The following is a 144179-nucleotide window of genomic DNA, read 5'->3' on the forward strand; positions in this document are numbered from 1 at the left end:
TTTGATGCACACATAGTATCTCCATTTTATCTAGAGCCCATGCAACCTCCATATCCCAAATGGTATGACACGAATGCCCAATGTGAATACCATGCAGGGATACCAGGGCACTCAATTGAGAACTGCACTGGGTTTAAAAAGGCGGTGGAAAGGTTCATTAAGATGGGGATTGTGAAGTTTGACAACCCATTAGGACCAAACGTAGCAGCGAATCCGTTACCCAATCATACTGATAAAGGGGTAAACGCAATAATCAAAGGTGGGAGAAGGAGAATCAAAGCTGACATTGCAGAGATAAAAACCCCATTGAGTTGGGTTTGGAGACAAATGATAGAAGGAGGTCTCATCAAACAAGATTCAAAGGAAAGGCCCGAAGGAACAAAGACGTACTGCGAATTTCATGCTGAAGAAAACCATGACATTCAAAACTGCACTGAATTCAAGGCCATGGTACAAAATCTGATGAACAACAAAGAGCTAGAATTTTATGAAGAGATCAAAGGACTTTAAAAAAGAGAAGTTTATGCCTCGGAGGAGGGGCCTACGAGAAAGGCCCAAAATCACCCGATGGTGATTATTTCAAGGCCAACAAGCACGGGATCTGGAATACAACTGGCGCCAATGGTCATAATCCAAAAACCTGTAGCCTTTCCTTACAAGGATAGCAAAAAGGTTCCTTGGAATTATGACTGTAATGTGATGATCACGGGAGAGGAGAACCCGGTAAATGCTTCAGAAGAGGTTAATGACGCAGGCTTCTATACGCGTAGTGGAAAAAGTTACGACCTGGGAAATACAAAAAGGGAGCCTATAAAAGGAAAAGCCTTAGCGGTTGAACAAGATAAAACGAAGACGACCGGAATTGAACCGCATATTAACACACCGGTGACTGAAAATGAGGCTAGAGAATTCCTAAAATTCTTGAAGCATAGCGAGTATAGCGTGGTGGAACAATTGCATAAGCAACCCGCTCGCATCTCAGTGCTCGAGTTACTTCTAAGTTCAGAGATACATCGTAATGCGTTGGTAAAAGTGCTAAATGAGACTTATGTCGCTAAAGATATCTCAGTGAACAAATTGGATCGCCTGGTTAACAATATAAATGCCGATAACTTCATCTTCTTCAACGATGATGAGATCCCGCCAGGTGGTATGGGATCTACCAAGGCCTTGCACATCACTGCCCGTTGCAGGGGGTGTATACTACCGGCGGTACTCGTGGACAATGGATCGGCCCTGAATGTTTTACCCCTGTCCACATTAAATAGGCTACCTGTGGATAGTTCTCACATGAAATCATGCCAAAATATAGTGAGAGCATTTGATGGCACTGAGAGAAAAGTGATGGGGAGAATCGAGATACCTCTATTGATTGGTCCAAATACATACGAGGTGGACTTTTTAGTAATGGATATTAAACCATCTTACAATTGCCTATTGGGGAGGCCTTGGATCCATTCTGTAGGAGCTGTACCATCGTCACTTCACCAAAAGTTAAAATTGGTGATAGAGGGTCGATTGGTGACTATAGGTGCAGAAGAAGACATCATTGCATCAGTCACCGACAATATGCCATACATAGAGGCTGATAGTGAAGCGATAGAATGTTCATTCCGATCATTGGAATTCGTAAATGCCACATTTGTCATCGAGATGAGCAAAATCCCAGAGCCTAAGATATCCAAAGCTACGTCAATGAGCTTACAGCTAACGATGGGAAAGGGAGCATTGCCTGGAAGAGGATTGGGAAAATACCTCCAGGGAAGGGTTGGAGTACCGATCCTAGTTAACAAACAGGACCGTTATGGTTTGGGATATAAGCCTAATGCGAGGGAAAGGAGGAAAGAGATGGAGAAAAAGCAAGAAAAGAGAAGAGCACATTTGGGCGGGATAGAAGTCAAGTGGGGACCGATAACCTTTCCCCATATATCTAAGACTTTTGTTTCAAGGGGAATTGTCCACCCTGAAGAGAATGATGAGGTTACAGAAGAAAGAATTGAGAGGTTGGACATCAATGCCATATTCGCGGAAGAAAGGGTGGAAAGGAATTTATCGGGCATTCGTCCTTACGAACCTGGAAGTGTTCTGAATAACTGGACTGCAGAAGAGATCCCTGTAACATTTAGAACTAATTCAGAGTAATATTCAGAACACTTGTTGCCCTAAGCCTGGGGGTGATAAGAATCTTTTGTAAAAGGCACATATCCAAAATCTAATTTCAGTGAAAACTTATCATTCAGTTTCATCTTGAGCAAATATTCTTTCATTCTTTTCATTTCCTTTATAATCATAGTATGCATACAAGTATTCTTAGATTCTTTTATTTGGGCCTCCATTTGTTCCAATAACAGGTCTTCAGATATCAACGAGATGAGCGACGCTGTTACTAATTCAGAGTCTCTATTTGAGCAAGACATGAGTATAGATGATCCTCAAGATTTTGAAGGTGACCAAGACAGCGTTTTATCTCCGGATTTGTTAAGAATGATGGAAGAAGAAGAAAAACAAATTCTACCCTATAAGGAATCAGTAGAAGTTGTGATCCTAGAAGAGGGCAGAGAGGTAAAAATTAGCACTTGCATTGCCAAGGAAACAAGGCAAGACCTTGTTGAGTTGCTTCAAGAGTTTAAAGATGTCTTCGCGTGGTCCTACCAAGATATGCCAGGGTTAAGTACTGATATCGTGGTACACCAATTGCCTATAAAGGAAGAATGCAAACCAGTCCAACAAAAGCTTCGAAGGATGAGGCCTGATGTCTTGCTAAAAATAAAGGAAGAAGTCAAGAAGCAATTTGATGCTGGTTTCTTACAGGTGGTCAAGTACTCAGAATGGGTAGCCAATATAGTCCCTGTTCCTAAGAAAGATGGGAAGGTGCGAATGTGTGTGGACTACAGAGACTTGAACAAAGCCAGCCCAAAAGATAATTTCCCACTGCCTCATATCGATACCTTGGTAGACAACACGGCCGGATACTCACTATTCTCTTTCATGGATGGTTTCTCCGGGTACAACCAAATTAAGATGCTTTCTGAAGACAGGGAGAAGACCACTTTCATAACGATGTGGGGGACGTTTTGTTATAAAGTGATGCCTTTTGGATTGAAAAATGCGGGAGCAACGTATCAGAGAGCCATGGTAGCATTATTCCATGATATGATGCATAAAGAGATAGAAGTTTATGTTGATGACATGATCGCAAAATCCAGAACAGAAAGGGAACACGTGCAAGTTCTGAGAAAACTGTTTCTGAGGTTAAGGAAGTTCCAGCTAAAACTTAACCCAGCCAAGTGTACTTTCGGGGCTAGATCAGGAAAATTGCTAGGATTCTTAGTCAGCGAAAAGGGAATTGAAATTGACCCAGACAAAGTTAAGGCCATACAAGAATTACCTCCGCCAAGTACTCAAAAAGAAGTTCGGGGTTTCCTAGGAAGACTAAATTACATCGCTCGATTCATTTCACAATTAACTGAGAAATGTGACCCCATATTCCGTCTTCTTAGGAAACACAATCCAGGTGTATGGGATGAGGAGTGCCAGAAAACTTTCGAAAGAGTTAAACATTACTTGTCCAACGCCCCAGTCCTGATGCCACCTTGCCCTGACAAACCACTGATACTATACTTGGCAGTATTTGAGAATTCCATGGGGTGCGTGCTCGGCCAACACGATGAGTCAGGACGAAAAGAAAGAGCGATCTATTATCTCAGTAAGAAGTTCACTGAATGCGAAACGAGATATTCGTCAATTGAAAAATTATGTTGCGCATTGGTTTAGACTACTCGGAGATTGAGACAATACATGTTGTACCATACGACTTGGTTAATCTCAAAGTTAGATCCTCTGAAATACATGATGGAGTCAACTGCTCTAAACGGAAAGATGGCCCGATGGCAAATTCTACTATCTGAATTTGACATAACCTATGTGAATCAAAAGGCTGTAAAAGGGAGCGCGATAGCAGATTTTCTAGCAAGTAGAGCCCTGGACGATTATGAGCCTTTGAACTTTGATTTCCCAAATGAGGATCTGATGTATGTGGCAACTACTGAAGCGAGCACACAAGAAGGCAATACTTGGAAATTAAATTTTGACGGAGCCTCAAATGCCATGGGCAACGGGATTGGGGCAGTCTTGGTATCTCCAAACGGTGATCATTATCCTTTCACCAGTAAACTAGATTTTGATTGCACAAATAACATGGCGGAATATGAAGCATGTATCATGGGAATCCGCGCGGCTATGGAACGCAAAATCAAGGTACTTGAGGTATATGGGGATTCGGCATTGGTAATTTATCAGCTCAAAGGCGAATGGGAAACAAGAGACCCTAAGTTGATTAGTTACCGAAGGATAGTCCTAGAATTGATTGAGGAGTTTGACGACATCACTTTTTGTTATCTCCCACGAGACGAGAATCAGATGGCCGACGCTTTAGCTACATTGGCTTCCATAATCAAAGTAAATAGACCAGAGGATGTGAAGCCTATCCAAATGAGCATTTATGATGCTCTAGCCCACTGTTGTAACATTGACGAGGAAGAAGAAAAGGACGACAACCCTTGGTATCAGGACATATTGCGATACGTGAAAAATTGTGAATACCCAAACCAAGCAACTGAGAATGACAAGAGAGTGTTGAGGAGGATGGCCAGTGGTTATGTCTTAGATGGAGAGATCCTGTACAAAAGAGGAAAAGATCAAGTGTTGTTAAGATGTGTGGACGCTGTGGAAGCCAAGCAGATCTTGGAAGAAGTCCATGATGGTATTTGTGGAACACACGCTAACGGGTTTACAATGGCCAGACAGATCATGAGATTTGGATATTATTGGTCTACCATGGAAGGAGACTGTATCAAATATGCTAAGAAGTGCCATAAATGCCAGATTTACGGAGACAAAATTCATGTGCCTTCATCACCTCTTCACGTCATGACTTCCCCATGGCCTTTCTCCATGTGGGGCATGGACGTCATTGGGCCGATATCGCCAAAGGCTTCAAACGGACATCGTTTCATTTTTGTAGTGATTGACTACTTTACTAAATGGGTAGAGGCTACTTCTTACGCCAACGTCACAAAGACAGATGTCAGCAAGTTTTTAAAGAAGGAAATCATATGTCGGTATGGAATGCCTGAAAGGATCATATCAGACAACGCATTAAATTTGAATAATAGCACGATAGCAGAGGTTTGTAATCAATTCAAGATCAAGCACCACAACTCATCGCCATATCGTCCGAAGATGAATGGTGCGGTGGAGGCAGCCAATAAAAATATCAAGAAGATTGTGGGGAAAATGACTGAGACCTATAGAGATTGGCACGAGAAGTTGCCATTCGCCCTCTATGCTTATCGAACGTCCGTCAAGACTTCTACCGGGGCAACACCATTCTCTTTGGTTTATAGAATGGAGGCAGTGCTACCAATTGAGGTTGAAATTCCCTCTCTCCGAGTTTTTTCAGAACTAAAGTTAGACGAAGCAGAATGGGTCCAAGCCCGATATGATCAGCTGAACTTGATTGAAGAAAGGAGGTTAAGAGCTATCCGTCATGGTCAAATGTACCAGAAACGAATGATGCGAGCTTACAATAAGAAAGTTCGTCCTAGAAACTTCCATGAAGGGGACTTGGTACTGAAGAAGATCCTTCCCATACAAAAAGACTTCAGAGGAAAGTGGATGCCAAACTGGGAGGGACCTTATATAGTAAAAAAGGCCTTTTCAGGAGGGGCATTAATTTTAACTGGGATGGATGGCAAAAGCTTGCCCAATCCTGTGAATTCGGATTCAGTGAAGAGGTACTTTGCCTAAAAAAAAAAAAAGGAGAGGCCAAGGCGAAAACCCGCAAAGGGCACCTTGAGACCAAAGGGGTTTTGGATTGAAAACCCAGGAATGGGCAATTCAAATTTTCGATCAAAGATGAGGCATAGAGTAGTTTTGTCTTCTCCGAATTAACAAAAAGGAGAGATGCTACATCCTGGGGCATCAACAAAGTCTTTTAGGACTTCTAAACACAGAGTTTGTGCAGAGAAGCTCATGCTGCGATATCTGGGGCACCTTTTTTTTATCTTATTTACATCTTAGCAAAATTTGCTATTTGTTCATTTAGAGCTCTGCTCTCAATAAAGTTCCATCTTATTCATTGTGATAATCTTTTTCATCTTATTCATCTCATATCTCAGCAAAATTTGCTATCTTGATTTGTTTGTTTAGAGATTTGCTCTCAACAAAATTTCATTTTGTCCATTTTGATAATCTTTCTCAAGCATTTTTCATTGAAATAACGATTAATGGACTAACAATACACATGCAGAAGGAGTTCTGCATATTACTCTGAAAGTTTCTAAATAATACGAGGACCTGAAACAGGCCTATTGTTTAGAACTAACCAAACCTAAGGGTTGGAAACATTTGAGAAATGATAGTCTAAATAGCGTCTATTTCTTTAGGTTTTCTGTCAAAGGTACTGGCTGAACAAGAAGGCATCAGTGATGGAACCTTGATGAACAATGAGGAATGACAACCTAAGCATTAAAAATGGATCATTCTCATGACATTTTACAAATATCATTCATACACATCTAGTTAGGAGCATTTGATCCACTCTGATCATGTCATCCTAAACACTAGACGTAAATAGGTCCATAAAATTGATTTTATAGGTCAAAGGAACATATCCTATCTTCCTATATTGGTAGGAAGTGGATCAAAGATGCAGATCTTGTCTTCCCATATTGGTGGCGAAGTAGATCACAGAAAGCAGATCTTGTCTTCATGTATTGGCGTGAAGCAGATCAAAGATAGTCGGTCTTGTCTTCCTATATTGGAAGTGGATCGACGATGCAGATCTTGTCTTCCCATATTGGTGGCGAAGTAGATCACAGAAAGCAGATCTTGTCTTCATGTATTAGCGTGAAGTAGATCAAAGATAGTAGGTCTTGTCTTCCTATATTGGTAGGAAGTGGATCGACGATGCAGATCTTGTCTTCCCATATTGGTGGCGAAGTAGATCGCAGAAAGCAGATCTTGTCTTCATGTATTGGCGTGAAGTAGATCAAAGATAGTAGGTCTTGTCTTCCTATATTGGTAGGAAGTGGATCGACAATGCAGATCTTATCTTCCCATATTGGTGGCGAAGTAGATCGCAGAAAGCAGATCTTGTCTTCATGTATTGGCGTGAAGTAGATCAAAGATAGTAGGTCTTGTCTTCCTATATTGGTAGGAAGTGGATCGATGATGCAGATCTTGTCTTCCCATATTGGTGGCGAAGTAGATCACAGAAAGCAGATCTTGTCTTCATGTATTGGCGTGAAGTAGATCAAAGATAGTAGGTCTTGTCTTCCTATATTGGTAGGAAGTGGATAGACGATGCAGATCTTGTCTTCCCATATTGGTGGCGAAGTAGATCGCAGAAAGCAGATCTTGTCTTCATGTATTGGCGTGAAGTAGATCAAAGATAGTAGGCCTTGTCTTCCTATATTGGTAGGAAGTGGATCGACGATGCAGATCTTGTCTTCCCATACTGGTGGCGAAGTAGATCGAAGAAAGCAGATCTTATCTCCCTATATTGGTAAAAAGTAGATTGAATATTGCAGATCTTGCCTTCCTGTATTCGGCAGCGAAGCAGATCGAAGATGGCAGATTTTACCTCCCTGACTACAGTGGAGTACATTGAAGCCGATAACTCTATCTCCCTGTATTTGGCAGTGGAATAGATTGAAGATTGCAGATCTTGCCTTCCTGTATTTGGCAGAGAAGCAGATCGAATATGGCAGATTTTTACCTCCCTGACTATAGTGGAGTACATTGAAGCCGATAACTCTATCTCCCTGTATCTGGCAGTGGAATAGATTGAAGATTGCAGATCTTGCCTTCCTGTATTTGGCAGCAAAGCAGATCGAAGATGGCAGATTTTACCTCCCTGACTACAGTGGAGTACATTGAAGCCGATAACTCTATCTCCCTGTATCTGGCAGTGGAATAGATTGAAGATTGCAGATCTTGCCTTCCTGTTTTTGGCAGCGAAGCGGATCGAAAATGGCAGATTTTACCTCCCTGCATTCAATAGTGGAATAGAGTGAAGATTACAGATCTTATCTCCCTAAGTAGTAGTGGATCAGACTAAAAACACAAATCTCATCCCCATGGAGTCGTAGCAGAGTAGATTGAAGCAACAAGACGTAGCAGACTGGAATAAGGCTACTTGAAGAAGATGAGCACCAAAAAGTCAAGACTCGGCAAGACCGGGCAAAATTGGCCCTTTTGATGTCTTTGCTCTATTCTCGTTACACGAAAATGAGCAAAGAGGGGCAGCTGTAAGACCCAAATTTTGCCCGGGCCCAGACCATAAAACCCAAATAGACCAAGACCAATAAAGAATTAACAGACCATTACAACAAAATTAACCCAAAAACAGACCCAATCCAAATGCCCAATAATGATAAAAACCTTAGAGGCCCGAATGGCCCAAAACTATACTAGTTTTCAGCCAAACAAAAAAACCCTAGCCTCATGCTTTGTAGCTACCGCCGCTTCACCTCCCCTCACGCATGCACGCCTCTGACCGGTCGCCACTCGCACGCCTCAGCCTTGGCCACCACGCCCCACGCGTCTGACACTCCCACCTACTCCACTGTGCCCACCACCTGCAACAAGTAGACGCAACAACAAAGAAAAAATAATGTAAAAAACAAAATAGAGATAAAAGCATTGGTAATCGGGTTATAAAAACCCCAAGCACTGCTCATGTATGGGGGGAAGAATCGAATGTAATGGGGGACTTTTGAAAGAGAGAAAAATAAAAAAGTAAGGGTTATGAACACAGAGATTAATCAAAGAAACGTTTTCAAAAGGTTTCATTTTTTTCATTTCCTATATTTATCATTTATTTTATGTATTTATTTCGAATCTATATACAAATATATAAAAAGGAAAGATTTTTACCCGTATTTGGCGTTGGTACCCTGGGCATACGCTTCTCTAGTCCGAAAGCCGGCGGATCTCTAGAGATTCGGTTAAAACTTCGACGGAGGAAGCCAAAGGTTGAAGAATCTTTGTGGTTTTAAGAAGTTTGGGGTTTAGTTTTTGGTTTTTCAAGTCCTAAATCTTGTCTACGTGAAAAGGGGGTTCAACGGGGGAAGTTTTGAACTCTCCGACCACAGCGTACGGTGGCGCCGTCGCCGGTGGTCGGCGGTCAGCATGACGGCCGGTAACCGGAGCCCATGGCCGGACATGGGCTGAAAGAGAAGGGAAGGGTGATTTTTGTTTTTTTTGGAAGGAGGGGTTTTGTAAACTAAGTGATGAACCTACAGATTGAAAAGGAAGGAAATTTTTTTTTGTTTTAAATCATTCCAAATGACGTCGTTTGGGAGGGTGGGGTCTGTGCACTTTCCCTAAAAGGGAAATTTATGCGTTTAGTCCTCCTCTTTCGCAACCTCGTTCAATTAACCCCCATTTTCTATCTTCTTTTGTTTTTTTTAAATTTGGCCCTCAGATCTTGTTTGGTTTTCGTTTTGATCCCTAATTAACTATCCAATATTTATACTTTTATACCCCGAATTGTAATTTGTTTTTGGAAATATCCTAAATCTATTTAATTCATTTATTACCCTTTTTAATGTTTCATTTATATGTTATGTCAAACATTTTATATGTTGTTTATTTACATCTATTCTAACTTATTTTAATGTACTATTTATTCAAATTCTTATTATTTATTTTAATTAACTTTATGTATATATGTCACTTTAATCTATTTTATATGTATTATTTATTTCTTTATTCCTTACCTATTATATATATGTATACATATAGTTTATTTCAAGCTCTTTTATATATTTATAATTCTTTAAAAATTGCTATATATTTATTTCAAATTATTTTATATTTTAAGTTATTGTATATTATGTATTTCGAATAACTCTCTTTATATTACCTTTGAATTATTAACATTATAAAATATATTTATATTGTCTATTTTTAATTCTTTTATGTATTATATATTTTAAACTTCTTATTTATTACTTTTAAATTAAATTGTATATTATTTATTTTAAAATTATTTTATATACCTTATTTTAGACCCATTCTACTTATTCCATATTTTACACTTTTATTCGTATATATATTATCTATTTTAAAATTATTCATATAATTTTTTTTTTATTTGCTTTGTATAATATAGATTTTAAAATTCTTCTACATTATTTATTTTAAACTCGCTTTATGTATTATTCATTTGAAATTGTTTATCTATTTACTTTAAAATTTATGTATATATATTATCAAATTTTAAATTATTATATCCATTTTAAATTGTTTATTTACTTGTTATTGTATATAATTGATTTTTTATATATTTACTTTTTGTTATTTTCGCTCGTATTATTTTTACTCGCATTATCGTAATTGTTATTCCGTCACATCAATTTTTACCCGAATTCGTAAAAAAGGGAAAATTTTGGAAATAAAAGCAATACTCGATACTTGGGATCTTCGAGAGAATTGGGCCCTAACGTGCTGGGTTCTAATTTTCTGTTGAATCTAAATGCTCGAGAATGCTCTTTAATAAAAAACATAAATAAAAACTCATTATCGGGATTTCAATATGTTGTGTCCTAACGCGTTGGATATGACACGTGGTTTTCTCGATATGAGGATTTTTCGAAAGTAAAGGCAATATTCCGTATTTAGAGAATTCGAGAAAATCGTGCCCTAACTTACTGAGCTTCGATTTTTCTCGTTGATTCTAAGTAATCGAATATCCTTTTAAAATTAAAATAAATGAGGTTTAAATAAAGAAATGAAAGGCAAGCTTACTCTCAAAAAATACGAGGTGTCGTGTCCTAACTTACTGGATGTAATATCTTGTTACTTCGAGATAAGGAGGCATTTTCCGTTTTGGTTTATTTGAGTATTTTTAAAATAACACGATATAAGGAGGGATCATATTTTTAAAATTCTTTTCGAGTTTTTAATTTTCGACACTAAGACACTGATTAATCAACTAGGTACCAATTTTGGGCGTATCGAGGGTGCTAATCCTTCCTCGTGCGTAACCGACTCCCGAACCCATTTTTCTAAATTTCGTAGACCAAACTCATTGTTTTAATAAAATTAAATTGTTTATTAAAAACAGCTGCTTTTAAAGGTGACCCGATCACACCTCATCAAAAAAGATTGGTGGTGACTCCCGTTTTCATTCTTTTTTTCAAAATCCAAGTCGACCCCATTTTCATCCAAAAAATGGTGTCAACATGTAACATGGCTTAAGACCAAACACTGCGTTTTCTTAAGATAAGTTGCGGCGCTTCGTCTAAATCGCTGCTAAAGATATTCTTTAACGGCGTTTTCTTGTAAGCGTCACTAATATTAGTATACATCAAAATTAAAACTACGCATTTTAGTAAAGATATTTTGCGGCGCTTTAAACAAAACGCCGCTAATACGGTGATTTAGCGGCGCATATCAATAAGCGCCACTAAATCTAGGATACATTAACACCAAAAACGATGCGTTTTGGTTAAGATATTTTGCGGCGCATATCGCAAAACGCCGCTAAGACACTTTAGCGGCGTGTTTCTTGAAGCGCCACTAATTCTTGCATACATAAAGACGAAAACGTTGCGTTTTGGATAGGAGATTTTGCGGCGCGTGGTTGTAAACGCCGCTAATGATATTCTTTTACGGTGTTTTGTTCACTGCGCCGCTAATACTGGAATTTTAGTGGCATTTGTCATGCAAACGCCACAAAATATGCCGCTAAAAGCATATAGTGGTGTAGTGAAAGACCAAAGACCTTCATCCAGTACATAATTCCTATCATTTAGATCCTTAAACTGCAAGGTAGAGAAATTACCAGTTCTTCCAACAATATGTACCCTATCTCTAAGCCTCCAGACGCAATTTACCATCAACTGTAAGTGGCAAAAATTTTAGTTTTAAATTTGTCTAAGTCGACCTAGGACTTTGCAAAATAAAAATTCATAATAGATATTATCCAAAGTACTAAAAATAAAGCAGAAGCAACTCAAAGACAAAATAGGAAAGAAAGAATAGAAAAACCGCAATAAAGCCAAAGCATGCAAACTGTTTGAATAAATATTCTCAAAATATTCTATTACTCAAGTATGCAATGATTACAAATGAGTGGAATGTCACTGTATATATTTGAGCTCCACGGTATAGTTTACTTTATCTCAACGATCGAGATTAAGCCAATCTACAATTTGAGATTATTAAGGGATTGATAAAATCTTCAATTACAAAATTAAATCTTATCATATTACAAATATTATAAGATTACTTTCCATATTTACAAAGATCATTGGGCCACTAAGACTTTAAGTAGATAGGATTCTTCACATATTCTATGAATCGAGTTAGTTCAAGTGAGTCAAATAAACCTTAATTTTAAAACTTATATTTACACATATATTTTTATAGATGTAATTGAGATATATTTACATGTATATATAATATATAATTTTTCGAAAAAATATAATTTATTAAAAAATTAAAAATTAGATTAAATATATAAGTAAAAAATATTTTAATGTATATATAATTGATTAATAAACTAAAAATTAGACCTAAATATATATGTGAAAAAAATATTTAAAAATATTGATAAATCCTAAATAATATATCAAAACATACTAATACAAATACATAACAATGCAATGATAAAAGCGATATACCCACCGGTACCGTCTCGACTAACGAATCGGACCAAAATCTAACCATAAGCAAGTAGGGAAGTTAATGCCGGCCATTATGAATATCCTTTTGATGGAATGAAATTTAAAGATGAGGTAAGACCCTTCGAGCAAATGTCGTGCTAATTGTGTTCGGATTGTTTTCTCGACTAATTAAATAGGGTGATTTATATTAGTAATTTTTCTAGACTTTTGAAACTGTAATCTATTTTTAAGCTTTGATTTAGTTTTTATTTTGTTCGTTAACATTTGATATTTTCAAATATAAAAATTGGAAAAAAAAAGTTGCACTGGTTAACAAACTAAAAGTTGGATTTCAAAACTGCAACTTTGAAAGTTTTTGGTTGTATAAATAAATAATCACCTAAATGTTTTTCTGTAAATAAACAAATAGTTTTTAACAAATATTAGCATTAATTAAAAATAGTTTGCCCAAAATTGATATTTTCAAAGCAAATGAAATTGATTTCAATTCTGGGTTGAAATAAGCGTTTTCGGACTAAAGTTTTTCCTAAACATTTGTGAGAGTTTTTCCAAATTTTATGCTTTCAAAATGCACAACTAAGTTGATTAAATCAAAAGTTTTTAAACAAGTTAATGTAATTTATCAAGATTTGATCAAAATGTCTAGGCCGAGTTTGGGGTGTAAGACCTTTTACTATTAAATTAAAATTGTATTGCATTGCATCGACACTCATAAACATACTTGAATGAACTGTCACTTCTTCTATACCATACAAATGCTATTGTACTGGATATTGTAAATATGTATGTTTGGTTTATTATGTCACATTGATTTTCTTGTGATGAAACTCACACTGAGCTTCATAGTTCACATTCCTTTTATTTCCATTTCTACAGATAACCCACCAAGTTGGGATGCGGACACGACATCCAGAGGGTCTCAACTCGTTTTTGTTTTTTAAAATATTTTAGACTTATTATTTGATATTTTTATTATTCAGAGATTGTGATTTTATTATTATTATTTTGAATTGGCATGAGAATTAGGTTTTGGGTTTTTTGTATATAAGTATAGATGACATTTAATTCATTTTTTTAGGATATTAAAATATGAATACTAATTAATTATGCAAAAGCTTCGGTTTTTACCAAAATTATAAACAAGATTCCACTTTTCTACTACTAAATTATAATTGAGATTTTGAGTAATAAATAAATTGATGTTTAACTAAAGTTTTCAAAATTAGCCACAGTTACTTAGATTAGCTAAGCTAAATCGGTTTTGATAAATTGTAAGTTCCACTAAAAATAAACTAAGTTTTCTTCTAAAATAAACAAATGTTTTAAAAATAACTACTTTTATCAACTCTAATAGTTTACTGAACCATTTTAGTGGCTAATGTAATCTTCTGAATTCGGGTTTTACGTCCAGGCTGAGTTAGAGAGGTTACATCTTTTTTCAATTTGACCTTATTTTTGTTTAAAAATTATAAAAAAAATAAATATAGAAATATAAAAGAATTCAAAAAATACAATTTTCAAAAAGAATAATTAAAAATTGAATGCAAATTGGATGCCTTCAAATAATAAATAATAAACATTTTTAAAAACTCATATAAATTTTAAGAAAACATAAAAATTCAAAAAATAGATAAAAAAAATTAAATGAAACATTTGATTGTTTTGAGCCAAGTAATATTGTATGTCTTCAAATATTAATTTTTTGGTCAAAAGAAACAATTTTGTTAATTCTGTCTCGTTTTTTCAGCAATAAAAATTGGTGGATGGTTTGATTAATTGAGTTTTGTGTCTTTGGGCTGCAAAGGTGAAGGCTTTATTTTCTGTCAAAGTTCTTTTTCTTTTCAAAAATCTTTTTGTATTTTCAGGGTGAATAAAAATGGTTAATATAGATATAGCTTTGCTGGAAATTTAAAAAAATGAAAAAAAAATAGGCAGAATAATAACTGAGGAAGAAGACTTGCAAATTTGAAAACAAAAAATATTATGTGGAAAATAGGAAATTTTAGGTTATGTATTTAAAAAAAAACCTCTTTACAATGCATTTAATTTTTTTCTATATTTTTTATTTTTTTATTTTCTAAAACTTTTTATAAGTTTTAAATTATATCAAGCCAAATTGATAAAAAAAACATTAATGTCGTATTTGTTATTATCCTAATTAGAAAATACCACACCATTAAAGAGTTAACAAAGTAGTGACTCAAAAAAATAACTTTGATAACATTAGCCACGGAATAAAAAATTATTATAATTGAGTGATTAAAAAAGACACGTTAATAATTAAATAATTAATAAGAAGGTTTACCCTAATATTTACCGAGCACATGACATAAAAGAGGAGTAGTGATATAATGGGATGGGACCTTACTAATTATTCCCGTCTTAAATTGATATTAAGTAATCTCATTACACCAGAACAGGTTTTTAGCGGCGTTTTTTTAGGCCTTTAGCGGCGCTTTTTAACGCCACTAAAGGCATTTGCGGCACTTGAAGAAGCGCCACAAAAAATGCCGCTAACGACAACGTCGCTAACTTTTGCGGCGCTTACAGAAAAAAACGCCGCTAAAGATCATATTCTTTAGCGGCGCTAAGGAAATAAACGCCGCTAAAGATCATGTTCTTCATAAGCGCCGCTAAAGAACATGATCTTTAGCGGCACTTAGGAAGAAAACACCGCTAAAAGTAATGTTCTATAGCGGTGCTTGGTCAAAAACGCCGCTAAAAGTAGTGTTCTTTAGCGGCGTTTATTTCACAAACGCCACTATTTGATATGGCTTGTTTAAAAAACGCCACTAATTTTGGGATTTTTTTAAAAATAAAATTTTATGTTTTTGTCAGCCCTCCTACAACAACAAATCAAAAGCAACCAGATCTAAACTAACCAAAAACAATAAATTTATATAATATTTCAAATTAAATGACTAAAATAATATTCATTGATATAAATAAAAGTGAATTCATACTTTTCTTTACAAAAACGTTAAAAGTTAAAATGATAAAAATATTTATGCAATATATACTATGACGGCGGAAGTTGCGACTGCTGAAACATCTTCATCATAATCTGAAGCTGTTGTTGAAGTTCGTCGTACTTTTTGCTATGCTCTGCTTCTCTCGATGCCGCATCTTTTTGAAGTCGTAGCTGTAGTTCTTCATATTTCTTTTGAACCTCTACTTCTCTCGCTGCGGCCTCTGCTTCTCTCGCTGTAGCCTCTGCTTCCCTCACTGCCGCCTCTGCTTTAAGTTGTTGCTGAAGTTCTTCATATTTCCTTTGAACCTCAAATGTGGTCGCTTGCATCTGAGCCATCTGGTCTTTTAACCTCTGAACTTCAGCTTGAGATTGACTCCCCGAAGCCATGTATTTGTGCGAGCTGGATCCAAAATATTAGGTTGGGCTGATAAAAGATCCTTGAAATCGAACCCGACCATACTTTTCAGGACCCAAAACTTCAGTAATAATCTGATTATCAATGTCTTCAAGATGAACAGAACTATCACTAGAAGCAATCGCTTCGTACTCCGTCTTTTTTTCCTAATAAATAAATCACATAGTTAGGAACACAATATATATTAAAAAAACAAATGCAATATAACAATAGTCGCATTACAAGCAATGAATTATACCATTAGAAAATAAACATTATAAATAACTAAAACAAGTCAAATCGTATTAATTAAACGTACCATAATTTCACCAGCTTCAGGAGTCATAGTAGATCCATCTTTCTTCTTATGTGTAATTTCAAAAAGTTGAAGGCGTCCAACTTTTTGACCGGACGACCGTTCCTACAATATAGTAGTAAAAATATTATTTAATAGAAAGTTATACATATTTGAGAATATTAAAAAATTAAAAATACCTCCGCCTCAGCTACACATGTAAAACTTCTCGACCCGACTGTGTGAGTGAATTTTTGTTGCTGCCGGCTGCTTTTTCCAACTCGTTCACGATCCTACGTTATAAAATTTTTAGTACGTAAATAGTAAATACTATAAACCAAAATAATTACAATAGTTTGGAAGTACGTCGTACCTCGCCTTTCTGAGAATGCCAAAATCTAACCGCATCTTCCCATTGGTACCTCAACATACCCGGCGGGACATTTTGCAATTTCTCATCGAGGGTTGTTTTTGTCTTATAATAATTTTTCTTCAAAGTACTTTTATTGTCTCTCCATCTTTTTCCCAATGCCTTCTTTACATAAGCATCCGAGACCTCTAAAGCAAACCTCGCCTACAAAAAACACAAGTTAATAAAGTAAATATGAAAATTATGTAAGTTATTTATTATGAAAATTATGTAAGTTGTGTATTATGAAAATTATGCTATGTAAGTTATGTAAGTCATATAAGTTATGTATTATGTAAGTTATGTAAGTTATTTATTATGAAAATTAAGTAAGTTATGTAATTTATGAATAATTAAAAAAATGTAAGTTATGTAAGTTGTAAGTTATGTAATTTATGAATAATTAAAAAAATGTAAGTTATGTAAGTTGTAAGTTATGTAAGTTATGTATAATATTAATTAATTAAGTTATGTAATTTATGTATAATATTAATTAATTAAGTTATGTAATTTATGTATAATATTAATGTAAGTTATGTAATTTATGTTTAATATTAATGTAAGTTATGTAAGTTGTAAGTTATGTAAGTTATGTATAATATTAATTAATTAAGTTATGTAAGTTACGTATAATACTAATGTAAGTTATGTATTATATAATAACAGCGTCGCTAACTTTTTTTGCTTTTAAACTAATCTAATTTTACAAAATGTACTTTATAATTTTAAAGATATTTTTATCTCTTTATATCTTTTATATAAAAATAGAAAATACACACATAGCTTTTAACATCTCTATTTTTCCATTTCAACTAGAACCTCATTTATTTTTTATATTAATTTTTTATAAATATAGTTGTTACATAATTTTATTTTTTATTCATATATGACACAATTTAATTATATTTATAATTCCGAGATAATTATGATTTTAAAAGGAAATTTGAAAATTATCCATCGAGAACAGGGACTAGAACATTTGAACATAGCTTTTTCTCACAGTTTTGGTCCTTCTATTATACTTAAATTTAAAATTTATTAGACTCAAGTTTAAAGTAACTTGGTTCTTTATTTTTATAATGTTTCTAGTTAGTTCAAATAATTAACTAACAGACAACTCCGTTAGTTAACTATTTTAATACAAAAAGTGGTAAACGAGTTTAATTAAGTTCAAACTCAAGTAACTCAATTATATCTTGAGTGAAGCTGGAACTTAAAAATAAATATTCGATCAAGTTCGAGCTTGACAGTATTGGCTAATTTGCTTTTAAACTAATCTTCCACTGAATTACGGGTGGAAAGGTACATGTCTTACTCATTTGACAACAAAAGAAACACTACTTTCTGCAGTATATGTTTGCTGACTTTGTTTGCAGAGAAAAGACAAATCTAAATCTAATATAAAAGCATAAAAACCTTGGATTCTAAAGTTGCATGCTTTTCTTTTTTATTTCTACAAGTTTACCATTAAGGTCTTTTCATCATTTTCAAACTTATTTATCTTCAAAATTATTTCTACATGATTAACTGACGCTGATACATTACAACAGAAGAATGAAAATTTACCTTCCACGCCAAAGAATAGACGACTTATGCAGCGAAAGAGGCAGCAAGCTAGCGGGAAGAAATTAACTGCATATGACCAATGAATTTTGTCATATAAACAAATAAGATGTTTCATTAATGAAATGCACTGGATTAAGCATTTCTATATTATTTGACTGCATATGACCAATGAATTTTGTCATCTAACTATATATTCAACGTTGTTTTAGTGAGGGAGAGCTGAAGGAGGAGCAGGACCAGATTTTTTTTATTTTATTTCATTTAAGCTATATACATATTTTAATTATGCTATATTTTTGGTGATCACAACACAAAACCAAATTTCCAATAATTTCGGTCAAGACTTGGCTGAAAACGTGGCTTCTACGTCTCTCAAGTCAAATTTAACAACATCATAAATGATAGGCCCTAACATTAATTTCAATTAATTAACTACTTCATACTATAGGAATCAATTTATAGTTAAAAATTTTCTGAGAAGAATCTATCAAATACAGGGGAGGTTAGGTCATTTGGCATGAAAATTTTAAATCTAAAGTTTGATATATTTAATTCAATTGGTGCTCTAAGAATTTAAAAACTGTAATTTCAAACATTATCTACTATTTCAATTTTGTATCCATTTTATTAGTACCATATGATGGTTTCATATTAAATTTTTATTTCATGGTATAAGCTCAAGAAAAGCTTATATTAAACGCAAATTGAAGGTGTATATAATGCTCAAATTCTTCACTAATAGTGCCATCAAAGGATAATGACAAAACAACTATGCATATAAAACGCAGTTTAATTAATCCAGTACTACAAGCCTGCAAATCCTGTAATACAAACAGTTTCAAACTTATGAACCTTAATATTAACAAAATTATGAACAAACAGTATTACAAGCCTGCAAATTCATTTTCTTATTTACAACAGGATAGTCAAAATTATGAACAAAATTATGAAAAGTTTCAAACTTCTTTTTAAAATACAAACAGGAAATAAACAAATAATGAACTAAATCATGCAACGGGTATAGATAAAATTCTAAGAACAAATTCCCAATTTTTTCTGTCCAAAACACGATACTGAAAATTTGTCTAAAACCCATCAACAATTTGTGCATTCAGTTATCAATGAAGGTGTAAAACAATGTATGTGAGGTTGTAAGACAGACGGAACCAAGTGCAAAACTATTTCAGTGAAGGAGAGAAGGAGGAAAACCTTATCTTTTGTTGTACCCTAACGACGGCAGAGGACTGCGGTGGTACAGGACTGTGACAGACGACGGTTGATGAGCGGCAACAGAAGGGTCGATGAGCAATGTAGCAGAGATGGTTGGGGCGCAGCAGCCTACGGTTCTAGAATTGGGGGATTTTTGGGGGAAAAATCGGGGGCAATTTTGGGGAGAAATTTGGCGGGAATTTCAGCTAAGTGTTGGGAGTAATTGGGATGAAAGACACGAATTAAAAAACGACAGCGTCTTACCAGAATGAACTATTGCGGCGTTTTTAACATAGCGCCACTAATGCTGTTAATGTGGCAGATAAAACGACACCGTTTACTTAAAATCGGAAATTTTACGGCGTTTTCCACATAGCGCCGCTAAATCCAACCTTTAGTGGCGTTTCTACACTTGCGCCGCAAAAGCCATTCAATTCTCAAACAAAACTACACCGTTTTCACCAAATATTTAATAACTTTTTGCGGCGTTTTTGCTGAAAACGCCGCTAAATCTCACATCTTTTATTTATTTATTTATTTCTTAATTGTATCTTTTATTAATTGTATCTTTTAATTACTTTTGACAATGATAATACAATAATAATAAAAATTTATTAATTATTAAAACATTTGTACACTACTAAAAGTTTACTTTTATATATGTAATTAAATTTTAATATTTTAGACTAAATTGTTATAATTTTTTCTTTTGCTTTTCTAGTTCTTATTTATTATTATACAAATACATAACGAATCAAGTATTATATTTTTGGGATTTAACCCATTTTGATCTATTTTTTAAAATATTAATTTATATTTATATTATTTTCATTTATATTAATCTAGAATATCCAAGATTAAACACAAAAGCGTTTAATTAATTGTTAAAAGCTAGCCCCAATCTGAAACCCTAAAATCATCAACCATATTATTTATCCGTAACCATCAAACCCCAAACTATAAACCACTATACTGTAAGCCTTAATTAATTGTAAATCCTAAACCCCAAACTATAAACCCTTAACCCTAACTCTAAACCCCAAACCGTAAAACTTAAACCCTAAACCCGTCAATTAACCATAAAACACCAAACCACCAAACCACAAAACCAAAACCACAATATATCGTAGACATTAACCGTAGATCTTAAACCCTAAATTAACCATAAACATTAAACCCGTAAACCACAAACAACAACCACCAAATCATAAACTCTAAACTCTAAAGTTGGCCAAACCCCTAAAGTCTAAACCGTAAGTCATAAACCATAATCCTAAACCATATCTTTGGAAATTCGGGTGGCCAATGTGTTAGTTTAGTACAGAACATATATTTTATATTATTTAATTATTTAATATAGGTGTGTTACAACGTGGCATGGATCCCAGTAACATTAAAATGTTATTCTTTAATTAGTTTTCAAATAGTAGTATATATATCTTTAAACCTTGAACATCAAACCTTCAATCCCTAGCCCAAAATAAAAAATAGTATATATACCATAAACCCTAAAACTCTATAGCAAAAATAAATCCTAAAATAATGGAAAAATAAATTAAGTTTCTTGTGGCGTTTTTAATATAAAGCGCCGCTAATGAATCTATACGTGAAGAGGAAACGATGCGTTTTGGTCAAATTTTTTGCGGCGCTTAAGCAGAAGCGCCACTAAAAGCTGATCTATAGCGGCGTTTATGGGTAAGCGCCACTAAAGGTGCTATAGCTAAAGACGAAACGTTGAGTTTCGGTTTAAAATTTTTCGGCGTTTGTTAGTTAAACGCCACTATTTATGGGATATAGCAGCGTTTTCTGGTAAGCGCCACTAATGCCTTTATACGTCAAACCCGAACAATGCGTTTTGTTCAAAATATTTGCGGCGATTCAAGAATAGCGCCACGAAAAGCTGATATATAGCAGCGTTTTCAGCTAAGCGCCGCTAAAGGCGCTATAGCTCAAGACGAAACGTTGCGTTTCGGTTTCAAAAGTTCCGGTATTTTTCGTTTACGCGCTGCTAATAGCGGGCTATAGCGGCGTTTTACACAAGCGCCACTATTGGCTCTATGCCTCATTTCCAAACGCTGCGTTTTGATTCACATATTTTGAGGCGCTTGTACTATAGCGCCGCTAATTCTGTGCTTCAGCGGCGTTTTTACAGAAGCGCCACTAATTGTACTATACCTCAATATTGTACACTGCGTATTGTTTAACATTTTTTGTGGCGCTTACAGACAAACGCCGCTAATTGTGCTCTATAGTGGCGTTTTTATAATGCGTCGCTACTGCCACTATTCCTGAATATTAAACGATGCGTTTTGTCAGATTTATTACGGCGTTTTTGTTTTAAAACGCCACTAATGATGCTATTTTGTGGCGTTTTCCTAGAAGCGCCGCTATTGCGGGATCTTTACCGGCGTTTTAGGATTAACGCCGCGAATGCCTGATTTTTAGAGGCGTTTTACCTACAAACGCCACAAAAAATGCCGCTAAAGCCCTCTTTTGGTGTAGTGTCTATGTTTTGTTTTGGTCAAAATTTTTGAGCGTTTTGACTATTTCAATATGTTCCAACTCGTTTCGATCAATATCAGTTTGTACAACGGCATAACTGCCTGTACCGATTGCTACAAAATTTTGATCTTTTAAATAAACTTTCAAATTTTTTATCTTAACCATTTTTATTTTTCTAAAATTAGATTTAAAATTAATACTTATTAAATTAAACTACTAGACCTAGTTAATAATTTTAAGACTTATATTTACACATATATTTATAAATATAATTGAGATACATTTTATGTATATATAATATATAATTTTTTGAAAAAATATAATTTATTAAGAAACTAAAAGTTAGATTAAATATATATGTAAAAAATATTTAAAGATGAGGTAAGACCCTTCCAGCAAATGTCGGGCTGATTTTGTTCGAACTAGTACCACCCCATGCATTCGATGACGAGATTCAATTGAATGTCGAGAAATCAATTCAAAGCCCTCGCTGAAATCGAGGTGTTCATATATCGGGTTGGAATAGTTGTATAATATTAATATGTTTTATATTTATTTAAGTTTGATTTAGTTTAAAATATGAGTTTAAAATTTTGTGTAAGTTTATTTATATTTGTAAATGACTAGTTCAAATTCATTTTAGTTTCGTCTATTTTATTTTTTTAAATATATTATTTTTAATTTTATATTTAATATTTAATATTTTTTGTTTTTTTTAATAATCTTATTATAGGTTTTGATCATATCTTTTTTTTTACATAATACCTATAAGTACCCATAGCTCCTCCTCAACCCATAAATAAGAGGATAATGCGCTTCAGCGCACTCGAACTCACGTCTTCCTGCATTAGCAATAAAATCCATGACAGTCGAGTTAAGAATCAATTAGTCTTTTATTAAAATTTAGATTTAGACAACTTGACATTTTTTTAATATTTACATAGTATTGTATTTTATATATATAATTTTATGTGATATAATTTACATAATATATATAAATAAAATATAAAATATACTACAAAAATATAAAATGGGTTAGGCTTACGTATTCGATATTGAACCTAAGCTTAGTCCATATTTTAAATGAGCTTAATTTTGTTACCCAAACCTATTTTTTGTGCCTCTTACTTTTGTTCAAACTCTCTCATATTTAAAATAGACCTTCGAAATTGAACAAATAACCTTACCTAAAATTAGGTCTACTTTGAGGTTTGTCAAAAATTCTACTTATCCCCTTATTATTTGAAAAGTCTCACTTAAACCACAAGGTATGGTAAAAAAATACACTACCTCCCTAAAGTACATTTATAAAATGAAATTTAAATAATAATAATAATTTTACCCTTCATTAGTTAACTATTATTCTACTTATTTTTGCTATTTCAATCATTATATTCAATAATTTTTAACTAAAAATATTAAAATCTAATCAAATATATTTTTATTTTGAATATATTGTAAATTTTTTATTAATATATAAATATACTTAAGTTTTCTTTTTGGATGCACCATACAATTATTATTACAATTACAAAGAATATATTTAAACAACTATAATTAAAATTAATCATTATAAAACTCCATCGAACTAATAACAAAAGTATATCTAAACCTATACCAGATAGGGGTGCTCATGGGCCAGGCCGGGCCTAGAAAAAAATTCGGCCCGGGCCTAGGAAAAAAGTCATAAGCCCGGGCCCGGCCCGGCCCGGCCCGTTTTTTTAAATAAATACTAAAAATTTATTTTAAAAATTAAAAAAAATATATTTTAAAAATATTTTAAAATTAAAAAAATTAAAAAAGTATTTTAAAAATATTTTAAAATTATAAAAAATTAAAAAAAAGTATTTTAAAATTAAAAAAATTAAAATATTTATTATATTCGGGCCGGGCCGGGCCCGGGCCAAAAAAGTAGTGCCCGAGGCCCGGCCCGTTTTTAAATCGGGCCTCATTTTTTTTGCCCAAGCCCATATTTCGGGCTTATATTTTTACCCAAACCCTCCCATATTTCGGGCGTGCCGTCGGGCGGGGCCGGGCCACCCGGCCCATGAGCACCTCTAATACCAAAATATACTATGTAGAACTCATATATGGTAAAACATAAACCATAACAAATATGAGTTGAGAACCCAAATATGTTCTATAGAGTGAAACCCAAACTTAGGATTTTAAAGTTTTCAATGCTTTAACCTTGTCTTTTAAGCTAAGGCCTGATTGACGGTAAGTTTTTTTTTTTAAAAACTAATGATAATTATATTTTGTTATTTTTTAATTTCTACCTTTTGTTTATATTTAATAACTTTTTTATGTAAATACATATTAAATATATAAATTGTATCTATGAGATGAATTCTGTCTGTCTTTTTGTTTTATTTATACTTTTATATTTTAATAAAAAATTCTATTTAAGTCTATTTTTAAAAATTTTTCCTCCTCAGGTAACCCTATGCTTAATTCATCCCATCTATTTTGTTGTTTCAATAATTTTTATGCTGTGTTCTTTTTTTTTTCGAAAAATATTGGCACAAGTTTCATTTACTGTTCATGATTCTGGTTTGAAAATTTACAGATCTATTAAATACAGATCTAAATCTAGCCATTGATACAAGCCATACCGGCCATCTTCAACAAAAGGAGAAAAGGTGCAGGGACAGGATCATAATGATTTTTAGTGGGTGAGGGATGGAACAGCGGTTAATGGTATCTACCAATGAATATGGTGAACAGGAGATATTGATGGAATGATCTTAATTATTGAAGTTGGATATTATAACGATGAGTTTAAAATTAATGATGAAATTTGTATTTATATTTAAATATAGTAATTGTGACGAGATAATAATGAAAAATGACTATTAAAGATATTAAGTGAAAATGTATATATATATAACATATAATTAAAATTATTAATATTTAATATTGTTTTTGAATAAGTTGATGTCCGTCGCTTCAAGATCAAGAAGTAGGCAGCGGAAAGCATTGTGTGGTGGTAGCAGCAAGCAGAGGAAGAAGACATTGACGGTGGAGGAGGTGCGGTTAGTGGCAACAAATATGGCAACGCTGTAGTCTTCTGTCAATGATAAAGTGTTTTTGGCTTTTTTAAGAAACGATTATTGGTCCTGACAACTAGAGCATGCCGGATTTTTTTTTCAAAAACCACACCGGTGCTAACAATGTGAAGACACAAAAAAATAAAATAAAAATAATATTTTTTAAAAATTTGAACCGGTGTCGGCAATGTGAACGCCAACACCAGGAAATAAAAAATTCATATATATTTTTAAAATTTTGAATCAATGCCAGCAACGTGAATGCCTAAACCAAAACAAGCAAAAAATCAAAATTTTTTAAGTTTGAACTAGTGTTGGCATTGTGAATGTCGACACCTATTAAAATATTATTTTTTATTTAAAATCCTAAAATACTAGTATTTTTAAAGTGTATTTGAAAAAAATACATATTGGTGCTGACGAACACAGTGCCGGCATTGTGAATGCTGACACCTATTAAAATATTAATTTTTTTTCTTTTTTATTTAAAATCCTAAAATGCTAGTAATTTTAAAGTGTATTTGAAAAAAATTACATATTGGTGCCGACGAACACAGTGCCGACACAAAAAAGCATTTTTTATAGACCAGGCAATCGTTGAAAAATCATCACGGATGATGGAAGGTGGTGCCAGCGGTGAGATGGCCGACACCAACATATACTGTAAAAAAATAAGTTATTTTCATACAAAATTTTACACTTGGATCATTTTTATAAATAATCAATTTATTTAGGTCAGCTTTGACAAAGCGCCCCCTCTTTAGCTTGTTCTATCACTACCTAAAGCTTGGCATTAAAAGGAAGCCTAAATCTCAAATTAGTCTCTTTCAAAAATATTAGTGCAATTTAATCCCTGTTAATTTCGAAAGTGAGAAACTAAGGACATTTAATCACAACATTAATATTTTTCGTCAAATTTACATGAATTTGACTGGTATAATAACAAATTTAGCTGCCATTATTTACACATTCTATCAATTTGGTCATGACTTAGCTTGCAATATTTTTGTAAATGTGCAAATGTTAAGGCTAATGTTAAAATTGAGTGACCCGAATCCTTATTAAAATAAAATACAGTGGTAAAATTAAGTAAAAGTAAAATTCATATAGAACTACACTTCTTTTATTTTATTTTAGAATAAGGTTTTTTAAACCTTATTAAACTCCATCTATTTGATATTGATTAGAATAGGGTGTTTCAATCTTACAACACTCCTATTAGAATATGGTTTTACAAGCCTATAAATAGACATGGTGTACTTTTTTTGTAATCATTTGAATTCGACATAGTGAATTATCTTCTCCTCTGCCAGTGGTTTTTTTTCCTAAAAGGGTTTCTACGTAAAATCTGTGTACTTTACTTTTCTTTCTCTTTTCTTTGCGATACATTGTCATTATCAACGTTCTATTTTTCACAAATTGGTATCAGAGCTTCCAGGTTGTTCATCTCAATCATGGTAATTGCATCTTTGAAGTTTGAAATTTTGCTGTTGGATCTCAACACCAGATTCGCGTTGTGGCAGATAAAGATACGGGTAGTTCTTGCACATATGGACTTATAGGATGCTCTGCTAGAGATAGATAAGACGCCTTCAACATTTATGGAGGAAGAGAAGAGGCTTAAAGATCAAAAGGCATTAACACAGTTACATCTGCATTTGTCTATCAAAATTTTACATTATGGAAGAGAAGATCACTGCTACATTATGGAAGAGGCTGGAACAAATATGTATGTCAAAAACTCTAACCAACAAGCTGCGTATGAAGCAACATCTTTATGTTCATCGTTTAGAGGAAGGTGCATCTATGCACGAACACTTAACAATGTTTAAAGAAATTCTCTCAAACTTGGAGACTATGAAGGTTCAGTATAATAAGGAAGATCCAGGGTTGATTTTACTTTGTTCGTTGCCCCAGTCTTATTCAACCTTTAAAGATATGGCTTTATATAGTCGTGAGTCTCTCATAGTTGATGAGGTTTATGATTCTTTGACCTCGTATGATAAGATGAAACATCTTGTGGTTAAACCCTACTCTTAGGGAAATGGTCTTATTGTTCGTAAGAGATAAGATCAGAATGCTGATGATGATCGTGGAAGGACACAGGAACGAAATCCTCACGGTAAATCTAAGGGTAGATTAAAGTCTTCAAACAGAGGTAAAACTTGTAAATTTTACAAGAAAAAATGACTCATTAAATCCGAGTGCTATAAGCTACAGAATAAAATCAAAACGGAGGCTGCGAATCAAAAGGGAAAACAACTAGAAAATTTCAGTGAAGCTGATGTTGTAGAAGACTACAGCAATGGTGAACTTCTAGTCGCTTCCGTCAACAATTCTAAAGTGAGTGAGAAGTGGATCCTTGATTTGGGTTGCACCTTCCACATGAGTCCCAATCGGGATTGGTTTACAACTTACAAAATAATGTCTGAATGTGTTGATTTGATGGGAAATAGTGCTTCGTGTAAAATCGCAGGTGTTGGAACGATTAAAGTTAAGATGTTTGACGGAGTTGTTAAAACACTTAGTGACGTGCGTCATGTTCTAGAATTGAAGATAAATTTAATTTTGTTGAGTAATTTTGATTCAAAAGGGTACAAATACACAACTGAAAGTGAGGTTTTGAAGCTTTCCAAAAGTTCACTCGTTGTGATGAAAGGGCAGAAAAGGACTGCCAAGTTATATGTTTTGTAGGGTTCTACTGTTATTAGTGATGTAGCTATCGCTTCCTCTTCCTTGTCAGATGATGATGTTACTAGACTTTGGCATATGTGCCTAGGGCATATGAGTGAGAATGGCATGGCAGAATTGGGTAAAAGAGGACTTCTTGATGGGTAAGGAATTTGCAAACTAAAGTTTTGTGAGCATTACGTTTTTGGGAGGCAAAAGAGAGTTTGATTCACCAAAGGAATCCATAACATGAAGGGAACATTGAAGTATATTCATTCTGATCTATGGGGGTTATCTAGAGTGCCTTCGGGAGGTGGATTTAATTATATGCTAACACTTATTGATGATTTTTCTAGAAAAGTTTAGGCATTTTTCTTGAAGCAGAAAAGCATGTGTTTTTTGCATTTAAGTCTAGGAAAACTATGATTGAAAAATAGACGGGAAAACAAATAAAACACCTCCGTACAGATAATGGCTTAGAGTTATGTTTTGATGAGTTTAATGAACTATGTAAGTTAGAAGGGATCGTGAGACACTTGACAGTTCATCATACTCCACAACAAAACGGCGTTGCAGAATGAATGAACAAAATGATCATGGAGAAAGTTCAATGTATGTTGTCGAATGCTAACTTACCGAAGTTGTTTTGGGCCGAAGCAACCTCTACTGCATATTTTTTTATCAATCGATCTTTATCCATTGCCATCGAGAAAAAGACTCCACAAGAGGTATGGTCTGGTAATCCTGCTGATTATTCTAATTTAAAGATATTTGGGTGTCCTACGTATGCTCATGTTGATAATGAAAAATTGGAGCTGAGATCCATTAAATGTGTTTTTATTGGTTATAAAGCTAGTGTAAAAGGGTATAAGTTATGATGTCTTGAAAATAGAAAAGTTATGATTAGTAGAGATGTTGTTTTTTATGAAACTGCTATGCTACCTAACTTATCTCTTAAAGACTCTTCCAATAAAGAAAATCAAAAGCAGGTGGAGCATTAGATTAATCCAAAATATACAACAGAGTCGACTTCTTTAACCGGTATAGAAATTTAGAATAGAGTTCTTTCTTCACCATAATACTCTATCGCCAAAACCAGAAATAGAAGAGAGATTAAACATCTAAAGAAGTATGTCGAGGCTGATCTAGTTGCTTATGCTTTAAATGTGGTTGAAGATATAGATGGAAACCAAGAGCCATCTAATTATTCTAAGGCGGTTAGCTATAAAGACTAAAAAAATGGATGTTTGCTATACAAGAGGAGATGGAATCACTCCACAAAAGCAAAACATGGGATCTTATGAAACTTCCTAAAGGAAAAAATGTTTTTCATTGTAAATGAGTGTTTAAAAAGAAAGAAGGGACTCTAGGAGTTGAAGAACCCAGATATAAAGTAAGACTTGTTGTAAAGGGTTACAGTCAAATTCCAGGAGTGGACTCCACAGATGTGTTCTCCCTAGTTGTGAAGCATAGTTCGATTCGAGCTTTGCTTTGTATTGTGGCCATGCATGATTTGGAGCTTGAGCAGTTAGATATAAAAATTACATTTTTGCATGGAGAACTTGAAGAGGATATTTACATGCAACAACCAGAGGGTTTTATAGCCTCAAAAAAAGAGGACTATGTTTGCTTGCTAAGAAAGTTCCTTTACGGTTTGAAATAATCACCAAGACAGTGGTACAAGAGGTTTGATTCCTTTATGACTTCTCATGATTTCAAAAGAAGTAGCTTTGATAGTTGTGTTTACTTTAAGAAAAAAAGCGATGGTTCTTTTGTGTATCTACTCCTTTATGTTGATGACATGTTGATAGAAACGAAAGATAAATGAGAGATAAAAAAAGGTTAAAGCCCAACTAAGTGAAGAATTTAAGATGAAAGATTTGGGACCAGCAAAGAAGATACTTGGTATGGAGATTCTTAGATATAGAAAAGCAAGTAAATTGTACTTAAGTCAGAAGGGGTAGATTGAGAAAGTTCTTTGCAGGTTCAATATGCAGAGTGCTAAACCTATTAGTACTCCTTTAGCTGTCCATTTCAGACTTTCATCGGCTTTGTCTTCAGAATCAAATAATGAGATTAAGTACATGTCACATGTTCCATATTTTAGTGTATTGGGATCTCTCATGTATGCTATGGTTTGTTTACGTCCAGATTTATCATATACAGTCAGTGCAGTTAGCAGATACATGGCGAATCCCAGTAAAGAACACTGGAAAGTAGTTCAGTGGATTTTAAGATACTTACAAGGTACTACTGATGTTTGCTTATTGGGAATGTTGATGTTGATTTTGCTGGAGACCTTGATAGAAGAAGATCTCTAACAGGTTATGTCTTTACAATAAGAGGTTGTGCAATCAGTTGGAAAGCCACTTTGCAAACTATAGTCGCTTTGTCTACCACTGAAGCTGAGTACATGGTGATTAATGAGGCTTGTAAAAAATCCATTTGGTTGAAGAGACTTTTTAGCGAACTCAATGAAGACCTTCAAATTAGTACAGTATTTTGTAATAGTCAAAGTGTCATTTTCCTTACAAAAGATCAAATGTTTCATGAGAGAACAAAGCACATTAATGTTCGGTATCATTTTCTTCGTGTTATTATTGCTCGTGGTGATATTGTTGTAAGCAAAATTAGTACTTATGAAAATCCTGTAGATATGATGACTAAGGACCAGTTCTTCATTGTTTTTGAAAAGTGCTTTTGAAAAGTACTTTTGGGAAGTGTTTTTGAAAAGTTTGGTTTAAAATTTGAGTGTTTAGCATTGCTGTCAAAAAGTTCTTTTGAGAAATAAAATATCCATTTTAGACATGTAATTATCAAGTAACAAATATGCATTTAAATCATATTTAAATTAGTTAATATTATTATATTTTAGTAATAATATAAAAAAGTTATTATAACTTGTTGTCAATATTTTAATATATGAAATATAAATTGTAAATATTTTTAAGTAATAAATATTAATTATTTATAAATTTTAATTAGAATATATAAACTATATTTTAAATATTTAAATATAACCATTAAATATTTGTAATTAGTATTTTAAAATTTTTTTTTATTTTTAAGTAATGATTTTAACACAATTGTAATTAAGCACCAAGAAAAAAAAAGAAAAAATACTATGTTATTGGAGGGGTAAAAGAGTAATTAAGCACCAAAAGTGCTTTTGGGAGAGGAAAAGCTAAAATTTTTAGCTTCTCCTTTTCAGCTCCTTTTCAGAAGTGCTTTTGAAAAGTACTTCTGAAAAGCTAAAAATTTCAGCCAAAAGCAACTTATTCTTCACAGCTTTTTTTTCAAAAGTGCTTTTGGAGTCAGAAGTGTTTTTTTAAGCAATAAAGAACTAGCCCTAAGTCACTTCCCATAACCAAGTTTGAACATTGCTTAGACTTGGTTGATGTTCATTGTTGAAATTAAACCCTTAAGGTGTTTTATGGAAGACGTGGAGAACTTGTTCGTTGAGAGTTTGCGATGAAGAACTTGTTCATTGAGAATCCGTGTCAATGTGGAGATTGTTAAAATTGAGTAACCCGAATCCTTATTAAAATAAAATACAGTGGTAAAATAAAATAAAAGTAAAACCCATATAGAACTATACTTCTTTTATTTTATTTTGGAATAATGTTTTTTAAACCTTATTAAACTCCATCTATTTGATATGATTAGAATAAGGTGTTTCAATCTTACTACACTCCTTCTATTAGAATATGGTTTTACAAGCCTATAAATAGACATAGTCTACTCCTCTTGTAATCATTCGAATTCGACATAGTGAACTATCTTCTTCTCTGCCCATGGTTTTTCCCCCGAAAGGGTTTCCACATAAAATCTGTGTGTTCTTTATTTTTGCTTCTCTTTTCTTTGCGATACATTATCATTATCGACATTCTATTTTTCACAGCTAAATTTGTTGAACTTTTAGAATCAAGACAAAATTAACAAAATATGTAAACATCAAATGCTAAATTTGTTAATAAACCTATCAAACTTATGCACAATTGACGAAAGACATTAACATCGTGATTAATTGTTTTTAATTGCTCACTTTCAAAATTGATAGAGTAATTGCTCCAATTTTTTTTGAAAGGGACTAATTTACTTAATTTCAAAATTAAAAGGTACCGGAAAAGTTTTTTACCAAAAAAATTCATATGTCCACTTTGTTTTTTTATTACTATTTTCCATTATTTAATATAAAGGTTTTTTTTATGAAATATATAAGGGGTTTTTTTATTTAACATATATTTGTGTCAATTGTACTTTGTTTGGTGTTAATGTTGTTCACAACAAGATAATCATTTCTACCTATATTATTATTTAAGCATGTAATTAGATAGGTATCATGAATTAACTTGATATAAATTGGTTAGTAATATTATTAAAATTGTTTATATAATTTAAATAAGTTATTTTATTATGAAATTTTTTCTTTTCCTTATTTTTTAAGAAACAATAATAAAGTCGCAAATATTACTATTTTAACCCATAATACTAACATTTATAAAATCTTTACCACTTCAACCGAAGATTTATTTTGTTATTTTTGTATAGTTCAAATTTATTACAAAAAATGTTTTACCCACTTTGTTTGTATATCTCTACTATTATTGAAGCCTTGACTGAATTTAGTGTCATGAATCAAGTGACACCAGCTCGGTTGAGGAAACTACAAAAATAACCTTATACATTTTAATTAAGTTATACTATTATGATGATATTTTTGTCTTTTTCTTGTCTCTACCATTATTAAAGCCCTGATTGAGTTAGATGTAATGAGTCAAGTAACACTAACTCAATTGAAAAAATTACGAAAATAACCATACACATTTTAAATAGGTTATATTATAACGAGCATATTTTTTGTTAAATAAAACCAATAAAAAATTACAAATATTGAGATTTGACCCATGCCATCTAGAAACAATAAAACCCTAATTTTACCATTACAACCAAAACTTTACCATAATATTGTATATTATTTCTAAACACAAATTTATGTTCTAAATATGTGGTTTCCACACACAAATGATTGTGATAAAATTATTAATATATATTATATTTATACGTATATTTAGGCATATCATTAGGAATATATTAAATATCTTTCTTATTCCTACATGACTACTGCGGTATAAATGTTATGTATTCTCTTGAAGTCTAGGAATAAGATTGAAAGGGATTACCCTATTATTGTCATGGTATCAAGAGCTTAGGCTCTCCTTTTATTTATTTTTTCTTCTCCAAGTTATTTGCTTTTTATCTTTTATTTTGCCCGCGGCGTGATAGCATCAACCTTCGAGTTGGTTATTGCTCGCCTTTTAACACAATTTTCTTCTTCGTTCTAAATAACTAGTGATGATTCTACTTCTCCGCAACCACCTAAAATTGAACCTAGCTGTCTATTTTTCTTGAACATTCAAGATCCACCTAAAGATTTTATTACTACTCAAGATCTAATCTCTATATTTATAAATCTCTTCCTTTTTCGTGATAAATGTTTAAATTAAGTTTGAAATACCTAATCAATTTAATTCTGTAACACAATACAGTAAATGTTCATAACATATTTAATTATCAAACATAAATTAGTTTCCACGTAAAATGCTACTAATTGTTTTTAGGTACATTCAAATTTTGGATGATTATATTTTATTTAGAAATCAAAATTTTGATAAAAATGTTCTACTTGGGTGTTCTAACTTAATTAGCACGTATATTTGAATTAATGTGACAGGTTTGATTTGACATAATTTTTATTAGATTGAGGGATAACTTACATATCTTAAAAATTAAGGTTTTTAGGCACCAATAAAATTTTGTCACATCATCAAATTTTAAAGACATGAAATTATTATACTCATTTATAGTGAAACTATTTTATGGACCATTCCCATCACATTATTCATGGTCCCTGCTTTTCAATTATTTAATGACATTTCAACAATTTTTTCTATTCCATTGACACATAATTTTGATTTTTTTTACCCTAAATCCCAAACCTCAAAGACTAAACCCTTAATCCAAAACCTAGAAGCTTAAACCCTAAACCCGAACACATAACCCCAAACCCTTGAACCATGAACCAACCCTGAATCCTAAACTCGTAACATGTAACCCCAAACCTTTGACCATTGAACCCAAACCTTGAACCTCAAACCCCTAACCTTGAACCCTGAACTTCAACCTTAAAGTACCCCAAACCCAAACTCGAACCCTGAATCTTAAACCATGAACCCAAATCTTGAATCGCGAGATTCGGGGTTTAAGGTTCAAAGTTTAAGTTCAAAGTTTTGGGTTCTAGGTTTGGGGCTCACAGTAAAATAATTACCAAAATTATGTGCCAATGGCATGAAAAAAATTACTAATTTTTTTAAATTGGTTGCACAAAAAAAAATTAACTTATGAGAAAAATAAACAAAATGATTAAAATTTGTAAAAGAAGAAAAGATGTTGTTTATAATTCAAAAATTAATTATTTTAAGTAATTTAATTAAATTTCAATTAAGTTCAAGAATATATTAAATATAGATGAGTGTATAATAATACTTTGCTATCTTTAAAATTTAATGACATAGCATTATTTTATTGATGCCTAAAAATTTTACTTTTTTAAGATGATACTAATATAATTTATTTGTCGGAATATATAATATCATTTGTTTGAAATATGTTTTGTGAATTTTAATTAGTTTTGTACCATAAAAACATTACATCAATTAATTAAGGTTGTATTACCAAAAGAAGAAAAAACTATACCAAAATAAACATATTATTTTCACTTGATAAATTGCTTATATAAACTCCTCCCAATTTATCTCATTCAATTCATGTTCTAATTATATTATCTGCCCATTTAATTTATTTAATTTTTTCAAAAAAAATTGGTACAAAGCGATTACATCAAACCCTCAAATTAAATCTGCATGGAAGCATTTCAATCAGCCAATAATAAATTAATCACAGGCTCTTTAAACTACAGTAAAAATACGAGCTCACTTATAGTACCTTTTGCCATATGATCAATTACAATATTAAAGATCTCAGAATGTGACAAATCATTACTGCTTAGAAGTTGATGTCCACCAATTTACAACCATCTCTCAACTAAAACTGCATTATCATATTCCCATCCAATCTGCCTGAACTCCTTGTCTCACGCAATACGCGGAACTTCCAATATTGTCCAAACTTCAATTCTAAAAAGGATAAAGTAATAAAATAGTCACTTTTGTTTGCCTTAGGTTACATTTTAGTCACTTATGTTTGAAATGATACGTTTTAGTCACTTACTTTATCGTGTTGTAACATTTTAGTCACTGAGTCGTTAATTGCCGACAATGGTGTAACGGTAAGCTGACGTGGCACGTTAAATCATCATTTCAAACGAAAATTTTAGGTTAAATTCTACAATTGATCCCTATATTTTTTCATTTTCAACAATTTAAAAATTTTCTTTTATGTTCTTTTAACTTTTTTTTCCATTCTCTTCTACTTCTCCATCTATTTTCCTCCATTCTTCATTTCTTTTAACATAGTTTTTCTATGTCTTCCATTTGTAACTAGTCCACAAGCTCGTCTCACTCGAAAAAATTAAATTGTTCAAAAAAATAAAACATAGAAAAACTACGTTGAAAGAAATGGAGAAGGGAGAAAAACAAAGGGAGAAGCATAAGAGAATGGAAAAGAAAGAAAATTAAAAAAAAAACAGAAAAGAAAAAAATTAAATTGCTCCAAGCAAAAAAATATGGAGACAGATTGTATAAATTAACCGAGAATTTTTGTTTGAAATAATGATTTAACATGCCACATCAACTTACTGTTACACCGTTAACAGAAACTAGCGGCTCAGTGACTAAAATGTTACAACGCGATAACCTAAGTGACTAAAATGTAACTTGAGGCAAACAAAAGTGACTATTTTAATAGTTTACCCTTCTAAAAATCCTCATTGATTAGTCATTTTCTTTCTCTTTTAAGTTTGTTTATTTCTTGATTACTAAATAGTATCTTAACCCTTTTCTTTATATATTATCCATTTGTTTTTATCTTGGGGAGATTCTCTAGCAAAATTTTCATAAAAAACTTAAGAAAGCCGCCAAAAAAGCTTTCACATATTTATTATTTTGTCACATTCAAAAAAAGAAATTATTTGTCATGTATCTCTTACCTTAATAAATAAATATATATAATTCAATATTCTAGTATTCAACCGAAATAACAAATTACAGAAGAGCTTATAATTTTATTGAAAGATTTTAAAGGTAGCTTAGGGTTAAAAGGTAACACTATATAGTCAATGATGTCATTAATAGTGGATGAAGATGAAGGAATTAAATCATGATCGCCGAACCAAACAAGAGTGCATTAATTGGAAGATATCGCTTTGATTTTAGTTCACTCAACCACCAAGAGAAGAATGCTCTTTTATAAAATAAAATTGAAAAACAGAAAATTTACCTTGTTAGGAGACAACCACTGGATCCATGGATACCAAAGAATTCTTCATGAGAGATGACTTCAACGGACAAACTAAGAAGGTGATGATTGATTAGGGTTTGGATGGGAACATAAGGGAGTTCTCGACGAATGAAGTATATACATTAGACTTTTTACAGACGGATTTAGAATAGGTGTTACTATATTTGACTCTATTCTGACGTTAATAATTGTTGACTGTATAACCTCTTTTACTGACGGATTTGGCCCGTCACTATATGTCCCTGTCAGTAAATAGAAAATTTTTAATAGTTATAAGTGATCAAGTTTAAAAAATATATTTTTTATTAACTCAAAATGTATCCTTTACTCTTTACTTCTATATATAGTATAGACTAAACATTTTCCCAGAAGGCAAATTAAAAGAGAAAAGTAAGGAAAAAAATGAGTTCACTCGTGAATCAGTTGAGTTCGTCGTTCGCCATGTCCGAAGAAGAAGAGGCATTCGGCTATGCTATGTTTTTACGAAGCAGCGGTATATTTCCTTACGTTTTGGATGCCGCAATCCAACTCGGTGTTTTCGATATATTAGCGAAAGCAGGTCCCCATGCCAAGCTTTCATCCAACCACATCGCTTCGGAGATTGGCACGAAGAATCCCGGCGCCGCTTCCCTTCTCGATCGCATGCTTAAGCTCCTTGCCTGCTATGATTTAGTCACCGGCACCAGTTATGGAGAAGATGGTGAAAGACTCTATGAGCTTACTTTGGCCGGTAAAATTTTTTTTAATGACGAAAATAGAGGAACTTTGGCATTGGATGCATTTTCTATGAAAAAGATCCAGGTTGATGTCTGGTACGTTGAGTTATTGTCTAATCTGATTTTTCTTTTTCTTTTGTCATAATTATTTGATCAAACTGTGTTTAATATATATGATTTATATAGGTCACGCTTGAAAGATCTTGTCCTTGAAGGTGGGAATCTGTTTGAGAAAGTGCATGGCATGCCCTTTTATCAATTTAAGAGCTTAAACCCAGAATATGATAAGAGTTTTGACACTGCAATGATAAATCTTTCGAAGATATCATTGAAGAAAATACTTGAGAAATACCATGGATTCCAAGGTATTACCACTTTGGTAGATGTTGGGGGTGGATATGGGGTTACCCTCAATATCATCATCTCCAAATATCCTACCATTAAAAGCATTAATTATGACTTGCCTCATGTTGTACAACAAGCCCCATCTTTCCCTGGTAATTATATAACCCAACTTTAAACTCTAAATAAGTATAATTACAACAATTGTCTCGCAATTAAGTAGGCTCGTAAGTTGATCTCTGATAACATGCAGGCATTGAGCATGTAGGAGGAGATATGTTCTCAACTGTTCCCAAAGCAGATACCATAATGATGAAGGTAGATATGCATGGTTATATAGGAGTTAGATGGATTCAAAACTTTACGATTGTATCAATTTTAATTTGCATGTGTTTTTGTAGGAAGTGCTTCACAATTGGGATGATGAGCATTGCTTAAAACTCCTAAAAAACTGCTACGAAGCATTAGAAGAGAAAGGGAAAGTGATAGTAATAAGTCATATGATGGTTGAGGAAGCAGAGGCAAGCAATGGTGCTAAGCTTGTTTGTCAATTGGATCTTTATATGGGTACGCTATTTGGTGCAAAACAAAGGACTGCAAAACAGTTCGAGTCTATGGCCATGAATGCTGGGTTTTCAAGCTTTCAACTTAAGTGCCTTGCTTTCGATGCGATTGCTGTCATGGAATTCTATAAATGATGAATCATTATTATTATTATTATTATTATTATGGTTTAGGTTTGGAATTGGATTGATTTCCATGGTGATCTGATGTGTGTGTTTAGATTAATTAAATAAGTAATTATGGTTTCTTTTTATAATGTTATGAACCGAGTGATCGATGACGGGTCATTATCATTTTAATAAATAACTACTTGAGGTCTGTTTCTCATCATGCTATTATAACCACTCCTTACGGTGTAAACCCCTCCTTGTTATAGAGTGTAGCAGTTAAGTACAACTGTACATAGGTTGTGCTAACGTCTGAAAAGTGAGAGAATTTGGGTAAAAATATAGGTTTGAGAAATGAGTTTGAGTAAAAAAATAAGACCCGTTTATAAAATGGGTCATACCTCAGGTAAGGCTTTTTTGGCCCAAGCACGGCCTGACCCGAATATGCAAAAAAAAAACTGCTCTTTTTTTTACTGTTTTCTTGCTTTTTTTACTGTTTTATTGTTATTTTCTTTCTTTTTTCATTGTTTTGCTACCATTTCACTATTATATTGCTGTTATTTTGTTGTTATTGTTTGAATATTGTATAACTCTTGTTTTAATGTTACTATTTTAGAGGCATTTGCTTGTTAAGTTGTACATATCTTAGTGTTATGTAAGTATATATATAATTTTAAATTTATTTTCAATTTGTTGGAAAATATTTATTTTAATATTTTTAGTATTTTTGATGTATTATATATTTTTTAAAAATTAATAAGGGAGGGTCAGGCCCGAGCCTAGCAAATAGGCCTAAATTTTTGGTTGGGCTTGACCCATGGACACCTCTACTTTTAAGGGTTTTTTATGTAATATATTCTTTATGTTTGTTTTATGATCTATAAAGATTAATTTTTCAAGGTTTGTGGCTGCGCTCTCAACAAAGTCATCTCCAAGTTTGATCTTGAGTTCTCTCCTTAAGAGTGTAATGTGTGTTACTATTACGCTCAACACTTGTTAGTATAGTTTGTTTGTATTTGCATTGATTTGAGAAATTACTATGTTGTGATAGTTTCATTTATTATTATAAGGTAAAATAAGTTAAAAATATGTTATAAAATCACTTTAAAATTGAATTGAAAATAGTGAATACTGTTATAAAATAAAGAATAAAGAGAGTAAAGAACAAGAGAAACAAGAGAACAAAAGAAAAGTAATTATTTCATTGGCTTCTAAAAAAATTCTATTTATAGACATAAGAAGTATGAATGAAATAAAATTCTACTCCTAATTGACATTAGAGTTCTAAAGCATATCAATTTTCTTATTTTAATAGACATCCACTTTATAATAATAAAATATTCATAACACTGCCCATTAGATGTCCACCGATAGAAAATGTGCCTCATTAAAGCCTTACTAAGATAAAAATAATAATAATAAATTGTGGGAAAAAAATTCTTAGTGAAGGAAAAATAGTGCACATATATATAATACACCTTAAATGCTACCTCATTAAAAACCTTACCAGAAAAATCCAATGGGACAAAATTTTGATTGAAGGAAAAATAGTACTACATCGTGTATTTACTCCTCCTCAGGACACATCACATGTACTACATCGTGTATTTACTCCCCCTCAAGGTACATCATATGTTATCTTATACTTTACATATTTCAATCGTGAATACTAACTTTTCAAATGATTACTTAAACGAGTTTGATAAATGTTTATATCACCATTCTTTTGAAAGTCATTAGTGAGAAAGAATTTTTGGGAAATATATTTTAATCTCTTCAGGAGTTCCAATAATAATCATAACAAACTTTGATCATGACCCTTCTACAATAACACATGTGTTCAAATTAAATTAATAAATATTTATACATATGTATTGAGCAATTTCCAGGAATTTCTATATGCTCCTAGGATTTTAAATCCTTTAAGGATTTTAATATAAATATCCATTATTTAGTGGCTCATATAAAATTTGTAACAACAAACACTAGATGCATATTAAATATTTCATAAACTGCCAAACTAAAAAGATATCTAAAAGTTATTGCATCCGTCACAAAAAAATTTATATCTTCTCATAATCAATGCTAAGATTCAGTGAAAAACTTCAGTTTTCTTATTTTGTTTTCACAAAACTACTCATTTGTACCCCCACTAGCTTTATACATTTAGACATTTGGACTACTGGTCTAAAAATTTCACAAATCTAATTCTATTTGAATTGTGTCTTTTTATTTTTGGCCAATCTATTCCATGTTTATATTTCTACAAATTTATTCAAGATCGTTGTTTTCTTTCATTGTTTCAACAATGTTATTGCATGGAAAATCATTGTCGACAACTTTTCATTTCAGTTCCATGTTTTCTTGTAGTTTTCTCGTATTGACATAACTTATTGAGATCTCTTTATTTTTATCATTTTCATCTTGAGGTACTTGAATCTCTTATAGAGTTTAAATAATAGTTATATCTTAGGTCTCCTCTAGAGCACCTACCTCCACTATATCACCCGCCAACTGCTTCATCAATCATCTATCTAGTTGAGGGATTCAAACCATTGTAAAAAGTTTGAACTTAGAGCCACAAAGGTAATCCATGATGAGGACACCTTCTCAACAAATCTCTAAATATCTCCCATGTATCATAAAGTGTTTCAATATCAAATTGAACAAAAGAAGAGATGTCGTTCATCAACTTAGTTGTTTTTGTCGGTGAAAAATATTTTAACAAAAAATTCTCAATCATTTGAGCCCGATTCATGATAGAACCTCGTGGCAATGAATTTAACCACCGTTTTGTCTTGCTCCTCAAAGAGAATGGGAACAACCGTAAGCGTATGACATCATCAGTAGCGCCATTAATCTTGAAAGTGTCATAGATCTCTAGAAAATTAGCCAAATGAGTATTCGGATCTTCATCTTGCAAAGCATCAAATTGAACATACTATTATACCATTTGAACTGTGTTCAGCTTCAGCTCAAAATTGTTTGCAGCAATGGTGGGTCTCACAATACTCGATTCAGCCCCAATCAGACTGGGTTAGCATAATCATACATAGTACAATGAGCACGATTTGCAAGAGGTAGTTGATTATTTTGATTATCACCCATCTCCACAGTAATATCTTTTTCCTCTGATCGTCTACTATATTCTGTTGACATTGCCTTGCTTCTTTAACCTCTTTACGATTTCCGCGAGCAGTCTTTTTAATCTCTCTGTCAAAAAGTAATGGATCCAATAGGCTTTCTCTAGTCATAAACCAAAAGAACCTGTCAGAAGCAAACAAACAAAAAATTAAAATATAAAAATTAAATTTTTAAAAAATATTAAAATAAAAATAAAAAATGGCCAAATTAATAGAAATAAAATTTTTCTAATATTTTAGTCCCCAACAACGGTGCCAAAAACTTGATTGCAATCGTAAACTAACTAAAAATCTGATTAAGGTAAGTGCACCTATCAATTAATAGTATAGCTATGGTGAACAAAAATATTGTTCCCACGAGCACTAAAAGTACTAGTAATTACTATCTTTCTATTATTTAACCGACAAATTGGAGAGATTGATTAAAACTAAAATTAACTAAATTAATTAACTAAAGAACACGACAAAAAACGAATCAGGAAAACAAACGATTAATAACCAAGAAACGAAACAATACCCAGGAAAGAATTCACCTAGATTTCATCTGTCATTATCAATCTGAATTAAACAATTTCTTCAATTAGTATCTTGATCCGTAAAAACCCCTAAATTATGCCAATACCTCTTTTGAGAGTAAGAACAACTGACTCTAGGTTGAGTAATTGAAATTTCTTTCTAATTAAAACCCCTATTATCACATTAACTCGATCTATGGATTCCCCTATTAGATTTGAATCTAATCCAATAGATTTATGCCATCCTATTTCCAGGATTGCATGCAACTCCACTCAATTATGCTAGATCTACTCTTAAACAGAGACTTTTCCTCCTCTGATTTAAGCACATCAAACATGGATTAGTAGTCCGAAAATATTAAACCAAGAATTAAATACACATAATTGAGAACAAGATTCAAGTATTTATTGCCTAAAACAGAAATCAAAAGACAGAATCCATTTTAGGGTTCATCTCCCTAGATATTTAGAAAATTAGTTCATAATCGCAAATACAAACATCTCAAAGATAGTATAACTACAAGAAATAAAGAAGCTCATAATAAACTTCAAAAAAATCAAAAGGAGATCTTCAATCTTGATGGAAATATGCTTCAAAGTCGGCTTAAATGGTGTTTTTCGAGTTGTTTTCTTGAATATTTTATGACGACTCACTCATATATTCTTATTTTTGACATATATAGGTCTTAAAATGCTCGAAAAACCTAAAAAAATGTATTTTTCTACATGTTTGGAGTGCGATTCGCAAAATCGACACAGTCTGGCACATAGCCGTATGGTAGTTCGTATGTCTTCCATGGTCGTCTGTCCAGCCTGTGCGGAATGGCCCAGCCTATGTGGCTTCTTAAACTTGTTTCGATTTTTTTATTTTCACTCATTTTGCTCCCAAATGCACTCCTAAGTATAAAAACATGAATTTAAAGGATTAGGAGCATAAAATTCACCATTTTAAATCAAATAATTATCTAAAAATGCATTAAGAACAAGATTAAAACATGTTACTTTTAGCACTTATCATATACAAAATATCATATCCTTATATATATACAAAAGATATGGTTAGCCTACTAATTGGAGGCATTTAATCATTAATTTTACTAAATTGTTTTATACATATAAACTACAGGATTTGCGATACTTACACAGATCGGCAATCTAGATATGATAATCATTGAAAGCTCAAGAAATAAACTTATCAATATTAGCAAGAATTGTCTCGATTGCATAATCTAAAAGTTTTGTTCTTAAAAAAATCATTGAACACGTAATCTCATAAATGATAAGTTGCGATTTGATAACTCACATGTAATTATCTTCTAGATACATCTACCAAAATAATTTCAGAAAATCTACATGCTGAATAAATCGGCCTATATTTCTTTCAGAAATGCAAGAGACCCAATATCAACTTTTGTTAATAAAGTTGTAATAAATCATCTTTAAGAACAAGGAAAGCTTGATAATTTAAGAATCTTCAAGTTCTTTAATAAATATCCAAGTAAATTCTCATCTTGCCATATCATTATTGATCAAGATGGTGTAACCAATCATACCCACTAATTAATATATTTGGACCAGTAAACTTCAGGTTTATTATGCACGAGATTCAACAATATTAATGTCAACTTCTGATTTACCATTGCATGTGTTTTAACCATACTAATTTATGCATAGTATAACTTAGATGAAAAGACGATAGTTTTTCAATGCAAAATTCTTACCAAAATGTAATAGATTTAATACATGATAATTAATCTTCTCCTCATCCACAGTCTCAATATGATCTTCGTTGTAACAAATATCCTTTTTTAAAACATAATAATTTATTTGAGACTAACTAGAACATAATGCATTAATTATTAATTTGTTTCTTCATATAGCAATGTGTAAAATCTTTTAAAGTCTTAAATTAATTTTGTATTATGAAATATTAACATGTTTCATTTCCACATTGACCATAAGGTAACAATATATGAGCTATTTTGGAGCCTTAAATTAATTTTGTACCACAAAAAATTGGTGTGTTCTCTACCAAACCAGAAAAATGGTTTTTATCCCTGAGGATAGTATGCATTGTTATATTGTCTAATGGCATATGTTTCCTTCTGATAAGTGCTAAAAGTAATATGTTTTAATCCCATTCTTAATGCATTTTTGGGTGATTATTCGATGTAAATAGTAAATTTTATGCTCCTAATCCTTTACATTCATGTTTTGATACTTAGGAGAGCATTTGGGAGTAAAATGATTGGTTTCTTAAGGTTACATTAAAAGTCAACATAAGATAACACTTCCATGAGAATCTTGGTGCAATCCAAAGTCTTCAACTATAGAAAGTGACTTTACTTGTTTCATAAGTAACCAATCTTAATATGCAAGAAACCAATCTTCAAGTCTGCAATTTCAACTCAATTTATCTTCTTATTTTGGGCTTTCCTCGTCCAAATATCTTCAAAGTAAATAGCCCAATGCTTTTGTTTTAAAATTTGCTAACTCTTCAAATAGGTAAGTATGACAATGAAACAACGCTTGGAGTTGTAGTCACTATTCCAACCACTGAAACAACCATAGAATGAACATTGGCTTCAAATGTGTCAACAATTATAAAATATCTTACTTCTTTTTCTAAGAAATTTTGTTAATTTATAAAGTATTATGTTATTGGTTTTACAAAATAAATTTGATTATAACATATTCTTACGCTTTCATCTAAGAAATTTTGTTAATTCGTAAGGTATTTTTGTATTGGTTTTACAAGACAAAATTCGTAATATATATTAATATATGTAAAGACAACTTTTCCGGAAAATATTTTCAGGAAATCTGCCAAACAGCAGAAAATATTTTACACAGATTCAATCAAACACCATAAAATATTTTCTAGTAAATCATTTTACAGAAAAGTAAAACAGTTTGCAGAAATCATTTTACGGAAAACATTTTATTGACAATCAAACAGACCCTAATCCTAAGAAATTTTATTATTTTGTATGAAATTTGGTTTTAAGAAAATATCTTACGCTTTGTTCTAAGAAATTTTGTTATTTTTGTAATGTATTTTATCTTTTATCTTTACTAAACAAAATTTGGGTATAAGATTCTAAGAAGTTTTGTTATTTTATAAAAAAAATTTTGATTATAACAAAATACATTAGGTTTTGCTCTAAAAGATATTTTTTTTGTAAGGTATTTTGTTATTATCTTTACTAAATAAAATTTTATTATAATAAAATATCTTACCATTTTACTAAGAAATTTTGTTATTTCATAAGGTATTTTGCTATGAGTTTTTTAAAAGAAAAATTTAACACCGCAATGACAAATCTTTGGAAGATAATAGTGAAGAAAATACTCGAGAAATACCATGGATTCCAAGGTATTACCACTTTGGTAGACGTTGGGGGCGGATACGGGGGTTACTCTCAACATCATCATCTCCAAATACCCTTCCATTAAAGGCATTAATTATGACTTGCCTCATGTTGTACAACAATCCCCATCTTTCCATGGTAATTATATAATCTATTTTAAATTTATATAATTTCATGAAGTCGAATTAAGTCTGCATGTAATTTGATCTTTGATATTATGTTGGAGGAGCTATACGTTCTCAAGTGTCCCAAAAGCAGATACCATAATGATGAAGGTAGATATGCATGGTTATATAGGAGTTAGATGGATTCAAAACTTTACGATTGTATCTATTTTAATTTGTTTGTGTGTTTTTGTAGGAAGTGCTTCACAATTGGGATGACGAGCATTGCTTAAAACTCCTAAGAAACTGCTACGAAGCACTGGAAGAGAAAGGGAAAGTGATAGTAATAAGTTACATGATGTCTGAGGAAGCAAAGGGCAATGCAGCTAAGTTTATTTCTCAAATGGATCTCCATATTACTACGGGATTTGGTGCAAAGCAGTTCGAGTCCATGGTAGAGGTGTCCATGGGCCGGGCGGCCCGGCTCGGCCCGACAACCTGCCCAACAAAAAGGGCAGAAAATGGGCCGGGCCTCAGACAAAATTTTTTGGCCCGGGCCCGGCCCGGCCAGAAAATATATTAAATATATTTTTTTTTATTTTTAAAATATACTAGTTTTAGTTTTATTTTTAAGTTTTAAGTTACAAAATGTTAGATTTTGTTACAACAATTAATACGATTAACAATTAATAATTTGATAATTTTACTAACAATTAATACAATTAATAATTAATAATTTGATATAATTTGATAATTTTAGGACACGTTTGGTTCGCTGTAATGGAATAGAGGTGTAATGGAATAGAGGCGTAATGGAATACAGGCGTAATAGGTAATCCTTTTGTTTGGTTGAATGGAATGGAATCGAAGCGTAATAGTATTTTTGTGTTTGGTTGAATGGAATGATGTTGTAATAGCATAAGGAAAAAAACTAAAATGACTAGAATACCCTTAGCAGAATTTTTTTTAGGTAGATGATTTATTGTTATTGTTATTAAATTTTAATAAGATTATTAATATAAATAATAATTAATTTAATAATATTTTAAAATAATTATTATTAAATATAATTTAATAAAATTCTTAATATTAAATATTCTTATATGAATTTACTAAAATCATAATATATAATATTATAAAATGTAATTTAAAATAATTATTATTAAATATAATTTAATAAAAATATATAATTTAATAAAATTCTTAATATTAAATATTCTTATATGAATTTACTAAAATTATAATATATAATATTATAAAATATAATTTAAAATAATTATTATTAAATATAATTTAATAAAAATATATAATTCCCCCACGTTATTTGGAGATACAGGATACGAAACGAATTAATTGTTTGACTAATCAAGGGACTAATTTTGTTTAGCCATAAAATACATCAATATATATATTCATTTGATATGAATATGTTTGGATCATACATGAATTTGTATACACTATCAATCAATTAATTACAACTTGTTTAACACCCATCCATAAAATGTTTGGAAATATCTTTTCTTGATTACATATAATAAGCTTAAACTTCTTTAAAATGAATGTGAACTCAAAATGTCAAAATTGAAGATTATGAGGGACGCAAAGCACATCAACTACAAAAACCAACCAAATAATTTTAACCATTGATTTTCTAACACACTTGGACAAGGTTTTGTTACCCAGGGACATAAGGTTCAAAGAGTGTTATCTAAGGATTTGGATCATACTGCATTACATCAGCCGCTCGTTCAAACTCTTCTCTTAGAACTTTAATGCTGAACTTGTCCACCACTCGACCAAGGTCATGAGATACCACAGAATTAGGATCCTCTTTGCAGATTAAATGACGATCATTGCCAATTCTTCTTGTCCAATTCTTTTCTCCCTTACTGCACAACTGGAGTCATCAAATTAAAAACGTTTTTGTTTTGTAGAATTTATTTATTTTATCCCCACCTACAACTATTTAGTCCTTAGTTTATGCCAAAATTGTTTATAGCATCTATTGATCACTTGCAAATTGCAAGCCATTCTAAAAGAGTGCACTCATGTTTCTCCCTGCTCAGAACTTACTACAGTAAATGGGATCTGTTAATAACATAATTCATTCACCACAAGATGCAACTAATACCCAAAGAAGGTATTTAAAACGAAACCAGATACATGCATCTTAACTTGTATTTATAAGTTCAGAAACCGTGAAAACATTTTATAAAACATTTTATAAACCATGAAAACATCAGAATAATACATGCAGAGAAGTTTTGTAAATAGAAAGGAAGGTACTACAGGGGTGACTACTGTAACACCCCTTACCTGAGACCATCGCCGGAATCGAGTACAAGATATTATCCAACTTAACTTACCTAATTCAGAGCATAAAAATTTGCTTTTAAAATTAAATTCACTGTTCAAAACAAAATTGTCCACCTGCGCGACTGTCACTAATTTAATTATATCTTGAGTTAAGAAACTCAAAATTTAAATCTGTAAATTTTTCCTGAAACTAGACATATATAAATTCTTACCATAAATTTTTTTGAATTTTTGGTTTAGCCAATTAGTACAGTTTATTCATTAAAGTCTCCCCTGTTTCACTACTTGACAGCTCTGACCTCTTGGCACTAAAAATCAATTATCTCATTGTACAGAATTCATATAAGGTTATCATTTATTTCTTTTGAAAATAGACTCACTAAGGAATCTATACATATAAATTATGACCTATAATTCTTTCTGTGAAATTTATAATTATTTTCTAAATTTAGAACAGGGGACTTCAAAAACTATTCTGACCCTGTCACACTAAAATTCAATTATCTCAAAATATAAAATTCCTTTGCCTACACCATTTCTTTTATGTAAAAATAGACTTGATAAGATTCAATTCTATAAATCATTCACTCTCTAATTCCATTTCTACTATTTATGGTGATTTTTCACATTCACGTCACTGCTGCTGTCAAAGAAACTGCTTCTTTGTATTAGCTACCATTTACACATACATAACACCAAAACTTAATCTTTACTAACCATTTCAATAGCTAATCTTAGCCATATCATATGAACATACTCCAAATGATTAAGACTCTATACATGCCATAGTTTTAAACATTCTGAAAAACACATAATACCGAGATGGTTATGATAGTGTGATGCGAGCTCCGACGATCCCCAATTCGAGCAAGCTTAAATCACTATAAAACAAAGGAAATGAGAAAATGTGTAAGCTACAAATAGCTTAGTAAGTTACAAGTAAACAATAATTACTCATTTAATAATTAACACTTTTAACATATAACTAATCAAAACATTTCTTAGCAATTTCAATCACTTACACATGCACAATCTTACCAATTCACTTGCATATACATTTTCACACTTAACATTTATCACATATGCTCAATTCTTTCAATTGTACCTGCATACACACTTCATTTCATATTCACTTTAACTCATTATTAATCCCGTTGAACACTCAGAATATACACAGATACGTAGAGATTTAGCACATAAGTGCCACACTGATATGTAGCCGAAGCTACCACTGATCAATAACACTGGAAACGTCCACGGGCCTGCTCACACAAGCTGTCAGGTGTTTGCAACACATGCTAGATCACCCAGCACCCGGGACTCACTGTAACACTGTAACACTGATCTCTAGTGACATATCACTTGTATCCACTTCTATTCCTAAGTTCAACCGGGAATTTACACTTAACACTTTATTTTCAACACTTTATCACTTGAATAATTCATGAACAATTTTTCTTCCACATTCAATATTAATTCACATTTCAAATATAATTCACAATTTCTAAAAATATAAGACACGTAACTTACCTCGGATGCAAAACGACTATTTTTGTAAATTAGTCGATAACCTTCTATTTTTCCCGATCACTTCCACTATTTCTTCTTTCTTGATCTATATTAACACAATTTAATGCATTTTATCAATATTCCATTCAAATACAACTCATACACAATATTTTGACGAACTTGCATTTTTTTCCCATAACTTTTCAAAAATTCCACTTTTGTCCCAAAGCTCGTAAAAATAAAATTCACTAAATTCTTAAATTTCAAACTTCACTAAATCATATTTCATGCTCATAACAGCCCCCAATTTCACAAAATCACAACTTCATGCACACTTTACCATCTTTCACAATTTAGTCCTTTTTCAACATTTTCATTGAAATTCATCTAGTAAAACTTATAATTAACACTTCAAACATTTATTATCTAACATCACTAATCAATTTACAATTATATCATGAATGGGTCAATTTTTAAACTTTAATCTCATTTAAATTAAATGGTAGAAACATGAAATTCAAGCTTCAATAAGCATAAAAATACGAAAATAATTAAAAACGGGGCAAGAAATCACTTACAATTGAGCTTAGAAAAATCAAAAACCCTAGCTATGGTGACATGAATTTTTTTTTTGGTAGCAAACGTCTGATTTTGAAGAAGATGGACACATATTTTCACTTTATTTTGTCTTTTTCTCAATTTGGATAAAAATGCCCTTGACCCATTACTTAGATATTTTTCTAGAATTACCCTTTTGTGTCCATATCACTAATTTATGGTCTAATTGCCACATAAACACTTCCAATTTCATGCAATAATTCAATTAAGTCATTTAATCACTAATTAGAAACACTTTGAATTTTTTCAATTTAGTCCTAAAAATTCAATTAGGCACTAAATCATTAAAATTTCCTATCCATATTTTCACACAATATTTCAATCAATCGGAAATTAATAAAACTTTATAAAATTAAACTATTTCACTTCGGAATTGTGGTTACGAAACCACTATTCCAATTAGGCCCTATTTCGGGCTATCACAACTACTTCTCATAGCAATGATGGTTGGCCTGGTTGGGACGAAGCCAAGGATGATGGATATGATAATTTCAATAATGGCGCATCTAATAAAAGAAGTTGACCCAGTATCTCTCCATGCCTTTGTTCAGCCTGACAAATTGTATCTAGAAATTTAAACTAGGTCAGTATTCCATCTAGAGAAACTGTTTCAAGAAAAACCGAATCAAGGTTTATGGATCAGGTACGCAGATAGTTCTTCTCTAAGTTCATCCTAATCATTTACACGTGGTTAAAATGCAGAAAAGCAAAAAAAGGTGAACTTTTTTTTGTATATATGATTGCGAAGGTACAACAAAATTCACATTCAGTCGAGCCAAGTTATACAACAAAAATAAAACAAATTAGATAGATAACAGGCCTAGAACACACCTTCCCAAGCTGTGTCAACCCATCCCTAAACTTTGGAATCACCAAAACATGAACAGGAGCCTGCGGACTGATGTCTTTGAATGCTAAGACTTTATCATCTTCATACACGATGGTTGAAGGAATTTCCTTAGCTATGATCTTGTCAAATCTGGATGGGAAGGGAAAAAAGAATCAATAACCAGTACAATGATAAATAACAAAATCAATGTGACCCCGTTCTTCAATATCTCATAGAGAAGTTATCAGCAGAACCAATTCTGTCTAAATTTTAGCAATACAAAATTACAAATAGCTTGCTTAAAACTCAAGTTATTCCCAAAGTTATGATTTTTTTTCCCTTAAACTCGTATTAAGAGGGAGATGAAATCCCAAACGGATATAGGTCCAACAACATAATACAAAACAAATTCCAGGCTAGAACTGGAATATGAATTCAAAGTAGGGTGTTAAGGATGATACATACATGGTTGGAGCTCCACTATCAGAATTGATTGCAGCTACCTTTTCCGCAACCTCTTCATCATGTGTAGGACTAGCACGACATGGATATCTACAAAGAGTGATTCGAAGGTATCAAGAAAGGCCAATAAAATTCAACATCTGAAATTTTTCTAGCTCTTCTTCACTTCTCAGGCTGGCTAGACTACTAAAAAAACCACGGATAGAACCCAATTAAACCTTCTCTCTACCCCCATTTCATTGATCAGCCAACTGACAACGAAAAGAATAATAGCAATCATCAATTGAATGCCAAAATAAGAGAACTTCCCAACCAAATAAAAAGAAAAGAAAAATACCTGCGTGAGTGATTTGGTGTTAGAAAATTGATAGAGGTGAGAGAATAAGAGAGTCGTGGTGAGGCTCTCACAATTGCAACAATCCTTCCAGTCGTTGCATAATTACTGTCCAAATCAAATACCCAGAATCAATACGTTATCAATCTGTCCTTAACATTAACAAAATATAAACAGATAAAAGAGTACCGAAAAAGAGAGAAAGAGGTGAAAGCAGCCATAGGTTTGAGCGAAACAAAACAGCAGCCCTGAGAAGAGAAGATATGCGACAGACAAAGCTAAGGAAAATTGGAAATAAAAGATGAAGAACGGAAGAAGTAGAAGGAGGAAAGTTACCTGGATGAAGAAGGAGAAGAAGATGAAGAACGGAAGGAGGAGGAAAAAATAAAAATTACCTTTAAATATCTAGGTCTCCTCTGCAATCAATGGAAAAAAGGGAAACGTGAGATGGTTGGAAACAAAGTTACAGAAGCAGAAGATGAAGCTGAGGCCAAAAATTGAAAAAGAAAATCAGAACAGAGAAGTAATAGCTAAACGCTGCTTTTGGAAGGGAATAGAAATCGGCTAATTTTAGTAATACACACGTAATGTAATAAGCCCGTAATAGGGCATTACACCCAACCAAACAGATTAGATGGGGCCCACAGAATAGGGCTGTAATGGCATAGCCATTACACCCAACCAAACATGTTGTAATATATTGAATAATTGGTTTTTAATCAAATTGTTTACTTGATTATATCTAATGATTCAATTTTTATTTTATTTTATTTACTTATGATTGGAATGGGTTTAATTTATAATGGTTCAAAAGTCGATATATATTGTATATTATTAAAATAATATTTTTAATTAATGCGTTGTATATGAATATACACATTTAATTAGTTTTATTTTTAATAAAATATTTCTAATTAATTCCTTCAATGTTAATCACCTTACAATTTTAATCAAGTTGTTTAACAAGTCTTGTAATTTCTCGAATATAATTTTCGAACTACCTCAACTTAAGAAATTCGATCCCAAATTCAAATTTTTCAATACCAATCAAAATCAACTTGTTACATCACCACTTGCAAAATATAACTATAAAAACATTACTATGGAGTAAACCACAAAAAAACAGAACATATAGTTCTCATAGACACCAAAACTTAAGCTAAATGATGAAGTATCGTAATTGAGCCCATGATCCCTTAAATACTCATCATGGTTGATATAACTCCTCAAGGGAGCAACATCTATCACTCTATCGTCTAAGCTAATGCTTATAACAGAGGTATCAAACGTCTTATTATATCCCTTACATTCACAACAAAGAATTCCAGCAAAACCAAAGTAACATGAATACAAACAAGCAAAATAGAAGGAATTCATTCAAACTTGTGCTTTAAAATTGTAGTGCACACTCACAGCTTCGTAAAGGGAAAAAAGAAGAGGGAAAATCTTGAAAATAATACATTTTCCTTTCTGATAAGCTTGCAACCTTCAACAGGATCAAAACTAGTAGGCAGATTTCCACTTGGGATTGGCTTTATCTGCAAAATAGAAAAGTTCCATGGATTGTGATGCGCAAGTCCAGTATTACAATTGAAAAAAATAAGGTAAAATTGAAAAAACATGAAGCTGAAGATCTGTTGTTAATTGTGATGCACAAGTCCAGTATTACAATTTCAGGCATCATAAAATGTTTTGTAAAACTATCCAGGCACTCACACATTTGGCAGCACATAAAGCATAAGAAAGGAAACTCTATGAGAGGTTTACATGAAGCATGCTTCACTCAGTAATACCATATATACGATGTCATAATAGGCAAATCATACATGATATATTTGTCACTAGATCTTACAGAAGTGAAACTAACATGCTAAAGCTGCCCATCGATTGATCCAAGCCCAAATTTACACCCAATTTCTAGTGAAACTGAGCTGAGACAATAACTACATCATAATCTAACACTATGCTCCAGCACCAGCAATTTCCATTGGATCAATATTGCAGATACCATAATTGCACTTATAGATTCTAGAAACTCGTACTTCTTTTTTGCTTCAATATTCATTAGAGAATTTACCTGTTTTCCTTAAACCAAAAAGAAAAGTCACGAAATCGTGCATGAAATATAACGAGAATTGAACATAAATAAGCAGGGAGTTTCACAGCCTAAGTGAACATACTAAATTGAAGCGGGTTCTTTCAAAAGCAGATTTTGAATTCTCTAGTTACTTACGGGATCTTGGAAAGAATGCTCAAGATTTGCACCTAAAACATCTAATATTTGCACCTAATATTCAAGATTTCACCTAGTGGACTCGGAGGTATTTAAAATTTTATCAATGCAGATCAGTATAAGCTATCAGATACTGGAGACAACAGAATAGATACCTAAGCAGAAAAGACCAGATTGTGTAAACATTCCATCGAGGTAACTAGAAACATACTTTTTCATATTAAGGTGAGCAAAGAGAACGAATCAAGCACATAAGTTTTCAAGAAAAAGGCATAACATCAGGATATATAGTTCAAATACAAAAGAAGTACAATTATTACAAGCTAATGTGATATCAGATCCATAGTTCAATGATCAAGAGAAACATGTGTTCTCTTTCTTTCTGATGGTACGGAAACAGTTAAACATTTACCAAATAATGGACCAGGTTCAAAATGACAGAAAAGTGAGAGAACTAGTGAAAGACAAAGAGGATACTATACGAATATCATCTCTCAGCCTTCTTTAAAACAAGTACAATAATTACATCCTGACTAAAGACTCCGTTATGAAGAGTCACTTTCATCTTAAAGAGATGATCGATCAGCTGGTATTTTTGTATGACTGACCTGTAACAAACATGTGGGAAGTCAATAATTAAGGAAGAGCATACCTCTTCTAGCACAGCAACAACATCTCCCGGTGTGTTCTTCTTCAAAGACACGAACTTTTCACGTGCCTGGCAGTACAGAGCATTTAGCAAAAAGCATTATCTACTAAAAAAATCAAGGAACATGATGCTTTTAATGGTTTTATTATGCTTACTTGGCGATTTTTCATTACATTTTAGAGGAAAAGCAGCTAATATTTAAGACTAATATAAATCCATCCGCATAACTTTTGAATTCACAGCACTTGTATCAGTAAATCCACTGGAGAACATTGAAGATAATAAACTAGCAACTAGTCTTTTTCCATTACATCATAATCTATAAGTGCACTTTAAACTGATAATTAATAGAACTATGGTATCTGCAACTGGCTATTATCATATAATAAAATGATAAAATTAATCATGGGGAATCCTTTTGTGAGATGCATTAGAATTTTATTTGCACTAAAAGATTGCTAGGAATGTTCCCAGTCCAAGATGAATAAGATAGCTATTCATGCTAAAACAGCTGAGGAGTAAATACACGATGTAGTACTAAAACAGCTAAAACAGCTATCTTATTCATCTTGGACTGTGAACATTCCTAGCTGTTTTAGCAATCAATCAAGTTTGTATGTCGAGGATAACCATGCTTGATTGCTAAAACAGCTATCTTATTCATCTTGGACTGGGAACATTCCTAGCAATCTTTTAGTGCAAAAGGATTCCCCATGATTAATTTTATCTTTTAGTGCAGATGTTCGATCTCTGGTTAGTAGGTTGTTTTCTTACGGCGAGTGTAGTACACTTTTTGGCTATGCGTAATACGTTAGCTAACCTTTGGCACCCACTGGCTGGGATTCAGATCTTAGATCTAGGAGAGAAACATTTTCTGTTCAGATTCTCCCATCGGCTGGATTTTGAAAGAGTGATTAAAGGAGCGCCCTGGATGTTTAATAAACATCTGTTGGTGGTCCATCGGTTAGTAGAGAATGAAGATCCAATGCAGGTTTCTCTAATTTATTCCTTTTTTTGGGTTCAAATACATGATTTGTCGTCGGGATATTTTTCTGAAAATGTTGCGAAGCAGTTGGGGAATTTTATTGGTAGCTTTGAAAAATATGACACGAAGTAGATTAGTAAGGGCTTCAAACAGTATTTGGGCATCAAGGTTAGATTGGATGTGCGAGTTCCTCTGAAGCGCAGGAAGAAAATTCATATTTCGCCTTAGAACTGCTTTTATGTGAAATTTTAGCAGGAAAAACATACTCTATTTTGTTTCTTATGTAGTTGCCTCGGGCATGGGGATAGTTTTTGTCAGGCACGATTGCATAGAGATTTTCAGAGTCGGATTTGGGCTGGGATATGACAATTAAAACACCGATAAGAAGAGAATATGTTGAAAATAGTGTGCGTCTTCAGGACCCGAATGAGGAGTTTGCAAGACATGTATCAAGATTCAAGGATGGGGAGTTCCGACGCCAGATCTTAGGCAAAAAATCAATCGAGTTTTAAGGATAAACCTCGAAGGAAATCTAATGAATGAAGTTGTAAAAAGGGAGGGCTTCTCTAATGGGTGGGGTCAAGACACAATGGAGGAAGATTTAGAGGAAAATCCTATCAAGAGGCTGAATGGTGAAAAAAGGCAAAGAAAAAACTCACCTACGACTAGTTTCTGTGTTAACGGATTCTTTGGGAGTTACTGATAAGCAGATACAGGTTTATCAAGAAGAATTATCAACGGTCGATAGTGGGCAAACTGTCTAGCAGCAATGAAACTAATGTGTTGGAATGTTTGCAGATTGAGGTATTTCGCAAGCTAAAAGGAGGGTTCAGCAAATGCTAAAACTTTATCATCCCCAAATCGTCTTCTTTATGGAGACTAAGGGTGATTTGGATGGGCAGTCCGTTTACATGTGGTTAATGTACAAACAGTGGTGACGGTGAGATTAGATACTATAAGGATACTGTAGCGTAAGAGAAAAAATAAGCTAAACGCTCCGCACCGCACCACACCTAATCGCCCTTCCAAACCCATCCTAAGTTAGATGCAAATAGAATTAAGAGAGCACAGAGGCGGTGGGGTTTTCTAATGGTATCGATGTTTTGGAAGAGGGTACTAAGGGAGGACTTAGTTAGGGTTGGCAGTCAGAAATTTCAGTCAATTTAAGAAGTTTCTTGATGAACCATATTGACGTAAAGATTGATTGGGAGGAGGGGAGGATGACAGTATTCTACGGACATCCTAACTCTAGACTCAGACCGGAGTCTTGGGAACTACTAAAAAATGTTGGGACAGGATCAAAGTCTGCCTTAGTTGTGGGGATTTTAATCAGATTCTTTACTCATTCAAAAAGTGGGAGAATTGCTAAGGGAGGAAGGATGTATGGAGGTTTTCCGAAATACACTGAGTGATTGCCAGTTGGATGATGTGGGATATGAAGGGCCTTGGTTTACTTGGGAAAAAGGTCATTTCGTGGAGAATAATATCAGAGAAAGGTTTTTCTTTAAGGCATTTTGTCACATCACAAAATCCGGCCTAGTAGTTTTAGGTTAGTAGAATCGGGTCACAAAATCGATGGATTAAGTTTGATATCATAAAATAGGATCGTAAGTGAGTAATTAAAATATGTGAGTGTCTTAATCAAGTTTTTATTTTATTATCTAGCTTAAAACAAAATTCAATTTTTAGGTTTAATTTGAAAAAAATAGATTTTAATTAATTTAGAACTTAATTGTAAAAGGGGAAGAAATAGGAGTGACCGAAAGGGAAAAATGCCCAATTTTAGAAATTAGTCTCCTACAGGAGAACACCCACCGTCTCCTTCTTCTTCTCAAAAACCCAAATCATTCAAAAGTTTTCAAAACCTAAAATCAGATAGTTTCTTCGAAATAGATTCAATCTTTTAGATTTATTAACCTTCCAAACATTAAAATAACCCCCAATTTCCAACGAAAAAAATTAATTGCATAATAATTAGTCTTCAAATTTTTATTCTCTTTTCTTTACATGCAGCACTTGTCTATTAGATTAGGATTATATACATTTTCATATACCCATCATATCACATTCATATATTTTTGTCTTACGCATATTATATCATATTTTAATTATTTTTAATGGGAATGAAAGTTGTAATGTTTTCTAATTGAAGTGACAAAGTTGTAATTTAGAAGAGGTGTTGTTCTTAGTGGTATATAATTTTAGATTTAGTCTTTAAACTTTAAAATTTTAAAATTCAATCATTCTATATTTGTAATTTAAAAAGTCTAATCCAATCATTATCGTTGGTGGTCATTTCCATCAAAATTTATCACTTTATCATATTTATTTTCTGTCAATCATATGTCACTTTATATGAGGACATTCTAATCGAAATTCTAAGTTGACAATTTTTGACAAAAAAATATTTAATTTTTAATGACAAGACTAAGCTTTTTAAATATTAAAAAAAAGCCAGAGGACTTAATTTTTAAGTTTTTAAATAGAGAGATTTAATCTTAAAATTTGTAAAAGTATAAGGACTAATGGCATATTTTATCCTTCAGGGGAACATTTGTTCTGCTTATTCATGAGGTCTCGTATAGCTTCCGGAGGCTTTTAGGGTTTTTCTTGGCTGTTTATATTTCCTTTTTTTTTTGTTTTTTTGTTATCGTTTTGGCTTCAGCTTATTTCTCTCAACTAAAAAAAATGACTGCTCAAACAGACAAAGAGGTCGAAGAGATCCTCGCCGCTCATCTCGATCAACAGAAAATCCATGTAATTTCTTTCCCCTTTTCATTTTCCCAAAATAAATTTTCTTTTCTTTTTACTGATTATTATTTATTTATTTTTATTATTTTCGATTCACAGTCTGAGCAACCCGAACAACCTGTAGTTGAAGATGACGACGACAACGATGACGACGACGATGATGACGATGACAAGGATGAAGATGATGCCGAAGGTAAATATTCGTTTTCATTTAGTTTCTTATTCATTTGTTAATATTTTAGATTTAGGGTCGAATTGATTTCAGTGGTGCTATCGTTTTTGGTTAATTATATATGTTTCCTGAATCTTGAATTATGCCTGAGCTTCGAATCAAGCTTCTAGTGTTTTTGTCTTGAATCCGATTGATTTTGATCTTGTTTGGACTCTTTTTTAAGCTTTGTTATTGATATCGGTGCTACTGCTATGAATCAAAACCCGGGAACTTTCAAGTCTAGGGTTCTTGATGGATTTAGATACCTATTCATATTCGTACTATGTTACATGAACTGGAGTGTAGATGTTGGATACAGTATATGTATGACATGGTATTCTTTTTTCATATATTTAGAGGGTTTTTAGAGGGGTTTCTCTTCATATTTCTATTCAACTCGGATATGTGTCCAACATGCGTGTTGGATTCATCTATGAACTCAATATTTTATGTTAATGTATTCTATGCATTGCAAGTTTCGTTTCTCTCTGTACCATTCTTCAAGATGTTTTAAGTGATAGTGGAGATTTATATCTTGCTAAAATATGGTATTCTTCATATCACTTGTGTTTAGAGTTTCATATTCAGGAGGGTTGGGACTCTTTCTGTTAAGAGATTCATCTTTTGTGTTGTTGTTCTGTCTCTGGGCATGGTTAGATTCTTTTAAGTTTGTCTCTGTATTTGGAGGTCCTTGAAATTCATATTGCTATATCCATGTACCAGATACGGATACTTAAAAAGAAAAAGATCTCAAGCAATATAGGTTTGAGTATTTAATTTTAAGTTAACTGAATCTTGATTCATGCCCGACCTTCAGATCAAGGCATCAAGTTCTATATGATCTTTTACTTGGATTGATTCGATTTTGATCTAGTTTATTGATATTAGTGCCACTGCTATGAATCAAAATTGGGAAACTTGCATGTCTAGGGGTTTTGGTGGATTTAAATACCATCTCATATTTATCCTATGTTAAGACTTGGATTTAAGTTTTGGATATGGCATGCATCTGATTGTTGGACATATATTTACAGGGCTTTAAATGGGTATTAAGAAAATGAAGTTGGATTCATTTATTAACTCCCTGTTTTATGTTCTTAATGTATTCTATGTTTTGCAAGTTTTACTATTCCGCTAAGTGTTTTAAGCTGTTATAGAGATTTATATCGAGCTAAAATATGTGTACCTTTTACCAAATTAATACGAATCAAGCCCTCTGGCTCCTGCTTTTAGAATTCCACATTCAGGGAATGATAAGGATTGTCATTGAATGACGGTTGGGAATTTCTCTTGGTTTTTTTCTGTTAAGATGTTCATCTTTTACATTGTGTGTTCTGTCTTAGGCCTTCATGACGTAGATGGAACTGGTAGGTCAAAGCAAAGCAGAAGTGAAAAGAAGAGTCGTAAAGCGATGTTGAAGCTTGGGATGAAACCGATTCCGGGTGTTAGCCGGGTCACGATCAAGAAGAGCAAGAATGTGAGTCCCCTTTTCGTATTGTTAACCACACAATACCCTCCTGTCCTTGTGCATTATTGCTTATCATGATAACCCATTTTTCCATTGAATTCAGATCTTATTTGTCATCTCGAATCCAGATGTCTTCAAGAGCCCTGCATCGGATACATATATAGTGTTTGGAGAGGCTAAGATTGAGGACTTGAGCTCACAACTGCAGACTCAAGCTGCTGAGCAGTTTAAGGCTCCGGATCTCAGCCATGTGATCTCCCAACCCGAGCCATCTACTGTGGCCCAGGACGATGAGGAAGTGGATGAGACTGGAGTCGAGCCAAAAGACATTGAGTTGGTGATGACACAAGCAGGAGTGTCGAGATCAAAGGCTGTGAAGGCACTCAAGGCTGCAGATGGGGACATTGTATCTGCTATAATGGAGCTAACAACTTAAATGAATATGGTGTGTGTTAGCGAAATTTGATGGATTTTGCACTAGTAAATGTGTTCTATGAGAATTGCGTGTTATGTCATAGTCACAAGTTTTAATGCGATGTTGTTTTGGTGACTTTTTTGTTTTTGTTATTTTAATCATTTTCATTAGTTGAATTGCAATTTCTAGTCACTCTATTTGTTATGAAATGTTGGTATAATTAGAGTTGTGGTGGCAATCAGGCAGGTTCTGGTTGGGTTATTTTAGATTTATATTTTTTTCGGGTTCAAATTTGCATGGGCTATTTTTTGGGTTTGGGTTTTTTAGGCTTGAATTTTTTTAGACTCGAGGATTTAAATATATTTTGAATAATTTTGAGTTTTTTAGATGGATTTAAATAATTTAAATTTTTTTAAGCTTCAAATACTGTAGTTTTGAAAATTTTATATATATTTAATAGAAATCAAGGTAGTCGTTCTTCAGTTGATATAAAGTAATATATAGGTTTTGTCACTGTCAAGATTTTGGTGTATTTTCATTGTCTCAATGTGTTTTGATTTGTTTCAATCAATATAGGTTTGTATTGATACATATTGGTCTGCATACAAAATTTAGATATTTTAAACCTAATTTTTATTTTATTTAAATTAAATATATTAAAGTTATTGAATTTAATTACTGATTTTAAAGCTTATATTTGCATTACTATAATTTATTAATAAACTAAAACTTGATAATTGAGATATATTTGTATGTATATATTATATATAATTTATGAAAAAACTGAAATTAGATTATAAATATACATATATGTGAAAATAAAATATTCGATAAACTTGAAATGGTACATTGAAACACACCTATACCTGTATGTATTAGTATCAAGACAAAAATGGTGCGTTTATCGGTATGGTACCGACTATCTTGATAAATATATTTTATATAAAAATATTAGTGCTTATTATATATAAAACCTATGATTATATGATATCTACATGAATTTTATAAGCATAATTTTATATGATATGCATACAAGTACTGATTTAAAAAAAAAATAGATGACAATATATTTTATTGTTTATTGTATTACTATACAATTGAATAACTTTTTTTATTAAAATTTATGACCCTAATATCCATATTCTAAAATATTTATATCACCCTAAGCTCAAACCTAAATAACATGCTAATTATTATCCAACCCCAAAATAAATTAATTATATCCTAAATTTCAAGATCAAAATCTAAAAAAAAAATCCCAATATCTAAATACAATTTGTAAAACTTAAAAATCTAATTCAAACTTTAATGTAATAAAATGATATTTTATTTCGACATTAAAATTTTAATAATATTTTATGAATTACTAATTATATACATTTCATAATTATTTTATATGTTAACATATGAGCATAATTAATAATTTAACTAAATTTAGGTAAAAAATTTAATACTATAATATACATTAAAAGTTTTATTAATAGTTATATAATATAATAGTATAGTATAGTATAGTATAGTATATAATGTAATACTATATGTATTAATAGTTATGTAGTACTTTTTATACAGATAATATTTTAACAATTCGACCGTTAAATTTAATGTTTTATTCTCATAAAACGTTCATGTCAAGTTTTGAATAAATTAAAAATGTTTAACAATTGGTTTAACATAAACAACGTTCAGCTATTGAATATATTAATAAAGATGGCATTCTCAATCAATACGATAATGATATTGAATTTATTTGAAACTTTATGTCCATGACAAACATAACCATATTGATAAATTCAAAATTCTTATTTCTTTTTGATACATGCCTAAAACTACTCGTAACCTCTCCCAATCCCTAACTAGGAGGATAAACTCATTGTTTATGTTGTAGGTACACACGTATCAAATTTGATCCTCATGTTTTAAATATGTTACATGTCATATTTGAACTAGTATTTAACACCCAAGCTGATCAACGGTTAGGCAGATAAAATGACCTAATTTATACAATATTGATACTTTAAGGAATCAATAAGAATAATTTGAAGTTTAAGAACTAATTTAGAATCTAAACTATAGTTTGAGGACATTTGATGTAATTAATCTTACCTTTAATATGAAGAATAATTTATATAGTTGTAAACTTGAAATTTTTATTAAATAATTAACCCAATATCACATGCATAAAGTGGAAGATTGATTGATGCAATTTGGAAAAAGATTCATTTGCCTCAGATATTTATTGAAACTGCTATGAACCTTGCAAGAGTTTCCATGTTAGAGTATTAAAATGGTGACGATCATGGTATTCAACATGGCAACACTAAGGATACAGTGTTACCATTATTTATTCACTCAGTTCCTACACTAAAATGAAAATACTGTCAATTAAGTCACTAATGTAATAACAGAGACTTGTGCTGATATGAAATTTTAGTTGACACTTGGTCTCAGGCTCTAACCCTGAACTACACCACCAATTAAGCCACTTGCATAATGACTAAAGACTCGTCTTAATATCAAATTTTTAGTTTACACTTAATCACCAATGCAAAATTCGAATTACATTTTCCCTTCTTCTTGTAAAAGAATTTATTAAAAACGATAAATAAATCCCAAAATGATTTTCTCACCATATAGTATAGTGTGCCTAATCACTTATGTCCTTAATATGGTAATGTAAAACTACCAAATAAAATTAAATATATTATTTAGAATAGATGGGTAATGGCACCATACATCTCTAAACTATCATTTGACCTTTTGTAAACTTAACAGCATGTTTGAATCACATGAGGAGCATTTGTATTGAACTCGACACCAACTGATTACAATAATATTTACACTCATTGGTGTCGAGGTCGGAATTGTTAGATCAGCACTTATGGTTGATGACTTCTTCAAATTTTGCCCTATAAATATCTCCCATAAGCCCATTCATTATGCAGCTCTTAGATGCTAGGGTTTACGGGTTTAGGTGTAATAACGGTTTTCATTGCTTTGAAATGAAGCCACATGAGAAAAATTACTATTTTACCAACATCAACTCATTATTTCTATGGGGTGGGAAAAAGGATATGGTTTTCCACCCAGTCAAACCATTTCCGTCGGTTTATTCTAAAGTGGGAGCACTATACAGAAATCACCCACTTTCGGGAAATATGAAACCTTCTAGCTTAATCAAATTCGTCACAAACCACAAGTTCTTTTCTTTTGTCCATATTGTTGAAAAAATTCACTCCACAAAACATTGTTGACGAATAAAAATATATAAATATAAATAAATAAATATTTTTATATGTAAATTAAATTAAATTAAATAATTTATATTTAAATTATTGAATATGAAAAACCAATAAATAACATAATAAAAACCAGAAATCAAAAAGAAAAAAACAAGTTTTACTAGATGTTGAAGCTTGTTTTACATAGTTTCCTTAAGACAGATTCGGCCGCTCCTACAGTACTTGGAGAAATGTTGGCCGAATATCTCACAGGATACAAAAAAATGATGGTCGAAGTAGTAGTACCTCTGCAGTGATCAACGAACAAATGATGTATTTTTCTAACACCGAAACATTGGAAAATATGGATAAGAAAAGAGAAAATTTTGGAGAGAAAATAATCTCGGCGTGGCGTGAGGCAGTGAGATTTAGCAAAAAATTCTAAAGAAAGTCTTAGCCTTTTATAGGCATTCTAAGTGGAGGAATTTTGAAAATATCTATGTATAAGGAGACAATCTGCATTAAAGGGGAAATTAAATCAATTTGATTAAAATCAAATCTAATTGATTAGAATTAAATAAAATCAGGATATATGTCCTTTTAAATCAAATATTGTATATATTTGCTGAGAAAAAATAAATTCCGTGTTGGGTTAAAATATCCGTAGGACCATTTTGGACTGAACCAGTCTGGAGATTTCGCATTGTCCATGTTGTGCGAGTACGCCCAACCCCAATGGGTTTGGACCTACTCTCCTACGTGCAAGACAAGATTCCAAGCTTAGTAATTCAATTATTTTTTAAGTGGATTCGCATATATATACTCATTCGACACTTGGTCTTTAACCAATATGGGATCTAAGCTTTTCTTTTCCTCAACAAATATTCACAAGTAGCTTACTTTGAACATCAATTTCTCATTCATCACTCAACCATTTTGAGCATATGATATACCGTTGTGAAGGTCTTATGAAACCATAATTTTATGATTCAATTCTCCACCTTTACCAATTGAGAATATGCCTTAAAGTTTTCATAAATTACAATTTTTCCAACAATCAATTTTGTTGCACAGCAAAAACTTAACTTTTTTTTTAACTTGAGTATTTGTGTTATTTATAACAATAAATCATTTATCAAATTAATATCTGTATTTTGGGGTAGGCAGTCTTATTTGTTTCTCGATTTTCAACCAATATAATCTTTTCTTCTATTCTCGAAACCTTGGTTTGCTTAAAAAATGGGCTCAAAATTCACGAACCAATAACACAATGAAAACTTATTGGTATTCCATATGGAAAACCAATTTCTCTCTACTAGCTACAAACCTGACAAAAAAAATCTCTTGAAAAATAGAATTTGCTTAAAAGAAAATTTCACTAAATTTCGACAAAGCAACTGCACTCAAGAATGTATATTTTGACCCAACTCGTAGTCTCTATTTATAGAAAAAAAAGAACAAGTGTCTTACTCAAACAAAAAATAATAATATTTTAATAAAAATATGTGTCTCTATTATTTGGCCTTTCAACCAACCCAATAAATAATTTTTTATTCTCAAAATATTATTTATTTAATTAATTTAATCAATTAAAGTATTTTCTCAACCTAATTTTGTTGGGTCCAAATTAATATTTTGACAAACAATTTAAGCAATGCCAAAAGTAGTGCCAAAATCTGTTCCAACTACTTCAAGCAAAAGAAATGTAAAATGCAAAAAAATAAATAACACAATAGATGTTTACGTAGTTTGATTTTCCTTACATTTGCGATGTCTTGCCCAGAGAGAATATTCACTATCTTAGTACCTTGTACAACAAGTGAATCCGACCTTTAACACTCACCAATGTTGACTTCTCACTTTTGTACCTAAGCTCTAAACATCTCTTTTCTAAGTTCTTCCCTTGAAAACTTAGGAGAGTTAACCAAGTAACACAGTTGATTATTACAAAATAATACACTCTCAATTTAGGTTCTTCACTTGAACAAAATAAGTGCTCTCAACTTATGTATGAAACCTATACAAGTATGCATACTATGAACTTGCTAACATAACCCAATCTATACAATTAATTATCTGTTAATATAAGCAAGATAATTATGACATATATAAATCACAAAAGATAAGACTTCCAATTAGCTAAGGATATCTTCCCATTAATCGACCTGGTTCGATCCTTAGTTTTAGGGATGCCAATAAAGTTCGATCCAATCTCAACAAATCTTCAAGATACCATAAATGAATAGATAGGGATGAAAGAATCATAATCAACCAAGCAGGTCACAGCCCAAACAGATCTAGGATTAATTCAACTTGAGTCATATTTGATGTATTGCCAGTCAAAATAATCACATCTATATATCTATCTTCTTGGAATCAATCACTCCAATACCCTAGACAATATACCTCCCCATTTGGACTTGATAGATAGTATAATAGTACTTGAACCGATTTTCTCTATTTTGACTCATCAAATTATGGACCATTTAGATTACCTACTAATATAAGCTTTCTCGAATTATGATCCAACCATATAATGCACCTTAGTATATTGGTTAAACATTAGGCAATAAGTGAGTCAATATTTACTGATACATTTTTCTTTACAAAAAGCATTGAGGATTAATATAAACAATATTAATGTGAATGGTGAAAGTTCTGTTAAACCAATCTATTTAAAGAATTACAAATATATATGACGAAAACCTATACTAAGGGCACTAGATCCCAACACATCTGGCTATTTCAACAAACAAATGGTATTGGGAATACACCTCCTCGTACTGCGTTTGGTGGGTTCATATGGCTAGCTTATGGGACCAACAAATATGACCAAGCAATCTATTAGAAATTTTATCCTTAGTGCAGTGATTTCATCATGACTACTTGAAATGTTCAAAATAATTGAATAAATAAAATTACTCCATTTTCATTTAATTAATCTTTATATGTTTGTCCTTAATGGTTTTTGTGTGAAAAACAAAATGTATAAATAAATATTAGCTCATTGATTACCTAAAGTTTAAGTAATAACAAATTGCATTATGTCCACGAATTATAATGTGAGAAGATAAATTATGATAGTAAGTAATATAATCCGTACACTACACCAAAACAGGCTTTTAGCGGCGCTTTGACAAGCGCTGCAAAAAACGCCGCTAACGATAACGTCGCTAACTTTAGCGGCGTTTTTTTTACAAACGCCACTATAGATCAAGACCTTTAGCGGCGCTTTTCCCACAAACGCCGCTATAGATCAGGACCTTTAGCAGCACTTTCCCACAAACGCCGCTATAGATCAGGACCTTTAGCAGCGCTTTTCCCACAAACGCCGCTATAAATCAGGACCTTTAGCTACGTTTTTCCCACAAACGCCGCTATAGATCAGACCTTTAGCGGCGCTTTTTTCACAAACGCCGCTAAAAGTGCCATTCCGCTTTTTATTAAATAAATTTTTGTAATAACAAATGGAAAGGTCAAATTTTATTTTGAATGTATTACTTTTCATTAACAATAAAAGTAAAATAAATTATAGTAATAAATTTCAACATTCACCTATAATAAATAAATTAACATAAACAATTAAATTTCCTAACAATAAATAAATAAATAAATAAATTTCATTATATGGGAAAAGAACATATATTCCTTTCATTATTATATAACAAAAATCAGTACTACAAATACAGTTATTATACATACGCTTCCGTTTTCTTGCGACGTTGAATTAATTGAACTCTACAAGTATCTATTACTGACAGGTGACAAAATTTTGGCTACCTTATTTCAATGTCCTCCTTATTTCCAGTCTAATAATAAAAACAACAGCACCTTAATTTTCCATAGTGATGAAACAACAAAAGAAAACTTTACTTATCACTCCATGTTTGACCAAAGAAAAATACCTCCATGGCTTCTTGCATCTGCCTTCTTTGAGTAACTACATGGCAATCTTGAGTAACTACATGGCAATCTTGAGTAACTACAGTAGCATCTGCCTTCTTTGAGTAACTACATGGCAATCTTGCGGCCAAAATAGCTCTCTAATTTTTGTTCCTTCATGGCCTTTGGCGCATTGTCTGCTAGAAGCTTCATTAAACCCTAATCATGAAATTCAAATGCCAAAACATCCATCAATATTTCAGATAAAGAAAACCCCAATTTAATTATTCAAAAAAAGTTAGAAACACTTAAAAAAATCACCTTAATACCCATATGCTCTTTCCGTTCAGCACCCTCAGCCATTAAAATAGCATCAACTGCCAACCTTACCTACAGTATTCGTATTGGATAACCAAGCTAGGTTACTGTCCAAGATGACGAATATGTACTTCTGATTTTAAAATTCTTTAAAAATAAAAAATGAGACAATCCATACCTTCTCAGGCAACTCCACAGATGGAAAAGGAAGATTTCAAGCAGCTAGGCAAAATGACTATTTTGTGAGTTTCTTCATATTCTAGTTCATTGTTGTCAAATCCACCATCAACACCTATAAATCAAATTGCATGGATATTACTATTTAGCCACAACAGATAGTACTAAGGCAATACAATTATTCAGAAAAAATTTGAAACTTCAAACTTTTACTTTTATCATTTTGTAGCTCTCACATGGGTTCCAGATGCAGAGTCCAATAGGAACAAGACATGCAATAGCTCTAATTCTTTAAACGTGCTAGTAGATGGATAAACTAGTTCCAACTTCTTTTATTAACAACAACTGTAAATAATAGAAAATGTGAGCAGTTACAATTTATAAAGTCCTTCCCATAAAACATTATCAACCAGATCTCAAGCAGACATGTAAGAGTTGTGTAATTATGGAGATACGACTTTTCGCAATACAATATGTAAAGCTTTTCCATTGCATAATTCAATTCGAATTCGCATTCTACTTAAACTAATACCATGGCTCTAAACTCAATAATGGGATTACAGACTGTGATAAAATATAGTACTTTGCATTTGTAAATGAAAGGATTTAACTTCTCGTTTACCTATGATCGAGTTCGAATAACTTGAAAAAAAAATTTCGCACACCTCATAAGGCATCATGACCAGCCAACGAAGAAAAAATGAGGTTATACAAAGACTTCACACCAATTATAAGGATGCATACCTGAAATGGATATGTAACAAGAATGGCAGCAATTTTAGAAGATCCACCCAGCACAGCATAATCAAATGAATTTTTTACATCAACTGGTTATGAGCTTGATTAAACCATGTATAATAATTGACAAGCACATAATACATGTAGACAAATGCGGGTATGCTACCAGTCACGAGCCTGTACATCAACTAGTATATGCCCTACCAACATTTAGCATAAAGTAAAACCAAAGTTCAAATAAACAGAAACTTCATCTACTTACCAACAAATTACTAGCACATTAAGCATATAATGACTTCCTAACTATGCTGTTCTATTTTCAGAAAAACTCCATGTACAGTATTCTGCAGAATAGGGACGAAGCCATGAACTTTGTATGAGGGAGCTAAAGCTAAAAAATTTTAGGAGCAGCCAAAAATATAATTTTTCCATTTATCCAAGGGGTAAAAGGCTTAAATTTACAATATTAATATTTAGGAGAGACTAAAAATGAAAATTTCCCATTTAACCAAGGGGCCATGGACCCTGATTAAGACTGGAAAAAAATGGACTTCCTTCCAGATAAAATAAGGAAAAAAAAGTTATAAAAGATTATACATCAAAATAATCATTAATGAGTTGAGTATATTGGTGAAATAATTACTCATCGTTTTTTTTTCTTTTTCTGGCTTTGGACCTACTCTCTTTATTGCCTTATCACAAAAACGAATCCGTCTCTCACACTTTTATAGGATCTCTCACAGTCCACTCGTTGCCATATGGTTTTCATGCAATCTTCTTTAAATTTTGACCCTTTGTTTGCAGTAAAAATCCCCCACCATAACGGTAAATTATAAATGTTCAGTGAGTATCTTTATAATACCTAGGATTCTTCAAGGACTTAACTACAAGAGGGATCAAATCACCCCTGCACATTAGAACAAGGAACAGAATGCACTAGTCAAATTAAATCTAAGACACCCGATTCTCTAGTCTTAATTTCTAGTCAGATAACCAAGTAAGAATTGGAGGCTTACAGCATACTATGCATTCTTTCCTTATGGAATACTGATAATCGACGAACATTATTGAGTGTTTCAACAACCAGAATCCAATCTTTAAAGTCAAGTCCAGGTAAGAGCTTCTGAAATAGGTATATATGCAAATCAGCAAACAGTACACCAAATATTAGAAATTGAAGTGTAAACTGAAAGTAAATTATACCTTAAGACATGTATCAACATCTTCAAGATCACTCAAGTTCTCAGATTCAATGTATTCTACTTCCGAATTAGCTACCTCCACTCCAACATTTACAGTTTCACCTCCATTTATTTGAACAGAAGCAGAGCTCTTATTGTGCTGCACATTTAAAGTTTCACCTCCATTTATTTGAACAGAAGACAGGCTTTTCTTCAGCTGCTCTTCAATGATATAATCAACGAAAACGAAGATATTTAATTATGAATCTGCGTTCAAAGATATAATCAACGAAAACGAAGAAATCTAAGTAAATCTTCATTAACTTTGATTTACGAAGAGCAGCACCGGGGAGGAAGAAATACCGCAGAGGAAGCAATAGATTCCAAGTGGGTCATTGGCTCTCCAACATATTTGACAGTCTTCTTGAAAAACATGTCCTGGTTGAATACCTTCTCTGCTTGTAAGATTTAAAATAGAAACGAAAAAAAAAACACACACACAGCTAAAAATTCTTAGAAAATGGATGAGAAATATTAGTTACTTCTGATTTTAACATTCCCAGGAGATTAAGTGATCCATGATTCCCAAAGACAAGCATGGCCAATTGAAGGAACATGATGCAATATGCAACAACGTAAGGCATCTAAATCCCAAACCAAGGCATCAACGAGCATTTGGAACCCCTCCTCTCCTCCTAGTATCACAAAGTTCCTGTCAATTATCATTTCCTTTTCCCATTAGAAAACAAATCAAAACCCCCCATACCATAATAAATCAAAACTTTGCTACTCCATATATATATACATATAATATCAGAAAAAGAATATATAGGGAAGAAGAGACCTGTTGTATGTAAAGATTAAGAGTCTCATCAGAAAAAAAAATATAAGGAAGAAGCAAAAATAGCAATGGGCATGGAGTTAAAAGTTTTAGAGGACGGTGTGTTTGTAAAGTTGGGGGTTTCAAGGGGGGAAATTAGGGATTTTAAGGGGGAAATATTTCAGGGGGAAAATTTATAAATGGCGCCATTTTTTTTTAAGTAAAATTTTTTTTTGACGTTTTTCATAAAAACGCCACAAAAAATTATTTTATTTGGAATAAAATGATACTGTTTTAGCATATAAAATGGTACTATTTTTTAAAATAAAATTATTTTTTGTGGCGTTTTTTAATAAAGAGCCGCTAACGCCGCAAAAAAAATATTTTATTTAGAATAAAACGACACTGTTTTGCTATGCTAAAAAATCTTTTATTTTGTTTGTTAAAAATTATTAGTTAAGTGATTTTATAAAACATTAATTTTTTTAATTCTAATATTTAAATATATCAAATGGTTTAGATTAAATATTTTTTAGTCATAAACACCGCTAATGTTACCTTTTCCGGCGTTTACAGAAGAAACGCCACTAATAAATTAAATTCTTGTAATGAAACGACACCGTTTTGAAAATTTCTAATACATATTAGCGGCGTTTTTGCTATAAACGCCGCCAAAGCTCACATATTTTATAATTTTTTATATTCAATTATTGTATATTGCATATCAATTTATTATTATCTCTTTTACAATTATATAAGAACTTATTTAGTATATAAATTAAAAAATATTAATTAATCTAAACCTTAAACCCTAACCCGACCCCGAATCTCTAAACCCTAAATCACTAACTATTAACCCCAAACCCCTAAACCTTATTTAATATATAAATTAAAAATACTAATTAATCTAAATCCTAAACCCTAACCTGACCTTGAATCTCTAACCCTAAACCTTAACCCAACCTTGAATCTCTAACCCTTAAATATTATTTAATATATAAATTAAAACACACTAATTAATCTAAACCATAACCTGACACCGAATCTATAAACCCTAAATCCCTAACTGATCTTAACCTCTAACCTCTAACCCCTAACCCCTAACCCATAAACCTTAAATCACAACCTTTAAATCAGAATCCCTAATCCCTAATCCCTAATTCCATAATCTATAAACCTTAAAATTGTAACTTTTAAACTGACCCTAAATCTTAAATTAACCATATATATACTCTAAACCATATATATTAAACCTAAACTATAATGATAATTAAATTAAATCTTTTAAAATTAATACTATCGTATCTTTCACAATTATATTTGAAATTATTTAATATATAAATTAAAAATCAATATTTAATAAATTTTATTCGAATTTCAATATTTATAATATTTTCCTATAACCCTTTCTCAGCCTAAAAAACCTAGCTAGTATTAATTTCTAGTGGGTATTAGACCAAGTAACAACCTCATTTGTCCCTTTTCATTCATTTCCAGTTCTTACTATTGAGTAGGTACTATTAGGTCATTGTTGTGTTCATGTTTGATTTACTAAATATAAAATTATTTTTGGTAATAAAATTATCAATATATAATATTATTTATCACGATATTTGGTGTTTTATATTACTTTCTTTGATTTATTTAATCGAACTATCAAAATTTATTATTCTTATAAAAATTTATTGTATTTTTTATTCTTTACAACACAACAATTTAAGTTTTATGATATTTTATTTTACTCATAATTTAATATATATTTTCTAGTAAAGTAGTTTAAATAAACTGTGATTGAAAAATAATAAATAGTTAGGAGTTAGGACTTCTCTTTAATAAAACCATTTTGTATTAAACAATATTATTTGTTAATTATCATTTAAATGTAAATTTGACCAATATATAATAAATACAACGAAATATCAATTTTTTCAACTTACAATAAAAAAATATAATTGAAACATTACTTGAGAATATATCAAAGAATGAGATAATTAAAATGATTTTAGATTTTATTATTATTAGCGGCGCTTTTTCAAAAAACGCTGCTAAAGGTCGAGCATTAGAGGCGCTTCTTCAAAAACGCAGCTAAAGGCCAGAGCATTAGCGGCGCTTTTTCAAAAACGCCGCTAAAGGCCCGAGCATTAGCGGCGCTTTTTCAAAAACGCCGCTAAAGGCCCCAAAAACTCAGAAAACGGTGTCGTTGGGCTTAGGCTTTTTGCGGCGCTTTTTAAAAAACGCCGCTAATGCTTATTTTTAGTGGGGCTTTCCAAAAAGCGCCGCTAATGCTCGACCTTTAGCGGCGTTTTTATAAAAGCGCCGCTAATGCTTGATTTTTAGTGGCGTTTTTTGTCTAAACGCCGTTAAAAACGCCGCTAAAAGCCTGTTTTGGTGTAGTGGTAGTCCGTAGAATCATATTGAGCAAATAATTCCTTTAAGGGACTATTATATCGTCTATAAGTCCAATTGAGAAGATAAGTTTGTTGTGACTTTCAAAGCAGGATTGACTTAGAAATAGAAAAATAGATGTAATTGTCTGAACTAACAATGCAATAGATAAAACTTAAGTTGAATTTATCCTAGATTCGTTTATGGATTTTTTTTCACTTGTGACATTCATTGTGTGAATTACCTAAATCATGAGTAAGTGAATAGTCATATGTGTGTAACTCATGTACTTTGATATATTAAAAATATGTACTCTCATGATAGTAAGTTGAAAGTTGATATGTTGACAACATGACTTGTGCATGGCATGATTTTACTCATAATAGAGGAATAATAAGTCAATTTTAAAAGAGTAAATGATATTCTCTCAATGATATTATATGTAATGATCATTTTCATCGCAAAAGAAATAATGGTAACCGTAATATAAAATTGATCGAATTAGGTGAACGAATTTAACTTAGAGGGATCGTGGATATCCTATGAGGGTAACACATATGATAAGATCATTAGGCTAAAACTTAATATATATAACTTTCGCAATGGTATACAGTGTAGAGATCAATCATGGTACTTTTAGTGGATTGACTCTACGACTAAATAATTTTGTAATTAATAAACAAAAAGTCAAAACGTTATTATAAATTATTTAAGTCATAATTATATATGTTGATTAATACATTTGCTAGCTCATTATAACTAAACGGATTGCATAATAAGAACAAATTATATTAATTGATTTAACGACATATGAGAAATAGATTGCATAAATGGTTATCCGTAGTAACTGTATTTTCTCGAAAAGGTAAGAGATTACTTGGTATTAATTTAATTTCTTTGGATTATTACTTAATTGTATAAATAAATTAAATAATTGAGTCCAAAATAAGAATTAAATTAAATAGTTCACAATTATTTTTTTCAAACAATTAAATTAATTTGCACATAGATTTAAATATAGTAAAGCCGTCATACTTTTGATGAAATTAAAGAGACGTGAGCACATATTTAATTTTGGAAGAATATTTTATTGTTGAGTTGAATACTTATATAAGCTTGGTTTTTTTTTTATTTAATTCAAGAGAAGTGAGCACGTATAATTAAACCGAACATGGACCGGCTCAACTAGTCCATCAAGGTTAGAATGTCTAGGCACATATTTTATGTATTACAAATATATACAAGTATAACTCGTGCAACACTCCTCTAAATAAATCCTATATATGTTGAAAAATATACACATAATATACCAAGGGAACACTCTATCAAAAATTAGTGGAAATTTATTTGAGTACTCAAATAAATTCTATTATTATTGGGTTTTTATTCTAAATTTGTGATATTATAATTGTAATTATAGGGTAATACCTAGGAGCTACCGGTAGTCCTAATTGGAATTGAATTCCTCTAAAATAATTCATTTTATGTATTTCAAATACAAGTATAACTCTTGCAAATATTTTTCTATATAAATCATATGTGTCGAGAAATATACCTACAATATACTAATAAATTATATTTTTCTTGAGTTTTTATTTTGAATTTGTGAGATTGTAATTGCATTCATCTAGCAATTATAATTCAAATTTAGAAGTTATATTTCGGTTTTGGGATCCCCAAATAGAAAGAAATTGACTTACCTTTCGTTGTTTGGGTTTTTGAGTTAGAGAATGGCGGAGAGATCAATCGACAAATTTGGGCACCTTTGATTTCAATCTCTCGTTGAACCTTGAAACATAAGTATTTATAATTTGATCAAATATATTACTATAAATATCACGATAAAGATTGGCCTTAAAAAAGGTTTTAAATTTTGGCTTTGTCTTTCTAAACGATTTTCAAACACGGTTAAATGTTATATGTTAGGAAAAAGGGGTAGTGTTTACGACATACCTACGTTACAGTCCTTGTAATTGTGGCGACATGCATAACGTCTGAACCATACATAGATAGTTATATTAGTCACTTGAATCAATCACAGGGTGAATCTTTTTTTGTGGAATTAGGTAAATGGTTTATGCCATTTTTCCATTGAATGAATAAACATATATGTATTGTCCAATTACATTGGTTGACATATTCTTTTATGTCAATTTTTACTGCACTTGACAAAATTTTCTTCTTCTAGTTGTCTAACATATAAATGGTTGAAACACTAAATCCTAAACGAATGAATAAAAATGGATTGTGGGAGGTTTTTATGTTTATTTAATCCAAATTCATAAATACATTCAATGGTCAGAAAAAAAGGGTAATACAACAAAATAAAAAATATATCATTCCTGATCTGCTTGGTGCATCGAATCTTCTATTATCTGGGCAAATCCAGGATCAACCATTACATCTGCAAAGTCATGACCGAAAGGTACAATAGCTAGGGCATCTTCAGCAAGAACGCCTTTGCCTCGTCCTACACCCCAGCCTCGGCCTTTACCTCAAGTCTGATATCCATCTCAACCGCGACCATTTTGCCCAACCCTAAAACTTTTGTTGACGAATACACTTATGCCACGACACAGTTATAGATTCCTCCCTCCAACTTGACCTCGAACGGCATTTTGGGTGCATGCTTCCACGTTCCTCCTCCGATGTTCAAAAACTGAATGATTGATCCAAATTTATGGAGCTTATCTAAACGGATACATGTGCGGTTTACTGTTGACCCTAAACCATTTCATAAATATCTCGAAAACTGCAAAATAGTCATTCTCGATCAATGCACTTTGTGGCCTATGTTGGAGATGATTACTCCAATGTGTCACGTGTCGTACAAATTTAACGGTCCAATTGCACTTCTAAACCAAATACAAATTTATAGGATGATAGTAATCCATGTTCTCTAGATCTGCTAAAATTTCTTGGACCATCCCAAACTGTTGTAATACCCAACACAACTAATGTCACTCGAAGCAAGAAAAGCATATAAGGGATGTGTGTACACAGCAAAAGCATATAATATAGTTGCAATCTCTCCCACTTGGTGCGCTATCTACAAAAACTACAGAAATAGAAGAAAAAAATATTAAATTCAAATTCCATCTTAATATTATATTAATTAAACTAAGCAAACTCCACCACATAAAAACAGTTTACCAAATTATTGGATTCCCTATTAATTACTCCTTGTATCGATTGGTCTTTAAATCGCCTAATAAATTACAAAATATCAGTATAAATAAAACACATAAAAATAATGGGTTTTTGAAGTAATGATTCTACTTTTACCTTCTAGCTAGAAAAAACCTAAGAGAGAACAGAAGTTGATATCATCTACACAACTGTAAAATCACAAGGAAACTATTCACTCTCTCGTTCCCCACTTTACATCCCTTGTACAACGCCTTGTATAGGGGCAAGCCAAAATGACAAATTCTCAACTTTATGTACCAACCATTCGAAAATTTGAAAACGGGAGGTATATGGTATAAACTAAGGGTGGGTTTGGATGGGCGATTAGGTGCAGTGCTTTTAGTTTACTTTTAGTCTCACACTACAGTGTCGCTACAGTATCTAATCTCACCTTACACTAACCACAGGTAAACGCACCACCATCCAAACTCACCCTAAATTGCCAAACTTTTCTAAGATCAACACACCTCTAATTGAACATAGAACACAATTTGTTTTGATTTTCTATCAAAATCTAACAAGTTTGATTGCATATTTATATGTTTAAAAATTAAAGTTGTGTTTGAATTTTTAAGTGAAACTCGACACTAATGAATGCCAACTTTAATTTATATTTTCATTAATATTTAATCAAAACTTAAACACCTGTGGATGTCTAGTTTAAAGTTTAGCTTTATCCACAATCATTTCAGATTTAAATTAAATTATTTCCATTTAATTTTCAAATATTACACCATGAAAACACTTACAAGTATCGAAGTACAATAATCATATCATAATAATTACCATGATTTCAAAAGCGCGCAGAAAATTTAAAGACATTGATATGCGCTTTAAACTCAAACATCCATAGGTGTCAGGTTCCCTCTCCAAAAAAAATTTAATAGAAAACTCAACCCCACCTCAATCATAATTTGAATTTAATTTTTTTTTTTGGAACAATTAAGATCACATTTTTTTTAATTGTTTTAATTTTGCATTTTGAAGGAAATAAGATCAATTTTTTTGAGCTTAAGACTTAAAACTTAATATATTTATTTTTTTATTTACATAGTTTTTTATAAAACTTAATATATTTATCTTTTTATTTACATAGTTTTTTATTGAAGCAAAAAACTCAATATATGTATATATATCAGGGGTATTTTAGTAATATTGCAAGGTAAGACGAGTGGATTTACCTCAAACCCGAGCCCAACCCGATTATATATATTTTTAAATTTCACCCAACCCAACCAGCCCCGCTCCAAACCCAATTTCTAAAAAGAATGCAACTCTTAACGAATTGGGCCGGATTTAAGTTTTGTCTTTGTCATCCCTAAATACATCTAGACTATACTTGTTTGGCCAAATTAGAATTTTGGACTTTTGACAATGTTGAAACAATGAATTATCCCAAAAGGATTCAGGCAATGCTGAACACGGTTAACATGATGCAGCACGAAAAAGAAATCACAACGAAAACACCACATGACACAGCAGCTACACAAACATTAGTAAAATCTATACAGTACAAATACTAACCAATCAAAAGTTATATAAATATAACATAACTTACTGAAAAATACAAGAACAAGATAAGAAGACACGAAATGGCAGGACAAAATTATGAGTTTTTAAGGCAATCAAGGTTCCTAATATAACAAAGAGTACGATCCACAAAAGAGAAAAACAAAAAATATAATGGCCACAAAGATGATATTAGGCAATCAAAATGTGAATACCACGAATACATTTTAGAACCGGTCAAACAGGAATGTGTATAGGTCTATGTGGCCTGGATACTTCATGTTCCTAAAGTACCCACGTATGGCATTTGTGTTTGGTTGAACATGGTTATTAGTGTACCATCCTTCAAATATATCGAAAATCTTACCATACCGGTCACATATTCAGTATCCGACATGAGTAACACATGTCTAGGCAACTACAAACTAGAGTCAAACTTGCTGATTTTGGGATTAGTTGCCTCATTCTTGCCCCCTGCTGGTTTTCCTTTTCTTAACATACATGGTTATATAAATAAGGTCCGACAAATATATTGAAAAACTTACCCATATCAGAACACATAATCAGCAGCAGGCACTCACCCTGAATCTGAGTAACATAGATCTAGACAACTATGAACTACAAAGTTAAACTTGCTGATACGGGATCAATTGTTTCACTCTTGTCCCCGCTTGTTTTTCTCTTCTTAGCCTGCTGGTACAAATCCAACAAACCTGGAATTTTGTCCTTGTTCTTAGTTATATATTGCTCCAAAAATTTATGTTCAGACCATGTCATAATCCAAACAATCTTCTTATCTTCTTTGATAAGTTTCATCGACTCCAAAACCTTCAAAACCTTATACCTGGGGACAATCCGTTTATCAGCCGAATGCAGAAGCAATTTCGGGTACGATTTAATTGTTTGCGCATCCAACTTCATTGTATTCACATAAAAATCCATCAAAAACCGGAGTTTCCTTTCGGAACAAGCTAAACAAAGAGGGTCTTTCCTTAAAGTAATAGAAATTTCCTCTTTACTCCATCCTAGGCTCATAAATGCTTCAACTTTTTTCTTCCAATTAGCGTTGCTAACTGAACAAATAACCCTAAGAGCATGTATAAACCTAGGTTCTGCCGGCTCGAGACCGATTTCTTTAATGGTTTTAATGGCGTAAACCATTCGAGCATGGCTTTGCAAAATGACCCTAGGTTGTAATACTAACAATCTCGATATTCTACTAGCAGCAACTGCTTCACTAATCATCAACTCAACATTTGGTCGCACAATGGAATTTAGATTCAAAGTCAACAACCATGAAGATGATCGTCTAATAGCTACCGGGATTTCATCAGCTTTCAAAAATTGGGATAAAAACTCTAAAGTTGGCTTAATCTGAGCATCCAAGCTTCGAGAAAGAATCGAAGGATTCGATAGAATGAATTCAGGCAAAAGCTTACCTTTAATACCCTTTTCGATTAGATACTCGAGCCTGGGCTTAAACTTTGAGTTAAATCTGGAATGCACGATTTCGGGGCATTTTTCGACCAATGTGGCGATTTGGGTAGTGTTGAATCCGTAAGATTCCAAATTTTTGAAGAGGGATAAGGATTCAGGGGCGGCGTCACGGGGTATTATGAGGCGTTTGGAGAGTGGAAGAGCGGAGCTTGAAGAGGGCGGCTTTGAAATAGAAGAAAGGGTTGGGTGGGAATGAAGGAAGCGTTTTTGGTTGAGTGAAAGCAGATTTCTGAGAAGGATTTTCGCCATCCTTGGGAATATTGGTTCAGCGTTTAAGCAGCTGAAGAAGCAGCCCACTTACCGCAGGGCTTCAGCTCACTCACTATTTACAGCAAATGGAAATCAAGGGTTTTTACAAGGGTTAATTTCTGATATTAGTCCCTCTACTCTGCACTTTAATTTATCAATTTTAACATGCTATTTTAATACTGAAATTTGAAATTTCAATCGTAATCTAAACCGTAGTAATTAATTTTGTTTGGTTAAAATTTATTATTAGTAATGTATTATGTGTAATATATGTTCTATAATTAAATTATTTTTAGTTTTTATAATTTTCGAATTTCAAAATTTTAGTCTTGATACAAACAAGAATCGGTAGTTAAATAATATATAAAAATAACAATACGACATGAAATTACATGTAATAACATAATCTAACTCAACAAATAGCTTAAATTATAAATTCACAAAAAAAAATTAAATGTGGTTTTAAGAAGAAATTATTTTATAGACCTTTCCACCATATCATCCATAGTCCCATCATCCTTTTTTCCACATCATATGTACATTTGGACTAAACTTCCAAATCAAAAATGATATGTTCTCTTCTGATTGGACGAAATCATAGATGATGAAAAGAATACATAAAATAATTTCTCGGTTTGAGTGGTATTCATGCTTGAATTAGGCTGGGATAAACTTCAATTATTATAGTAATTTATATATTTTTAATAATTTGATTGGAAATATGAATCTAAGAGAATTCAAAATTGTCTTTTACTTGGTTTATAATTATTTTTTAAAAAATAAAGCAAATATTTAAAAGAAAATAATAAAAGCAGGTGAATTTGACGTCAATTCTAGTAACCATGATTTTTCTCCAAATTCGGTCTGAATTGAGTCATTTTCATCGCTACTATTCAAGGATATTTAAACTCGTTCATATTATTTAAGAAATTAAAGGTTAATTTTGTATATCTGTCATTAAAGTTTTTTGAATATATTATATATGTAATTTTTATATTACTTTAGCTACATAATAAAATAAAGTAAGAATATTATTTTATATAATTTTTCACGTTAAATACATCATAATATAAGAAAATATTATATCATATGACATTAGCTACATAGTAATAATAATATTGTATTATATAATTTTTAGATGCTTGTGGTAAAAGAATGTCTAGCAATAAAACCACTTGAGTTCAAACTCTCAGGAGAGCAAGTGGAAAATCCTAGTTCAAACTCTCGAGGCAAGTGGAAAATCCCCATCTAGGCAAACTCTACTTGTAAAAAAATGGGAGAAATGAAATAGTCAATCAAATAATCTAGTCAGGGAGATGATATAGAGACAAATTTCAGGTTTCCATTCGTGAGAACATGAGAACTATTGTTACAAGATAAAAATACAGAAAAATGAATGTTCATGCCAAAGAAAAAACTGAAAGATACATTGGTCGTATCAGATGTATCTCTTTGATCCAATTTATACATATACAAACACACTATAACTACAACTACATGTTTCAGTTTATTATTCAGTCAGCAGGCAAAGCAATAATTTCATTTGTGAATTCTAAAACTAAACCCCCTACACCTAACACTACAGCTATCCTCCAAGTAGATAATAATATTACATCCTTTGGGGACCAATCAGCAGTCCAAATCACCATTGTCATTGCCAACCACTGCCACTGCCACTGCCACTTTGGGTTCCGGCACTGCCACCCTAACCACCAGGGAAAGCTTCCCTACCTGGAGAGTTTTGAACTTTAGCACCGGGGAAATTACCCAAACCATCTTCCCCTCTTTTGTTACCTGAATCCCGTTTTGGAGTTCCATTGTATGATGAATCCTGCCCCTCATTTTGTCCTCTGCTGCTGTTATATGAACCCCTACCTCGTCCCCGTCCACCATAGGGCCGTGGTGCACCACTTGGATGCCCATCTCGACTACTGCTATTTCTGTAATCGTTTCGGCCTTATACCAAACAAACCAACTAAACGTTAGACAAAAAGGAGACAAGCAACCCAAAACGAAAATACACTTGAATGTACAAAACGCATACAATAAAAGGACTAGCATTTAGAATGAACTTTTATTCACTACTATAAACAAATGAAAAGTTCTTCACCGAAATTAACTAATTGAAAGATCTCCCATTTATGCAAAACAAATGGATCCTTCATTTTCTTGGTTCATATAACTGTATTGTGTCCAAAATTTTCACGTTAGATGTTTCAATACTTACCAGTTCTTGACCCTGGAGTGGAAGATTGCCCCCTGTCGAAAGATTGGCCTCTCCAACTGCCTTCATTGGTTGGACCACCCCAACCACTACCGGTAGATGCCCCAGCAGAGGATCCAGCAGCAGGGCTCCGCATTGGTACCATTGCTGCAACTGATCTTATTGATGGAGCTGACTCATTCTGTGGATCATCGATATGCCTCTGGAAATATGCAACTAGACGATCAATATCCTCAAACATCCTTTTTCTGAACTTGAATCCCTTGGGATATAAACCAACATACTCATGATGCGGATTCGTACTTCGTATATAAGTAAGAATGAAAGTGCCTGGATGTTCATGAGAAATGCCAAAACAATAGACAATCCTCATAGGATACTCTTGTCTCTCGATTGTTAGAAGCTTATCAACCTCTGATTTAGTTCCCTTCCTGAATTTACGATAACTCAGCATTGCCTTCAGATGAGACACAAGGGGATCAACATATCGATCCATTACCTGCAATTTAAATTTTATCAACAGACATCCATTACATGGATTTCTATGCCTCTAAAACATATTAACAGTAACATCCATTAGATGATAGCAGCATCTGTTTCATCCAAGAATTTTTTTTTTAATAATATTGATTTTACTCTCCTAATTTAGTATTCTAATCATTAAAGATAATAAATAAGGATTAGCTAGACATTTTTAAATAATAAGAACATTGACTAAAAAGAAAAGATATACATCTCGTTAAAGAGAGCCAAAAGTCAAGACATCAGTTCGTCAAGGAGCCAACCATGACTTTTTTCTCTGAAAGAACAATAATTTATTCCAAGTTTAGAATTCCCTAATAGAAGACCACAATATTTGAAGCACGGACAAACGGATTTCTTGTATAATGATAACAGTAAAACAACAATCAATTTTTGAGCTCCTATGGTCAAATTAGAAAGTTCATCCTTCATTTCTACGACTGGAGAGAACTCCCTGCTGCAACCTAACTCCCATGCAACACCATGCTTACGTGGTTATTTCCATGGTTATTTCCACTCAATTCACACCCCTTCAAAGTTTTAAGAAGGGGAATCTCAGGAAAACAAGCATTTTAAATAAAGAGTTACCTCATCCAAATCCTCGAAAGTGTCTTCCCCAATTTTCAATGTCTTCCCAATGCGAAGCAGGCTGGTGATGTCCTTGTGCTCTTTACCACCTTCAACTATTTCTTTATGGGCGTAAACCCCATCATAGACTTTGAGAGTTAAAGTCAGATAAGAAGGTCCACGAGAACTGGGACGGACTATACTTTCTCCAGGCTCCTTGTCGCATAAATACTGTCATGAAAGGAAAACATAATAAAAGCCATAAGGAAATGTGGAATTTTTTAGAACGATTCAGGCATTGAAGTAATCAAAACTCAAAAGCAGGATTGGATAACAAATGCATACTGCCTGATGTGCAACAGCATCAGAAGATCTAAGTCATAGGGATGAGCAGTGCTGTCAAGGGTGTGCAAAGCAAACTCAAGGTGCTAAGCCATAGATATTACCGACACAAGGTGGCAAAAAAAAAAAAGCACTTGCCCGACTTAAGGTGCAACACGTATATTTGCATGTATTTGTACGTGTCTCTGTATATACATAATAACATTAACATATAATTATGATCTTCTATAAAACATGCAAAGTTCCTTTTTCTTTTGTTGGCCAGTATGAACGATCTCCTAGTGATTCCATGCCGGTTGTTGAATACACAGATTGAGAAGTAGAGTTTGAAATTATGCCCCTTCTTACGAGTAAAGGAACAACTAATGAAGAAAGTAAAAAAAAGAAAGAAGAAACTAAAGAATTTCTATCACGTGGATTTTTTATGCCTATTGTCTAACAAAACGAGCATCAAAACACACCTCATGTACACCTAATCAATGTGACTTGCTGAAAGAGTTTAGAGAGCTTTTGTTGCTTGGCGTTATGGCATAAATATAATGTATGTGCACACTCCTTGACACAACTGAGATATGTTCTGTTAATTTTGTATATTCTTTGGGCTTTTTAATTTTCATTATATAATAAATTCAATTCAAACAGAATCCACGTTAACTTAAAAAGTTCCATTACTTGTAACATACCTCCACAGCTTCATCAGCAGTAATATTTTGGAAGCGTGGATGGACAATCATCCTGGGCTTAAAATGCTTCTTCGCCAGCTCCTTCTCTTTACGAGCTTTCTCTTGCTCACTTTGAATGCTGCTTCGCTCCTCATGGTAGTAAGGATCTAGGTTCTGGACATGCTGGTGTCGATTGCTTCTCATCTCACTATCTTTGCAAACCAGGAACACTTGATATCTATTCTTTTGAATTGATTTAATCTTGCAGGTCAAGATGTCACCTTCATGCAGCCTATCAGATAACTCAATTATATCTCTCCAATCATCTGCATAGTCTTCTTTCATAATAATCCCAGTCAATCCAGATTCAAGTGCACATATAGCTCTTCCGCCTTGCACTCTTCTAACTGTAGCTTGCACAATTCGGCCTTCTGCCAGGGTATCCTCAGTTTCACCTGAAATCATAAAGAACTCCTCATCCTGACTTGGCTCCTTATACGGTTTACGCCAATCCTGGAAGCCCTGAATTAATTCCCTCCTTATATCATAAAAGGTCTCCCTCTTATTTTGCCGATCCTTGCTTTTTAGATAGTTATCAAGACGAAGCCTTTTCAACAAACCAGGCCGGTCCCTAACATGTTCTATTGCCATCTCCAATGCATCCTCATCGTCATTGTCACCCTTAAGATCCTCATCATAAACATCTTTGGCCAACTCTTGGGCAACAAGATAAGATTCTGGATGTATTCTAGTGTCATCCAACAAATCAATGAACTGGCTGCTGTTGGCAGCAAGCCCACTCCGTCTGACGCGCAGAAAGGCTACCGCATTAACAAACACCTTCTTATCAAGTCCATGGGCTGACAAAAAGTCTTTCCTAGTAAAAATTGTTCCAACTCTGACCAATGATCTCTGCAGTGATGCCGCCTTTCTAGGTCCAAGACCAGAAATGAATTGCAAAGGAGCAAACAACCATTCATGACTTGCAGCCAAATTAGCATCAAGGCCCACCTGATTTGTGACATCAACCAAAACCTGTTCAATCATGCCATACTTCTCATCTGCCGTGAGGAAGTTCTCCATTGGATTAAGCTTCCAAGAGAGTATCTCCTTCCCTGGGCCACACAATGTGGCAACCATCGCTAATGGATTTTGAAGATAACGCCCAAGGGCAACAGCCCGCCTAACAATGCCTAATATCATTCATATAAAAGACAGAACATCTTCATCAACAGAAAAAGATGGATGAAAAACTTTGTAATAGAACAGTTCAACAAAGATGGGTATAATTTTGTGAATATGAGAATCCGTTTTACCTGACTGGCCAGGGAGCTGATCTGTTGAAATCCTAGAATTTTCATAGAGACGGGGTAGAGATTCATCCCCATATACTATGCTCAGCTCATCCATTTCATGCCCAACATCCCTAGGATTTTCCTCCACCATCTTAAAAATAATCTGGTGAAGAATCAAACAAATAAGCAGCATAAGAAATGGAGAAACTATATAAAGAAACACTCAATACTCTAAAATGATAGAACCATCTTTAGTTAAAAACAATCATATTTTCTGAAATGATTCATGCACTTGATTAAAGATAATCAGCCTCCTCAAGGCTTTAGGAAATTTAGTCAAAAGACATTTCAAGCAAGATTAGCAACCTAACAAGTAGTAGAAGCCAAATAACCTAGATAAAATACTAAGAAAACAAGAAGTGTTTCTTTTACTGAAGAAAACAAAACTAAAAGATAAAATACACAAATCATTTTAGACAAACGGAGAAAACACCTAACATGTCAACAATGATAAGCCTACCTCATAGATATCATCCTTCAATCGAGTACAAGACAAATTCACAGCTCCAAGAACAACGACGTGTGGTTGATGATCGGTCATGAACTTCAAAACACGTTGCTGATCATTTTTCTTGCGTTGCTGATCATGTACATTTTGAGACCGTAATGTAAGAGCAGCAGTATAAAGCACATCAAGCACCTCCCCAGATGAATCCAACATCACAAAAGTGGTTGCAGGCTTCCCAGGGCCCCAACAGCAGGCCATGACCCGTGGTGCAGTTTCCTCATCAGAACTAACATCACTTTCTTTCTTTTGATAAGGCCCCACAGAAACCTTATTCCACAAGTCCTTGCCATATTCCAAAAGTAACCGGTTCTTAGCTCTACTTGCCAACAAGGACCTTGCTTCTTTCTCCATTGAGGGTAAAAGAAAACCAAAAAGAGCATCATGCAGTATTAGCTTTCTCTGCTCATTCCATTGTTGAGCAGATTTGCTAACACCATTACTAAGATATTGGTCATTACATTCTTTAATCAACTTATTAAGAAACTTTTCTGGCAGCTTAATAGTTACTTGAAGAAGCTTCTCCTCTTCAGCCTTCTGGATAAGGAGCCATTGTGCATCATCAAATCTGGTCAAAGGTTTTTCACGCAACCATTTCACACCAGCAAACTGATGGAAAGAATCAATTGCTATTTTTCCATCAGGGGTAGGGCTGGTTGATACTACAGCATTATCCATAAAGATATTCCGAACACATCTCTTGGCAGACGGCTCACAGCTTATCTCAACCGCAGCCTAGGAAATTAGAACCATAAATAACTACACATGGTACAATGAGATTTATTATCAACAATATTACAGTATTTGCTTAGAATAACAATGTATACCATATGCCTGGCTCCTTTAAGGACAGCTTGTGGAGTCTCAAACATTGCACATGTAAAATTTGAAGCTATCTCCTCTGGTGTCTCCTTTGCATCTTCCAACTCATCATCCTAAAATTAAATGAAGCAAGAACATTAGATCTCAACACAATATAACAGAAACTACAAATCATACTCACCATCTTTTCCAGAGATAGATGTGCTCCAAGTTGCTCAGCACTGTATCCAAACTTGCTGGCAACCTCCCACAGGCCAGCCTTATTGCAAATACTATATTGTGATCTCCTCTTGGGCCTCTTATATTGGCCTTCATCAACACCAACCTCCCCAGGTGGGAAATGCAAGTTAAACTTGGCATCAACATCGTCAACTTCCCTTTCTGACTCTGCGCCCCTGAGATCTTTAAGAATTGATTCAAAAAGCTGTTGGTTCAAATTAAGTCTTGGTTCATCATATATGCGTCGTGATTCTTCTTCAAACCGCTTATTGTAGTGCAACTGAAGACCACTCTTTCTCTTTTGAAGAAGCAGCCATTTTCGGTCAAGGTCCTGAATTGCCCAAAGCACCTAAATAGAAGCATTGTAGCTGTTAATCACAAAAAAAACCTTTCCATAAATTATGGCTTGATTAGATACAAATTCATAGTTCCATGACAAGCCCAGTTACCCTGTGCCACTTCATTGTAGGTGCTTTTTCAGATTTATCCTGATCATCATCAACATCATGTTGCTCAGGATCTTGAAGCAGAGTAAGACACTGCTCCTTGCGATACATCGCAATAAAGGGAATCTGCAAGCAAGAAAGAATGCAAGAATACTAAGAAAATATAAACCAGCGCATGAGATAAATCATTTATCAATCAAGTCAGGAAGTACTAACATCTAACTTCTGTACATGAGTTAGATCCAAAAATCTCATAATGTCATCCTTGTTTATAAAATGATCCTGCCTTTCTTTACCAAATAATGGTACTGCACCATTTATAAGTTGGTTAAATATCCAGGTGCTCTCTTCAATTATGCTGAGTTCATCTATTGGAGGAGTCCCGGTGCTTTCCTCTGAGATCTGGAAACAGAAAAGTAAAGCCAATCAAGACTTGCATTAAGAGAGACAAAAGGAAAACATATATATATTTGTAACATTTTTTAAACCAAATCAACAAACCTGCATTCTTTCTGGAACATCAGTCATCCGAATTTGGTCATCCTTTTCGGTCATGTACTTTTCAGAAAGAACAGTTGGTTCAAATTGATCTTCAAGTCGCCCTTCTTTCTGCTCACTAGAATCTAAGCCCTGTTTGCGTAACAGCAGGAGTTCATCCACATCACCAAAGATATCTATAGCTTCCTTTAAAGCAGATGATGAAACATCCGGTGCATGCCTTGACTTCTTATTCTTCATCTTCTTCCGTCTGCAAACAAGTTACTTAATAAAGAGAACTCCAAAAGTCCAAAGTTAAATGTATAAAGGACTCCATATTCATGCTGTACAAAAGTTGTACCTAACAGAAGCTCCATGCTCCTCATCTTCTTCTACAATAAAGTCTGCCATTTCATCTTCTTCACCCATATCTCCATCCTCTTCCTCTTCTATTGGCTCTTCATCTTCAGCAATATCTTCAAGAGGTTGTCCTAAAACATTGCATATGTCAACCAGATAGTTCTTCAAAACTGCATAAAAATAATAATGATAATGGACAGTATGTTCAATGCACAAACCATCATCATCACCAAATAGAGTACGCTTAAGCTTTTCCTCAGCAGTTGCGCTACCCTTCATGCCTCCATCAAACTCATCATCAGAAAGTCCAAATTGCTCCTCATCAAAATCTCTCCGAGCCTTTTTTAACCGCTTAAATTTCTTGCTTCCCTGGATTAAAAAAAAAGAAAAGACGAACCAAAACCCCAAATAAATAGTTAATCGAGCTGTGCAAGAAAACAGATGTTAAATTTGAACCATTGTCTTCAGTTTAATGTTTTATTGTATAACAATTTTCAATTCAACAGGGATAAAACCAATCAATATGATCAAATTTCAATAACAATGGAAAGAACTTAAATGATGTACAATATTCCATTTCGAAACATAAATGATTAAATGATATAGAAATTTAACAATCATAATGTTTTCATTAAGGTAGGGAAACAAAATCTTACAACCTTCGGTACATTAACATCATTCTCCCGTAGAAGCTCATAGTCATCTTCATCAAGGTCCTCAGCTTCCCTGAAAACATTGATATAAAATATCAGAAATTGGCGAAGCTAACCTGTTGGACCTAGGAACATCATATAAAGTTCTCTTTTGAACAAGTGTAGCAATCACATATTATCATAGGAGGAAAAAATATTAACTTCTTCTTTCTTTTTTTCTTTTTCTTCCGCCTCTCTTCGTCACTATCTTCCCTCTCTTCATCTTCATCTACATCTTCATCCTCCACATCATCAACTATGAATCCATCATTCTCATACTCATCCTGCCCATCTTCTGTTCAAACCAAACATAAATAAATAACTAAAAATAATTCAAGAACAATTAACAAAAAAAGAATAACACTTTAACACCCCCTCCCCAAAATATTATATCCATCACGCCATTTAGCCCTAATTTTCTTCATTTTCATTATTTCCCTTAAAAAAGGTTAACTAGAAAACAGAACCCAGAATTTAGAAAGCTATTCCCAAGCTCTGAAATGAGAAATCAGATCTAAAAAAAACTAAGTAATACCGTCTTCTTCATCCTCGTCATCAGGGTCGCGGTCATTGATATTGTCCCCTTCCATCGGCTCTCCTTCCTCGTCGACCTCCAACTCATCTGCAAGAATGAACCCAAAATCAAAATAGAGAATCTTTGAGAAAAAGATAGAACTTCAATAGTGAAAATTAAAGAAAAAGAAGTTAGGGGTTTGATTTCCGCGGGTTTAACCTTCTTCATCAGAGAAAACGTTTCTTCCCATGCTTCCGAGAAAACCGAAGTAGCAAGAAACAGAGAAAATGAATAAAAATTGAAACCAGTTATCCTTTCTTCTCTGTAAAAACCCTAGTAAAATAATTGGAGAAGCCACATTTCTACTGTTCCGAACTTCTGATATATATAATTTTTTTAAGTTAAAAAAAAAAAGACAACAGCTGAAGTCAGTCTACGTGTTCCTGGTGGGGGATGATTCCGAGTAGGATAAAAACTCACGAATAAAGAAAAAAAAAATAGCTGTTGTCTCCTTTTTTTTTCTTCAAATGGGTTAATACTAAAGAAGATAAGAGACTTTTAACTGAGATAAAAGATTCGATTTTTAATATTAAAGTTATTATATTTATAAGATAATTTTCAATATTATTTTTAAAAATTTTCAATATTATTAAATTAACACGATTTTCAATACTTTAATAATTTTCAAAAAATATTACAAGTCAAATATTATTATATTAAAAAATTCTAAATTTATGTAAAATTTTATTTTATAAAATAAAATGAGTCACAGTAAAATATTTTACACATAAATGGAAAGAATTGTTTTTCCTCTTAAAATGACTTAAAAATTATTGAAATAAGACATTTTATATAACTTTTATCTCTATTTTCTAGTTTCTCTCTTTCTCCGAGTTAAATTTTTTAAACTATGTTTATTTATTTCAAACAATTAAATTATTTTTTTATTATTAGACTTATAAAATAATCTATAAATAATTTTTTTATAATCTTACAAAATACACTTGTTAAATATTATAACTCAACATTTTTTAACGAATTTTGTTTTTAGGTCTTCGAAGTTTAATTTTTATCTTCATCTTTTATACTTTTCGTTCTTTTGCTATGATAGTATAATAATCTTTTAATCATTTCGATCTCCAACAGCTTTCTTCCTCATTGTTCTTCATTTCTTCCTCATTGTTCTTCATTTATCTTTGATTTTCTTTAAGAAATAGAGTCCCTCAATTGTTGTTGGTCTCAATGTAGGTGCAATCGTAATAAAGGTGAATAGTATCTTACATATCTAATTATTGGCTAATGGCTTCATTAAGATTTTAGGATGTCAAACCATCATGTTAAGCAACAATATTGAGAAGAGCAGGCGGACTCATACCATCTGTAGTTAAGTTATAACTCATTTCACCTCAATATACTCTATAGATCAACTAATGCCTTGATGATGTTGAGTTAGTAAAAGCTCAATAGAGTAAAAACATGAGTATACTTGATCGATTCATTGTTACCGTTTGAAGGCATGATGGCTGCAAAAAGTTTTGGAAGTTGACTTAGCCCATAAAAGTGGCTTCTGGCTTCATTAAGAATATTTTATCTCTGAAAAAAGGTTATGAACTCTAACATACATGGTTATAGTGTTTAGAATGAAAAGACATAGGTTCAGGAAACTTTAACCCTAAAAAAGTCCTGAAGTAGATATACTTGATTGTCGGAAAAAATTTCTAAACTTGACACTTACTAGTGTCGAGTTATTTGATTTTATGAATATCAACCACCATTGTTAATTTCTTTTATTTTAATGGCTATAAATAAAATCCAACTCAATCCTTCGTTGTAATCCCATTTTAAAGGTACATATAAATATCGATTTTGACTAAATATTCATATGTTCTTTTTAATTAGAACCTCGTTGTTTGGTCATAAAATCAAATTTAGAGGATAGGGAAAAGAGAATCTCTTTGTCTTCAAGCCATATCAAGTGTTGCTAGTCTTTCATTCGTGAGCTTCGTAGGCTCATTCATTACCGACACGAAAAATCATATGCAAAATGGATGGTATGCATAATATATATTCGCCCGTTTCGCAAATATGTCCCTTGTTTCACATCGAAGTAATATGTGCATAATGTATTCTCCATTTTCATCTTCAATTGGCTTCATTAAAATGCTCAACGACAATCAATCTTTTCTGTTCAAAAAGACAACATTATCGTGTGCAATTGCAATGTTACTTGTATGCAAAAGTATTTTATCGTGTCCTTGGTAAATCCCATGTTAACGTCTCTCAACCTTGTATTTTAACATTGTGTTGTTACATATACTGGTGCTTAAATTGCATCTTTATTTACTTTGCAAATATCATAGCCTCAACCTAACTTAAAAACTTCAAGAGTCGATAAATGAATGCAAATAAAATTAATTGAAATATCATTAACCATCAATTTGTCAAAAATTACACGAAGAAAAAAAGAACATGACGTCAACGTGGCAGATGAGTACTACAACCTGACGGATGCCTATTTCAAGGCAGATTTCATCACCGTGGACCCTTGTTTGGTGCATTATTGCCTCACACATCGTTTGTTTCAAACGCAGGTCAGAAGAACTCCGTCTACTCAATTGTTTGCCTTATCAGCGACACAAGGGATGCAAGGGCTAAGGTGTGGTCAGGCACAACTGACTGAAAAGCTATAAAAACTCCAAATTTGTCAAAAGTTATTTCCATCATTGGAGTCACAAATGGTGATAGAGGGATGTAAGCATGAAACAATCTCTCAACATCATGGTACAATGATCCAGTAGGATGGTAGGTAGAAAAGGCAGAAAAGCTAAAATATTGGAACAGTGGCTCCAAGTCTGATCCCGCTAGTTGGGACCGAAAAGATTAACATGACACTTGCGCAAGGATGACACGCATGGTCCAAATTTTTCAAGTGAAAGTTGGATTGAAAATTTTGTGATTGAGCAGCATCACCAAAAGTCTCTGCAAATTCTTACTTTCGTAAAGACATTACTCAATGTAGCTTTGGTATGTGCTTAGGATCTGTTAATTGGTCGATTTGGTTACTTTGGTTCTATTTTGGAATTCATTGGTTATTTGATTAAATTTTGTTAAATGATTTTATTTTTATTTGAACATCTAAAATTTCATGTTTTTATATGTTTTTATATGTAATAAATGAATGATAGATTAAATGGGTCGCTCTAGTGACCATTGTAATGTTCTGAATCCGGTCAAACTTTCATACCGACTTTAAGGTGTTACATGCTAACCACGACATGCATATCCATGTCCCTGTTTGTTGAAGCAAGCAACAACTATTGACTTGGTCGATTGCTTTACAGGCAACCCTGGTAAGCACCCTATACAAAGAAACAAGGTATGGACCTTATTCCCAAACTTGTCTAGGAAAAGTATTCCTCCTATCATCCAAAGCATCCAAACTCTGGTGTATTGATCCATCTCCTCAACAGTGGTATGAGGTGGAGAGTTCGACACGCTTCTTCAACTACATACACTTCAACCGACACCCATCTAATTCCTTCGACATTTCTCTTGACGACATGGCATCCTAGCAACCGCTTGCACTCGTCTTCTTTTTTATGCCACTAGGTCCTATCATATTCTTTGCATTGATCAAAAGGCCAATTATTAAAGCAGCATCTTTAAAAGTGATGATGGCTTCCATACAAGGCAAATGGAAGGTAAAAGTTTTTGGTCTTCATCTTTCGACCAAGGCCGCAACAAATTCAAGAATGGCATGAAACTTCTCCCATTTAGAAGCCACATAAAGACTGACATCCTCCAAGTGTTCCCGGATACATCCATTGGGAGCTGGGAACTTTAAATTCTATCAGGATAGGAGAATTTGCTCTATTGGTTGCTCAAAAATCACAAACAAATAAGATTATAACTTGGAAAATCTAAAAATATATTTCAATAATAATTAATTTTTAAAAAAAATCAACTCAAGAGTTTACCACACATTATTGGCTATGTAATCGACCATTTTCTCCTTAGAATATATTTAAATAACATTAAATGTTTTTTTAGGGTTAAATAGTTGGAGAACTTGAAAGTTAAAGAGTTTAATATAATTTCGGGTGAGAATAAAAGATCGAGTGGGTTTTAATATAGTGAAAGTCGACAATCATGTGAACCAACTTCCACTTTTTTAAATGCGATTAGTTAGGCGAAAGAAAAAATAAACTCAACGCCCATTTTTGTTAAGATACTATGCATGTTTTTTACATGTACTTCCTTCTTTTAACATGTAGTATACAAATTATTATTATGTTGATTTGACAATATACTAAACTCATAATTTATTTAAAATATGAGTTGTCCTTACATTTTAATATTCAAAGCTTGAGTCCCGTTACTTTTTAAAAATATTTTAAAAAAAACTTACATAAAAACATTTTAAAATAAAATGACAGGTTTTAAAAGAAAAAAACTTTTGGAGTTACGAAGATAATTATTAATACGAAGAACAGAAACTCTACTACAATCATTTCTGTATATTCAATGTACTATATGGATAAAGGAACACACATAGAGTTAAACATAGTAAAATAAGAAATATTGTTGTTTGGAAATTTTCTGAAAAGCTAATAATAAGTTCTTCTTTCCATCAGAACAATAAGACCGTTATACTCATTACTAAACTTGTTGAAGAGATAAAATATAACCAAAGTATATCTTTTTTTATCAAAAGTTGAATTGATTATCAGAAGAAGAATCAGGTCAAAAATTAGTATACACCCTAGAAAAATAAAACTTTCATCGAAGAGAAGCAAATAAAGACTTTCATAAAAATTGTCTTAGAATCGAGAATAAAGTTTTCATTCTCAATAAAAATGTACTCCATTCTCATAAATAGGGATCAAACCCCAAACTACATTATTAAGAGATGAGGTGGACTACCACCACGCCATGTATCACGGTTAAAAGAACAACCAATAACCTATACAATTATGTTCATCTATCTATGTACTGCATACGAATACTATTAGAACTATACAACAAATTCAGGCTAATACAGCCCTGAATTTTTCCTATGTCCTTTTTACTATCCAAGTTTTTTATAAAAGACCAAGTTCCGCTCCTGCTAGTTACAGTATATTAATGCCAAAAATGCATTTCGACACAGCTGAGCCTTTAGGCTTTTTCTAATAGCTTTCTTTGAAAACCATCTCACTTCTCTTCTCCAAGTACTAGGCCTTCTATTAACACCATATCTAGGCAGTATATCAACCCATATTGCACCTGAAGGAACATGCTTTCAACCCTACAGGAGTTTACCTCAACATTTCTCATCATTCATCAGGCCCCATTTCTTAAGCCTTGTTTTCATTTCCAAAGTGTCCTTGACTCACATTTTGCCTTTTATTACATAGGACTTCCCAACCAGACTTAATAATAATAGTATACTTACTAGTCTTAGAAGGAACCCAAATAATCTCATCCTCTCTAATTGTTTCTCCATTGTTCTTTTTAACCTCATTCCAAGCTTCCTAAGTGACATCATTCAAAGGGTTAGGCAACCTCTATCTTCCCTCTCTCCAAGCCTCATTAACACAAGCTGCTCTTCTAACTTTAATATCCTTGATACTGATGTTTGGAAATAAATCACTTATAGCTTTACCATTAATCCACAGATCGTACCAGAATGAGAAACTCTTCTTAGCCTCCAAATTATAGGGTATATATGGCATGAACATTTCTCTTAATTATAAAATGCTTTGCCAAGTCCAATTGCTACCCACAGGCTTAGAAATACCCCATAATCTAAGCCTACAAACCTTAGTTTCAGTCACCTAAACAACCCACAATGAGGTCTTAGAAGTAAGAATACCATAACTTTATTCCAGCTTACTAGGTTTTTAATTTTACCCCAATCCACCTTCATTCTTAAGTAAATTATTGAGGTTTGTTTCTGCCCCTCTACTTGGGAGCGGTTCTTTCTTATTTATAAGACATGTTTCCTTAATGTGACATGATAAGGAAGTAGCTAGGTGTCATATATCCTAGACGTCTTTTTAACAGGATTTGTACCTAGGTGTCATCATATGTGTTCGTGTGTCCCCAACATGCCTTCCTAGCGAGGGATCGATGTAATGCCTCGCAAGGTTGCGGGGTGTCCCACCCAGCAACCTTATGAGGTGAAACATCGACACCTCGCAACCTTGCAAGGCGTTACATCGGTCCCTCACAAGGAAGACATGCGAACACGTCTCGTGAGGGATACACGAGCACATATGGTGACACCTGGGTGCAAATCCTGTTAGAAAGGCATGTCTAGGATACGTGTGGTCTTAAGTTATATGCATGACAATTAGCTACCTCCTTAACATGTCACATTAAGGGAACCATGTCTTATAAATATAGAAAAACCGCTCCCAAGTAAGGGTCAGAAACAAACCCCAGCACAAACATCTTTTCAAGAAACACAACATTTTCCCCTCTTATCTTTACCATTCCATAAGTAATTTCTATATTTATGATCAATGACTCTAATTATGGACTTAGGGAGGATAAAAATAGTACATCAAAACACTTGCATACTTCTCGACACCGCCAATAGAAGTAGCAAGCTTCCAACATATGAGAGAAAGTAAGATCTTTTCTATCAATTCATAACAGTGTTCCTTCTTTTATCTACTAGAAATAAGAGAAATGTCTAAATACTTAATAGGCAATTCGCCCTCTTTATACCCCGTTAGATGAAGAATGTCATGTTTCAACTCACCTGAACCACCAGAGGAAGAAAACATAGCTTTTCCTATTTTTCACATGCATGAAAGTGCTCCAACATTTCCTTAAGGCAAGGAGAAACCGACACACGGTATTTGTTAACGGAGTTTGATCTACCCTTACATATTGACTAAATGCATCCCTCTAATAATGATCTCCATTGTTACAATCACTCACTTAAAATACTTTCAACCTTTTGCGATGTTTGTTCAGTGAAAAATGAATTCTTCCGACTATAAAAGCTCTCCAAAACATGAAAAAATTGTTCCTGTTTTTAGGAAAATGTCTTACCCTTTTGTTTTCGGTAAGACATTTTCCAATCAATTTCCTCTTCACATCCTAGCACTTGCTAAACGCTCTTCTCCTTCTCCTTCCCCTTCCCCCTTCGTTGCGACCCTGACCCAAGATTCATCTCTGTATCGAAGACAAACAGTAGTTTCGTTGAAAAAAAAAAGCCCTATCCATTTCTAGTCTTTTCAGAAATGGAACTCTCAACAATTAGGTGATTTTTTCTGTTCAATTTCTTCGTCTATTTCCCTTCAGCAATTCGCCACTTCAAGTGAAATCCACCAATTCAAGTTCGAAACTCAATTGTCAAAATGGACGGATAGACAATTAACTATGGGAAATAATGAGAAATTTAGAACCATTTTGGAATTATATGATTTGTTTGCTTGCTTCTATTTGCTTTTTTCTGTTTGTTTTTAATTTTAATTGTTGCTAATTCTGATTGTGATAGTTAGGTAATGTAATGGCCAGGGATTTAAATTGCGGTCGCAGTCGCGTTTTCGGTCGCGTCGCGTTTATCGCGGTCGCGGACATAACAAACGCTATTGCGGTCACTACGGGTGTTGCGGTCGTAAATTTTTTTAAAATTCGCACAACTTATTGTAAAACATAGTAATTATAATTATAATTATAAAAAAGTTACTTTTAATGATTTTTAGAGTATTTTCTAACACTTATGAACCTTTATTAATATGATATGAGAACATAACTTTTATAATCATTAATTATTCTTACATTTATTTACGAATTTTCTAAGAATGTTATATTAACTAATAACAAAGTAAAAAAAAGAGAGGAAATATTAAACATTTATCATATTTAATAAGTTTGAAAGTTTTTATAGATAAAACAACTAAAAATTCATACCTGAGAGATACCTTCAATATTTCTTGACAGTTTTGAAGATGGTGAAGATATAAACATTGTATGCTGTAAAAGGAAAAAAGGAATAGATAAATGTATAGATTTTCATTAATTATTCCTATTTCCTACCACTTATTCTCACTCTCATTCTACTTTCATATATAATTTAACATGCTTCGATTCTTAATTATCTTTTCATAAAATATACTCCATTCATTTATCTAAAGATATATATTATTTTAAATGTTTTAATATAATCAAAATTAAGAACAATAACAAAAGTTTTCTTAAAAAAACATACCTTACAAATAATGATAGTGGTACGATTTAGTTTTCACCAATTAGTCGAATGACGAGGAAGATCAAATCCTTCACCTTCACTTTGGGAGCGTTCTTGACTTGATTCTCTTGGCCTTTGTCCAAAAATATATCCAAAAAAAGTAACATTTTCACCTTGGTTTTCATTTAATTGATATGGAGGATATATTTGAGGAGGAGGATACATGTGAGGTGGAGGTGGGTGATACATTGGTGGAGGAGGATACATTTGAGGCGGGTATGGCACACCATAATTAGGAAATGGTGGATAATAACCATATGGTTGTGGATAACCATGTGAAGGTTGAAAATATGAAGGTTGTTCTGGTGGATAAAAACCTTGAGTGCTAGTAGATGAATCACTATACCCAAGGTTACTAGAACTCGATCTCCTACCAGATGAAGAGCCTATAGAAGTATGCTTCTTGCCTTTTCCCTTTGATGGAGTTCTAGGTTCACTTCTATCTCTCCTAGGTTCAGGAAACATATTTCCATCAAACTCTGATCTGTCACGAAAATGTCCACTAGTGGTACTAACCCCATATTCTCCTCCATACTGACTAGAAGACCTAATTATATTAACTAATTATAAAATACTGACCTTTTGAAGGCCTATTTAAATCAAAAAAATTCAGAAACTTCATTTCAGCCCTTATTCAAAGAAATTTTTTTTCTTTTTTCTCTCCATTCTCCGTTTTCTCTCATGCCATTGCCCAGAATCCGGCGATCGGCCATCGTGGCAGTCGCCGGTGTAACACCCTTAACCCGTATACGTCACCGTATTAGGGTTACGAGGCATTACCGAACAAACACAACCATTTTTTTTCACACCAATTTTTAATACAAAACATACATATTCGTCAATTCAATATCATAGCACAACTGAAACTCATCCCTTAACCAATTTACAGCATAAACACCACTTCAAATTAAGGTTAGATCATGATCAAATATGCATTATGTTCTTTCATACTCTTTAGCCGAATTGTTTAATAAAAACTTACAAGCATTTTACTATGTTTTAAACTTACTAATACAAACTAATTCATAATTTATTCATGATGTAACCAATCAAGAAATATAATCAAGTTATCAATCATACTAATTATCATTTATACAAATAGACTTATACCATGGTCGAATCATTTAAATCAATCACATTGAACATTCAACCTAGAATATATAAAACTAAGTTTAAACATAATGATCAAGCCATTTTTAACTAAACCGAATTTAAGCATAGGAAATAGACCATTAAAACATATTCGTTAATACCAAATTCAAAACGAAAAGAGATAAGCCATTTTCGCATGGCTCATATTCACATATCCCAAAAATTTAAACATATTAACTAGACTATACATGCCATAGGTTCGAGTTCAAAATATATAAAATACCAAAGACGGTCGATAGTGTGATAGATTATGCTGATGATCCTCGAGCTCGTAACGCGTCTCCAAAATCTATAAGAATAGATAGACAAAGATAACCAAAGTAAGCTTTTATAGCTTAGTAAGTCTATAGCGTATCTAAAAATACATATAAAAGAATCACATAATTATTTAAGTAAATTTATCGAAATCACAAATATCAAATATAATTACTAACCAAACATTTCTATATTAAGTCATTTCGTTTAAATCTAAAAGAATGTATATTTAACTAATATACATAAACGGACAAAGGTATATACATTATATGCATAAAATCAAATTACTAACATAATCATTATCTGCATATACAGATTTCTAGAGTACTTGTTGTTCGTACTTCATCGGATCCATTTATATATAATTGTTCAATTACATATACCAAAAGCATAATTTTTATACTTATAAACTATAAAGGCCGAATGCACATATTCACTTATACCCACCAATGCCGAATGCATACATATATACACTTATATCTACCTATGCCGAATGCCTACATATGCACACATAAATATCCAACAATTTCATGACATCCGAGATATATATATGCATACTCACTAATCACAAAGATTCGAACAATTATATACTCATCAACATCTTGAAACAATGTTCATACATTTATCCATTTCATATAAAATCATATCTATATTTATACCAAATGCTTAGAATCACTTAATTCATCATATTCGGATCACCGGCACTTAGCCTGCTAGGCTTATAGCCTGATTCAGATCACCGGCACTTAGCCTGCTAGGTTTATAACCTGAGTCATATCACCGGCACTTAGCCTGCTAGGCTTATAGCCTGATTCAGATCACCGGCACTTAGCCTGCTAGGTTTATAACCTGATTCAATTCACCAATTCCAAACTTGAAAATTCAATGATTCAACCGAATACATTTATATATATATATATATTTTTTTTTTTTGAGTCTATCATATACATATATAATTACGTACTCATAATCAAAGCATGAATTTATATTTGTATACTCATACATATTCGAATCTAATATATATACATCCATAATTTCATTCCCAAATCCATATAAGGTATCATACATGTATATGCAAGCTTGTTCGATCCACACATATATATATATTACACACATATATATATTCGCACATTATATAAACACAACCATAACATTTGAACTTTTAATTGAATCCAAAAATTTATACTTTTATATACATACCTATTCGAACATCACATGTATATGTATGAAATTCACACATCAACTAACATAAATTTTATACTTGTAATTATAACTCATTATATTATAAAATAAATATACTTATATATATATTGATTTGATAACATGAATTTTTGCTAACAGACTTACCTCGGACAATGAAAAATTGAAATCGGATAATTAGTCGACGATTTTGGTTTTTCCCCGATCTAGCTCCAATTTCTTTGGTTCTTGATCTAAACATATTCAAAATGAGCTAGTTTAAATATTATTAACTTCAATTTAATCCAAAAACACATAAATGGAAAATTACAAATTTGCCCCTAACATTTTACATTTTTCACAATTTAGTCCGAATTACACAAAACACAAAACATTCAAATTTTGACTATACTATGGTTAGGCCGAAACTTCATTATACTCATACAAGTCCATGCATTTCATTTATTTCGTATTTTAGTCCCTCAAAAATTTATTTTCACAATTTAGCCCTAAATACTCAAATTCATCAAAAAGCCCAAGACAAAACATGTTAATCTAACACATATATTTCATATTTCATCAACTAACATCATAAAACTCAAACATCCATCAATGGCACATTTCAAAATCATCATCAATTCACAAAATTTAAGCATGGGTTTTGAAGAACACAAAACAACGATATCAAAAACGTAAAAATTATCAAAAACCGAACAAAGAACTAACCTTAATTAAAATTTAAAATGGCCGAATGTAGCTAGGTTCTTCTTTCTTTTTCTTTTGTTTAGTTTCGGTCATAAAGATGAAGAAGAAATAAAATAAAATGATGATGGCTTATAATATTTTTATTATAACATAATAATATAATATACATAATTATAACCTTTATAATTAATATTAATAATATAAAAACTATATGCTATCACTTAATGCCGTCCACTAGCATTTAAATGAATTAATTGCCACATAAGACCTCCATATTAAAAGAACATCCACTATTCAGCCCTTTTAAAAATGACCACAAAATTTTTATTTTACGCGATTTAATCCTTTTTTTAATCGGACACTCAAACGACGAAATTAAATCATGAAATTTTCACACAAGTAAATTCACACATAAAAATTATAGAAAATAATATTAAAATATTTTTAGGACTCGGATTTGTGGTCTCGAAACCACTATTCCGATTAGGGTCAAAACCGGGTTGTTACAGCCAGTCACCGGCGACGGCGCCGTCGTGCACGGTGGTCGAAAATTTCGGAAAACATTTTAAACCCCTTTTTTGTGTAGAACACAGCAGGGATTTAAATAGCGCAGTATGGAGGAGAATATGGGGTTGGTACCACTGGTGGACATTTTCGTGACAGATCAGAGTTTGATGGAAATATGTTTCCTGAACCTAGGAGAGATAGAAGTGAACCTAGAGCTCCATCAAAGGGAAAAGGCAAGAAGCATACTTCTATAGGCTCTTCATCTGGTAGGAGATCGAGTTCTAGTAACCTTGGGTATAGTGATTCATCTACTAGCACTCAAGGTTTTTATCCACCAGAACAACCTTCATATTTTCAACCTTCACATGGTTATCCACAACCATATGGTTATTATCCACCATTTCCTAATTATGGTGTGCCATACCAGCTTCAAATGTATCCTCCTCCACCAATGTATCACCCACCTCCACCTCACATGTATCATTCTCCTCAAATATATCCTCCATATCAATTAAATGAAAACCAAGGTGAAAATGTTACTTTTTTTGGATATATTTTTGGACAAAGGCCAAGAGAATCAAGTCAAGAACGCTCCCAAAGTGAAGGTGAAGGATTTGATCTTCCTCGTCATTCGACTAATTGGTGAAAACTAAATCGTACCACTATCATTATTTGTAAGGTATGTTTTTTTTTAAGAAAACTTTTGTTATTGTTCTTAATTTTGATTATATTAAAACATTTAAAATAATATATATCTTTAGATAAATGAATGGAGTATATTTTATGAAAAGATAATTAAGAATCGAAGCATGTTAAATTATATATGAAAGTAGAATGAGAGTGAGAATAAGTGGTAGGAAATAGGAATAATTAATGAAAATCTATACATTTATCTATTCCTTTTTTCCTTTTACAGCATACAATGTTTATATCTTCACCATCTTCAAAACTGTCAATAAATATTGAAGACATCTCTCAGGTATGAATTTTCAGTTGTTTTATCTATAAAAACTTTCAAACTTATTAAATATGATAAATGTTTAATATTTCCTCTCTTTTTTTTTACTTTGTTATTAGTTAATATAGCATTCTTAGAAAATTCGTAAATAAATGTAAGAATAATTAATGATTATAAAAGTTGTGTTCTCATATCATATTAATAAAGGTTCATAAGTGTTAGAATACACTCTAAAATCATTAAAAGTGACTTTTTTATAATTATAATTATAATTACTATGTTTTATAATAAGTTGTGCGAATTTTAAAAAAATTTACGACCGCGACACCCGCAGTGACCGCAATAGCGTCCGTTATGTCCGCGACCGCGATAAACGCGACGCGACCGAAAACGCGACCGCGACCGTAATTTAAATCCCTGGAACACAGATCTAGGGATAAAAATCTCGAAAAAGCACTCCATGCTGCAGATTCAAGACATGCAAGCAAGAAATCCAAGACAAAATTTCTTACTTTACTACTTTACTTACTGGTTAGTAGTCTACTTACTTGAAATTAGGATAGAATTTCTACTGATTTGCTGTTGCCTATGGCTCTGCTGTTTGCCGAAATATGGAGAATGAATGAGAAATAGAATTTCGTCTTTTCGTTTGCTTGTGAAATGTGAGTTGTGACTTACTAACTTGTGAGTTTTGATTTTTTAACTTTGTTTGGAGTTCCTTTTCTATTTATTTGGAGTTTTTGTATATACTTTTTACTTTGTTTTGATTGAAAGCCGATTTTGCAGGTAGGGAATAGATTCCCTTTTATTTTATTATAAAGACATTCAGTCATTCACTATTCAGTATTTCACCAGAATCACCATCACCACTACATCTCTTGATTTTTTTTTAATTTACGGAAACGGAAAATAACGGGAATAGCGGCCCGTTATTGCCGCAATCCACCGTTATCGGTGTGACTCCGCTTCACTCCGTTATTTTAGCAATAGCTGTTTCGGTCGGCAGCGCTACCGCTACATAACGGCCGCTATTCCAAAAACGGTCCGCTATTTAAATCTCTGGTAATGGCAAGGATTACTCTATTGAAAGTGCAAAAGCAGCTCTGTGTTAGTCTTCTCTTAAGGTATTTTGGACATAAACATTGTTTTGTTATTATTATTATTTTAATTTTGAAAAAGGAATTAATGGTTTTGGTGTTGAAAAGTCAACAAAGGTAGGAAGCAACTTGTTAAAAAGGTTGAGCAAGTTGCACCGAATGTTGAAAAGTTGAATGGGATAATTGCAATTTTGGTCCCTAATTTTTTAGGCCATTTGCAAGTTAGTCCCTGAACCTCAACTATAAATAGGCCTTTTCATTTTTCATTTCAACCATCCCAACCAATCTTTCTCTCTTAGTTTTCTCTCTTCTCCCATTTGAGAATTCTTAAGGAATTCTATTTGTTTGTAATATTTTGAAGATAGTAAAGTTATCATCTGGTGTTAGTGCCCGAGGACGTAGGTATAATTTACCGAACCTCGTCAAAACTCTTGTGTTCTTTTTTGTCCTATTTTTCTTTCAATATTTGAGGGTATAATAGTAGTATTTAATTGTGCTATTAAATTACTATAGAAGGGATATTCTGTCTAAGGAAAGACTTGGTATTTAAGAGATCCATGTGATCCACCTCTCTTCCCTGGGAATTGAACTTTGTGTGATTTTTTAGTACAATAATTTACACGCTTCCGACCCTATTGGAACAACAAGTGGTATCAAGAGCCGAAGGTTAATCGTAGTATGCTCTGTGGTTGCAGTTTAAACTGATCTTCCACATCAGAAAAGATTTCCTTAGGTATATTGAAAGATTATGGAGAAAACGGTCGGTGTAGGAGCTTCAACATCGTCCATGTGGACAAGACCGACAATTGCAAATGCAAGATTGGCCGTGGAGATCTTTGATGGCACGGGCCATTTTGGTATGTGGCAAAGTGAGGTTCTAGATGCCCTTTTTCAGCAGGGTCTAGACATTGCCATTGATGAAGAGAAACCAGATGATGTACAGGAGAAAGATTGGAAGGCGATCAATCGGTTGGCATGTGGCACAATTCGATCATGCCTTTCTCGAGAGCAGAGGTATGCTTTTTCAAAGGAGACTTCTGCAAATAAGTTGTGGGTGGCACTTGAAGAAAAATTTTTGAAGAAAAACAGTCAAAATAAGCTCCACTTGAAGAAAAGACTGTTTCGCTTCACATACGTCCCAAGTACCACAATGAATGATCACATCACCAAATTTAATCAGTTAGTCACTGATTTGCTGAATATGGATGAGACATTCAAAGATGAAGATTTGGCTTTGATGCTGTTGGGGTCACTTCCTGAGGAGTTTGAGTTCCTAAAAACTACTCTACTTCATGGCAGGAGTGATATATCTCTGAGCGAAGTCTGTGCGGCCTTATACAGTTATGAACAGAGAAAGAAGGACAAACAGAAAAACTCAATCAGAGATACAGAAGCTTTAGTAGTCCGAGGTCGTTCATACACTCGGAAGAAAACTCAAAAGGGGAGATCAAAGTCAAAGTCCAGACTCGGGAAAGATGAATGTGCTTTTTGTCATGAGAAAGGCCACTGGAAGAAAAATTGTCCAAAGCTGAAGAATAAGGGAAAAGCTGCTGTAGATGCTTGTGTTGCAAAGCATGATACTAGTAACTCTGAACTATCACTGGTTGCATCATCATCGTCGTTCTATTCAGATGAGTGGATATTGGATTCGGGTTGTACCTATCATATGTCCCCTAACCGGGAGTGGTTCTCTGATTTAGTAGAACTAAATGGAGGAGTTGTTTATATGGGCAATGACAATGCCTGTAAAACTGTTGGGATAGGTTCAATCCAATTAAAGAATCAAGATGGATCAACCAGAGTTCTGACTGATGTTCGGTACGTGCCCAGTTTGAAGAAAAATCTCATCTCATTGGGAGCCTTGGAATCCAATGGTTCAGTTGTTACTATGAGAGATGGGATTTTGAAAGTGAAATCTGGCGCACTTGTGATATTGAAGGGCATCAGGAAAAATAACTTGTATTACTACCAAGGTAGTACAGTTATTGGAGCAGTCGCTGCAGCTTCCGGTAACAAAGACTTGGACTCAATGCAGTTGTGGCATATGAAGTTGGGACATGCCAGCGAAAAATCCTTGCAAATTCTGGCAAAGCAAGGATTGTTGAAAGGTGCAAAGGCTTGCAAATTAAAATTTTGTGAGCACTGTGTTCTGGAAAAGCAAAAGAGATTGAAATTCGGCACTGCTATCCATAATACAAAAGGTATTTTGGAATACATTCACTCAGATGTGTGGGGGCCTTCTAAAACACCTTCGTTGGGAGGAAAACACTACTTTGTTACTTTTGTTGATGACTTTTCCAGAAGAGTTTGGGTGTATACCATGAAAACTAAAGATGAAGTGCTTGGAGTTTTTCTTAAATGGAAAACTATGATCGAAAACCAGACTGGCAAGAAAATCAAGCGGCTTAGGACGGACAATGGAGGGGAATATAAAAGTGATCCATTCTTCGATGTGTGCCAAGAGTATGGTATTGTTCGACACTTCACAGTTAGGGATACACCACAACAGAATGGAGTGGCAGAGCGTATGAATCGAACATTGCTGGAGAAAGTTCGATGTATGTTGTCCAATGCTGAGTTGGGCAAGCAATTTTGGGCTGAGGCTGTGACATACGCTGGCCATCTTGTTAATCGTTTGCCATCATCTGCATTAGAAAGAAAAACTCCTATGGAGGTATGGTCTGGAAAACCGGCTACAGATTATGATTCCTTACATGTGTTTGGATCCACTACATATTACCATGTGAAGGAGTCAAAGTTAGATCCGAGGGCAAAGAAAGCTCTCTTTATGGGAATCACTTCTGGAGTGAAGGGATTTCGTCTTTGGTGCTTAAGCACAAAGAAAATGATCTGTAGCAGAGATGTTACCTTTGATGAATCTGCCACATTGAAAAAGGTAGCAGATAAAGATATTCAGACGAGCAATACTCCACAGCAGGTGGAGTGTACTCCAAAACAGGTGGAGTTTGAGCAGATGGGGATTTGCCCAGTTAATAAGTCTAATTCTCCAGCCACAATGGAGGAATTAGAGGTTGAAGAGGTTCTGACCCAAGAACCACTAAGTACACCAGAACCAGTTGCAGTTGCAAGGCCACGGAGAGAAATTCGTAAACCTGCTCGATTTACTGATATGGTGGCCTACGCCCTTCCCGTTGTTGATGATATTCCTATCACTTATCAAGAAGCAATGCAAAGCTTAGAAAGTGATAAATGGAAAAGCGCCATGGATGAAGAAATGCAGTCTCTCCGGAAGAACAATACTTGGGAGTTGGCGCAATTACCAAAAGGTAAAAGGGCAATCGGATGCAAGTGGGTATTCGCAAAGAAAGATGGATCTCCTAGCAAGAAGGATATTCGCTACAAGGCAAGATTGGTAGCTAAAGGCTACGCTCAGAAGGAGGGAATTGACTACAATGATGTATTTTCCCCTGTTGTGAAGCATTCCTCCATTAGAATTTTGTTGGCCTTGGTAGCACAGTTGAATTTGGAGCTAGCTCAACTTGATGTTAAGACAGCTTTCTTGCATGGTGAGTTAGAAGAGGAGATCTATATGACTCAGCCCGAAGGATACACAGATGCTGGTGGTAGAAATTGGGTTTGTAAGCTTAACAAATCGCTATATGGATTGAAGCAATCTCCGAGGCAGTGGTACAAGCGATTTGATAGCTTTATGAGAAGGCAGAAGTACACAAGAAGCAAATATGACAATTGTGTGTATTTGCAGAAGCTGCATGACGGATCTTTCATTTATCTACTCTTGTATGTTGATGATATGTTAATCGCTTCGAAGAGCCAAAATGAGATAGATAAGCTGAAGGCTCAGTTGAATCAAGAGTTCGAGATGAAAGATCTAGGTGAGGCCAAGAAGATTCTCGGCATGGAGATAAGTAGAGATAGACAGAGAGGCAAGCTTTGTTTGAATCAGAAGCAATATCTGAAAAAGGTATTACAATGTTTTGGTGTAAATGAAAACACAAAACATGTAAGTACCCCACTTGCTTCTCATTTGAAACTTAGTGCTCAATTATCTCCGAAAACTGAAGAAGAAAGAGAATATATGGCAAAAGTCCCATATGCTAATGCAGTTGGGAGTTTGATGTATGCGATGGTGTGTACGAGGCCTGACATTTCACAAGCTGTTGGAGTTGTGAGCAGGTATATGCATGATCCTGGAAAAGGACATTGGCAAGCTGTGAAATGGATTCTACGGTATCTTCGAAAAACCGTAGATGTTGGTTTAATTTTTGAACAGGATGAAGCACTTGGTCAGTTTGTAGTTGGATATGTTGATTCCGACTTTGCTGGTGATTTAGATAAACGTCGTTCAACTACGGGGTATCTGTTTACTCTTGCGAAAGCCCCAGTGAGTTGGAAGTCTACCTTACAGTCTACAGTAGCTGTGTCTACTACAGAGGCAGAATATATGGCAGTTACAGAAGCTGTTAAGGAGGCTATTTGGCTTAATGGATTATTGAAAGACTTGGGAGTTGTTCAAAGTCACATTAGTCTATATTGTGACAGTCAGAGTGCTATTCATTTAGCGAAAAATCAAGTCTATCATTCAAGAACCAAGCATATCGACGTAAGATATCACTTTGTGCGGGAAGTCTTTGACAAAGGAAAAATTCTACTTCAGAAGATTCCGACAGCAGATAATCCTGCAGATATGATGACCAAGGTGGTAACAACAATCAAGTTTAATCATTGTTTGAACTTGATTAACATCCTGAGAATTTGAGCACCTTTAGGTGTATGGCGCTCGAGAGCGCATTTGGAGGCACTACAAAAGATAGCTTTATCGAATTTGGGGAGTTGAAGGAAGTATGTGAAGATGTGATTATCCTAATCAAATCTTCAAGGTGGAGATTGTTGAAAAGTCAACAAAGGTAGGAAGCAACTTGTTAAAAAGGTTGAGCAAGTTGCACCGAATGTTGAAAAGTTGAATGGGATAATTGCAATTTTGGTCCCTAATTTTTTAGGCCATTTGCAAGTTAGTCCCTGAACCTCAACTATAAATAGGCCTTTTCATTTTTCATTTCAACCATCCCAACCAATCTTTCTCTCTTAGTTTTCTCTCTTCTCCCATTTGAGAATTCTTAAGGAATTCTATTTGTTTGTAATATTTTGGAGATAGTAAAGTTATCATCTGTGTTAGTGCCCGAGGACGTAGGTATAATTTACCGAACCTCGTTAAAACTCTTGTGTTCTTTTTTGTCCTATTTTTCTTTCAATATTTGAGGGTATAATAGTAGTATTTAATTGTGCTATTAAATTACTATAGAAGGGATATTCTGTCTAAGGAAAGACTTGGTATTTAAGAGATCCATGTGATCCACCTCTCTTCCCTAGGAATTGAACTTTGTGTGATTTTTTAGTACAATAATTTACACGCTTCCGACCCTATTGGAACAACATTTGGATGTTGTAACTTTCATGCTTCTCCCTGTGTGTTTGCATTTGGGATTTGTTGAGCTGGTTCTTTCTTGTTAGCTACATGGCTATTCTAAATAGTGTCATTATTGAGTTCAGTGGTATCATGGTTCTTGTTGCAGCTTACGTAGTATTTGAACCTCTGTTTTGATCAATAAAGATCTCTTCTACCTTCAAAAATAGATGAAAGAAGCTCGGGTGTCCTAGAATTATATATTTAATATAATAAGACCATTAAAAGAGACGTTTTCATTTATTCATTTGTGCTTTCCCAAGTTTTTAAGCTTATCATTTGTCCTAGAATTATATATTAATATAGTCGTGTGATTTTTTAAGCTTTATTATTCATGTGGATTGATGTATTTCCTTATTATATAAGATGGATACTTCTTAGATTAGATTTATCAAACATAAATTTTGATTCTTCTACTGTCCATTCAAGTGTCTAGTTGACTTTATCTTCAGCATCACTTTTACATTGGTGATTCATTTTTGTTTTGCTGCACATGCAAAGCATCAGTGTGTAAATTGGTTACCGCATCTGTGTTTACTTGATTCGAGTTCTAGGAACCTGCTAGGAGTTTTGATGCATGTAGAATTTATCTAGTAGTTTTACATTATTAATCCATTGATGTGTGTCTGTGCATGTTTCTAAATAGTAATGATTTGAGTTCAAGGCAAATATACTAATCATTTTACATTATTAATCCATTGATGGTAGTTTTACATTATGCCGGTATTTCAAGGCAAATATACGAATCATTTTGGCAGTTGAAACAAGCTCCCTTTGTCCTGTGTTTGATCATTGGATATTCTAGTTTGAAGTGTTGAATATAATCTTTCATGGTTGAACTTGATTCAAAGTTTTAACATCTTCTTGTGCTATCAATTCGCTTGTTGTAACAATGGAATAAACATATCTTAGTTTGATGTCGATTGTTCCTAAGTTGTTATTTCTGTTGCTTAATTTTTTTTTACCGTTTTATGATTTTTTTAGTTGAATGATTTGCTATCATTCTTGTTATAATTTAGGTCGATGTTTCATGCAGCAATGTTGGATGCAAGACAATTTGGGAAGAGGTATGGCATGGCTCAGTGCACTAGGGATATAAGTAGAACTGACTGCAACAATTGCTTGTATACTCAGCTAATGACATTTAGAACCATAATTGGAAATAAGAGAGGATGGGAGGTGTATGGATCAAGTTGCAGTATGTAGTACCATGATTACCAGTTCTATTCAAACTTTTCCATCACTGCAAATGATGGTGAGTTGCCATCGACTTCGATCATTTATATGTTCGTTTCAAGTGTCCACCGCATAACTTTTATTAAGTGCTACAATCTTTGAGATTATTTTGATTAAAATGAAATTGAACCCTCTCTGTAATACTAAAACAGATGCTAGGAGATTGTCCTTGCAAGGAGTTGCAATTGGCATAACAATGGCAGGCCTAGTGTTTAAGGTTGAGGTCAAAACTATGTCGACAGCCAACATGGTTAATTCGATTGATGCAGAAAGGTCCACAAAAACCATACATACATATTCTTGTGTAATTTACTTTCTTAGGTCAAGGAATTTCTTATTGTAATTTATTTTTCTCTTTGAATCTTTTCTTTGACACTAGTTTTCAATATTTAATTGGATGTATTTATTTATAAACAAATCATTGCAATATATGCAAAAACAATGTAAAATATAAATTTAACAGATATCAAATAAATTCAGTTAAACAATAAAAAAAATTATAAATTCTTAAATGTATGTTTGTTTCATTTAAAATAATTTTTATAAAATATTTTCAAAAAATTTATCAAACAATAGAAACCCTAAATTTGAATATTTAAGCTGATTTAGACAATAATACTGTTAAGATTTAATGTGGGTAATTCAAAATTTAAAATTTAAAACAATTATTTTTAAACAATCATATTATAAGTTCTGATCTTAAAATTTTAAAACAAGTATATTAGCATAGTTATTATAAAAATTAAAAACATCCAATCTACTGTTATTTTTACATGAACGTTCTATCATCTACAAAGAGTATATGAAACCAAAATCATAAAGCTAAAAAATTTCATAGGATGTAAGACAGCCCAAAATTGAAAACCGGTGAGAACCAAAAAAATAGCCTATGCCCAAAGCACTGTCACAACCAAAAACAGCGTCAAAGCCAGCCCAAAACAAAATCCTACAATCACCATGGAAGCCTGGAGACATTTTGAATGGAATCAGATCAAGGAATAAAAAACTGGATCAGACCAGCTGGTTGAACTGAATAAAATCAGGAACTAGTGGCCAGTCCTGTCTACTAGCTATAAAAACCGGATAAACGATGAACCAGCTCAAACTGTATACAGTACCGATAAAACACCAGTTTTCTACATTTTGTTTGGTGCATAATACAAATGGGTGAAGGGGAGATAACACTTATAGGGTTTAAACTTTAAACCCTAGTATTTGTAATTGATACGTATGGTTTTAATTTCTTAGTTTTATACTAAGGATACTAACGTTAAGCCAAATTCATTTTTCTGTTAATTAATAACTAACTTTATAATTTTATTTTACAAAATAAGTGTTTAAAGTATTTAAACATTAAACAATTTAAGAACATCAAACCGTTGGAGCTCTGATCTGTTTTTTAAAATATTAATTCATATGCTTGCTAACCTAACGAGATAAAGTCAGATACCTTTCCCTGAGATTCAAACTTAAATTTGAGAGTGAACCACGACAATCCTCTGTCTACAAATGGGGCAAGAGCAAGGGCCCTGCAATAAAAGCACCAACATAGCATTAAATGGTTTTAGATGGAGAACAATTTACTTTAAAAAGTTTGGAGAAAAGAAATAAATTTATTTGATTGATGGCTATCTAGGATTTTAAATGAAAATCCGCTGTAGTGATCTCATATTTACAGTTATCAGAAATGGATAGAACAGTTTTCGAACCCGTTATGAAATTATGATCACTCAACAAGAAGCATCGAATAGATACAACCATGTTGCTCCAATTCTTCATTTTAGTTGAAATACTAGTGTTGGACACATACTCGTATTCAACACTCACATTCGAGTTTGATTAACATAAGATATGACAAAGGCGCAACTTGGCATAAACTAGATTATCGTAGGTTATTAAAATATAATCCACAGCACTAAGAATGTCCCAACCACTGTGTATAGAAATGACCCATTTCTATAAGAGAGGTTCATCCCTCCCCCCACCCCCATCACCAAAAAGATGTAAAATGAAAAAATATTTTGAAAAGTTCCATGTGCTTTTATGTTCTGTGTATGTTAAGACAATGGTCTAGAATTTTCTTTAACTGATCCAAAATACATGACATATAATTCGCTGCAATAAGAGCACAAAAGACCTGCACTTAACAGTGTAGAAGTTGAACAAATAAAATAAATGGATTTAATTAAAACCAAATTACTTGCAATTGAGGACTAATCAGGAATTATCAATTCTTTCAAAGATTCTGAACTAACTAATGTTTAAGGAGAGACATTTAAATTCTATCAACTCACCCGCCAGCTCTAACAAGCTTAGTCACTTGGCTTCCTGCCCAAACCATGGCCATAACCTTGAGAAATCTGCAAGGCAGGAGAATGCTCATATCATCTGCATTCTCATAAACAATGAAAAGGATGAGATATTACCTCTGAGCAGCTGCCATATAACCCATTCTACCAGGTACTGGGGCAACATAAAACCTTAAATGGAAGCAAAACCACTTCTTGTTACGTAACTACATAATAAATGCATGTAGAGCACCTAAGCAGGATGACTAGATAAGAAACAGGAAACTTTTTCCATCATTACTCAAAAAAAAAAAAAACTGATGACAACAATGATGTATGGGAAATGGGAACCAGAGACATTAATGCCTTTTTTAAAATATCATTTTAGCCAAAATGTAGATGTACAAAAAAGTAACTTTGGTTTAGTGTGGCTCTTGTTAAATAGTTCCTTTAAATGTATATGCAACATGAAATCAGTCTGCCTCACAACAAAACCAAACATGGCAGATTAGATAATTAAGACACTGTGTCCTCAGTGAGTAGGAAAGGAATGATATAAATCAAATCCAAATAATATTTTACATATGTCAACTGACTGGTGAATCAAAATTATGAATGCTAAAAACTAATATTATAATAATGCAATATATATGCCAACTGAAATCAAGCAAGGAAATCATGAACTAACAATGAAGCAATAGTTTACTTACCACACCAAGAGAAAGGTAATGAGGTAGTAAACTGTATTCAGTAGCCCATAAGACAACACCCCAGAAATTCCATATTGTCTCAACTTCTTCAGCACACTGAGAACCGAAGAACAAGAACCAACAAAAAAATTAGCCCCACATATCCCCCACCCTCTTCATTTTATTAGAATAAGGTTCATAAGTACACAAAACAAAAGAAGTCAAGATGTGAAAGCATGGCATTGTTTATTGCTGCTGTTAAGATTAAAACAACTCCTCCCCAGAGAAAATAAGTTATTTAGCATGGTTATCATTTCTGGTGTAAATCTGTGTCATATGGTTAAATAATAATTGCATTTAGAGTGACATATCATTTAAAGAGAGAAAGAGAAAAAAGAAGATACAGAATGAATAGAAATCTAGCATAGAAGGATTTATAGTTTAAAAGCACAGTTCGCTGCTATCCAACAACAGCACTCCAGCCAAAGCAAAATTAAGAAATTAATACAGGCATTCTTTATCAATATACTCAAATCTAGAACAACAAAGTATGGCTATGCAAATCACAACAACAGAGATTTCGGGTGAATGGAAAAACATGCTGCTCAAAAGCATGTATCAACTAGTTGGAGACCTTTCAAAATTAGTGATTATAATAATCTACGTTACTGGAACTCAAGGTGAGTTGCAATATGTATTTGATGCAGAAATAATCGTTTTTTTTAGAAGTTTTTTCATATATTCAGAGGATCTTGTTCTCATGCTCATATCCAAATTTTAGGAAAAGGAATAATTTGGGTAACATAAATGCAATAAACATTGTATTTCAATCGAAATTAGTATAAATGGGAGCAAACACAAATAAATAATTAAATAAAAAGCACGTAGTAAATACTCTTTAGATGAAAAAACGATTGTCCTTGACTAGCCTCACTCTTTCCAGCCGTCGAACCTTTACATCGAACAAAAATAAAGAAGTTAAACAAAATAATAAACAAAAGTATATAAATAAACAAAAATCCCTTTATTATAAAGTGTCTATTTACAAATTCCATACCCTCATTGTTCGTTGAATAATTGCCGTCATCAGTTGGGCCATAAACCTAGTAACCGCCGGCAATAGAAAGAATACAAATTAAAAAATTAACAGAAGCCAAATATCATGAATTAAATTTGAAATTTAAACAGATAACAAATCGAGCAGTAAAAGAAATTCCCAATTCAACAAATAGGTCATTATAATTATGAAAAAATAAACATAAATAAATAACCAAATGGCGCTTACAATGTTGTTGTCGCCGTTGATTGAGCAAGAGAGCTTCTTGGAATTCAGAGAGACAAGGCTCGTGGAATTGCGAATTCCAGAAATGCTTAAAAATGAAATCAGATTGAAACCCTAGAGAAAAAATGGAAATTATATTGGTATAATTAGAGACTAATAAAATAAATAGAACAAAAAATAGTGGAAAGAAAATAAAAGAAACGAAGAAAAGAAAATTTACACGATGAGGGTCAGGGATGTGGGGGACGAAGTTGGGCGTGAGTTTGAGCGAGAAAGGCATGGCTTTTTAGAGTTGATAAAATGGCGGGATTATGACATTTTTAGTTGGAGATTTTAAATAATGATATCATATCAAAATAAATGCTATTTTACTTAAAAAAGTCGTTTTTTTTCTTCAAAATTTATCGAAATGGGCTGATTTTTTTATTATTTACCGGAATAGTCTATTTTCCGGAAAATCGCGTCCACGTCAGCGCGATGTCAATCTACGTTTCAGGACATCGCGTCCACGTCAGCGCGAGTGGAAAGAAAATAAAAGAAACGAAGAAAAGAAAATTTACACGATGAGGGTCAGGGATGTGGGGGACGAAGTTGGGAGTGAGTTTGAGCGAGAAAGGCATGGCTTTTTACCGTTGATAAAATGGCGGGATTATGACATTTTTAGTTGGGGATTTTAAATAATGATATCATATCAAAATAAAGGCTATTTTACCTAAAAAAAAGCCATTTTTTTCAAAATTTACTGAAATGGGCTGATTTTTTTATTATTTACAGGAATGGTCCATTTTTCGGGAAATCGCGTCCACGTCAGCGCGATGTCAGGGTACGTGTCAGGACATCGCGTCCACGTCAGCGCGACCTGCTGACGTGGAAGGAAATCGCGCCCTCAAAGATGCGATTTCCTTCCACGTCAGCAGGTCGCACTGACGTGGACGCGATCTCCTGCCACGTAGCGCGTTCTCGGGGACGTGATTTTGACGTTGATTTCACGTTTCCATTTTTCTGGCTTTTAGGGTTTAGGGTGCAAGCTTTTTAGGGTTTAGGGGTCCCGAAATAAATTATTTCGAGTTGACGTTTTTGGTCAAATAGTGTAAAATTGCGCCCTCGAGGATGCTAATTGAGAAGAAATTGTGAAATCGTACCCTCATGGACACGATTTCGCGATAGTTGGTCATGTAAGAAATAATTTTTTTTGACGTTTCTAAGCAAATAGTATAAAATCGCGCCCTTGTGGACCATTCCGGTAAATAATAAAAAAACCGGCCCATTTTGGTAAATTTTGAAAAAAACGACTTTTTTAGGTAAATTGTCCCAAAATAAATCCATCATTTTAACTAAAAAAATGGAAATTTTTATTAAATGATATTAAAATTATTTTGAAGTGGATGGAGATACTCAAAATGTATATATCTTTAATTCTTCATTGTATCTATTTTTTTAAATTTATTAACTAAATTGAAATATTTCGTTTAATTAACTGAATTAATAAAAATAAGTATAAAACATATAAAAAAATATTGCTAAAATTCAGTTTTTCTTTAATAGTTCAAATATATATATAATATATTACCTATTTCGATTAATATAAAAAATAATAGTTTCAAAATTATATTGCTAATATAAAAATATATATTATATATAATATCTATTGTCGAAACCTTTTTTTAGATTGACTTTTCTTTAAAAAAACAAAAATGGAGTCGCTACTAATCCTTTTTACTTAGGTGTGATTGGATCACCTCAAAGCTCATTTTAATAAAATGTTAGACTTATTAAAACGATACTTTTTTATCTACAAAATCCAGGAATTGGGTTCAGGAGTCGGTTACGCATGAGGAATGATTAGCATCCTCGTGAAGCCCAAAATTGGTACCTAGTAGATTACTTTATGTATTAGTGTCGAGAATTGAAAATTTGAAGAGAGTTTAAAACACGACCCCTTTTTGTATTAAGACATTACTTAACTAAATTAATTTTCACGAAAAGAGCTTATTTCAGGTTAATCGAGAAGAAAGGATCATGTCCCGTAAGTTAGGACACAATGCCTTAAATCCTTGAAAACGAGAATAAACGTCATTTGATCGTTACTTAAATCTCATTTTTTTATTTATTTTAAAATAGATATTCGACTATCTCGGTTTTAGAAAGAAGCCATATTCCATAAGTTAGGAACACTACTCTTCTAATTCCAAAATAATGAACATAGCTTCTTCTTTTCTTTTCTTTTTAAATATTTCCTATTCATGTGGTAAAACGAATGCAACCTTTTAATAATATGTTTTTTTAATTTATCTAGACCTAGTAATAAAATGGACGAATATGTTTTAACGCGATACACGGCACAAATGTTAGCACAAAAAAAGAAACATAGTAACGGGTAAAAATGAAATGATGATATTAACATAATAAGTAAATAAATGAACAAATGAGTAAATCAATAAAATAAAATAAAAAATAAAAATACTATGCAAGTGCGTAATAATAATACAACTATGATGATAATGAAAAAATGACAATAATAGCGATAAGTGTGTTATGCTTACTATCATAACATAAATAATAAAATAATAATAAGGGTAATGAGGGTAAAAAAGGAAAAAATTAAATTCACAATAAAAAGGAAATATAAACAACACCAACTTTAAATATAAAAAAGGAATAATAAATAAATAAATGAATAGATAATAATGAAATATTAATAATAATAAAGGCAAAAAATAAGAACAAAGAAAAAAAACTGCATGATAAAAAGGAAATATAAAAAAAACCCTAATTAAAAAAAGTAAAGGAATAATAAATAAGTAAATAAATAAATAAAAAGAACAATTCATAAAAGGCTAAATTAAAATAAATGAAGGACTTAATCGTAACTCAAATGAAATTAAAAGGATAAACTGGGATAAAATAAATAATAAAGGACTAAAATGTGATGCGTGAAAAGGAGCAGGGTTCAAATGGGTAATTATTCCAAGCCCTGGGACACATGTCATCCCCTAAATGGGTCCACAGTGGTCGAGGGACTAAATTGCACAAAAAACAAAATAAAAGGGCGAAAATAATAATAATAATAAATAGTAGGACGAAATTGAAAAGTAGCAAAAAAGCGGAAGGGCCAAAACAACAATTAGACCCCCTTTTAGAAAACACGTAGATCCTAAGGAGGGTTGGGTCGGGTTGACAGGTCGGCCCCAAAACGGCGTCGTTCTGAGGCATTTGGGACCACGACAAAACGACGTTGTTTAGGTGCCTTATTTAAGTAAAAAAAAATTAAATCGTTTCTATACTCCTTAGAAAAAAAAGGCTTTCCCTCTTTCTTTTTTCTCTGAAATCATCCCTTCTCCGACCATGAGTGCCGTCGCACGTCTGCCTCGGTCACTATCATCAGCAACGGCGGCCGCTGCCTCCGGTGGCCGAAAAAATCCAAAACTCCACCTTTAACTCCCCTTTTCGCGTAGAACTCTGATTCGGAGTCGAAACTGCCAAAACTCCAAAAAAAAAAAGAGAGAAAACCTTTCAGTTTTCTTCTCTTTGATGAAGCCTTCCTCACCCACCCACGACGGCGGAAGGCGAAGAATTAGGTAAAAAAAACTCAACTTTTTATTTTATTATATATATATATTTTAAAAAAGCAAAATAAATGACTACCTTTTTTTTTTTAAGAAACACTGTAACTTTCACTATTTTTGTATTCAAGTTTTTGAATCTATTCGATTGTCTCTCTATAAAAAAATTACATTGTGGTAATGGCTTTTATAGCCGAATGTCCTACATTACACTGTTGTTTTTTATTGTTTTTTTACTGTTCTTTGCGTGGGCTAGGGTTTTTTAGTTTTTTCTGAAAATAGTTTAGGTTACGGGCTTAGGGTTAGTAGTTTGGGCTTGGGTTATTGGGTTTTGGGTTAGGTTATATATTTTGGGCCATTATTTTGAGCTTGTAATTTACTTTTTATTTGTTTGTAATTTGGGCCCGGGCAAAATTAGGCTATTACATATATTATTTAATTCGATTAATTATCTGATTTTGAACTGAATTAACTAATAACCGAAATTTTAAAAAAGCATTAACCGACCTCCAACCGAACTAAATTCAACTACCAATCGATTAATTGAATTAGATCGATTCGGTCGGTTAATTCAGTTTTAACATTCAGTTTTGACTGAATTAACACCCCTAGATGCACGTTTGTTTTAACAAGAAATTTTCGGATAACCAAGCTCGCGGTGTAATGAATTAAAAATTGAATTAGATTTCTTTAGAGTAATAAAACTCTTCAAATTACAATGCTCGTAAATAGAATCTTAATAGATGTAAAGAAGAAGTATCTTTTAGTCAATAACGAAGAGCTTGAGCTAAGATTTCTAGACGAATGGGATGATGTATTAGTTCCTCTAGCACATAATTTAAATGTGAGAATTTGTCCTATAAAAAAGGATATATTGAATGATTTGGTTGTAAATTACGAGATTCTGTGTCTGCTCCTTGTGAGTAAGATATTAATCGTAAGGAAAAATAGAATTTTCACAATGATTGCAAATTCTACCGATATCATTTAAGAATACAAATTATTGTTATGCCAAGAAATCGGACTTTGGTTGAAGTCATTAGCAGAACTAATCAAATGATTCTATTGACCCATTCAAAGAATTAACACCATGTTTGGTTGGGTGTATTGGCTATAATCGGTGGCCCCACCTAATCCCCCCTCATTACTATGTTTGGTTCATAGTATTGCTAATACCATTGTAATACATTACTGATCTAATCGGTGAAATTCACCGATTTGTAATTCCTCCCTGTTTTACCCTCCCATCGGCTTACCATTTGTTTCTCTTCTGTTCCTTCTAGCCTCTGCCGATTTGTTCCCTCTGTTTATTTTCTTTTCTTTTCTGCCGATTTGCTCCCTCTGTTTCTTTTCTTGATATTGTTCTTCAAAATCAGATGGTAAGTGTGGACGTGCTCTTTGCTTTGTCCCTATTGGGACTCTCCTTTCTTAGTTGCACTAATGAAGAAAGTTAGAAGAGTTTTGTGCCAAAAAGTTGCCAAGTTATTAAAATTTCAATTCTGTAATTCTCAGAAAATACAGATCTTTGTTTCTTTACTTCTCTGTTGCCAAATTACATACAGAAAAATGTTCTGACTCTGGAAGGAAAATTAAAAGGCAAACAGATATTCGAATTTCACTTTTCATGATAGATGGAAATCTTCAGTTCTAGCAGAACCACAATAAAAATTCATAGAAGTGGTTTGTTACTTGACTTGTATCTTATGTTCTAGCTCAGAGTGCTTCTTTCCCTGTTTTGAGTAGTTTCATTTTTGGTATTCATTTGCTGTAATAGATCCAATCCTCCGAATCCATTGGTTATGCAGGATGGCCATCTAAAGACTATTCTGGAAGGGATCTCAAAGTTGGCATCTGATAAAGTGTTAGCTGAAGATGAACTAGCAAGTTTGCAATCCATCTTGGTGAAGCTTCTTTCTCATTTTAAGGACTTGGAACATGTGTTTTCTTTGGTAATTTTCTAAACTATTTTCTAGATTGAATATTCTTCAATCTTGGTTAGTCCCTCTCTCTCTTCCTTCTTCAGCTTTTCGTTACCAGTTGACATGGAAATTGCCCTACAGATGTGCTGAGAATACCTAGTAACACTTTAGTCGTTTCATGTTTTCGTGTACTAGCGTAGCTTGGTGTAATTACAGAACTAAGTTATCACATCACTAATGAGTGGGTGGCTGCAATTTGTTTTTTTGTAGAATCATTTTCTTTAGATCTTAGATATGATGCATGGGAACTCTCGGGGCATTGTCAATATGCATATACTTGATATGGCTACAAGGTAATTTTTGTTTGTCTTATGGTCCTAGTTCATGCAGCCAAGGCCTTGCCCTTTTGTTTTTATTTTTTTTTGGTTCTGTTTATTGTTGCCATGGCTACTTTGCTTGCCTTGATGCTGTCATAATCTCTGCCCAGCCACTGCTGCATGAGGCACTTGGACTTGTTTTCATCTACTATTTACTCGTAACATAATATCTCAGTGAAAACCAAAGATTCACCTCAAGATTCTTATGACAATATCTCTATTATGTGTTAAAGATAGCATCAGGTATAGGTTATGCATCCTTTATAATTTTTTTTCATATGTACATGGAGCAGGTTGAGGTTTCTATACTGTCGGAATGCATGCCAAATATTTTGTAGGTATTAACACAATTATTTCTGTGATGTGACATTCAAAGCAGTGCAGTGGCAGAAAATTCTATAAACCTAGTCACTGAGGCTGGCATTCATATGCTTTATAAACAATTGGGGATATCTGTTAAGTTTCTTGTAGGTTATGCTGCATTCTTTTCCTTTGGTTTGTTGTTGAAGGGTATTTGTATTTTGTGTTTTTGAAGCACATCCAGCTAGAGTTTTATCTCATGCTTGTGTTATTGAGCAGGAATGGTTATGTACATGATCCAACAACCATACAGTTACTCTTTGAAATATCACAGGCTTTACATAGTGATACTGATCTTGTAAACATGAAAAATGATGCTAACCAACAGCAAGCACGGTTTATTTCTCGTTTTGTCCGAATGGTATTTTTTCTCTGTTATGTTCCTCTAGGTTGTGATTACTTTTGACTATCAATGCGACTTGTTGACAGCTATTGCTCTATGTTTAGGTAGACCATGGAGTAGAGTATGAACGACATTTAGCATTTCTTATGGAATGTCGTGGGGCCCTTAGTAACATTATTGAACTCAAGGTATACATTTATCTTTCTGTTTCTCTTTGATTTAATTTTGTTAGCCATTTGAGCAATAGAGATAATGTGGTGGAAGGATTCATAAATCTGTTTGGTTCAATCAAACTTATCAGGAGAATATGGCTCATTATTAGGAAATAGCTGATAAATGCAACCATCTGCTGCTTTTAAACTCAGTCCACAACTTAATTGGAGAATATTAAAGAACGATAACAGTTGCAATGGTTTTTCTCTGTGGGGGCCAGAATGTAGTCGTAGCATTGGGTATGATCATGCCTTCAATGTGTCTTTCACGTGTTCATGCAGATAAACGAACATGTATTATCTGTCTGCTCGAAACTGATTGAAACTGCCAAATTGTGTTTGAATGCGAAGGACAAGTATCTCACTTCCACCATTAGTTTTCTGGACAAGAACTTGCCTGCTGCAGCTGTCTCATCGTCTATTGCTATCTGATACACATGAAAATGGTTCTCAATAACAATGTTGATCGGATCGGGCCCTTCGTTTTCTATGAATTATTCATGTGGGACACATGAATTGACATGATGGTATGATAAGTTCGTAGAAAGGCATAGAAAAAAAATTAATTATACTTGTATTGGATGTTCATCATGGAGTCCATGTAACATAATTGAAAACCGGTAAATAGGCCAGGAAATATTCTTTGCATTCCTTGATTGTTAGACTTGGAACAGTTCTTGAAAAGAAAAGCCTTTTGTCTTTTTTATAGATCATTCATTTATCTTGATGTAAGTTGTATGCCATTATTACAACTAGATTTCAACAAATGATTATGGGTGAAGTGGGGGTAAGAGATTTTCATTTTCATTTGTTACTCGTGTGTGCGATTTTTATTTGAAATTTTATATAAAAGTATGAAATAACAAAATATTCTTAAAATAATATTAATTATCCTTTAAAGTAAACGCATTTTAATAATTTTCCAACTGAGTTGGTATAGAGTTAGTTTGTGATATCAATTCAATTAGTCATTTTATAAATAGTATAGATTAAGGTAGAGGATACAAATATGTAGACTTGTAAATGTGATGGCTTGTGATCAATTTTCTTTTATAGTATCATATATTATGATTTGAGTAAATTCATATAAGAATATTAATTATTAAGAATTTTATTAAATTATATATTTTAATTATAATATATTTAATAATAATTATGTTAAATTATATTTTATAGTATCATATATTATGATTTGAGTAAATTCATATAAGAATATTGATTATTAATAATTTTATTAAATTATATATTTTAATTATAATATATTTAATAATAATTATGTTTAAATATGATTAAATTATTTATTATTGATATTAATAATCTTATTAAAATTTAAATAACAATAACAATAATCATTTACCCAAACAAATTTATGCTAAGGGTATTCTAGTCATTTTAGTTTTTTTCATTATGCTATTACACCTCTATTCCATTCAACCAAACACAAGAATACTATTACGCCTCTATTTCATTACATTCAACCAAACAATTGATTTGCTATTACACATCTATTCCATTACATCTCTATTCCATTACGCCTCTATTCCAATACAGTGAACCAAACGTGCTCTAAATGTTTCACAATTAGTGAATTGAATTTATTATCATGATTCTGATTTTCAAAAACTAAGTTCTATCATAATGAAATTTTGGTTGATAACAAGTAAAAGGTTGGAACCTTGACATTCCCTTTCCCACATCTTTAATTAAAAAAGAGAAAAAAAAATAATTTTGACCCTTCATACACTACTGGCCAATTTAGCATTATTGTTTGCGTTGAAATGTACTTTAAAAAAGTTAAGTTTTGAAAAAGTGTTGTAGAAAAGAATTATGAAAAAGTGTAGTCAGCCAATTTGGCATTATTGCTACGATTGTGAAATGCTTTTTAAAAGTACAGTTTACAAAAAAAAATGTTCTGGGAAAGAGTTATGAAAAAAATGTAGTTTGTTAATTTAAGGTATTTAACATTAGTGTCAAAAATTAAGGTGGGAAGTTAAAATGTTTATTTTAAATATGATATTAGAAATTAAAAATAAATCAATTTAGATAATATTTAAATAATTTAATATAATTATACTTTTTAAATATTTTTTTACTAATTAATAAATTATTTGTAAATTTAATTATACATTAAATATTTTATAATTTTAAATATAAATAATAAAAAATATTTAAATGATTTAATATAATGATGCATCAAAATATTTAGATAATTTAATATAATGACATATAAACTATAAATTAATCCAAAATTTTAAATACTAATACAAATAAAAATATTTTTGATAATTTGCAATTCAAAAGGCAAAAAATCAAAAGCATCTAAACTTCAATTTTTATATTTAGGTAAAAAAGAACATTTTTTTTACTGCACTCTCAACCTTATCAGCCAATGTTTGACACTATTTTTGGGTGAAAAAATGTTTTTCCAACCTCAAAAGCATTCCCGAACGGGCCTAATAGACATCGATGTGATTTATCAACTTCAATTAAATTATACAATAGAAAAGGAAATTATTTCGCTCACAAGAAATCAGAAATTAATCTATCCCATACGAGTCAACTAGTTCACGATTCGGGTTAAGCCTTATTAAAATTTTAAGTCAACTTGAGCTAAAAAATAGCCTAAGTTTTTGTCCAGACCTGTCCCGGTTAAATTAATTTTTTATATTATTTTTATATAATACATAAAAAATATTAAAAACATTAATATAAGTATTTCCCAATAAATTGAAAATAAATTAAAAAATATTTATACTTAAATAACACTAACATGAGTGTAACTTAATAAGCAAATGCCTCTAAAATAGTAACAAAATTAATAATAAAACAAGAATTATACAATATCCAAGCAATAACAACAAAATAATAGTAACATAATAGTAAAATAATAGCAAAACAATAAGAAAATAGTAGCAAAACAACCAGAAAACAAAACAGGTTTTTTTTTTTTATCTTTTTGCTAATTTGGCTCGGGCCAAAAAAGCCTTACTCGAGGCCTAGCCCATTTTTTAAATGGATCTTATTTTTTTCCCAAGCCCATTTTTCGAGTTTATATTTTTGCTCAAACCCTCTCACCTTTCAACCGTACAGCCTGGCCCATAGACAAGTCTAGAGTCAACCCACCCACCACTTAATAAAAATGTAATTACTAGAGTAGTAATTATACCAATTTGTAATTACAAAGATTTGTACTTCCATAGGTATGTTTGGTTGACGGAGTGTAATTACATAATAATTCCCTATATCGTGTTTGATAATACAAATTGTAATTATATGGTTACATCATTTATATTTTTTAAAAATATATGAATTACTATAAAAATATTATTAATATGATAAAAATAATTTCTAAACAAGTAACAAAAATGAAAATCAAATCATCATATGTATTATGTTAGTCTAAAAAGGTAGTTGATAATATGATTACTATTAAAAATGACAAGAAAAATAAACATCATACGCAATTTTATCTAATTATTCTAGTGCATGTCTGTTGGGTTATTCCCTCTTTAATATTTAACATATATATGCTCATTATCATCATCTGTTGATTCTTAACCAAATTCATCATCATCTAAATTTGAATCTTTATCAGTATGATTATCAATATCTCATTCTTCCATGTAGTTTTCGAAATATAGGTTATCTCAATTCCACTTATGATTAAAGTTATGAAATATGCAACATGCTAGTACGATCCAACATTTTTTTTCTTTTTATGTTATACTAAGATGATTTTATTAATATGATGAATATTTTTTTGGAACAACAAGTGTCTTCTCAAGTACGTTTTGAAGCCTTAAATCTCTCAAACTAAAGAGTTCCGTGGTGCTAGTGTTTGTCACTATTCTCTCAGATGGTATCATATCCCACGATATGCTGTAAGAAAATATTGTGTATTTACATAATTAGCATCAACCTTATAATATTCAGGTTTGCAGTCCAGATAATCTGTAGTTTTAATTATAAAAACTTATCTAAATTTGATTTGAAGAACAACTTATGCTAAGTTATATCCCTTTATATAATTAGTAAACTAAGTAAAAAATAATACAAAATTTATTATATATAAAGGTTTTATAAAATGTACAATAACTTTCATAACACTTCTTATAAATAATATATTTTTTTGATATAACTTTAGAAAATTATTTTTTATAAATAAGTTATGATAAAAAAAAACTATAGCATTTTTTATGAATAAGTATATTATATTTATAGGATATAACACATATAAATGAGTTATATCCTTACTTCTTAACCATAAATTTTTATAATAAATATATTATAACACTTTTATAACATGTAAATTATTTTCATAATAAACATTTTAGCAATAAATTTAGAAATTTTTAGGATTTAAATAATATCTTATTTTATTATAACTTTATAAAATAAACAAATTATTTTTTAGAATTTATAATATAATAATTTTTTTATCTTAACCATCTCAAACACTTGTTCATGTTCATACTTATAATATATTTTATAAAAAAATAAAATTATAAAATTATTAATAGGTTTGTTATTTATCAGTAACTTTATTAGAATATGTTGTTATTTTTATTTTCTATTTATTAAATTGTTACGTTTTACTTAAATTAGTAAAATATATCATATAGTTGCTTCCAAAGCACAAAATGAAATGAAGGGGTCTTTTACTAAAATAATACAAAAAAATAAAAAAATCAAAATAATATAAACTTTTTTTATTTACCAAAATAATAAAAAAAACAGTTAAAAAAATACCTGAAGGAGGGCCTGCCACAGGCGGCACCTTTGGTGCCTGTGGCAGAGGCAGCACCAATTGTTCGTAGTTTGGCCATTTGTTCGTATTTTTTTCTTGGATTTTATTACTTCTAAAAAATATACTATTTTTAAATTTTTTATTTTACATCATTTTAGTACATTATATTTAAAATGTATTAATTTAGTGTGTTTTTTAAATAAATTAAAAAATCTTTATTTTGGCCCTTTGTTCGTATTTTTTTACCGGATTTTATTACTTTCAATAAAAATATTTTATTTTCGTATTTTATTATTTTAGATTATTTTAGTACATCATGTTTGAAATGTATTAATTTACTTTATTTTTTAAATAAATTTAAAAAAAACCCTTATTTCGACCCTTTATTCGTATTTTTTTCCCCAGAGTTTATTACTTTTAAAAATATACTATTTTATAATTTTATTATTTTACATTATTTTAGTACATTATGTTTGAAATGTATTCATTTAGTGTGTTTTTTATTGAAAGTAATAAAATCCGGGAAAAAAATACGAACAAATGACCAAAATAAGAGTTTTTTTTAAGTTTATTTAAAACACACACTATATGAATATATTTCAAACATAATGTACTAAAATAATGTAAAATAATAAATTTAGAAAATAGTATATTTTTTAAAAGTAATAAAATCCGGAGAAAAAAATACGAACAAAGGGCCGAAATAAGGGTTTTTTTAAAATTTATTTAAAAAAACACAGTTAATTAATACATTTTATACATAATGTACTAAAATAATGTAAAATAATAAAATTAGAAAATAATATATTTTTTAAAAGTAATAAACTCTGGGGAAAAAAATACGAACAAAGGGCCGAAATAAGGGTTTTTTTAAATTTATTTAAAAAACACAGTAAATTAATACATTTTAAACATGATGTACTAAAATAATGTAAAATAATAAAATACAAAAATAATATATTTTTATTGAAAGTAATAAAATCTGGGAAAAAAATACGAACAAAGGGCTGAAATAAAGATTTTTTTAATTTATTTAAAAAACACACTAAATTAATACATTTCAAATATAATGTACGAAAATAATCTAAAATAAAAAAAATTAAAAAATAGTATATTTTTAAAAGTAATAAAATCTGAAAAAAAAACGAACAAATGGTCAAAATACAAATAATTGGTGCCGCCTCTATCACAGGCGGCAAAAGTGCTGCCTGTGGCAGGCCCTCCTTCAGGTATGTTTTTTTAACTGTTTTTTTTTGTATTATTTTAGTAAATAAAAAAAGTTTATATTATTTTAATATTTTTTATTTTTTATATTATTTTTGTAAAAGACCCTGAAATGAACACTAGAAAATATGTTCTATTTGGCTTTTGAAAAAAATATTTTTTTTTTATTTTTTGAAAATTAAAGAATACATTTTATAAATCAAAATATAATTTTTTTTCAATAATAAAATCATGTTTGATACAATTTTCTTATAATAAAAAACATGAAAAATAAAATACTATATTTATACAAACTCAAATCAGAGTTCTAGAACCTCGGTAAGAAACCACTCATTGGATGATTCCACCAAATGACATTATTCTCGCTACCCATGCAAGTATAATTAACTAGATGATGAGCATGTTAGATTCTTTGATTCCAATTTGAGTTATTCATGACTCGGATCAAGTCGAGGTTGTTTTAATAAAAAATTTTAAATTTAAACTTATTTTCGGGTCAATCTAATTTACTCACAAAGTTTATTTTATTATTTAAAAATTAATAAAATATTTAAAAATATTTTTTAATTGATATTTTATATATTTTTATAGTTAAATTTAAATAATAATATATTTTTTCAAACGGGCTACTTGACACAAATAGTTAAAATTATATACTTTAATACAAAACAAATGACTTAATTTCAATTAATAATCCTAAGGTCGACAATAATTGATCATTGCTTGTAAGATAATTAATTCATACAAATTAATCCATCATATACAAGGCATCCGGCTCGATTAATGTTCGTAAAAAAAACTCGTAAAAATATTTTTAAATTAAGATAAATTCATATAAAGTAAAAAAAAATATTTATTTCCAATTTAATAACTATTTTTAGTGAATTAATGAAAATAATTGCTCATTAATTTTTATTTTCCAAATATTGTATTTTTTAATTCTAACTAAATACTTTCTTTATATTTCAAGAAAGCGAATGCTACCTACCATTTAGGATTGGATAGTTGAGAGATCAATTTTATGATTGTTCGAAAGCTTTAGCAAAATCAAAACAAATTTAGGAATCCCAAACATAAATGAATAAATAATATTTCATAGACATCATCAACCAATTAATTAAAAATGATATCCCTATCAACATTCTTTGTCTATTGTGCTTTTGAAATTTAGTTTGTTAGGTTGATAAATTTATAAATGGTAAAAATATCATAGAGGTCCTTGTATTAGGAGTCAAATTGTATTTTGGTTCTTCTACTGAAAAATGGGTAAATTAGTCAATGTACGTTAGATCAAAGAGTAAGTAGATCCTTTTATTAAAAATTTCATCCATTTCTATTGTCCAATCATTGTACATCAGTATGAGATATTACGCCAAACGCCATTGTTTGGTTATTCTATCAACCATGTTAATTTTTAACAATATAAATGAATAATTTTTTTAACAGAAAGGACTTTGCTCTTTAATCTAACATATGGATTAATTTACTTATTTTTTAAATAAAGGGGACAAAATGCAGTCTAACCCCTAATTTAAGGGCCTTTACAATAAAGATTCAATTCTATTAATACACTAATAAATAAAAGTTCGAGGTTTATCAATATTGTCAACATCTATTTTTCGAAGCCAAAAAAAAAAAAACCATTGTTCCTAGATTACCAACATTCTGGATACAAAAATTATGTAAAAATTATATTTATATAAAAAAATTTAATTAAATTGGTAAAGTTTTAAAAGTTTTATTGTCTTTAAGTTCATGTACTTTTTTAGATTTTTTTTGGATCTTTTTTATAAAAAACCTTAAAAATAAAAATTGCTGTAGTAACATTTGTTAATTTTTTAAAAGAATGATTTCTATTCTATCGAAAACAATGGTTTTTAAGTATTTTAATGAATTGAGTTGGTATTTGATTAACTCGTAATATCAATTTAAATAAAGACTTAATAATGTTATATATTACGAGATTAAGACACCCTCAATGCAGGTGAAAAATCAAGTAAAAATATATTAATTTTTTATTGTAAAAATCAAATAACTTTAGTTGAAATAGAATAATTTAAAGCGGAGGCGGAGACAGGGAGCATGCAATGGCCTTGGCACCCAACGTGGTAAAATTATCTTTTTAATCCCTTTAAATTTATGCAATTACAAATTCATATAATTGTGAAATTGTACTTTGACCCTCAAAATTTTATTATTTGTTTTCAACAATATTCTAGCTTCGCCCCTGATTGAAAGTTTAAAAATCATGGTGTCCTAAGTTCAAAATTCAAATCTTACTATGTGCAGGCTTTTATTGCTGTTATGTAAAGATATAAAAAGACAAAAAAACACCTTCATGATAATATAATTTACTTTGTAAAAAAATTATCTTTTAGTCACTTATTAATTAAATAGGTGTCAGGTTAACTCGTGACACCGACTTAATTAGTGATTTTAAGTATAACTAGTCTTCAATATCGCGCTCATTGCATGAAACATACACGTTTATGTTTTTACTATTTTTTGTTAAATATTAAAGTATGTATGTACAATGTTTAAAAAATGGGTTAAAATTAATTTGTATATGAATAAGCTTTTCAAGCGATACCATGATATTCTCTCATTGAACATTGAGAGTCTAAATAGTGAAATTAAGTTGAATGTTTCTTGATGATGATTATTTCTTCTCTCGATTTTTCCTTGACAGAGAATGAAAGAAAATACAAAGTGGGGGTTAATGAGGATTTCAAGCTCATTTGTTTCACTGGATTAATCATCATATGAGATAAAAAAGAAGAATAAGATTTATAATAAATTTGAATATTGTTAAGCACAACTAGTTGATTTTATATGGAGGTAGGTTCAATAAAATTTCGAAATTATGATGGCCTATGTGTATGCATTGTGTGAAATCGGTGAGCGTAAAACTTATCGAATGAGATTGTCACACCCAAATATCTTTAAAAACCCAATTAAGAAGGAAATTTGGGACTTAATTGCATGTATGATAAGTTGCCAGACTCTACTAGGAATTTTAGGAAAATTTGTGAATCGGCGAGTAAATAGTTGAGTTCTAATTTTGGTTTGGTTAGGATGGAATCGGTTGGTTCCATAGTGGGTTACATAATGATTTTCGGCAATTGGTTAGGAGGGTGTGGGAGACCGTGTATAGGAGTTATATATATAGGTGAAAGAGGACGTATTGGGAGGGAAAAAATCCTCTTTAATTTAGTCTATAAATTTTTTTATTTGCTTTGTCTTCTTCAGTTTTTTCAGAGAAGAAAAGAATTGATGAGAGCTTTGTATTGAGCTGTAGTCATGAGAATTGGAGGTTGGAAGTAAATAAATCGAGTATCAAGTAAGCTTTCTTATCCTCCGGTACTCGAGAATTCGAGGAATGAGAAAGTAAGGGCTCATGATAAGTTTTAGTAAATTGGATTCTGATTTAAAGTTGAATAACTTCGATTTAATCAATAAATAATTGTCATGCTTAACTACCATGATGAAAGAGGCTCTAGCGTTTGGACAAGCTAGGCTGACAAGGGTTAAGAAAACAAGGTGAGTTTCTATGCTCCATCTTTGGGTGACCAAAGAGATTGAACTAATGGATGATATGTGTTTATGTTATTTTGTGCTGTCTGAACTCATAGTAGTGTATGAACATGGTGACTAAGTATGCTTGATTGTATGTATATTGAATGTTTATTTAGTTACAATTGAAGTATTAATGGGTGGTGAACCACATGTTAATGATAAATACAAGTAATCAAGTGAACTGCTTGCAATATAAATATATATGTTATGCGAGGCACTGAGAAAAGTAGTGACGGGTTAGATGAAGTTAGGATTGGGCGAATGGTTGGGAATTAGAGTTTTCGTTTACCGCCATTAAGGATTGTTGGGTGCAACGCATGATGTGTGAAGCTCTAGGCCTTGCGGAGTGGACACTGTAGTGTTCAAGCATCAATGTTAAAAGTAGGGTGTAATTAAGGAACGGACGAAATGAATGGGAAATCAAGGGAGTTTAGACAACATCATGGAATAAATATCTATCTTGTTAGAATGATAGTGACGATGATTATTGTCTGGTCCTTTAGGGTAACACCTTAATAACGATTATTAGGTTCCATAAAGCAATAGTGCGACGATAGTCAGCAGGCTCTATGGGGCGACACCGCAAATGCGGTAAGGTCTTTCGGGGCGACACCTCAAAGGAGGTTTAAGGTGTAAAACCATAGCTCGACTATGACAACCAATAGATTTAGCCAGGACATTAAACATAGGGTTACAAGTGCAAGACCATAGCTTGGCTATGGCAACCAATGGAGTCAGTCGGGGCAGTAAACACTGGTAGTCCATCGAGACATTAAACATGGGATGGCCTGCTGAGACAGTAAAAATGGGGTAATCCGCTAGGACCTTAAACATGAGATTACTTGTGTAAGACTATAGCTCGGCTATGACAGTATGTAAAGTCCACAGATCAGTTACTAAGAAACTCACAAGGTAAAAAGAAGGAGTCACGATGTGACTTGAGCGACCAGGCATTAGACAAAATGGACTTGGCGTGTCTGGAGACCCAGGATATCGAGGCAACTAGGGGATTCGACAAGGGCAATGTTGAATGGAGCCTATGAAGCGTCCTAACTTCTATCATGTGTGAAAGGATGGAGTGATTCCTTAAACAAGATAGTAAAAATGACTTTCTTCAATAAGAGTTCGCTAGAGAAGTCGTGGATTTCATATTGGTTAAGCAGATGTAGAGGAAGTTTCAAGGATAAAATCCTAATTTGGTAATCGACAAATAGATGAATGAGAAATGAGCGGACCAACAGGAGGCTTCAAAAGAGGAAATACAAGCTGAAGGCTGCATGATTAATAAAGTCTGCCAGAAAGTAGTGGGAAACAGGAGTCTATCAGGACCCTATAACATGGAAAGGACTTTCTAGAGTTACTAAGAGTGGAAACTATCAAAGAACACAAGAAAAGAAAACGTTGTGTTGGGAATTATTGACCCATTTGAGTACCTTGAATAAAAGGGATTTAAGATATCTTATTCAGGTAAGGATCCAAGCTTATGGTGATTACTTGGGTACACACTAATAGATGTCGCTAGACAAAGGTATTGAGTCTGAGTATTAGGGTTGTGGCATATAAAAAAGAGGGGTATAATGAAAGTCTGAAACAACGACAACTAGAGCTAAGACCCAATAGAAGGTATATCCAGATAGAGTATGGTATGGCCAGACTAGGGATCATGTCTGCCTAGAGTCAACTCAAAGAGAGAAAGTGGCATAGGCCTTGTTAACTAATTCTGCAAATCTTCCTATGAAAAACAGGGAGTTAAATTATAAGTCAAGAATTTCGGTTTCTTAAGATTTATGCCGCCTTACATGAATTTATTTTACAGATCTCACTAAGTTCTTTTGAACTTATAAAATTTACTGTGTGGGTGTAGGATAGATAAAGACTTTATATCCAAAAGAGAGACCAAGCCAGATCCCACCAGTGTTAGAGATAGGCAGGGAAATTGTTTCATGTATATAGAAGGGCACCTTTAAAGGCCACGCCTCGGGGGTTATGTTGGATGTACTTGTATTATGGACTCATTGTAAAAACATCTGTTAACTTATTAAGTTAGGAAGTTTGTAAAGAATTAAAACACGTACGATACAAGTTATAATAGAAGTCAAACTTTGAATTTTGATATTGTTTAAGAGTGTAAATTTTGTTAGGTTTGAAATGTTGTTAAATCATTCGGGTTGATGTGACACTTGGTACCTAGACTGGTCAACCGAGTTGAGTATAGGGTGTTACAGAAATATTAGAGCTTAATGGTCTATTCAAGGGTATGTGATGCCTAATGTGTATGCATTGTGTGGAATTGATGAATATAAAACTATATGATGCAATATTAGAGATTTTAATTGTTGTTTGATTAGAAAGGGAAGGAAAAATATGTAACGAAGGTTTTGTATTGGCCTAACTTCAATGAATTTATTTATGGAGTAGAGTTCATGAATTTGTTAACGATGAAGAGATTGTTATTTCTTGATGCACTAATCATTACATTTGATCATGAAAAATATTTAAGATTATTTCAGTAATTTTCTTAACCAAATTAGCGTTCAACACCAATTCAATCAGAGGTTTAAATAATAATATAAATAAATATATAAACAATGTGAGCAAAACAATTTGTATAATAAATTTGAAATGTAGAAAAATATCAAAATAAAGCTTTAATTGAAGTGGTAAAAAAAAAAGATTTTCTAGATGTTGGTGGCATGGGTTCAATTTTTAACATTTACATTTTTATTGATTTTTCTTTAAAATAAGGAAAATACAAAAATACACTTGCAATAATATAACTTATTTAAAAATTGCAAGGTTATTTTTGTAATTTCTTTGATCGAATTGGTATTCGATTAACTTGTGACGCCAACTCAATTACAAGCAGGGTTTAGTACATGACGTGTTTGTTTTAATTTATTTTTTTAATATTCTCTCAAGACACATGGTAGCATTTCACCACTCCTTGTGGAGTTTTTAACTTCATTAACAGTGCACCAAATAATTTTTCTTTAAATAATATTAAATTTTGTCACACCCATAATGGGTGAAAGAAAATATTTTATATTAAAAATATTTTCTTTTAAAATATATTGAATAATAATTATAAGTGGAGTGATAATGAATTTGTATTTTTTTAATTGTTTTATTTTAATTAATAGTATTAATTGTAATTTAAAAGAATGATATTTTTATAATTTCATAACTGAATTAGTGATTGGTTAAGAGTGACATTAGCTCAATAAAGTACTTAAATATAAATATTAAATTATATGTATAGATGCTAACAATGTGTGAGGAAATGTTTGCGCAATAATATTAAAATGTACAAAAATAATTAAATAAATTGAAGTTTTGGTTGTAGTGGTAAAGTTGAGGTTTAATCTATATTTATGGCATGAGTTCAAATATCTTTATTTGTATCTTTTATTAGTTTTGTTAAAAACATAAAAGGACAAAGGTAACCTCATAATAATATAGTTTTTTTTAATTATGAAAGGATATTTTGTAATTTTCTTGATCGAGTTAGCATCCAACCGAATCGTAATATCAACTTATTAAAGAGTTTAAATAATAGATGGATAATATCCGGTGACAAATAGAATCTGATAATTGGTAAAAGTATCGTGAAGGCCCTTGTAGTAGGAGTAAGATTACATTTTACCCCCTCTATTAAAAGATGGACAAATTAGTCTCTATACGTGTACAAATTGATCATTTTTGTTAAAAAATTTATCCATTTGTACAGTAAAAAACCGACGTGACTGATGGAATAACCAGATAGTGACACGTAATGTGTCACATATACCTCATGCTGACATATAACTATAAATTTTTAACAGTAAAAATTAATAGAATTTTTAATAAAAGAACTAATTTACTCATTAGTCTAATACACAATAATTAATTTACTCGTTTTTTAAATAAAAAAATAAAATACAATCCAAATCTTATTACAATAATCTCCACCATACTTTTACCTTCAAACAATCTCCTAAAAGAGGCAAATGCTTTACTTAGATGAAGCGAATAATGTTGGGGCATACAAAACAAAGGGTACCTACCTTTCTATTATTTAAAGAAAGTATTGGTCAATCCGTAAAAATTTGAAGCCGAAATATTAAAATAATTGGATTTTGCAACACACAGTTTCAGAACCAGCTTCACATATGTTGGAATTTCAAACATGTTCATGTCCAGCTGGGGACAGACAAAGTCTTAAGTATTTATTTCTCACCACCTCCGATTCCCATCATTGTCCATTTGCATATATGTCCCATCCACATATTTTTTTATATATAAAAATAATAATATTAAAAGTTAATTAATTATAAAAATAGGGTAGGATACAAAATAATTTTAAAAATTGAGTGTTTACAACAGTAATTTTAATGTAATTTGGCACATTAGCAGCGCTGATAAAATTCTTTTTTATAATTAATTTATTTTTACCTCATTTTTATAATTAATTTATTTTTACCTCATTTTTATAATTAATTAATTAATTAATATTTTATTATTATTTTTATAAAAGAAAACTTCGGAGTTATAGACAAATAATAAACTTGATTTAGTTTTCTTAATAAGTTTTAAGTTAAAATTTGATTTCTGAACATTTATAAAAGGAAAATTCCTCATCTCAGAGTTTTATTTAAAAAAAAAAAACAAAGTAATTTGATCGTGGAGAGTACAAGAAAGCTTTGATTTAATCTATGAACATTTCAATCTCTTGAAATTTAGTAATTTATAACTTGAAAAAAAAACCCATAGTTATTATCAAAGAATTAATAAAATAATAAGCAGGAAAAACAACGAAGGCTATAATATGTTGTCAATACAACAGGAAGAAACTCACAGGGCCATCAATAGCTTGGATATCCTTCGAGAATATACGGTTGGATTCATCACCTCAACTCTTCTTTAAAACCATCTTATTCAAATTGAAGCAACTCAAATTTTGGACGCTTGTTTCTATTTTTCCTCACAGTTTCTGTTATTTAAAATAAGATTTGAACTAGCATTATATGATCAAAGCTTTGTTTTTGTTGCAGAGAAAAAAAAAAAAAAGAACATTGGATTTGATAAATGCATACCATGTGTTTGTGAATATTTCTGAATAAATTTTGTGCTTGAATTTATTGTTTGCAAAAATAGTTTGTGCAAAAGGTTTCAAAACAAAAAGAAAACATGACAAAAGAAGTTGAGAGAGTGGTGGTGATCCTGGATGGGTCGAAGGAGCTAAATCCAAGCATTATCAAATGGCCCCTCGATGGCTTATCACTTAAGCCTGGAGACAAGCTTTTGGTCCTTGGAATTCTTCACCAGGTTATTAATCCTAGTACGTTTTCTTTCATGGGAGCTGGAAAACTCAGTAAGAATTCATGCTTCCATTTTTTTTTTCTTAGGACAAACGAAGTGAACTCGTTTAATCCTATTGGTTCTTGTAACCACTCTCGAAAAGGTAGTATCCCATGGTAGTCTTCATATGTTGTCTTTCATGGGAGTTAGAAAAACTCAGTAAGAATTCATGCTTCTTTTTTCTTTTGAAAAAAGGACAAGAAAAAGGAACCCAGGGTTTAATTTAGATTGGTTCATTTAACCATCTTTAAAAGATGGCATCTTATAGATAATAATCTTAGTATGTTAGTTGTTAGACTTTCTTGTTTCTAACTTACCAACAATTTAGAGTTTAATCCAGTTGATTCATGTAATCACCTTTTGAATTCCATGCAATAGATAAAAGTCTTAGTACATTATCTTTCTTGGGAGATAGAAATTACTCAATAATAATTCATGCCTCACTTAAGATAGCATCTAAAATATAATAATTCTAGTTGGTGATCTAAATGGAGCTAGAAAACACACTAGCAATTCATGCATTTTTTTTATTTCTTGAAAAGGACTAGAAAACGAATCCGGGATTTAATTTGATTGGTTCATTTTTTACAATAAGAGATGGCATCCGATAAATCTCGAATCCTAACATTTGCAACTCTTCCGACAAAGAAATACTCTGGACAAATGACATTCAATGCATTGCTAGCTGCCTTTAAGTTTTCTCTATCTCCATAATTTATTTTTGGGTTATTTTTTCAGTGGGGTTTAAATCCAAGGTGGATACAAGTTCAATTTTTGGAACAAACAGGAGGATCACGGTGGAAGAAATGGGGAAAAAGTTAGAACAGTACAATAAGGATGCTGCGCTTGTGAAAATATCCGAACAGTACAAAAAGGAGCAGGTATAGTAGCTTTCTAGCTCTTTACAATGATATCATGAGAGAGTTCTTTTTAAAAATGAAAAAATGATATAAATTACATAAATCATGAACTTTGATCATGGTTTAGTACAATTGATTCATGGCGTTAACTTCTTTAGTCGAAGATTTGAATCTCAACATCCATAACTTCTCTATTTTTGGATTGGGGTATTTTTTTTTATAAAATAATACAAAATTATCCATGAAAGGATTTTTTGTTAGAGACAATAGATTGTATATGTGTTTGTGTGTGTATGTGAACTTATTTTCTGAAGTTTACTCATGATTCTGGTCACAGCAACTAGGTCATTAAAGTTATGAGTTATGACTGTGAGACACCATGCCTTATGGTGTATTCTCAAATGGAGCTCAATTCGAAATTCAAACCTTGAAGTTTGTTTGAGTTTTGTTTTCAAAGTTTGAGTTCGATTCAAAATAAAAATCGAAATGCTCGAACTTGCTCGATTAAGCTCGTTTATCAAGTAAAAAAGCAGCTTGATTCTAATACTAGACTTCAAGCTCAAATATTTGTTCTCAAGTTCAAACTACTAGTTAAAAATTAAAAGTTTTAATTAGGCTATTAGGATACTCGAATTCAGCTCACTCAGGTTACTTGAGCTTGACTCTACAATGACCCAACCAAATTTGAATCTTTTCTTCAAGTTGAACTTGAGTAATTTACATCCATAGCCCTAACCGTATTTCATCTAGTAATGAACAATAAGTACTGATAGAAAATAAGCAGGCACTCCATCCATTGACATCTAAAGGAACATGGTGGCCTTCCTTGAACTGAACTGCAAAACTGAATCACAATTATGCCATATATGATTAGTATGATTCAAATAAGCTGCTAATTCTTGTTTGTTAAAATGTTTAATGTAGTATACATGGCTTGTTTATGATCAAATTACTGACATTATCTTGAGTTTCTTTCTCCCAGATAGAATTCCAGGTAAAGATTTTAGCAGGTTATCCATTAAAGGATGTTGCTGCAAGAGCTGTGAAAAGTTTTGGTGCTACATGGTTGGTACTCGACAGGTATGTGTTTGATTGCTGCTAATGAACTCAGAAAATGAGCAATGGATAGTATGGATTCACGTATTCGTGGATATTTGATATGCTTTCTTGCATATTGTTATAATATTTGGGTACTATAATTACTATTTAAAGTAGATTCAAAGTTGATGTGGATAGTAATCCTCGTATTTTCATTATCTGAATTTGCTTACTTTTGTGGATAATTTAGATAAACAATTTTATTGTACTTTTCAAAATTTTCATTTATTTTATACTCAAATCTGGATAATAATACTTATCAAAAAAATTATTTAACTTTTTTTTCTTATTATATTAAGATTTTTGGCGGATTTGGATTTAAAAAATAATACTTAGATTTAATATTAATAATAAACAGACTCAGATTTTAAGTAATTATGCAGATCCAAAATTGAATATTACAAAAATGCAAATATCCTATCAGTTTTTATCCCTGATTTTAACATTGTACATCGTAAATATGTGTAATCTTTGAGATAGGCATATGAAGAATGACCAGAGGTACTTTGTAGAGAACCTGTCATGTAATATAGTAAGGTTGAAGAAAGATTGCAATGCTGAAGAATTAAGAGGACCAAATGTAAAGGATAATTTCAAACTGCCGCAATGTCACATACCGTATGCCGAAATGATTCCGGCGATTGGCCCCCAAAGACTGCATTCTCCTCAAAGTAAGTTATTTGGAATGCAATGTAAAACATACTATGTTCATGTCAAGAAATCATGTCATTTGTTGTTGCAGATCGTGAAGGTGAAAGCATTGGAGAGCATCAATCGCATAGTAATAGGAAATCCATCTCGCGTTCATCTTCAGCTTCAAGTATTTCTGGTAACAGAGCACCGTTTTTGAGTTATAATGAACCAAAGTCCTCATCCTCATCCATGTATGTCCATGATGAAGCATATGGTACAACTACAGGACCAGAAACAGGGGGAGAACATTCCCCGCTATCCATCAACGAAAGTGGAGACCAGAAAGACTTGCAGAGTCCAGATGAAAATCCAAAGCAACATAACCACAATGATGATTGGATGGGGGGAAATCCGGGGGATCAAGTATTCAAAAACTCCCTTTGCTTGATATGCAAAAATCGAAGGCCGAAGATCGGATGGATGAGAGACTTCACTTACGCAGAGCTCCAAGCTGCTACTGAAGGGTTCAATGCTAAAAACTTCCTATCGGAAGGCGGATTTGGATCCGTCTATAGGGGAGAGATCAATGGAATGAAGATTGCAGTAAAGCAACACAAGTACAATGCAAGTCTCCAAGGTGAGAAAGAATTCAAGTCTGAAGTTCACGTGCTTCGGACAGCGAGACATGAGAACTTGGTCATGCTGGTTGGTTCTTGCTCTGAAGGAAACCACAGGCTACTTGTCTATGAATATGTCTGCAATCGTTCACTTGACCTTCATTTATCAAGTAAGGATTCATTCAAGACAACCCTTTGGTTTTTTACTCTGTTTTTGTGCAATGAAATATCTAATCGATGTATGCATGTATGTATTTCGTTTCTTGCTAAATTGATTGCAGAGCACTCAAGAAGACCTCTTAGTTGGCAAAAGAGGGTGAAGATAGCACTGGGAACTGCTAAGGGCTTGAAATATTTGCATGACAACAACATCATCCATCGAGACATGAGACCGAACAACATCCTTGTAACCCACGAATTCGAACCATTGGTAATGATCAAACTACATTTATACATGTATATATGTACGTTTTCTGCAAGTACATTCATTCTTTTACCTCAACTCACCAAAGTTCATACCCGGTTCACTATATCAGCTAGGAGATTTTGGCTTGGCAAGAACTCAACATGAAGACTCAGATAAGTCATCGGAGACAATGACAAGAGTTGTCGGAACTTTAGGATACTTGGCACCAGAATACGCTGAATGTGGCAAAGTGTCAACCAAGACAGATGTTTATTCTTTTGGAGTTGTGCTGTTGCAGCTAATCACTGGAATGAAGACCACAGACAAAAGACTTGGAGGGAAAAGCCTTGTTGGATGGGTAAAACTCTTGATATCTGAATAAATTATTAACTATATGAAAGATATATACTCGTATCTGAAACTAACCAGGATCCGGATAATGAAAACTATGGCCACCTATCACATAGCTAAGTTGTGCAGTGACTTAAATAACTCTAGCAGCTGAAGTGTAACACCAAGAAAATGAGTAACACATAGAAAGGTCAGAAAGATCTTCCATTATTGAAGTTTTCTATCTTCTTGCAGGCAAGACCACTACTGAAAGACAGGAACTACCCGGATTTAATTGACCAAAGGATCCTCGATAAGCATGATGTTCATCAACTCTTTTGGATGGTTCGAGTAGCCGAGAAGTGTCTCACCAAGGATCCTCAGAAGAGATTATCAATGGATAAGGTAAGTTTTGAAGAAATGTTCCAAATCAAGATTCAATGCTACAATAACTGAGCAACGTCGATTATGATTTACATACTCATAGCACTTCAGATATCGATATCCCCCTAAACCCAAACTTCTCCTTTGCATGGATTCCATTCATGGACCATATTTAGCATCCATGTTGCTGATAAACTTAGTTATCAATCATGATATGACACCCTGTATGTTAGTGACAAACTAGACACTATAGCAGTTAAAAAGTAGTACCCTCAAGCAAATGAAGAGTCAGAGCAACATAGGTCACAACTAAGTAGCACTAACAGATTAAACTTTATTATCCTCTTTGAACATAGATCAGAATAGCTAAAACCACATTAAACAGATTACTACTATTAAGCAATAACTATTGCAGGTTGTTTTTGCTTTAAACTACATAACGGATTGCGGCAACTTCTGTGGCATTGAAGATTTCTCACCTGCACAATCAGACACTGTAAGCCAGGACTCATATGATTCAGTGTCACAATCTCCCTTTGAAGATGATTCAGTCTTCACCATAGAAACTACATCTGCAAATAGCCTTAGTCTGTTTAATGAAAGGCTTCCACCATCACCACCAATTTCGAGCAAATCGAGTGCTTCCACCCTTTTCTGTGAATCTGCATCTAGCAGTGGGAGCAATCATGAAAGATATCTATGATGATGGTCCAATGTTTTAACCCTGTGATGGTCGATGCTTGTTGATCAACTTCTGGTCAATCAGTTTATCTTGAATTGGATTCATGTCGAGTTCCATAAAGGATTTGGGAAGTTTGATAAGCAATACTGCACCATGCAACGAAAATTCATCATGTTCTTAGATGATGTTTGAATGATCACTGTCAATTAGGACCCCCTTTTTTTCATGGTTATCAAGTAGGAAACATGGAATCAAATCATATCAAATTAATCATTCTCAATGGATATCTATTAACCATCTTCATCAGGGATAGCTTTTAACTAAGTTAACATGATTGCAAAGTTATATCTGCTTGAACCTTTTTTTTTTTTGAATAAATATCTGCTTGAACTTTGAATGTGACAGTAGTCTTCTCTTGAATAGTTGATCTACAAATCCATAACCCAGTGAACATTTTGTCCTACCAAACACAATGTAATTTGACTTGAATGTGGGTGTCGGATACAAATACATGTATTATTTTTATTATTGTAACGTACAGTATATTTATATAAATTTTGATATGATTAATAATTTATGTATAATAAACTTTAATATATTCACATAATAGTAGTTTTTTTATTACTCAAATTATATCATATTTTATGTATTCATTACTTTTTTTCTTTTTTATTTGCATATTATATTTTTAGGGATATAATTGAATGGAAATAAACTCAGGTTTTAAAAACATTGAAGCTCAACACAATATAAAACATTGATTTATTCATAGACATTCATAATGTTTATGCTTGAGCTCAAGTTTGAACTTGAATTGAAATTTTTTTTACTATTAATTAAAAATAAAAATAAAACAACTCAATAGCTATTTAAATAAAATATTAACATATTTAAATTATATTCTTCAAATAATTCTATGGTCTCAAATTATCAAATATAATTTTTATTTAAGCTTAATTAATATCAACTAATGTCCTATTCATTTTACTTTCTCTAAGCTTAATTAAATTCTCCTCTCGAACTTAACTTTATTTGCCTCGAATTTTTTTTTAAATCTTTGAATTTGTCAACTTTTCCCAACTTGACTCAATAACAAAAAATTTATATTATAACACACCTACTATGTGGGTGAAAACATTTACGTAATAAATTTATTAAATATTGATATAAAGCCTAAATATTAATTTGGTTGAAATGGTAAAGTTGAGATAGTAAAATTTTAAGGGGTCTTGGGTTCAAACCTCGTTAAATGTATATAATTTTCTAGATTTATTAAAATATAAAAACACATAAATATCTCCAAATAATAATCGTCTCTTAGTAAAATAAATGGGTTTTGGTAAATTCACAACTAAGTTGAAACCTAATTCATGAGTGACACCATCTCAATCAATGGCATTATCCATAGTAAGAAGTATAGATATATAAATATAAATATTTTTATTTTTTAATATCAAGTGAATAGTGAACTTTGCATTTTCGGGCTAGGCTGAACCAAAAATGATCTTCGACAAAGAGAAAAGGTCCAGTTTCAAGTCATCTACTAAGGAATTTTTTAACATTGATTCACCATTAAGAAATTAATCTGTTTGCCAGCTTGAAAGTAGGAAGTTGCCACTTTACATGTTGGTATTTTATTGAATTACGGTTCCTTAAATGATAAAAGAGAACTGTGGAAATAAAATGCTTACAGTTGTCAAAGTTGTTCACGAATATAGGCCATTGATCTCAACATCGAACCCAAAGTATCTTTTGACACTTGGAACTTTACTTCTTTCTCCCCAGAAGTTGTCTTTGTATCTTGGAGCTGAGAAATTCAAATAAACAAGCAATAAGTCCAAAAATTCGATTTTTCTTTCATCAGGGATAGGGGAAGGGATTGTCCAAGTTTGAACCTGGGACATTAACAAGAACTCAAGCAATGCAAGTCATTTGTCACTACACTAATAGCTAGTTGGCCTATTTAGACTTTAACTAAAACAAAAGATAAGAACTTAAAAGCAAGAAGCAGCAGCGTAAATCTTACTCCTAAATTTATCACATCAATGCAACTATGGTTCAATGTAATGCTAATCACATGATGTTTATCGTTTGAAGTTACTTTCAATGAACATGGGCAAAATCATAAAAGTATTGCTAACCAAGGTTTGAAAAACTGGACCAAAAGTTAAACAAGTCAGACTTTCAGTTCTTCCAATTAATTCAAATGGTTAGGCTGGCCGGTTTGATCAAAACCCTTTTTAATATTTATTTTTACTGTTAGATAAATATTAAATGTTGTTTGTAATTAATAAAAAACGTATTTAGCTTAATGGTATGATCTTTAATATAAAATTAATACATTAAAAGTTCAAATCTTATTGGTTAAGTGACAAAGTAGGAAAGTAGTTATGAATGATAACCATTTGATTGACAAAAATTTCATCCTCACTCTTTTTCATCCTTAGTACTAAGCAAAGCCTTAAGGAAGCAGGAAATATCCATAGTCTGGGAAAAAAAAATAAAACAAAACAAAACTAGTTCGAGTATTAAGTCAACTTAAACTTATTTTACACCAAAGACCATTACATGCTTAGTGTTTATTAGGTTTATTTTCATTGTTACTGTTCACCTAAAGAAGTAATGCCCAAAAGTTGGGAATTTGGTTCTCGGGAAAAAGCAAAATCCAATCATCAAATTTCCCTTAAATAATACCTTAAATTGCAATTACCTTTGGTTGAAAATTGAAAAAGAGGAACAATTTTTAAGGACTCTATAAAATAAAAGTTGGAATTATAGATTAAAATGTCAAAGGACAGTTCACTAATTAGTATGCTAAAAGGGTGTTTGTCTTTCCCTGTTCAGATATTCAGCATACCATGCTCTCTATAACTTGACGAAATATTGAATATCATGATAAACTCGTTAAATAAGATATGTTAACTAGTCAGCTTAGCTGAAAATATTTGTGACGTAATAGCATCTAATATCATTATCCTAACACTAAGGTAATTCATATAATAGAAAATCATCACCAAAAACCAACTCCTTAGAAATTTAAAAAGAAAAAAAAAAAAACTAGGATATAAATGGATATAAGTTCAACATTTCAAACCTTCAAATTTATGGCAGCAACCCTATTGACTGGTGTTGAGAGCTGTTGACTGATGTAAGCCATTGATCGCAACATAGGCTCCAGAGTTACCTTTGTGAGCCTAAATTGCACTTCAGCCTCTCCCAAAGGGTTCTTGCTATAGTCATGCAGCTGCAACAGAGGTGAAAGAAGATTATACCAATTGAAAACAGTCAACTCAAGTATGATTACACGATGCTTGCTTTGACAATTTGGAACATGACTGAAAATCTGAGAAAGTGAATAGTCATTTCGGAAGCACCACAAAGAGTATAGAAGGATTTCTGTCCATTAGACTAACTATGATAAGTTAGCTTTTAATTCTACCAGTTGCCAGAGCATCTAATATTAGATAACTTTCATCTTGAATATATAAAGAGAAACTTAAAAGAAACAAATAAGAACAAGATAGGAAATGAGAGTATATGCCAACATACCTTCAAGTTTATAACAGCTACTTTACAAGCTTCTACTTCTTTTTTATTTTCTATAACCCAAGTCATGGACTTAAAACAAGAGAGAACCACCTGCATCCAACAGAAATAGAACTCTCACGTATTTTCACTAACAAAAACGTTGGTTAATGCTGAATACAACAAAAATCCA

The 144179-nt window shown here is 32.3% G+C and overlaps 9 protein-coding genes, 1 non-coding gene and 1 pseudogene across 40 annotated transcripts; 5 read left to right on the forward strand and 6 right to left on the reverse strand.

Annotated features, from left to right (window-relative positions):
- The first annotated feature begins 36595 nt into the window (after positions 1-36595).
- LOC107915880 (caffeic acid 3-O-methyltransferase) lies at positions 36596-38191 on the forward strand. The gene is made up of 4 exons (XM_016845074.2): positions 36596-37054; positions 37145-37455; positions 37554-37618; positions 37702-38191. The coding sequence occupies exons 1-4, from the start codon at positions 36645-36647 to the stop codon at positions 37996-37998; spliced, it is 1083 nt and encodes a 360-aa protein (XP_016700563.2). The 5' UTR covers positions 36596-36644; the 3' UTR covers positions 37999-38191.
- Positions 38192-40559: 2368 nt separating this feature from the next.
- Positions 40560-40666, forward strand: LOC121222867 (small nucleolar RNA R71). Its single transcript, XR_005920237.1, has one exon. It is a non-coding gene; the product is annotated as a small nucleolar RNA R71 (small nucleolar RNA).
- Positions 40667-49979: 9313 nt separating this feature from the next.
- On the reverse strand, positions 49980-54119 carry LOC107916039 (adenylylsulfatase HINT1). Its single transcript, XM_041102006.1, has 9 exons — positions 54058-54119; positions 52633-52710; positions 51568-51588; positions 51362-51420; positions 51176-51280; positions 51057-51089; positions 50842-50928; positions 50379-50526; positions 49980-50099 (listed from the first exon to the last, which is right to left on the reverse strand). The coding sequence occupies exons 4-9, from the start codon at positions 51391-51393 to the stop codon at positions 49980-49982; spliced, it is 525 nt and encodes a 174-aa protein (XP_040957940.1). The 5' UTR covers positions 51394-51420; positions 51568-51588; positions 52633-52710; positions 54058-54119.
- A 3390-nt stretch (positions 54120-57509) lies between these two features.
- Positions 57510-60019, forward strand: LOC107915197 (nascent polypeptide-associated complex subunit alpha-like protein 1). The gene is made up of 4 exons (XM_016844356.2): positions 57510-57796; positions 57890-57983; positions 59345-59478; positions 59573-60019. Exons 1-4 carry the CDS (start codon positions 57728-57730, stop codon positions 59903-59905), a joined length of 630 nt encoding a protein of 209 aa, XP_016699845.1. The 5' UTR covers positions 57510-57727; the 3' UTR covers positions 59906-60019.
- A 6692-nt stretch (positions 60020-66711) lies between these two features.
- On the reverse strand, positions 66712-70392 carry LOC107915198 (uncharacterized). 20 transcript variants are annotated; one of them, XM_016844357.2, is made up of 11 exons: positions 70246-70392; positions 69944-70113; positions 69765-69839; positions 69424-69618; positions 69237-69343; positions 69083-69127; positions 68105-68226; positions 67696-67827; positions 67484-67597; positions 67309-67377; positions 66712-67206 (listed from the first exon to the last, which is right to left on the reverse strand). In XM_016844357.2, the coding sequence occupies exons 2-7, from the start codon at positions 70043-70045 to the stop codon at positions 68211-68213; spliced, it is 540 nt and encodes a 179-aa protein (XP_016699846.2). In that variant the 5' UTR covers positions 70046-70113; positions 70246-70392; the 3' UTR covers positions 66712-67206; positions 67309-67377; positions 67484-67597; positions 67696-67827; positions 68105-68210. The 20 variants fall into 20 exon arrangements, 13 of the variants coding, with proteins under 13 accessions (XP_016699846.2, XP_040959335.1, XP_040959337.1 ...); XM_041103401.1 differs by having other exon boundaries at positions 68148-68226; positions 69765-69851; XM_041103403.1 differs by having other exon boundaries at positions 67719-67827; positions 69765-69851.
- Positions 70393-77315: 6923 nt separating this feature from the next.
- On the reverse strand, positions 77316-79162 carry LOC107915199 (uncharacterized). Its single transcript, XM_016844366.2, has one exon. The coding sequence runs from the start codon at positions 79048-79050 to the stop codon at positions 77923-77925; it is 1128 nt and encodes a 375-aa protein (XP_016699855.2). The 5' UTR covers positions 79051-79162; the 3' UTR covers positions 77316-77922.
- A 1210-nt stretch (positions 79163-80372) lies between these two features.
- Positions 80373-89213, reverse strand: LOC107915200 (transcription elongation factor SPT6 homolog). Its single transcript, XM_016844367.2, has 17 exons — positions 88977-89213; positions 88779-88865; positions 88406-88538; positions 88211-88277; positions 87770-87920; positions 87553-87682; positions 87216-87462; positions 86931-87116; positions 86718-86840; positions 86231-86617; positions 86055-86162; positions 85183-85962; positions 84684-84825; positions 83389-84560; positions 82385-82594; positions 81278-81773; positions 80373-81006 (listed from the first exon to the last, which is right to left on the reverse strand). The coding sequence occupies exons 1-17, from the start codon at positions 89005-89007 to the stop codon at positions 80756-80758; spliced, it is 4701 nt and encodes a 1566-aa protein (XP_016699856.2). The 5' UTR covers positions 89008-89213; the 3' UTR covers positions 80373-80755.
- Positions 89214-110233: 21020 nt separating this feature from the next.
- Positions 110234-114139, reverse strand: LOC107915201 (uncharacterized). 2 transcript variants are annotated; one of them, XM_016844368.2, is made up of 9 exons: positions 114014-114138; positions 113797-113907; positions 113569-113614; positions 113407-113463; positions 112533-112628; positions 111961-112014; positions 111829-111894; positions 110985-111063; positions 110234-110499 (listed from the first exon to the last, which is right to left on the reverse strand). In XM_016844368.2, the coding sequence occupies exons 6-9, from the start codon at positions 111984-111986 to the stop codon at positions 110422-110424; spliced, it is 249 nt and encodes an 82-aa protein (XP_016699857.2). In that variant the 5' UTR covers positions 111987-112014; positions 112533-112628; positions 113407-113463; positions 113569-113614; positions 113797-113907; positions 114014-114138; the 3' UTR covers positions 110234-110421. The 2 variants fall into 2 exon arrangements, 1 of the variants encoding a protein (XP_016699857.2); XR_005919810.1 differs by lacking the exons at positions 110234-110499; positions 110985-111063; positions 111829-111894 and having other exon boundaries at positions 111955-112014; positions 114014-114139.
- Positions 114140-118538: 4399 nt separating this feature from the next.
- Positions 118539-121348, forward strand: LOC121203434 (uncharacterized). Of its 8 annotated transcripts, none has more exons than XM_041103415.1 (7): positions 118557-118735; positions 118919-119036; positions 119131-119305; positions 119546-119628; positions 120232-120373; positions 120460-120543; positions 120850-121348. In XM_041103415.1, the coding sequence occupies exons 4-7, from the start codon at positions 119570-119572 to the stop codon at positions 120997-120999; spliced, it is 435 nt and encodes a 144-aa protein (XP_040959349.1). In that variant the 5' UTR covers positions 118557-118735; positions 118919-119036; positions 119131-119305; positions 119546-119569; the 3' UTR covers positions 121000-121348. The 8 variants fall into 8 exon arrangements, with proteins under 8 accessions (XP_040959350.1, XP_040959352.1, XP_040959351.1 ...); XM_041103414.1 differs by having other exon boundaries at positions 119162-119305; XM_041103418.1 differs by lacking the exon at positions 118919-119036 and having other exon boundaries at positions 118551-118735; positions 119162-119305; positions 120678-121348.
- Positions 121349-134752: 13404 nt separating this feature from the next.
- On the forward strand, positions 134753-140881 carry LOC107915757 (proline-rich receptor-like protein kinase PERK3). 4 transcript variants are annotated; one of them, XM_041103421.1, is made up of 10 exons: positions 134753-135464; positions 136190-136332; positions 137294-137391; positions 137890-138080; positions 138152-138238; positions 138329-138829; positions 138941-139089; positions 139196-139423; positions 139651-139800; positions 140195-140881. In XM_041103421.1, exons 1-10 carry the CDS (start codon positions 135281-135283, stop codon positions 140480-140482), a joined length of 2019 nt encoding a protein of 672 aa, XP_040959355.1. In that variant the 5' UTR covers positions 134753-135280; the 3' UTR covers positions 140483-140881. The 4 variants fall into 4 exon arrangements, with proteins under 4 accessions (XP_040959355.1, XP_016700396.1, XP_040959354.1 ...); XM_016844907.2 differs by having other exon boundaries at positions 138152-138829; XM_041103420.1 differs by having other exon boundaries at positions 134754-135431; positions 138152-138829.
- Positions 140094-144179, reverse strand: part of LOC107915756 (protein FAR1-RELATED SEQUENCE 3-like) — a 6988-nt pseudogene continuing 2902 nt past the window's right edge.

The sequence above is a fragment of the Gossypium hirsutum genome, chromosome D10 (genome assembly GCF_007990345.1).
Source record: "Gossypium hirsutum isolate 1008001.06 chromosome D10, Gossypium_hirsutum_v2.1, whole genome shotgun sequence".
NCBI lineage: Eukaryota > Viridiplantae > Streptophyta > Magnoliopsida > Malvales > Malvaceae > Gossypium > Gossypium hirsutum.

Bases quoted from the DNA above. Each gene is read 5' to 3' on its own strand.
- LOC107915200 (XM_016844367.2), bottom strand. From the start codon at position 89,007: ATGGGAAGAAACGTTTTCTCTGATGAAGAAG. The intron at 87,463-87,552 runs GTACAACTTTTG...ACTTGTTTGCAG, and splicing joins GAGCATGGAGCTTCTGTTAG to ACGGAAGAAGATGAAGAATA. The intron at 87,117-87,215 runs GTTTGTTGATTT...TTCTGTTTCCAG, and splicing joins ATGTTCCAGAAAGAATGCAG to ATCTCAGAGGAAAGCACCGG.
- LOC107915199 (XM_016844366.2), bottom strand. From the start codon at position 79,050: ATGGCGAAAATCCTTCTCAGAAATCTGCTTTCACTCAACCAAAAACGC.
- LOC107915197 (XM_016844356.2), top strand. From the start codon at position 57,728: ATGACTGCTCAAACAGACAAAGAGGTCGAAGAGATCCTCGCCGCTCAT. The intron at 57,797-57,889 runs GTAATTTCTTTC...TTCGATTCACAG, and splicing joins TCGATCAACAGAAAATCCAT to TCTGAGCAACCCGAACAACC. The intron at 57,984-59,344 runs GTAAATATTCGT...GTTCTGTCTTAG, and splicing joins GGATGAAGATGATGCCGAAG to GCCTTCATGACGTAGATGGA.
- LOC107915201 (XM_016844368.2), bottom strand. From the start codon at position 111,986: ATGGGTTATATGGCAGCTGCTCAGAG. The intron at 111,895-111,960 runs GTAATATCTCAT...CCTGCCTTGCAG, and splicing joins TATATGGCAGCTGCTCAGAG to ATTTCTCAAGGTTATGGCCA. The intron at 110,500-110,984 runs GTATCTGACTTT...AAATGTCTCCAG, and splicing joins AGTTTGAATCTCAGGGAAAG to GCTTCCATGGTGATTGTAGG.
- LOC107915757 (XM_016844907.2), top strand. From the start codon at position 135,281: ATGACAAAAGAAGTTGAGAGAGTGGTGGTGATCCTGGATGGGTCGAAG. The intron at 135,465-136,189 runs GTAAGAATTCAT...TTATTTTTTCAG, and splicing joins CATGGGAGCTGGAAAACTCA to TGGGGTTTAAATCCAAGGTG. The intron at 137,392-137,889 runs GTATGTGTTTGA...TCTTTGAGATAG, and splicing joins ACATGGTTGGTACTCGACAG to GCATATGAAGAATGACCAGA.
- LOC107915880 (XM_016845074.2), top strand. From the start codon at position 36,645: ATGAGTTCACTCGTGAATCAGTTGAGTTCGTCGTTCGCCATGTCCGAA. The intron at 37,055-37,144 runs GTACGTTGAGTT...TGATTTATATAG, and splicing joins AAGATCCAGGTTGATGTCTG to GTCACGCTTGAAAGATCTTG. The intron at 37,619-37,701 runs GTAGATATGCAT...GTGTTTTTGTAG, and splicing joins CAGATACCATAATGATGAAG to GAAGTGCTTCACAATTGGGA.
- LOC121203434 (XM_041103415.1), top strand. From the start codon at position 119,570: ATGATGCATGGGAACTCTCGGGGCATTGTCAATATGCATATACTTGAT. The intron at 119,629-120,231 runs GTAATTTTTGTT...GTTATTGAGCAG, and splicing joins ATACTTGATATGGCTACAAG to GAATGGTTATGTACATGATC. The intron at 120,374-120,459 runs GTATTTTTTCTC...CTCTATGTTTAG, and splicing joins TTTCTCGTTTTGTCCGAATG to GTAGACCATGGAGTAGAGTA.
- LOC107916039 (XM_041102006.1), bottom strand. From the start codon at position 51,393: ATGGCTGCTTTCACCTCTTTCTCTCTTTTTCG. The intron at 51,281-51,361 runs GTACTCTTTTAT...TGATTTGGACAG, and splicing joins ACCTCTTTCTCTCTTTTTCG to TAATTATGCAACGACTGGAA. The intron at 50,527-50,841 runs GTATGTATCATC...CTTCCCATCCAG, and splicing joins GATAGTGGAGCTCCAACCAT to ATTTGACAAGATCATAGCTA.
- LOC107915198 (XM_041103406.1), bottom strand. From the start codon at position 70,045: ATGCCTTACGTTGTTGCATATTGCATCATGTTCCTTCAATTGGCCATG. The intron at 69,619-69,764 runs GTATTTCTTCCT...ATTGAAGAGCAG, and splicing joins AATCTATTGCTTCCTCTGCG to CTGAAGAAAAGCCTGTCTTC. The intron at 69,344-69,423 runs GTATAATTTACT...TACCTATTTCAG, and splicing joins ATGTTGATACATGTCTTAAG to AAGCTCTTACCTGGACTTGA.